At 39.6% G+C, this 121,896-nt stretch overlaps 3 protein-coding genes and 2 long non-coding RNA genes across 26 annotated transcripts; 4 read left to right on the top strand and 1 right to left on the bottom strand.

The window, feature by feature from the left end:
• Positions 1-589: 589 nt before the first annotated feature.
• LOC127433800 (uncharacterized) lies at positions 590-15,186 on the top strand. The gene is made up of 4 exons (XR_007895941.1): positions 590-2,885; positions 3,001-3,152; positions 3,657-3,694; positions 10,026-15,186. It is a non-coding gene; the product is annotated as an uncharacterized LOC127433800 (long non-coding RNA).
• Positions 15,187-25,850: 10,664 nt separating this feature from the next.
• LOC127433788 (HMG box transcription factor BBX-like) lies at positions 25,851-80,487 on the top strand. 8 transcript variants are annotated; one of them, XM_051685996.1, is made up of 18 exons: positions 25,851-25,976; positions 27,922-28,003; positions 48,749-48,920; positions 49,170-49,427; positions 50,583-50,784; positions 50,866-50,933; positions 55,048-55,128; positions 55,296-55,370; positions 55,680-55,757; positions 58,552-58,629; positions 60,591-61,485; positions 62,679-62,817; positions 63,593-63,741; positions 63,915-64,004; positions 66,833-67,021; positions 68,652-68,844; positions 69,369-76,891; positions 80,352-80,487. In XM_051685996.1, the coding sequence occupies exons 3-17, from the start codon at positions 48,762-48,764 to the stop codon at positions 69,448-69,450; spliced, it is 2,736 nt and encodes a 911-aa protein (XP_051541956.1). In that variant the 5' UTR covers positions 25,851-25,976; positions 27,922-28,003; positions 48,749-48,761; the 3' UTR covers positions 69,451-76,891; positions 80,352-80,487. The 8 variants fall into 8 exon arrangements, with proteins under 8 accessions (XP_051541956.1, XP_051541953.1, XP_051541957.1 ...); XM_051685993.1 differs by having other exon boundaries at positions 55,296-55,427; XM_051685997.1 differs by having other exon boundaries at positions 55,293-55,370; positions 58,555-58,629.
• On the bottom strand, positions 80,380-96,613 carry LOC127433798 (uncharacterized). Its single transcript, XR_007895933.1, has 7 exons — positions 96,469-96,613; positions 95,439-95,598; positions 90,805-93,174; positions 88,841-89,500; positions 87,804-87,963; positions 86,875-87,118; positions 80,380-80,394 (listed from the first exon to the last, which is right to left on the bottom strand). It is a non-coding gene; the product is annotated as an uncharacterized LOC127433798 (long non-coding RNA).
• On the top strand, positions 87,970-101,930 carry LOC127433792 (uncharacterized). 4 transcript variants are annotated; one of them, XM_051686009.1, is made up of 7 exons: positions 87,970-88,392; positions 88,848-88,958; positions 89,340-89,609; positions 96,476-96,787; positions 96,968-97,237; positions 98,948-99,052; positions 101,364-101,930. In XM_051686009.1, exons 1-7 carry the CDS (start codon positions 88,326-88,328, stop codon positions 101,498-101,500), a joined length of 1,272 nt encoding a protein of 423 aa, XP_051541969.1. In that variant the 5' UTR covers positions 87,970-88,325; the 3' UTR covers positions 101,501-101,930. The 4 variants fall into 4 exon arrangements, with proteins under 4 accessions (XP_051541969.1, XP_051541968.1, XP_051541967.1 ...); XM_051686008.1 differs by having other exon boundaries at positions 88,848-89,159; positions 96,476-96,586; XM_051686007.1 differs by having other exon boundaries at positions 88,848-89,159; positions 98,948-99,046.
• A 4,329-nt stretch (positions 101,931-106,259) lies between these two features.
• On the top strand, positions 106,260-113,866 carry LOC127433796 (uncharacterized). 12 transcript variants are annotated; one of them, XR_007895932.1, is made up of 6 exons: positions 106,260-107,069; positions 108,971-109,059; positions 109,700-110,465; positions 111,386-111,432; positions 111,563-111,655; positions 111,750-113,866. XR_007895932.1 is itself a non-coding variant. In XM_051686012.1 (2 exons), the coding sequence occupies exon 2, from the start codon at positions 112,697-112,699 to the stop codon at positions 113,351-113,353; it is 657 nt and encodes a 218-aa protein (XP_051541972.1). In that variant the 5' UTR covers positions 111,386-111,655; positions 111,750-112,696; the 3' UTR covers positions 113,354-113,866. The 12 variants fall into 12 exon arrangements, 1 of the variants encoding a protein (XP_051541972.1); XR_007895930.1 differs by having other exon boundaries at positions 106,267-107,069; positions 109,700-110,955; XR_007895929.1 differs by having other exon boundaries at positions 106,263-107,069; positions 110,896-111,655.
• Positions 113,867-121,896: the final 8,030 nt, after the last annotated feature.

Genomic DNA, 121,896 nt, shown 5'->3' with positions numbered 1-121,896 from the left:
TCCGAAAAGAGAAATGAGAGTTAAAAAAAACAGACATCCTTACTCTTAACTAATGTGAAAAGCACATTTTCTGAAGCAACCATGTCAATTCGTGTCGCATCTATGTCTTTATCATGTCAGCTTGAGTTCTTGTCTGGTTTTGAACCATGGTTCTCCGAGTCCAAAGTCTAGTGCTCTATGAAGTGCGCTACCATGCAAGCTAATCATATTGGAATAAGTGTATAAATGTAGGTGGGTCTGTAATACAAGCATTAAAATGTATAATTTTTCAAAGGTGCATTAGAGTAAAAGTGTCTTGATATCATAACATAGCAGAGAGAAAAATAAGTGTTTATAAAGTCATAATCAGCCATTGAGATTTTAGTTAAAGTGAATAAAACACACAGTAGTGCCTCTAGTGTTCATTTCACCTGGAAACTGCAGGGAATTTTACCTGGAGACATGTTTTCACTATGAGACCAGGTTGCTTTAAATCCTCCAAAAATTGGCCCCATTCACTTCCATTGTAAGTGCCTCATTGTAACCTCAATTTTTGCTTTTTTTTTTTTAAGAAAAGGATTGTCGGGATGAAATTATTTTTTGTGGTAATCGGCATTATGTCACAAATGCTATCAATTGATCTTAACATAAATTGAACCCAATATATTCCTTTAATTGTCCTCAGTAACATTGCATTGTTTAGTCAATTTGAATTTGTCTGTTCACTAAATGCAAACAATTTTGTTGTGAAAACGAATCACTTCTTGTTCAGACAACTATCATTTCGCAATACAAGAACTTTTATCTTGTGTATATGGTTTTAAAGTAATTTTACATGAAGTTAACTGTTATCTTTGCCTCTGAAGAAAGGAATGTCTTGCAAGACAATACTTACAGTTGTTTGATAGAGACACACGATAGACCTCAACCCTTAATACACAAACCTCAATAACGGTGACAATCAAAAAAAGTAAAATGATGATCTTTGAACATCACCACACAACAATTAACTAACAGTGGCAAAAAAACAACAACAACAATAATAGCAGAAATTAAGTCAGCAAACAGCAAAAAATAAGCCTATAACACTAAGTGCATAATTTGTATTCATGTTGCAACTCACAAATAAGAAATTGTTAGTTCAGACAAATCTGTAGGCTAGCTGGGACGACTTTTGGGGGGAAATTGTTGGTATAACATGTGTTTTTAAGTAGATGCAAAGTAATCCACATCTCGTATTATCTGTGACTAAAAAAAAACCATAAGCTGGATAAAATGTAATTTCATTTTGTTTACAGTGGTGTTTACTTATTTTCGGATTTAGGATTCTGTCACACACACTCAGAAGAGTCATGATTTTATGCTTACATTTTTGATCTACGAACTATGCTGCACTAAGAACGTTTTCTCCTAACATTGTGAGAACTTTCATCAAATAATAATAGCATCATGAGGATGTTCCATTAATGTGTTTTAATGTCCATTCCTAGCCTTTATATGAAATAAGTTATTGGAGCATTCCCTGTTAGGTGAGCACAATGGGGACATCCAGGTAAAAAGACCTGTGAAAGAAGATTTTTGATCAGGCTACCTGCGTGAACATCCCTTTTAGATTTATCACCACAAATCGTCTCATGTTGAATAAACACAGTCCTAAAAGACCATCTGGGTATCATGTTAATCAAATGTGACTCACAGCACCCTGTGTTTTTCATAAGTGTAAATGTCAATCCGGACCATGTAAATGATCTTTCTAGTCTGAGTGTCTGATCTCCTGTCTGTGGTCTTTTGTTAAATGGCAGTGTTGACATAAGTGTGAGCTGACCTTAGTAAAGCAGAATGCACAGATACACACACAGGTATAGTGCACAAGATGACCTCCAGCATTTACTAGTGACACTCAGTAGAGATGAAAGCAGCCTACGGGCATGAAGAGAGAAGGGGCTAATAACAGAGCCTTCTGATATCTGATCACAAAGGGCAGTTTTGCTCTGGCCCCTTTCTGCCTTTCATTTACGTCTCTTTCTTCTTCTTTCTTGAACTTCTAGTAGTTAAGAATGAAGACTGTAAACACCATTGGAGAGCTGCTCAACATCTTGAAGAAGAATGTTCATCTGAGTGTGTGAATATTGCGACTGCTAGCTTTCTTACTTTTTTGGTCTTGTTTTCCAGTAAAAAATGTCTAAACATCTTTTAAACAAGATATGTTTATGTGAGAAGCAAAATTACATGTTATTAAGTCTTTTTTTTTTTTTTTTTTGAGAAATCAAACAAAGTTTGAACACAAGGGTGTTTGCCAAAAGGGTAAGAAAAATCAACTTGTTTTCAATTCGAATTAAGCTTCTAATTTGTCTTATCTCATTGGCAAATATTATATTTCTTGTTTCAAGCATAAATCTCACAAAAGTTTTGTAAGATTTATCTGAAACATTCCAGAAAACGTCAAAATAGTCAACAGTCATTAAAGCAGTAGTTCACCCAAAAATGTAAATTCTCTCATCATTTACTCAACCTCATGCCATCCCAGATGTGTTTGACTTTCTGTCTTCTGCTGAACACAAATTAAGATTTTTAGAAGAATATCTCAGCTCAATCCATATTTTCAGAAGTGATATGCTAAGTGGGTAAGAAACAGATCAATATTTAAGTCCTTTTTACTATAAATCTCCACTTTCATGTTCACTTTAACATCTTCTTTTGTTTTTTGGCAATTAACATTCTTCATGCATATCGCCACCTACTGGCCAGAGCTGGTCAAAGGTGGAAATTTAGAGTGCTTTCACACTTGGTTCGATTGCTTGGATCGAACCCGAGTTTGTTTCCTGCCCCTCCTGCTGCTCTCCGTGCTGGTCTCTGTTCACATCATATTATTTGGGTCCGAACTGCAGTCCGATTACGTCATCAACGTGAGTACAAGCGGCAGCTGTTTACCACTGTAACTAGGTAACTCAAAAAGGCGTCACTGTGTTAAGTATTAAAGTTTGTCTCTTTGTATTTAGCACAAAAATTTGTTATGCACAGAACAACACTTGTGTTTGTCTCCCGTGGATGCATTGAATGTGCAATGATGGGATGAATATTAGCGTTTGTCTGCCACGAGCCCGCGGATGCATTGGAGGAGATGTGAAGAATGTGAGCTGCTCTCTGGAGGCGGTGTATTTGGACGCAAGCAGGTATGAGAAATGCATTATACCATTATATTTGCGACCGTGAGCCTGCAATGACGCAAATTTTACGTCATCACAAGCCGATTTTGGTACAATTGTGTACATACCAGCAGCAAACCGTACCAGAGTTCACATGAACCGTATCCCAGACCACCTTTTCAAGCTGACCCGGGTGTGGTTCACGGGTGTGCACCCGAGTTCGGAAAACAGTGTTCACTTCACCCAAATGAACCGAACTTTGACGTAATTCGACCCCGGGTGCGCACCAAAAGTGCTAGTGTGAAAGCACCCTTATAGTGAAAAAAGGCTTAAATATTGATCTATTTCTCACCCACGCCTATCATATTGCTTCTGAAGACATGGATTTAACCACTGGAGACTTATGGATTACTTTTATGCTGCCTTTAATAGATTTTTTTTAGATTCAAAGTTCTGGTCACCATTCACTTGCATTGTATGGACCTACAGAGCTGAGATATTCTTCTAAAAATCTTTATTTGTGTTCTGCAGAAAAAAAGAAAGTCATACACATCTGGGATGGCATGAGGGTGAGTAAATGATGAGAGAATTTTCATTTTGGGGTGAACTATCCCTTTAACAGTCAATACTTTTAGTAGCATTTTTTATTTTATTTATAGCTTTTAAAACAAGACTAATTTGGCAATAGGTAAAGAAAACTAAACTTGTTTTCCCTTTTGAATTAAGTTTCTAAATTCTCTTTTCCCACTGGCAATTATTATATTTCTTGTTTCAAGCATAAATCTCACCAAACTTTTGTTAGATTTCTTTGAAAACAGGACTTTGCATCTTACGTCACTTTGCTTGTCGAGTAAATGTAACTTGTTTTGAGGATGTTCAGATATTTTACTGTAAAACACACTTTGGGTAGACTTTTTTAGTTAGCTTGTGTAATGTGATTTCAGATGTGATTTGAAATATTTTTTACACTTTTACAATAGTGCCATCTATAGGTGATGCCAATTTTTGCATTATTAACAGTAAAAAGTTTTAATAGCCTTTTTAATTTTATGCCAAACAGCTCTTATGTGTAGTCCTCATGACATTTACTTTTACCAAAAGCAACTTACAGTCTATTCAGTTTATACATTTAATCAGTACATATGTTCCCTGGGAATCAAACCCATTACCATGATGATTCTAACGTCATGTTCTAGTTGAGCCACAGTGACTAGTTGTCATAATCTTAGTATTGAAGACATTTGAACACGACATCATTGTCTTGCAAAAGCTCGAGTTCAAAAATTAACATCTTATAATGGTTACAAATGAACTGTCTATTAGTTAAAGGAATATTCCGGGTTCAAAACAAGTTAAGCTCAATCAACAGCATTTGTTGCATAATGTTGATTACCACAAAAATTTATTTCAATGCATCCCTCCTTTTCTTAAAAAAACAAAACAAAAAAAACAAAAAATCTGGGTAACAGTGAGGCACTTACAATGGAAGTAAATGGGGCCAACAAAATACTCACTGTTTTAAAAGTATAGCCACAAGACGTAAACAATATGCATGTTAACATAAATTCAAGTAATAACCTTTTCTGTGTAAAGTTATAGCCACTTTTACAGCTCCGTTGCCATGACGATGTAATGTCAACAAACCCTAAAACCCTACAGTGGCTGAAAAAATTATGATTTAAACAACTTTTACAGCCAAATAATGAATGAGTTTAAACAGAATAATTAATGTAAGTGCTTTTATAAAATTATAAGCTTCACATCTCTGCCTTTAAACCCTCAGAAAATTGGCCCCATTCACTTCCATTGTAAGTGCCTAACTGCAACTTCAATTTTTGCTTTTATTTTATTTTTTTTAAGAAAAGGGATGTCAAAGTTATTATTATTATTTTATTATTATTATTATTATTATTTGTGGTAATCAACATTATGCCACAAATGCTGTCGATTGAGCTTAACTTGTATTAAACCTGGAATATTCCTTTAAAGTCTTACAGAGGACCACGATACTCAAATAGGCATTTCTCTCTTCCACTTAAACATCTCTTCTGTTAAGCAATTCCTCTTGCCATCATTGCACAAAGTGTCTTGATAGGAAACAAACGGGCTTGTTAGAATGTGTGCATGTGTGTATTGTCTGTTTTTAGCTTTGACTGGGGCCCCTTTGAGCCTCAAACACCCCCATGTGCCACGGTGCCTCTGAACATCCCAGGACTTACTAACTCTCCCCAGCTGGGCAGGAGACTGAGGGGCCTGGCTGCCCTCTCTGCCACAGTTTCTCTTGCACTTCAAACGACTATGCTGGGTTAAAGTGACTCTGATGTGACCTTTTCTTCCATCTTCTCTCTGAGGTGTGGTTGATACCACATGCTGACCATGAAGGCCCGAGTGATGCTGTGTCACTGGTTATGGTTAGTGAGTTAGGCTGCCATCCGGAAGGCTGTGGGTTTGAATCAACCTGCTATGCAAGCCATTTGCCACATTTAGATATTTCTTTGACCGATATATGCATTCTTGGGTGGTAGAGTTTGCCTTCAATTTGTGAAAGGACAGCTTTATCAGGAATACACCGAACTAGATTTGTAAATTTTCTAAAGAAAATGTGAGTGGTGCTTGCCTTACAGTATTGTAGATGGTTGCCAGGTCTTCGCTATGCAGTTGCTGGTTTTAGGCACTTTGCTATGAAGTTGCCAGGTGTTCGGTGGTTGCTTGAGTGTTCTGGTTGGTTGCTTACTGGTCAAAGTCGCTATGATTTTCTGGTCTCTGTATGGCATAGGTTCCTTCTTCAATACAAGTCGATGGGATTTTTATTGTCCACTAGGTGAAAATAATAAGTCCAGTATCTCCTTTTTGGAGCTTCAAAGGCCTGATCACCATTCACTTGCATTGTATGGACCTACAGAGCTGAAATATTCTTCTAAAAATCTTCATTTGTGTTAAGCATAGAAAGAAAGTCATGCACATCTGGGATGGTATGAGGGTGAGTAAATGATGATTTTTGGGTGAATTATCCCTTTAAGTTTAATACTTACATTTATGGCTTTATTCAAATTCCTAAGTATGAGCATAAATAATGGTAACTATTTCATATCGATTTCTGATGTACCCCATACAGATGTCCAAAAAGACATCTTTGAGCATGAAAGACGAGCTATTTGGCCCTATAGATAATCATTATGTCATAACTCTTTGTTCTCAAGGTAGACTTTAGGGCATGTTTCCCCATCTGCCAACTCTATCTGCGATCTCCATGCAGCTGGGTGAAAAATTCCTACACAGATTCCATCCTGACATCTCCGAACACACAAACCCATGGCTAAGGTGGCCTGGGGGATTCCTCAGCACTTTGACTTGACTCAGCCTGCCCCATTGGTATAGTACAACAAAGGACCCTCCTTGCTGCATTTTCTGTGTTGCTCACAAAACCCATAACTGTCAGCCATCAAAGCTGACCGCAGTGAGTAACGAGTGACTGACTCAAGCACACATAGAGCTGCTGGAAACCTGGAGCCACTGACCCCAGACCAGTCAGCACCCACACACACACATATTCCACCCTGGAGCTCTGGATTTTTCACCCCATTCTACAATAACAGATTTTCTTTCAGTCATGACAGACTATTGTCAGTCATACAAGACCATTGTCTATACAGTCAATGGGTTCCTTAAGTCTGAGACCACAATAGACCTTTCTCACAGACTGTGATGATGTGTTTCTGCCTTATTTAGCAGCGTAAATCTAGATGATAATTACAGTATATGATAATACAGTATATGATAATATGATAATATGCTTTGTGTTATATTACCCTGGAATTAGTTTTAAAAAATGAATTACCACAGCTGTGAGAGGGTTTCTATTACAGCTGCTGAGAGAGTGACAGTAAATTTGTCTTAATCCACCGCTCTCTATTTTTATTTTTATTCTGGTAAGTCATTCCAATGTAATAGTGAATTTTTTTCTTTTGGTCATGGAGCAAATGGGTACGTGAAAATAATATTTGCTTTGATCTCCCATTCACTCCCATTCAGTGCTGTCGAAGTTTACCCTGCAATCGTTTACTTCTGCGTTCCAAAACCAGGAGTGTGAAAAAGGTCTATTGTAAAAAAAAGAATTTTTTTTCTTATTTAATAAACTTTTTAATTAATACAACACAGTTGCTTTTAAGGAATAGTTCATCCAAAAGTGACATTCTCTCATCATTTATTCACCCTCATACCATCCCAGATGTGAATGACTTTCTTTCTTTAGCAGAACACAAACAAAGATTTTTAGAAGAATGTCTCAGCTCTGTAGGTCAGTACAACGCAAGTCAATGGTTTCCAGAACTTTGAAGCTCCAAAAAATACATAAAGGCAGCATAAAAGTAATCCATTTGACTCCAGTGGTTAAATCCAGAATTGATATGATAGGTGTGGGTAAGAAACAGATCAATATTTAAGTCCTTTTTTACTATAAATCTCAACATTCACTTTCACATTCTTCTTCTTTTGTTTTTGGCGATTTGCATTCTTTGTGCATATCACAACCTACTGGGCAGGGAGGAGAATTTCTTGTAAAAAAAAGGACATAAATATTCATCTGTTTCTCACCCACACCTATCACATCACTTCTGAAGATATAGATTTAACCACTGGAGTCTTAAGGGTTACTTTTATGCTGCCTTTATGTGCTTTTTGGAGCTTCAAAGTTCTGGACACCATTCACTTGCATTGACATTAATGGTCAATGTCACGAATTTACTTATTTGATCAGCAGTGCTGGGTAAGTTACTTTAAAAGTAATCCACTTTAAATAACTGATTACTTCTCTAAAATTGTAATGAGATTATTTATTTCATTTGAAAAGTAATCACATTGCTAATTACTTTTAAGTTACTTAAAAACACTTGTCACATAATTTTTTTTATGTCATTTCTACTCACCAAATTTAAAATAATGTCTATAGCCCTCCTTTTCATTGTCGGACGCAATTCATGCACTCAGCACCTTACATTGCTGCCTTACTCCTTATGGGGTGCACGGCCTTCAGCTGTCTCAGAAATGCAATCAGATGTACATATGAACATAATTCATGTTTTAAATGTATTTACATAAATAATATTGTTTTAGAAATATGTGTAATGGCTGAAACCCAAGTACTTAAAAGTACTTCAGATTAATTCAAAATCGGTGATCTGATTAGAAGACTTTAAAATGTAATGTATTACACTACTTTGACTAAAAAGTCATTAGATTACATTAACTAGTTGTTTAGTAATCAGATTACAGCCAGATTACACACTGTCAAGTGACCTAGAAATAAAAAATCCTTATACTTTGTTTGTTTCCAGGTTTATATAAGATTTTAAGTCCCATGTTATCAGTGTTGTCTCAGACTGTAAATTATGTAGGTTCAAATAGCCTATGCGATAATTTATGCGAATGTCTGACTACACGAAGACATGGAATGTGATGAAAATGAATACAAGTAGGATTTGCTTTCATCAATAGAGAAAAAAAACAAGTTGTACAAGTTGTACTTTCGGTATACCTCCCTATACTGTTCATTTCACAAGTCATCACCTGATAAAATGGGCTGTAGATTTCTGCATGGGTAGCACAACACCTGAGAGAAGCATTTTACAAGTGTCAAAAGAGGCTCCATGACAATGTCACACTTAACACACAATTCTGTCTGCTAAGACTTCTTGGGTACATACTCCCTCTCTTTCAGTGTCTACTTCCACAGGAAATGGCTCCCAGCCCAAATCAAATTATGCTGACAAGCATGTCCATATCTCTGATGTGAGAGGAAAGGAAAGAGATCAGTTTGCCTGTAGGGCCAAATGCCAAAAACATTTATTCAGCAGTAGATGTTGCCCTGTCTTGTCAATGCGTTTAAAGTTACCTAAAATAACTTGACATGCATGACTAATTGTGGGATATTTTCTTGACTCATATATAGCCAGTGACTTGATCAGGATGTAAAAATGAGAGGTAACGTAAGACTAAACAATGTCACATTAACAAAATCACTCAAATAGGCAGCTTAGAGGCATTTTCCAGTTTCACAACCGTCACATTAAAATAACATTAGGTAAATGTGATGAAATCAGGATTTTCCAAGATGCTTTGATGTGCATTTGCACCCCAGTTTAAATTCAAATAAGTATAATTTTATTTAAATAGTACTTTTTTAGAGTGTCACTATTCACTTTCATTGCAACTTTTTTCCCCATACAATGAAAGTGAATGGTGACTGAGATTATCACTCTGCCTAACATCTCCTTTTTGCATTCCCTGGAAGAAATAAAGTCGTACAGGTTTGGATCAATATCAAGGTGATTAAAATGATGACTTTCATTTTCATTTTCATTTTCATTTTTGAGTGCACTATCCCTTTAAATTGCCTGAGGAAAACCCTAGTAAACAAGTGTGCTTTGAGATACTTTTATAAAGTGTTAATTGAATTCAAAAAGGATTAGTATTGTGCATGCCTGCACTTTATCCTCACAGGATGCATGCCTGAATGCACACGTAAACACAAGTATTGCGCTAACACAGGAGTACAGGATCTAATAATCCCTGTGTAAGCACTGAGGTCCCTGTAAATAAAGCAGGATCTTTTAATCAATGAACACACACACTGTGGCAACACAATTGTCATCCCCCTCAGCGTCATTTATTTATTTTCTCGCTATTCATCATTAGAAATGGGATATGATACGGTGCTGAGTCCTCTTCAATGTGTTGTGTTGACCCATCAAATGGCTTCCTGTTGGTTAACATAAATCTGAGTAAAGATAATGACTCTGATCAATGGGATTGTTTGGCAAAGGCCTAATCAAATCGCTCTAATGCAGTGCTTCCTCTGCAGGAGATCTGATGCTAAACACATTATCTCCCCATTTCCATCAGGCCCCAGGCTCTTCTTGCTGCACAATGTCTACCAGACAATCCGTCTCTATAGGAAAGCAGAAGAGAGAGAGAGAGAGAGAGAGAGAGAGAGATCTGGTTGTGTTCCTCTGATCTAAATGTCACAGTCCTGAGCTCCTGTTCTTGATCTTTGATGCCATCAGGACCTACTTGCATCTGGGTGGGTTACTGATATACCACAATATTCTGTGGATTCTGTGATTGGATTGTTCTAAGAGTTAAGCCATGCTGTAAGTTATTTTTGTACAGATGCAATCTGTGTTGGTTCATTACTGATGAAATGTAAACTTTTATAAACATGTCTTTGATCCTTTTTTTCTCCTTTGAGTGTATTCAAAATTAACTCTACGAATAACAGTCTGGTTTTTTTTTTTTTTTTTTGTGTGAGTGTTTTCTTTTTTTTTTTTTAACATAATCTATGTAATCTTCAAGGACACATCAAGCAGCTGGATTGGAAAAGCGTTGTTTAAAAGATAATGTATACTTCCACCTACTGGACATAAACCCATACTGCAAAATACCTTCATAAAAGGACTTTACTGTACATTAATAGCCTACTATAATCTATTTCAATAAATAGGCCTTGAGCTAAAAATTAATATAATGATTCTATTACATTAATAATTATTCTATTAATATATGTAAATATAATTTATATAAATAATAATAATTCAAATATATATATTAATTTTATATTTATATTTTTATTTTTTTATTTTTTTTTACACCTGGCAACTAAATGTTTGGAATAATGTACAGATTTTGTTCTTATGGAAAGAAATTGGTACGTTTATTCACCAAAGTAGCATTCAGCTGATCACAATGTATAGTCAGGACATTAATAACATGAAAAATTACTATTATTATTATAAAATTACTACATAAACTACTTCAAAGAGTTCTCATCAAAAAAATCCTCCACGTGCAGCAATGACAGCTTTGCAGATCCTTGGCATTCCAGCTGTCAGTTTGTCCAGATACTCAGGTGACATTTCACCCCACGCTTCCTGTAGCACTTGCCATAGATGTGGTTGTCTTGTCTGGCACTTCTCACGCACCTTACAGTCTAGCTGATCCCACAAATGCTCAATGGTGTTAAGATCCATAACACTCTTTTCCAATTATCTGTTGTCCAATGTCTGTGTTTCTTTGCCCACTCTAACCTTTTCTTTTTGTTTTTCTGTTTCAAAAGTGACTTTTTCTTTGCAGTTCTTCCCATAAGGCCTGCACCCCTGAGTCTTCTCTTTACTGTTGAACATGAAACTGGTGTTGAGCGGGTAGAATTCAATGAAGCTGTCAGCTGTGGACATGTGAGGCATCTATTTCTCAAACTAGAGACTTTGATGTACTTATCCTCTTGTTCAGTTGTACATCTGGCCTTCCACATCTCTTTCTGTCCTTGTTAGAGCAGGTTGTCCTTTGTCTTTGAAGACTGTAGTGTACACCTTTGTATTAAATCTTCAGTTTTTTTGGCAGTTTCAAGCATTGTATATTCCTCAAAACAATGATTGACTGATGAGTTTCTAGAGAAAGCTGTTTCTTTTTTTGCCATTTTTGACCTAATATTGACCTTAAGACATGCCAGTCTATTGCATACTGTGGCAACTCAAAAACAAACACAATGATAATGTTAAGCTTCATTTAACGAACCAAATAGCTTTCAGCAGTGTTTGATATAATGGCAAGTGATTTTCTAGTATCAAATTAGCAATTTAGCATGATTACTCAAGGATAAGGTGTTGGAGTGATGTTCGCTGGAAATGGGGCCTGTCTAGATTTGATCAAAAATGACTTTTTTCAAATAGTGATGGTGCTGTTTTTTACATCAGTAATGTCCTGACTATACTTTGTGATCAGTTGAATGACACTTTGGTGAATTAAAGTACCAATTTCCTTCCGAAACAGCAAAATCTGTACATTATTCCAAACTTTTGGCTGCCAGTGTATATAGTATACAGTATATGCTGTGTATTTGTGTGTGTGTGTGTGTGTGTGTGTGTGTGTGTGTGTGTGTGTGTGTGTGTGTGTGTGTGTGTGTGAGTGTGTGTGTGTGTGTGTGTGTGTGTAAAATAGTAATAATATATTTATATAAATAATTACATTTGTATTTAATATTTGTATTTGTTTACATTTTGTACATTTCTTTTTAATATTTAGAATTAAAATCATTTATTTGATTTAATATGATAATTTCTGTCACAGTGTTATAAATTCACTGCAGTTTTGTCATGAATCTCTGGAATTCAGTTTACAGTCAACCCTAAAATGTTTAATTGATTCACTCTGTTAAAGCTTGCAGTGAATTTATCTGAATATCTTGATCATATAACAAGTAAGAGTGAGTGTAAATACATCAGAGGCACAAAATGTTGGATTTAACTTGTAATTTTTAAAAATGAACTTACAGTAATAATGAGAAATAATTTAATATATTTAAGATTCAGAGTTTACAACTTGAGGAAACTATTCATGTTCTATAAATAATATACATTTACATTAAGTCATTTAGCAGACACTTTTATCCAAAGCGACTTACAAATGAGGAACATAGCAAGCAATTAATAAATTACTAAATGTATTAATTTAATAATAAATGAATATAGCAAGCAATAAATTAATTTACCAGATAGTTTCGATTCATTAATTTATTCATTCATTCATTTAGTAAAATGCAATAGCAGTCCAGCACTGTAACAAGTTTCCTCATCAAATGTTATGTGAACACTATTCCAGGTTGTTCTTACATATTTCTGAAATATTTTTGTAGGCAGCATCACAAAGCTTTGGTGTTGCTGCTAAACAACATCAAAAGGATGATGTAACTAATCAATTTGTTCATAAACAGATTTATGGGTAGAAGAGGAAAGCAGTGCCTCAAAAAATGACCAGGATCTTACTGTGTAACTGACAGGACTGCCTACCAGAGAGGGAGTGAATAAATGGATGAATAAAGAGAGAGAGAGCATGTATACTTCAGTGCCTCTTGAGCTCGTTAGTGGGAGATAAACGAGACCGCCAGGGGAGCAGTACACACACACACACACACACACACACATACACAGAATCTCCATTTCAAATATATCTTGCTCTATCTACCCAACAGCTCTCCCCTCTCTTCTCCCCTGCTATAAATGCCAGCTGCCCCCTGCTGTTAGTGATGGTGTTTATCTGCACAAGACCAACTACAGTCATTAACTAGAACTACAGCATCATATGAAACCAGTCGCACACTGGAGGACCCAATCTCCCCCTCTCAAACAATAAATTAGTTGGCCTTCACAGCAGGGACAATTAACGAGTAATCCCCCTTTTCATGCTAATAAGACCTGCCATCCCCAGTGTGTCCTACCATCCGCTGCCTGAACCATCCAGAGAAATTAGCCTAAATGAGAGGGCTGCCTGGCAGGGAGTTCCCCCTGAGTACCCTAGTGCAGTGGCCGGAGAGGGAGGGGGAATCCTCCAGCGTATTTTCCACCAGATGCAGGAAACAGCAGCACTGAGAGTCTGTATCCAAACCCAACCGCCCCTTCCACTCTTAATGTAAGAGTTTCTAGAATGCTCAATAAGAATGAGCTGACTTTGAATTCTAGAACTGTTTGAAAAGTGTTCTAGAACTCAAACAAGGCAAGTTGCAAAATGCAGTCGTTCTTCACTGGAGTAGTGCTAATATGCCTCTCTCCCTCAACAGTGTGACCACAGCACTAACCTAGAAATCCCCAGCCAGCCAATCAAAATCGAGCATAGACTGACTTCAGCTCTGTTCAAATCCTTTAAACACTGGTGCTTCTTAAAAAATAGTCCACCCAAAAATGTAAATCATCTCATCATTTACTCACCCTCATGCCATCCCAGATGTGTATGGCTTCCTTTCTTCTACAGAACACATACAAACATTATTAGAAGAATTTATCAGCTCTGTTGTTCCATACAATGCAAGGGAATGGGTAGCAAAAGTCTGAAGCTCTAAAAGCCCATAAAGGCAGCATAAAAGTAATCCATAAGACTCCAGTGGATAAATCCATATCTTCAGAAGTGATATGATAGATGTGAGTGAGAAACAGATTCATATTTAACCCTCCTATGGTATTGAAAAAAGACACCTCCCTTTGGTATTCACGGCCATTTTTGACCGGAATGATGATGATGATGATAATGATACCATTTCTTCTTCCCTGAAGTAAGAACAATAAAATTATACATTTCTTTTGGAATTTTATGCTATTTTGATCTTATTTACATGTACATTTCTAAATTTTACCATTCATTTAATTAGCAAATATTATTATTTTTTTTAAAATTCAGAACCTACACTTTTATAAGTTGAAACATGAAGAAAATTTGAGAATGTGACGAAATTGGAGGCAGATTGCTGTCATCTGGTGAACAAAATATAAATAACATGACTTGAAAACCATGTCATTCCAGTAACAGCCAGTAGATGGCTGTGGCCACCTACTGTGAAGTCTGATGGCTTGTTGTAACCTCATTTTTATATTTTTTCACAAGATATGTATTTGGCTATATATTTAGACATTATCAAACTATTATTTGTCAAAGTTTAGCATTTTAAAATTGATTTGAAGTGTCAGTTTTCGCAGTTAATATCATTATGCTTGCAATTGAACCTGACCGTGGTGTTACAAAGAGAAGACACATAATAAGCATTTTTCTACCAATAATTTATTTAATAAACATAAAAAAACTGCATAATAATGTCAAGAAAATCAACATCAAGAAACAGAAATTAACTGAAAATTCTGAAAATTCAATTAGAATATAAAACATAAGAATCAGAGTAAATATTTAGCAATTTCAAACTTTCTATAGTACAAGTGTGTGTGTGTGTGTGTGTTCTGCATTGTAAGTGTGTTATCGTCTCATCCCTTCATTTCTGAGTGTGTGTGTTTAGCAATATGACTGATTTATTGTTGTTGTTTTTTTTTTGTTGTTTTTTTTTTACAAATGTAAAAGGCTCTGTGTTGTTGCTCACCAGTTCATTTTTGTGTGTGTGTAAGTGTGTTTTTGTGAGAGGGTGTGTACATTTTGCACTGAGGATGTTATAGAGTATCACCCTGTAATTTCTATGTGTTTTTTTTCTGCATTGTGGCTGATTTATTGATTTTATTTGACAGATAAAAAAATAAATAATTGCTCTGTTTTTTGGTCTTTCCCATTCATTTTCAATGACACTTTTTTTTTAAATTTATTTTCATGACCACTTAGTCTTATCAAATCAAGCACGTTTTTTTTTTTTTTTTTTTTTTTTATGTTTATATGGTAAATGGTGGAAAAGTCTTGTACTGCTCAGATAAAGAAAACCATTTTTATTAAATGAGGAAAATTTATTTCGGTCAAAAATGACCGAATACCATAGGAGGTTTAAGTCCTTTTTTATGATCAATCTCCACTTTCACATTCTTCTACTTTTGTTTCATTCGCATTCTTTGTGCATATCGCCACCTACTGGGCAAGGGGGAGAATTTATAGAAAAAAGGGACATAAATATTGATCTTTTCTTCACTCACACCTATCATATCCCTTCTGAAGATATGGATTTATCCACTGGAGTCTTATGGATTACTTTTATGCTGCCTTTATGTGCTTTTTGGAACTTCAATGTTCTAGTCATCATTCACTTGCATTGTGAGGACCTAAAGAGCTGAAATATTCAAAGAAAGACAGTCATGCACATCTGGGATGGCACAAAGGTGAGTAAACGATGAGAGAATTTTCATTTTTGGGGGAAACTATCCCAATAAATTAACCAAATTATACTCAATTTTAATATATCTCTTTCTGTTCTCTATTTATTTGCATGAAGTCTGACCTCTTTTTCCTAACCAAACAATTTGCTGACACTCAAATATTTTATCATAAATATTGTAAATGTTGTCATACATGTTATAATTGCATGATATTTGTGTACAAGCCATTGTGGTACATAGTTTTTTTTTTTTTTTTTTTTTTTTTCTTCAAATAACATTTGAAAAATTCTTATTTAAAGCATAGTTGATCACATCACACTCCTGACTGCACAGATGAAGCTGAAGCAGTGCTGCAGGTAACCAGTAGGGGGCAGCAGGAGTAGACTTTTAAAAAGACGAAGCAGTCATTTTAACCCTCACTAGAGAGTGCTAATGTACCACTGAAACAACATCAGTCGCAAATATCAACATTTAAAATACATCAGACTTAGTAATGAGAGAAGACAACATCAAGCAAATATACGGAGCTAGTCAAACATGCCTGAGAGTGGGATGAGCAAAGATTCTACTGTCCTTATCTTCAGAGGTCAAAGGGCAGAACAAGTCTAATGCCTCTCTGGCATTGTTCTACAGCTGCTCCAGAATTCACTAGATTATCAGAATTTCATGATCTGGGTCAAAGATCACTGGACGAAAAGGAATTCTCAAAACTTGCTTGAGGTACAGTGCCACAGTATGACTAGTCAGAAATGACCTATAAAGCCAAAGGCAGGCTGAATACATATGAGAACAGCAAATAAAGGGTTTTATTGGGCTTTCAGTACAAAAACATACAATAAAGAAAATGCTGCACTATAAACAAAAATAGAATAAATAAAATGATAAAGCTAAAATGTAAATGGAACTTTCAACTTACTTCCCATTCCTGTAGGCAGAGTATGAGAAGCTTTCTTCAAAGTAGGAAGTTTAAAACATGGTCATTATAAAATATGGTGACAAATATCTCCCTTGACTTTTCAGTCATTAAAGCCCATTTAAAAGTCATCGTTATATTAACTAACCTTTTAATTATTAATATGGAATGGTTTGACTCTATAATATTGTAACACATTTTTCATAAAATATATTTGAATTTGTCAATTGCTTGAAAAAATCCTTGTCCACGTCATCTGGTACACCACTTTTATGACATGTACAGTTATTTATGTTTATTTTTAACTCGTTTTGTTTTCTCAAGTCAAGCATTAGTTCAGTGCCTAACAAGTGTGCAAAAAAGCAAAACGAAATAAGTCATTAATAATTAAGATATTTTTTAAAAGAATGTTTGTCCCAAAGAATGTTTAAAGAATGTTTGTCGATGTCATCAATGTTAAAAAGATGTATAAAAAATACAAATAAAAAATATACTGTGGAAAAGAACTGCCCAAGTCAAAGTTCAGAGGAAGAAGAGGCTGCTCAAATATGCATATCGTGATTTTTTTCCACCTTTGAAAACTTATTCATTTTAACAGTGTTTTTCACATGGTTCATTTAAATATGTAATGTTATATTGTTTCATGTGAAAGAAAAAAATACTTAATGGTATGATTTACTGATTTTAGTCTGATCAGTAGTATATGTTTTGTGATGCTATTGACACCATTTTAGAGAATTCATCTTTTAAAGGGATAGTTCACCCAAAAATGAAAATTCTCTCATCATTTACTCACCCTCATGCCATGCCAGATGTGTATGACTTGCTTTCTTCTGCAGAACACAAACCAAGATTTTAAGAAGAATATCTCAGCTCTGCATGTCCATACAATGCAAGTGAATGGTGACCAGAACTTTGAAGGTCCAAAAATCACATAAAGGCAGCATAAAAGTAATCCATAAGACTCCAGTGGTTAAATCTGTCTTCAGAAGCGATATAATATGTGTGGGTGAGAAACAGTTAAATATTTAAGTCCTTTTTACTATAAATCTATACTTTTACTTTCACATTTTGAAAAGTGTTGAAAGTGGAGATTTATAGTAAAAAAGGATTGAAATATTGATCTGTATCTCACCCACAGTGATTGCATCGCTTCTGGACTCGTGAGTAAATGTTGAGAGAATTTTCATTTTTGGGAGAACTATCCCTTTAAGGTTATCATCCATAAAGGTGACTAAAAAGTGTGCATAATAGTGTAGACATGTGGATGGAGATTTTTATTTGATAGTCTCTGGATGTACAAACAGTCATTTAACAAGGCCCGATTGAAAATATTAAGTGGCCAATAACAGAACCAATTGGAGTACATACAGGGACAAATCCTCCCTTAATACTACTGTACGTATCTGTAAACATATGAAACCTCATAAACCTGTTCAAACAACTAATTTTATCATTTTAAATTAAATTATCACACATTGTGCTGAACTTCCCAAAATTCATAAACATATATTGTATTTTGGCTTGAGATGGGTTTACATTACATGGAAGTTATGTGTAGCTAACTGGGCACTATATTTGCTCAATCAGCACAGTAATTAAAGAATTTGATAGGATAAAGAAAGGCTTTTAAAGAATGATGGCCTCGAAAATCAAACATCCTTTGACGTTACAGTATTCCCTAAAGTCTGTCATTGACTGTATCACCCCAAAAGTGATTCCACGCAACACAGTTTTTCTAGCACAGGCTACACACTTGATATCTTTCAATCCACCCCAGAGCAAATCTGCAACCTAGTATAGCACTATTTATGTATTGTATAGTATAAAGCCTAACGTAGAGAGACAAAGGTGTTGAGATCTGATATGTACAGTGCATTCAGGAAGTATTCAGACCCCTTCATTTTTTTCACATTTTGTTATGTCGCAGCCTTATGATAAACTACTTTAAATTATATATATATATATATATATATATATATATATATATATATATATATATATATATATTTTTATTTTTTTACATCAATCTACACTCCATACACCATAATGACAAAGTTTGCAAATTTATTAAAAAGAAAAAAGTTAAATATCACATTGACATAAGTATTCAGACCCTTAACTCAGTACTCTGTTGAAGCACATTTGGCAGCGATTACAGCCAAATATTTTGGATATGATGTGACAAGCATTGCACATCTAGATTTGGGGATTTTCTGCCATTCTTCTCTGCAGATCCTCTGAAGCTCTCTCAGGTTGGATGGGGACTGTCGGTGGACAGCCATTTTCAGGTCTTTCCAGAACTGTTAGATTGGTTTCAAGTCCGGGCTCTGGTTGGGCCATTCAAGGACATTCACAGAGTTGTCCCTAAGCCACTCTTGCATTGTCTTGGCTGTGTGCTTAGGGTCATTGTCCTGTTGGAAGGTAAATCTTTGGCCCAGTCTGAGGTCCTGAGTGCTCTGGACCAGGTATTCATTAAGGATATCTCTGTATTTTGCTGCGTTCAGCATTCCTTCAACCCTGACCAGTCCCCAGTCCCTGCCGCTGAAAAACGCCCCCACAACATGATGCTACCACCATCATGCTTCACCGTTGGGATGGTATTGCGCAGGTGATGAGCGGTGCCTGGTTTCCTCCAGACATGACGCTTGGAATTGAGGCCAAACAGTTCAATCTTTGTTTCATCAGACCAGAGAATCTTGTTTAGGGGCTTTTTTGCGAGTTCCAAGTGGGCTTTCAGGTGTCTTGCACTGAGGAGAGGCTTCCGGCTGGCCACTCTGCCATAAAGCCCAGATCGGTGGAGTGTTGCAGTGATGGTTGTCCTTCGGCAAGTTTCTCTCATCTCCACACATGATCTCTTGTGCTCAACCAGAGTGACAACTGGGTTCTTGGTCACCTCTCCTACCAAGGCCCTTCTCTCCCAGTTGCTCAGTTTGGCTGGGTGGCCAGCTCTAGGAAGAGTCCTGGTTGTTCCAAACTTCTTCCATTTAAGAATTATGGATGCCACTGTGCTCTTGGTAACCTTCAATGCAGCCAAATTTGTTTTGCAGCCTTCCCCAGATCTGTGCCTCAACACAATCCTGTCTCTGAGCTCTGCAGACAGTTCCTTTGTCCTCATGGCTTGGTTTTTGCTCTGATATGCATTTTCAGCTGTGAGACCTTATATAGACAGATGTGTGCCTTTCCAAATCACGTCCAATCAATTGAATTTGCCACAGGTGGACTCCAGTCAAAGTGTAGAAACATCTCAAAGATGATCCAGAGAAATGGGATGCACCTGAGCTATATTTCAAGTATCATAGCAAAGGGTCTGAATACTTGTCAATGTGATATTTCAGTTTTTTCTTTTTAATAAATTTGCAATGTTGTCAAAAATCTGGGTTTTTCTTTGTCATTATGGGGTATGGAGTGTAGATTGATTTAAAAATAATAATAATAATTTAAAGCATTTTAGCATAAGGCTGCAACAAAACAAAATGTGAAACAAATTAAGGGGTCTGAATACTTTCTGAATGCACTGTATGTAACAGGATGCACACCTGCCAGCCTCAGGAGTGTGTACTTTGAAGGTGATGTACGTAATTACAGTTAAGTTTACTGCTCTTGCTGTTTCGAGCAGAAAGAATTGTCTTTATACAGAAAGAGCAGCTAAGGTGTGGTGTTTTAATTTCATTCCTGCATGTAATTATTGTTTGAGTACAGATTGTGTGGAACTCTGCCATGAACTTCAATTGTAGGTTTTTGGTGGAACCACCTCAAAACATCGATGCAGTAGCTGTTGTGTGATTTTAACATTTGAAATGTTTCAGTTGAATGTTTTTAGATATTCAGTGCTGTTACAGATCTCTGTACACATTTTAATTGAAGGATTATACAGAAAGTACTAAGGAATTGTCTATTGAAATACATAATCAAAGCCTAAGGAAAGCTTTGTGTGCTGTTTAGAATGAATTCTTTATGGTCTCACAACAAAACCATTGTGGTTTTACCACAGTGAATCATTAAAGGGTTCATGGCATGAAGAATCAAAATGTCCTTGATCTTTTGACATATAAGAGATCATTGCACTATGAAAACATACCGTAAGTTTCAGAACTCAAAACTTCCTCCTCCCTGCAAAAAGAGCATTTGCTGAAACCAAGCTGCCAAAACAACATGTTCTTTACTTCCTCCACATTGTGATGTCACATTGTGGTTGACATTTGCATCTGACCGCCTTCACAACAACACATCAACGCCTACTTTACCTTTAATCACTTCTGTAGCCCCGCCCAGTAGCGGTGAGCAGTGAGATGGCAAGTAACGAGAGCAGGTCAATGAAGAGCAGAGAGTCAATAACAACAGTGGGCTCTTACTGTCAAGTCTTAAAGGAGAAGCAGCATCAAAACCAAGTGTTTCTGACAGATGGTCAAAATGAGGGTGTAAAATGGTCATGTTTTACAAATATATGACTGTTTTTGTGCTACAAACATTATTAATATTATAAGTTAACCTCAAGGAACATAATAAAGACCACTAAAGGAGACAACTTGATTTTGTTTGTAGGCCACTTCATTCAAAACAGATGCAAATGACTTTATCAACGCATACTGTTTTAGCATGATTAAGATGAAACATCAAAATAGAACTGATTTGATTTCACTTTTGTGGGAACAGAATGTGTCATCAAACTTATCTGGCCAGAAGGTTAATGATTGGCCCATTAGATTCACCCACTGAGGCTGATGGGATAAACAGGTGGGAATTTGATGACTTTAGTTTGAGTGGTAGATTTGGTCAGATTCAGACCAACAGTAAACATGTCACCCTCAAAAAAAAAGAAGAAAAAAAAAAAAAAAGAAAGAAATGGTTCCGTAAAGGTGCACTCAGTAATTTTTCCTCATTAAACAAGTTTAACTCCTAAAGACATGAATTGTAATTTTCAATATATGTAGGAAATCATGACCACTCATATTAAAATGAAGACTCCAGTCATATCAGTAACCTTATAAAAGCTGTTTAATTCTACATGGAGAGGGTCTGCACATGGGGGCTGCCATGTTAGAATCACATGACCAGCCAAATGCTACTCACTCAATCTCAGTAACCGTCCTGTTATTTGACACTTTCACTCATTGATTAAAGTAATCATGTCTGACTGTGAATACTACATTTCTACAATTGCATCTGAAACTGAAAACTACTGATTTTAAATTATGCTGCATCCAAGCCACTAGGTGTCAGTGTAAGTCCAAGATGACACAAAGAAAAAAGTTACAGAGTGCACCTTTAACTACAGAATGTCACATTTGGCATTCATGCGATTGTGTTGCATAACTCATGATGAAAACATGATGAATGTAAGTGACAAAGTATTAGAGGTGAGGTGATTCAGGTACAATTAAAGCACAGTCAGTTAGTCATCAAATCCTTCAATCTTCTGCAACACCTAAGCATAATAAATTGTCATGATAGTTCATCATAGACAAAATGGGAAGAGTCTTTGATAACGATCACATAAACAGAACAATAACACGGTAGTCATAAAGTAGAAACAACAAAAAACCTGTCAAAGGTTTATTCAAGACATTCAATTAAAAAAAAAAACTTTTACTATTAAGTTTTACTTAATTTTTATTTCACAAGGTTTTTTCCCACAATTTTTCTAAGTAAATTTTAAAATTAAGTATTAAGTAAAATTAAGTAAAATCTACTAAATTTCATGACATAATATTGATTAAAGTGAGGGAGTAAATTTAAGTTCAACATTCAGTTAATATAGTAACTTTTACTTACAAATCTGATGTACATGGTACTTAAAGGTGCACTCAGTAAGTGTAGTCTTTGTGTCATCTTGGACTTACACTGACACCTAGTGGCTTGGATGCAGCATCATTTAAAATCAATAGTTTTCAGTTTCAGATGTCATTGTAGAAATGTAGTATTCACAGTCAGACATGATTACTTTAATCAATGAGTGAAAGTGTCAAATAACAGGACGGTTACTGAGATTGAGTGAGTAGTATTCAGCTGGTCATGTGATTCTAACATGGCAGCTCCCATGTGCGGACCCTCTCCATGTAGAATAAAACAGCTTTTATAAGATTACTGATATGACTGGAGTCTTCATTTTAATGAAATAAGTGGTTGTGATTTCCAAATATATTGCAAAATTACAATTCACGTCTTTAGGAGTTAAACTTTATATATATATATATATATATATATATATATATATATATATATATATATATATATATATAATGTTTTCAATGTAAACAGATTACAATCCACAACAAACAACGTCACTTAAACAGCTCAGCAACATTCACAGTCAATTTCTTTTCAAAAGTTCATCAAAGTAAACACTTGCAATACAATCAGTTTAGACAGGATAATCTGCACATTGAATATCAGCCTGGGGTCTAGTTATGTAGGGGTACCCTTCCATAAAATAGTTGACAGACTGGTTTCCAGGGTATTAATATAGGGCTTCCAGATGCTATAGAAGTGATCTAGCTGACCGTTGAGTACAAAAGTTAAGTATTCAAGTGGTATAAAATCTTGTGCCAGCCCGATATGGAGTTAAACTTTTTTAATGAGGAAAAAATTACTGAGTGCACCTTTAAATTAACTTAGGAAAACTTACATTTCACATTTTGAACTTTATTTACGAACAAGTTTAATCATGTATCACATAAAATACAAAAGCCTTCCACAGGGAAGCTTATTGCTATTGCTAAAGAGTCAACTACTAGACAAAATCACCTTGGATTTCTACCAATAATAACAGGATATAGAGAGAGATAACACTTGGTGCACAAAACACGATGACGGTAACAATGAATAGATAAATTTTTTGACCATGAACGGTTAATTTTGAGATGAAAATGAACTTCAGACTTCACAAAACAAGTTACCAAACATAACAACAAAATCAACAATAAAAACATTGTAAATAAACTTGCAAACAGTGAAACCATGCAAGCATATTAATTATTCAAGCTCGGTGCATGCAAGGAACACCAGCTTCTTAAAGTTAAGTCAGATTTACTTATTTTATTTACTAGTGAAATTGACTCAAATTAGCGAATAAATATGACAAGGTTTTCTACTTTAGGATTAATACTTGATGATGTATTGTAAAAATAACAAACAATCATAAATAATATTTACATGCTTGTATTTAGTGCAAGTTTAGAATTTACTTAATATTTTCAAGTACACGCAACTTCTGTATAAGGGTCATACCTACAGTGCTGTGCCTTTAAGGTCCTCAGTACAAGTTACAGTATTTATTATGTTTAATTTCAACTAATTACAATTATAATAGGTTTGTTAAAAAGAATAAAGACTATTTTTATTGTTACACACTTCTGTGTGCCTAAATGAAACATTTTAAATCACAGAAATCATTTTAATTTATTGCAGTAGTGCCATTTCCTAATGTCCCCAAAGCTTCACATCAAATATCTTTGAAAAAAAAATAAGTGCTAAATCATCAGATTTTTTATTTTTTTTTAATAGCACAGGTTCCAGTGAGTACATAAAGTGGAAGTAAATGAGGGCCAATCTGTAAACATTAAAATACTCACCGTTTCAAAAGTATAGCCGCAAGACGTAAACAATATGTGTTAACATTTTAGTGTGATAAAATCGCTTAGTAACCTTTTCTGTGTAAAGTTATATCCAGTTTTACAACTTAGTTTCCATGATGATGTAACACGTAAACCCTAAACCCATAAAAATGACAGTAAAAGTGACAATTTAAACAACTTTAAAGCTCAAATAACACGAGTTTTAACAGAAGAATTAATGTAAGTGCTTTTAGAAAATGTTAAGCTTTATATTTCTGTATTTAAACCCTCCAAAAATTGGCCCCATTCACTTCCATTGTAAGTGTCTCACTGTAACCCAGATTTTTGCTTTCTTTCTTTCTTTTTTTAAAGAAAAAGTGGAAATTATTATTATTATTATTATTTTTAATTTTGTGGTAATTAACATTATGCCACAAATGCTATCGATTGAGCATAACTTGTATTAAATCCGCAATATTCCTTTAATAGAAATACAATCATCTCTGTAAGTTCACAAATATGTTAGATATCATTTGCAGACCATGCAGTGAATCATTTTATGCAATGAATGTCCACCCTGCTATCATCCACCTTGACCATGCCCAACAGGGTGGACATCTGGGTTTCTAAAGTCATTCATTTAGACTTCTATCACTTATAAAATCTTTAAAATGTCTCTTCAATGATTAAACATAAAGATACTTAATCTTTTTTCACTGTAGGAATAACCCATAAGGTTACAGTTTTGTACTTGCATTATCAAGGTGCAGTCGCCATGTGCTAAGGATACAGAAGACATATTATGCAAGAGGACACACAAGCTGACAGCATACTGTCCTGAGTCTTCCAATACCGCATGCATAGGGTTACATTTTACATTACACCATGAAAGACTGACAGATATTGGAAAAGTATGAACTAAACAGTCTTGAAGCATCTCAGGTATACATTCTGTATGTCAACCCCCCTCTTCCTCATTATAGTAATCATCTTTAATCATCAATATCATAAATACGGAAATAGAATGTTCGATTACAGCTTATGAGTGACCAATCTGGGTAGGGTGATAATGCCATGTCCACTCTCATGTTTACTGTGCAGCCATCGCACGAGAAACTCTTCATAAAGAGGGCACGAAACAGGAAAACGGTGCAGCAGTATGTGTGAGAGAACGAGGACAGCGACACGAATGAACACCTCACATGGCTTTATTTAGTGTTTTAGCCATAATGAACTCTCGAAATGAGTGAATGAAGGTCAAATACATCAATGTTGTTCACTAATGTGTGTTTGTGCTCGAAGACCGCTTGGTGTGTGTTGGGGATAGCTCAGAAGCGTCTGTGACACAGTGTACAAGCTCTCTTTTGTCGATGGCGTCTCCATATCGTTAAATGTACACCTCCTGTTGATCTACTGAATGATAATCTACACTTCTTCTGTAACTATTGAGTGTTGAGAACGTTGTTTTTAACGTCCAGGACGTTTATGAAGATGTGGTTTTAATCGCTCTATCTCGGAACCGTGCCGAAATGTTTCGCGCTCTCTGACTGGCTGTGTCGGGCTGTCACTCAAGCGTGCGGCCAATCACAACCGGCCTTACATGAAAACTCTATTTTCACTTACTGCATGTACAGTAGACTGTACGTTGCAAAAAAGTGAACAGAGAAAGAGAGAGAGAGAGAGAGAGAGAGAGAGAGAGAGGTGGACAACGGCACAGACGACATCAGACCTGTAAAGTCACTTTGGTGGCCTGTTGCAGGTAAGCGCCGACGCACATGCAGTTACACTTTATTTTACAAGCACAACACCGATCTGACACTAATATACAACACCCAGGAAGCTCTATTAAAGTCAGAATAGACCTGTGATTAAAAATCTTGGTGGTGTCATCCTCTAGAAATGGGTGCTTTGATCAATTGAAAGGCGGTAGAAAAGTTTAGGGCTAAATGACTTGATTGATGATGATGATGATGATGATGATGATGACACGGGTAGGCCAGTCAGTCCAGCGCTGTGAACATCCACACACAGTGCACAAGGGCTTCATAACAGAACAGTCGGTGGGAACACTTGAACGCACGGAGAGGGAGGAGGAGGGCTGCTAAAGAAAAAAGAAAACAAGCTTAGAGGAAAATTGTTCGACTGAAACGAAAGTACTAATTCGAAGTGCCATTCGGCCCCCACCGTTACTCGTTTTCGGAGCGATCGGCGCGATTCGAATGTAGTTTTGTCGACTTCCCACCGCGCCGTTCCGAGCACGGCGGCGTCCATCCGGTAAAAAAATAATATAAGTGCTGGTGGAGTCTGTCTGTAGGGGCTACTGTACGGACGGCCAGTGCAGAGCAGTTCTGATGTGTCAATAAGTTTGAGGTGGACGGAAGGCTGGAATGAGAAGGCCCTGGCGTTTCGGCTGGATTTCAGGGGTAAGTTTGCGTTCACGCACGCCGCGATGACTGAAAACTTGGACATATTTCGTGTGCGAAAAACACCCGGGTGGCGATTGATCGCGAGCTCGCGCGCAGGCTGGGCGAAATTCGTGCCAGTTTGTTGCACTGAGGCGAAGTGAAGAATTACTCCGGGGGATTCGATCATAAACAACTTCAGCGATCGGTGTGTCTGACACCTGCTTTCTGTGAAATTGACGATGCGAACGCAGATATATATATATATATAGCATGTACGACACGGGGGGAAAGGCAGCTATATGCTCTCATCAGAGGATCAGAATGGGCACTTCCCTCATCCAGCGCAAGGTTACAACGGAACGAGAACAATCGAACGCGTCTCATTGAAGTTGCGTTCTTAAAGTGGGAAGATGTCGGATACGAAGTGTCCAGCGCGTGCGATTATCGCTGGTAATGACGCGTTCAGGCGAGCTCGAGCGATATATCTCGCATCACAGGGGGCTAGCAGGCTAGCCCGGCTACTTTGATTCTATCTGGCAAAACGCAGCGAGAAACCCGGTTACAAAACCGTATCATTTGAAAACTCTGCCCCGAAAACCCCTAGTTTAAGTAATGAAAGCTCGCGGAGTGGGTTCCCTCTGTAAAAAAAATGCCCTGGTTGAGTTTGACAGGAGTGAGATTTATACTTCATCTTCCCCAAAGCAAGATGGACTCTCTTTTCGCTTGTCTGTCTTGTCAAGAGCCCACATCGACATTTTTTACACCGCCTGAGCACAGTTCAGATAAGGGGTCAAATGAGTTATAAAATGGGCACTATTGTGTAAATAATGCGAGAATATCAGCGAGATGGTGCTTTGTGGAGTTCGTAATTCGGGGGTCTTCTAGAGTTCCTCCGGGCTGCAGAGAATGAGAGCGCGAGCACCGCTCTCAGGCTATACATGAAACTAAACGGTATATACAGTCCATGCACTCGACGAAATTACGTCGGATGTGCTTTAGTAAGACATATGTGAACGAGCCGCTGTGTATTTAACGAATTCCGTGTATGCTGTGAGTGATGTCATTCGATGTATACGGGGAATTCATAACTTTACGCTTCATCAACAATACCGAAGGTGCCACCATAGTTTGAAGCCGGAGCAGCGCGCGCACGTATGCCTCTAACTAATCCACAACACACGGTTAAAATCGGTTAAAAACACCCGGGACAGTGTTATGTGGTGCATTTGGCTTTGCTTTCGACGATTTATTCCTGTACTGAGGACACAGTGTGCGCTTTTTTGTTGTTTCACTTTGTAGGTCATCTTCATCGCATGATCCAGCCTGACTGACAGATCCATCCTCATCTTTCCAATACAGTATTTCCATATTCTGTGACTCTGTAAGTACACCCTCACGTCATGCCATCATCAGCAGTTATATCTTATAATTTCACAGACTAATGGGGATCTGATGCCCTAACATCATGGATCAAACAGTCATGACATCACAGATTTTAAGCTCATGTCTGTAGATAATCACCTGCTTATTGGGCTGTGCTCAATCCGAGATAAAATACATATTCATTCTTCAACCTTTTAGCATTGCACAGAGCCAGGTTGCTCAAAAATAGTCTAGTTTTCTGAATAATAGTAACCTTGTGCAAACACTACGTTTGATCATCATATAATGGCTTATCATATGCACAATTTGTGTTGTTCTTTTAAAGGGCAATTAATAACAGTATGATTTTGTCATTCGTGTTTTCATAGGCAATCGATAAGTTATGGGGTTTTAAAAGTTAAAGGGATAATTCACCCATAAATGAAAATTCTTTCATCATTTACTCACACTCATGCCATCCCAGATGTGTATGACTTTCCTTCTTTGGCAGAACACAAATTAAGATTTTCAGAAGAATATCTCAGCTCTGTAGCTCCATACAATGCAAGTGAATGGTGACCAAAAAGCACATAAATGCAGCATAAAAGTAATCCAAATGACTCCAGTGGGTTAATTGAATTGGTTTTAGGTGCAAACAGACCAAAAAGTCCTTTATCACTATAAATCTTGACAATCACCTTATAGGCAAGCTTGAAATCATGATTGTGCCAAGAGACTCCAATGGCAAGATGTACAATGAAAAAAGAGTTACATTTTGGTCTGTTCTCAAACAAAAAAGATTAGATAGCTTCTGAAGACTTGAGTCTGAGTCTTATGGAGTACTTTTGTGCAGCCTTTATGTGCTTTTTGGGGCTTCATAATTTTGGTCACCATTCATTTGCATTATATGGACCAACAGAGCTGAGATATTCTTCTAAAAATCTGTGTTTGTGTTCTGCAGAAGAAAGAAAGTCATACACATCTTGGATGGCATGAGGGTGAGTTAATGAGAGAATTTTCATTTTAGGGTTAACTATCCCTTTAAGTTCAATTTTGATATTTGTATATGAAGACAAATAAGCTGTGGTTGTTTGTATTGCCTTTTCTCTCAGACGATACAACAAACTGTTTACTGTAGGTTTTCAGTGCATTCATCAAAAGTGCATCATTAAAGATTAATTTCATTAGGGCTGCCCCCGACCAAAGATTTTCCTAGTCGACTAGTAGGCGTTCATTTAAGCCATTAGTCGACTAGTCGCACGTTAATGATATAAATTTAATTACTTATATATATTGGGGGGCATCAGAAAATGGGTTGAGTTCCAGGGCTGAGAAAGAATGTTATAAGTAACATTGCTAACACTGTTCTACATTACAGAGAAATACTAAGCCATAATAATGAGCCTTTTTAAATATACATTTTACAAGCACATGCACGAAGCGAGCTGCAGCGACACCGGCAAAAGCGGTAATGATTCTGAATGTGTCGGAAAAACCAGCAAGGAGACTGTCTGAACATTTAGTTAATTTATAGAGAGAAATGCACATTAGGGTTGTGCCGACAGACGATGATCTCGGGGATCGACGATGGTCGGAGTGATCGCCAATAGCTGATGCCTTTGATGATGTCAAGATGATATTTGGCTCGTTTTCCCATGTATTAAATTATTATTATTAGGCTATTATTATTATCAAATTAATATTACAAATAATTTGCCAGTAGACACACATACACGCGCTTGAAGAAACACACTTTATAATATTATTAAGAACAGATGACAGAAAAGCAGTCTATGTGCATATATGACGCGCTGTTACGGAGGCGTGCAGTCTCGTGGAACACACACATATGTTAAAGGTTCTCACTCTTTGTTTCTGTCTTTTGATTTTTTTGTTTTTCTTTGTTGCAAGAATAGTATCATCTATGAGTGCTGCAAATGACCTCAGACATCTCAGCTCAGGAGCTGCTTTGAGTTCAGTTTACTTTATTTCCACAGAGCAGTTCATTGTGAATGCAACTCTGCAGCCTATACATCTGTGATTAAAACACGTTCACCTCGAACCATGATTTAGATTTCAGTGATTATTATCATCATAATAATTATTATTTTTACATTTATAATTGTTTTTGTCTTCATTTGTGCAAGTAATTTTCCGCCTGCATGTTTAGACGGATACTTGCCTGACGGTAAATGGAAGGTTACTTGTATACACACTACAGGTCAAAAGTTTTGAAACACTTACTCATTCTTTATTGTAATTTTTTTCACATTTATAATAATAGTAAAGTCATTAAAACTATGGAATAATAGAAATGGAACTATGGGAATTATGTTGTGACTAAACAAAATCCAAAATAATTAAAAACTGTGTTATATTTTAGCATCTTCAAAGTAGTCACCCTTTGCCTAGAATTTGCAGACATGTACTCTTGACATTTTCTCAACCAACTTCTTGAGGTATCACCCTGGGATACTATTTAAACAGTATTGAAGGAGTTCCCATCTATGTTGGGCACTTATTGGCTGGTTTTCTTTATTATTTGGTCCAAGTCATCAATTTCAAAAACTTTTTGTTTTTAAATTAAATAAATTAAATTAAATAGTTTTGTAATTAAATAAATTAATATGGTGGCACAATTATATTTTTGTCTACAAAACTAATTTCAATTATTTAATCATACGCCTTCAGATCAAAAGATTTTTAAGATCATGAGAAACATTTCAGTCAAGTGTTTCAAAACTTTTGACCAGTAGTGTATATTATTTTTTTGATCACTTCTTTATTTTATTTGCTTTTTCGTTTTGTTTGGAGTGCAAATTGAATTTAGAAATGTATTTGATTTAAGTTTTTTATTTTTTAAATAATATAAAATACAATTTCCGATCCCTCAGCCCAGGTATTGCCGATGTAATTGGATATTGCTATATATATATATATATATATATATATATACTGTGAAGGATGGAACAAAACAAATGTATTCACACACATGATGTATTTTCCCGGAAAACGAAAAACCCGACCGGTAGAGAATGCACAGATGAAGTAGGTTAGTTTCCAAAGAGATGTTGTAAAGCCATCTTTCAAAAAGTTGAACAACACACATTTTAATTGCACTTATTTTTTTTTCCAGTTTCATTTGAATTTTTAGTTAAAATAAATAAAATATAAAGTTCAAAGTTTGAAATCAAGGTGTCTTGCTTTATTGTGTAGGCTTAACCCTAACCATGCTTAACGAAAATTACGCCATAGTACCACCTAGCGACCAACCAGCGCTAATACCGGTGTTCGTCGGTTTCCTGTGGAGTTTTTTCTACAATCAACCGACCAATCAAAACTTGGTCAACCAATACTCTTCTCATCGACTAACGTTTGGTCGACTATCAGGGGGCAGCCCTAAATTTCATCTTTTTATTTTTGCTAGTAAAACACACACACCTAATTATTGTGTAACAGAGGTAAGCGATGATTTAAGTAAAGCAGCATTATTGCATATAAAGGAAAAGTTTGCCTGAAAATGTTTTTTAAAAAAAAATAATTTACTCACCCTCATTTCGTTCCAAACCCTCATGACATTCATTATTTCATGGAACACAAAAGGAGATGTTTTAATGAGAATAGCCGTCATTTTAATGCAATGGCAGTGGATAGTGCCTCACTTTAAACTTTAGTAAAAGACCCAAAAGTTTCATAAAAGTAATCCATGCAACTTATATGTCATATTCCAAGTCTTCTGAAGACATAGGATATGGTTTTGGGGAGAAACAACCCGGAATTTAAGTCATTTTTCTGCAACAAACTTGATTTACTTTGCACGTTAATGAGTGCTATAAAGGAAACTTGTTCCCAGTGGCTCACGTGTTCACACGAGAACTTGCATTGTTTAATACTAAAAACAACAAAAGTTCTGGGTTTTGGGTTGTTTCTTACCATAAACTATTGTATGATTTCAGAAGACTTGGAATATGATGCACGGGAATACTTTTATAACACAAAAAAACACCATACCATAAAAGTTGTTCATACAACTCATTCAAAGTTTTCAGGAGCCATAGTATAGCTTTAAGTGAGGTATACCAGACAGATGTCGTTAATCACTAGAAATCTTCCCCTCTGTAAAAGATTTAAATGCATAGAGCCACATTTCAGGTCTGCATAATTGACCCTTCGCTAAGCCCTGCCATATTGCTGACAAGCGCTTGCTTATTTTCCAGTGAGAGTCTAGGGGAGTAATGTGTGTTTGAGTAGTTTTATGATGAATTTATAGTAATGATCCAAAAAATGTAAAAACCTTTGTTGCTGGATCACTCTAATAGTGACACAAGGTTCCTACCTCCTACTTTCTTTTTTTAAATCTTTAAATAAATCTCTGTGTCTGTTATACATGTTCATTCCCAACTGAACATGTATAACATAAGCAAGGACACCTACATTTGATCCAAGGTAAATTAAAGTTAATAACGTAATGTTCATTTATTCATGAATTGATTCAGGTTTTGGTAAAGGTGATAGTAAATAAAGAGTTCCACTGCATCATAGTGAGTGTGTTATAAGATGTTATGAGCAGTTCTGTTCACTTACACTAATGTTATCTGTGTGTAATCGCCTTCCAATTAAGTTTTTCTCTTTTCAAGTGACTGTGATAATCGTTTGCCTTAATTCTGAATCACAGTCTTCACAGTTTTCAATCAAATTACTGTGTAATTAAAAATGTTCTTTTTGACAAAAAACATCAGATAAACATTCTTCACAATGCCACTCTCCATTCCAGCCCATGTAAAAAAAAAATATAATTTCCATTTATGTAGTATTTTGCTGAAAAATGCACAGTTCATGGTAATCTCCAATTCACTACCTTGGGAAGTTCTGCAAAGCTTGTCAGAGCGAGCAACAGTAACCAAGTGGGGCGGAGCTTAGCGAAGAGTGAATGACATTCTGGTTACATTCTGACAGATCAGCCTGTGAAAGCTAAACTTTACGCTGCTTTTAAAATGCCACACCTCTTCAGTTTAAAAGTCCCACTAGCCTGTTTATAGCTCGCAGTTACATTAGGAGTATCAAATAGGCCCTTTTATTTAATCATGTGGGTATCTTTTTTTTAGGGTCACGTTTCTTTATCAAAGTCCAATTGTACTTCTAGTGGCACAACTAATGGGAAACTGTCAAATTAAGAGACATATAAATAACAGTGAAGACATAAATAAAGTGTATGGTGTTGTCCAACTCCTTTTCTCTCTTTTATAGATTTATTCACAGTTTCTTATATACCCTATCTTTGTCATTATCTATCTTGTTAGCTATTTGTTTGCTAATCAAATACAGCAGATTGGACTTTATGAATATTAAGGTTATGATTAATCTCATGCACCAGTAGGCAACATCCAAATACATATTCCCATTCTTTTAATCTTGGATGGTAATTGATATCATACAGAATAGAATAGAGTAGCTTTAAATATATGGGTTTCTTTGGAGTGTAACATTTTTAACGAACAGCAAACCTGTTGCAAATCCTGTAGCCCTGTCTGTGTTTGTTTCTAACTTTAATTTAAATTAGGAAAATGTAGAAATAATTTGTTTTTGGAAGTTGTCCTCAGTAGAAATGCTTGAGAGTGCATAATAGAGGAAAGGAAAATTCTAGCAAACTATGCATTGCAAACTTCATGAAATATATAAAGTGTAAAAAGAAACTTTTTCTAATGCCTCAAATCTTAATGTTAGAAAAATATGAAATGCTCATATTGAGATTTAATAATTTTCACCAAATTGTGACTGAAATCAAATCAGCCACTGTTACTGTTCATTTCCGGTGACAGTATTGAAATAGGTAATTTGTAATACTTGTTCAGCTGTCAGTGAGAATACTTTTTAAGAGCTTGTAAATGGGTTCATTTTTGTGTATTTAAGCAGATTCAGTCTCTTTGTTTAATAAGTTTAGTCTATCTAACCGTATGTTCAAGGAATGATCCAAGTTAAATAGAACTTAAGCTCTATTGACAACCTCTGAGACATGTCAGTTTCCTCCAGAAAATAATTTCGACTCATCTCTAGGGATTTGCGTGGTTACCATTGTTAACATTCAGTTAGTAAACAGCGAGGTTTCGCAAACAGTTAATTGGTTTTTCATTGAGAGTAAAGAATGTTTATTGCAATGGAATTTCCTCAAACACTACTTAACATAGCTGTAAATAAAGTGCACAGTGAGCTATGAGCCTAAATAGCACAATACATAGATCTCAATTAGTGCTATCAGTCGATTACAATTTTTAATTGCGATAATCGAATTTCTTTTTTTTTTTTTTTCTTTTTTTTTTTTTTTGTAGTTCATTGCGATTAATCACAGAAATTTGACACTATGTATATACTTCTTTTACTGTCAAAATTCATTTATTTCCATCTTAGGAAAGGAAACAAAACAATATGTAGCAATATAATACTTTATTAACATTTCCCAAGCCAAGCCTTCCACAATATAAAGAGAATGCACTAAAATATCACCAATTCAAGTCACATCAAATGTTTCCCAAAGTCTATGTGGGAGTTTGACTAATTGAAAGAACTTGTCCCCACATAGGTTGCATGTTCATTGCAATGGGCATTAAATCCCTCAAACTGTCATCCGCAACCATTTTAATCTGCCAGCAGACTGTGGCTATCTGCTTTCCTACAGCAATCGTGATGCTGCGTCCATGATTCGTGTCAGAGCAGCAACGCCAGTGTCGAGTGCCGCTTTGAACTCACCATGAAAAGCGCTTGCAAACAAAAACGTCTCATTCTGCATTTTGGTGATAGTTAAGATTTGGTGTGCTTCTGTGATAATTAAAACGTGCCTTATATAGGCTGAAAAATACTTGATTTCTATCACAAGTCTCATCTGGGCTTGTTTTGTACATCAAATAGTGTTAAGAACTCCTTTCTCCAGCATTTTATCACTGACAGGGAAGCGCTGTCAGAGATTATTTTATTTATTGAGATGACAACCTCTGCGGCTCTATCACAGGAGAGAGCGTAACAGTCAACTAGAATGTCTATGGGATTGCAGCATTATGCTATTCTATGCTAAGCTTGTAGGCTCGCCTTGGTAGAAGGGCTGTGGCGCTGTGGTGTGTTCGTCAGTTTAATGACTCCGGGTGGTCACATTACAAAGGTTCCGCCCTTCACACCAGTGTTAATGCTGGTTTATGTTGTATTAACAGTAAATGCTTTCATCGCGATTAAGAAAAATTAATGCGTTTAACTTTTTTACTTGATCACATGCGTTAACTCGTTAATTTTGACAGCTCTAATCTCAATACATAGATCACAAAATCTCGCATTATAATCAACAAAAATAACCAAACTGTCACTGCCTGTATGCGCTCTGCCCGGGCAGATTTACATTTCTGTGAGGCAGCGAAGCCTCTTCAGTTTGCTTTGATTTTTAAATGGTTTAAAATCAAATGCCATTGTCTAATTATTGTACGTAAATATGTACACCAGAGCAAAAGGGAAAAACACTGTCTTATCGTTTATGAAGCACTAAAACGTTGCTTGGTGAAACACAAGCTGGAATCATGTTTGATGGTGTCACATTAAGTCCTGTTTGCAACCTCAACTTTTCAGAATGCAGCACAATGAATGAAACACAGTGCAGGTGTATCGAGATGCATTTATAAAAATGTAATTTCTTTTTAACTTCACTTGGAGTCTAAAAATGCGAGACACTGAAAGAAAAAAAGTGGAACTTGTTGAGTTCAGGACAGGTTGAAGACTTCTATTGCACATGTAGAATAACCGAATTGCGATTTTGGTATTTGAATAGTGGCATGTCGAACGGTTAACCGAATGTCGACTATCCGTGCACATCCTTGCTCATCTCTCAGTTTGTAAAAACAAACACGTTAACAGCAAGGGCAAGGAATTGTACTATAAAAATGAAAATACACACTTTCTGAAGTTTAGTTACAAGACTTACAAGGGGTAGGAGGTATTCACTAAGAAGAATTAAGACACTGTTTACTTGCACAAGCTGTCTGCTCTGGTTTATCGCCCTGTGCACTAAAGAAATTATGCAGTTTATATGGAAACATTAAAGAATGGAAAGCTTCCGCCAACCATGACGCAAGCCCAGATCAGTCTGATTCTTAAAAAGGACAAAGATCCAAGCGAGTGCAAGAGTTACGGTCCAATTTCCCTGATCCAGCTAGACGTTACAATATTGTCAAAAATTTTGCCTAACCGATTAAGTAAAGTTATGTCATCTCTTATACATATAGATCAAGTGGGGTTTATTCGGGGTCGTAGCTCTTCTGATAACATTAAGCGTTTCATCAGTATCATGTGGTCAGTGGCGAATGATCAGACTCCGGTCGCTGCTATCTCACTTGACGGCAAAAAGGCGTTTGATATGGTAGAATGGGATTATCTTTTTAAGATTTTGGAAATATACGGGTTTGGGAATACGTTTATTGGATGGATTAAGTAGCGGTGGTACAAACAAATGGATTAATTTCAGATTATTTTACTCTGGATAGGGGCACCCGGCAGCGTTGCCCTCTTTCCCCATTATTGTTCTGTCTTGCCCTGGAACAATTAGCAGCCATGATAAGAAAGGAGGATGATTTTCCAGGGGTGATTGCGGGAGGTGTGGCGCATAAGCTTTTGCTTTACACAGATGATATTTTATTATTTGTCTCTGACCCTACTAAATCAATGCCTTGCCTCCACAGAATTATTAATTATTTTTCTAAGTTCTCGGGATAGTTCTCGAGTTAACTGGTCTAAATTCGAAGCTTTGGCTCTGTCAGCATACTGCCCGATAACGGCTTTTCAGCTGGGTGCCTTCCATTGGCCCAAATAGGGCATTAAGCATTTGGGTATTTTATTCCCTGCAGGTTTGTGAGTTAGAGTTAATTTTGACCCTTTAATAAAAAGGTTTTCAAGCGATGTGGGCAGGTGGGCTTCATTACATTTATCGATGATTGGGAAGGTTAATGTTATTAAAATGAACTGTATTCCAAAATGTAACTACTTGCTACAGTCTCTCCCTGTAGATGTCCCCCTCTCTTATTTCAAGCAATTTGATAGCATAGCGAAGTCCTTCATTTGGAATGGGAAACGTCCCAGATTACATTGCAGTAAACTGCATAAGCTGATTGACAAAGGTGGGCTAGGCCTACCCAAGGTTTTATTTTATTATTATGCATTCGGGCTCATTGGTTGCTTCCACCTGAGAGAGCCCCTCCCTGGTTTGTATTGAACAGGAAGTTCTTGAACCTATTTTGCCATTACAAAACCTGTCTATCAAACTAATTGGAGAAGTTGTTACACCCTGTTATCTCGCATTTGCACTCGGTATGGACAAAAGTGTCCAGAGTGTTTAATTCGGACATTTATTTAAATGTTGCTTCGAGCATATGGCTGAACCCACAATTATGTATTTTTATTTTTTAATTTTTTGGGGGGATTTTTCCCCTTCTTCACCCAATTTGGAATGCCCAATTACCAATGTGCTTTTAAGTCCTTGTGGTCGCATAGTGATTCGCCTCAATGCGGGTGGCGGAGGACGAATCCCAGCTGCCTCCGCATCTGAGACCGCCAACCCGCGCATCTTATCACGTGGCTTGTTGAATGCGTTGCCACGGAGACATAGCGCGTGTGGAGGCTTCACGCCATCCACCGCGGCATCCACGCTCAACTCACCACGCGCCCCATCAGGAACGAACCACATTATAGTGACCATGAGGAGGTTACCCCATGTGACCCTACCCTCCCTAACAACCGGGCCAATTTGGTTGTTTAGGAGACCTGGCTGGAGTCACTCAGCTCGCCCTGGGATTCGAACTAGCAAACTAGCGAACTCCAGGGGTGGTAGCCAGCATCTTTTACCACTGTAGAGTATAGACACATAAAGAGTTGGGTCCTAACCAGTGTCATGATCGCCAGACAGACAAAAAAAACTAATTTTTATTTTAATTTTATTTTTTGTGTGTCTAGAATCATGTATGACCACTGGGATGTTGTTGAGAGCCAGGCTGGGGATTGGGAGGGGTAATAGTGGGGGTTAATTGTTGATTCTGTGTATATATGTTTTGTTTTTCTGTTTAATATGTGAATCAATAAAAAATTGTTAATCAGAAAAAAAACAAAAAATTATGCAGATCAGGCAACGGCAAAAACGCACCCACAAAACTATGCTGAGCGCTGTATAGTGGATGATGCAGCAGATCTGGCACACTTTGTCAAGACTGTACAGCAGGGCTATTCAACTTCATCAATAAATGGGCTAGATGGAAAAAATCTTAGGGGCATGCGGGCATTTTTTTATCGAAAAGCTTTTATCTACAGATATTGTGTTATAGCAGGCCTATAATATTTGTTTACTTTATAAATAAAACATCTGTGTTTTATAGCTTTAATTAATTAATTTGTTTAAAAATACAGGTAACTTTAGACAAAAAATAAGAAATGCTCTCAAAATTAAAGGAAGAGTAAATCAGACTGATACTAAAAACATTTGACTTTTCAAATTTATTGACCAAATTAATGAATAGAACTTTTCAGTTGCTCTGAACTCACGCTTGTCAGTCGTCCATGATTTTATGTCTTTAATCTTCCCCTTCCGTTAAAATGATGGATAATGATTATTTGTAGCACAACCTCTAAAACCATCTAAAAATGCGGCACACATGCATGAGACACTGTAAAAACATCAAGACAGGGTGCAACGTCTGTTTAGTGCAAGTTTTGAAATTGAAAAACCGTGTGAACCGATGCAAAACGCGTTCGATATGAACAGCCCCCTGGACAACTGACAACCTCACACGGGCCACTGAAAAGTTTAAATGGGCCGGATTTGGCCTGTTGAATAGGCCTGCTATACAGCATCACTCCACTACTGTGATCCAGACACCTGCATCTCTTTAACATGCCAGAATTGTGCCTGATTACACCATGTATCTGGATATATATACATTCTCCATCTAGGTGTTGTGTTGTTTTTTTTCCCAAATGAATCTGAGGGCCTAAACATACTCAAAAACTCATGAAACTTTGCACACGCATCAGAAGTGGCGAACATTTACATCTGATACGGGTTTCAGAATTAGGTGTGGCAACATGGCTCGATAGCGCCACCTACAAACTTTCAATGATGTGCACTTTATGCTACGTTTCACCTATGCGTACAAAAATCGGTACACATGTGTAACATACCAGTACCTACAAAAAAAGTCTCTTTGACCCATGCCCTAAACTCAACAGGAAGTCAGCCATTTTGATTTTTCTCTTCAATTTTTGCTCAGTTTTTGCCATTTCCAGGCCTTGTACTTTAACGCACTCCTCCTAGAGATTTCATTAGATCTACTTCATATTTGGTTATTCTAATCTAAAGGCCTTGACGATGCTAAATTGCGAAGCTTTTGAGTTTTTAATGCACGGTGTGGCCGTGACGGTCTGACAAAATTCGATGTTTCGGCATGAAATAGGAAGTTGTTGTAACTCATACATACAATGTCCAATCTGCCCCAAACTTCACATGTTTGATAATAGTCCCAGCCTGAATACATCTACTTGCCAATATTCAGTTATAGTCATAGCGCCACCTACTGGCAACAGCCAATTCCAGGTCTTGTACTTTAACAAACTCCTCCCAGAGATTTAATCAGATCAACATTATATTTAGTCAGTCTTAATCTAAAGGCTTTGGTGATGTTAAATTGCAAAGCTTTTGAGATTTCGTTGAAGGGTGTGTCCGTGGCGGCCTGACAAAGTTTGATATGAAACGTGTCACATTTTTGAGGCCTAAACATGCTCGAAAACTCATGAAACTTTGCACACATCTCAAAAGTGGGGAAAATTTACATCTGATACTGGTTTTGGCAAAATGGCTCGATAGCACCACTTACAAAATTTCAACAAAGCAGCCGTCACGCCATGTTTCACCTACACGTAAGAAAATCAGTAGGCGTATGTAACATGTCAACACGTACAAAAAAGTATTTTAGAACCATATCCTAAACCCAACATGAAGCCATTGTGATTTTTCTCTTCAATTTTTGCTCAGTTTTTGCCATTTCCTGGCCTCGTACTTTAACGAACTCCTCCTAGAGATTAAATCAGATCAACAACATATTCGGTCAGTCTAATCTAAAGGCCTTGGCGATGCTAAATTGCGAAGCTTTTGAGTTTTCTTTGAACGGCGTCTCCGTAGCGTCCTGACAAATTTCGATGTTTCGCCATGAAACAGGAAGTTGTTGTAACTCAAACATAAAATGTCCAATCTGCTCCAGACTTTACATGTTTTATAAGAGTCCCGGCCTGAACACTTCTATATGCCAATATTCAGTTATAGTCATAGCGCCACCTACTGGCAACAGGAAATGACATGTTTTACAATGTGATACACTCTTAACAACATTTAAGTGCTAAAAAATGCTAAAAAAATTGGAGTGACATTCCCCTGGCACAGCAGCTCCAACGTGCACCAGGGTGCGAGGGCCCGTTCATCGCTGCTTGTAGCTTTAATTATTTGATGAATTTCAAAATCTTTATTTTGCCTGCTTTCCTTGGGTGGTAAAAGCGAGATGTTTATTCCCCTTCAAATAGCACAGAATTGTGTGAATGAAGCGCAATCTATAATGAGCCTATTTTACATATAAAGGAGGCGTGTTTGTGCGGAAAGTTTTGACATTGACTCAATACTCAAGACGCAGCACTGTTTAAGCACTGATTGCGCCTGCTTAACAAGATTAACCCTTTAAGTTTCAATGGGATACCCAAAATTAAAGGATTATAACTCGATAAGAAAAACAAAAACAAAAAAACAAGGAGGGTCAGGTGTTTGGTATCATTGTAAAGAAAACTTTTCACATTTTTTAATGATACATTCTGAGACTCTCAGCTTAAGAAACTGCTGGAAAAAACAGTTGATAAAATTTTCCCATTTTTCTTATGTGACTTTATATATCTCTGGGTGTAAATAAGGTGGGTCCAAAAAACTGCTTTTATTTTGCTCCCAGTCATGTCAGCTGTATCTGAGAACATTTTTGTGTTGATATGACAAAGCAATCAAAAGTTATAGCATTACAAAAATAATTTATCATACTGTCCAAAAATGTCTTCATGTGTCCAAAAGCCTCTCCAAACACATAAAACATTGTACATAAGAACTAATTACACATGCAAACACAACAATGACTAAAGGTATGCATAGTAAGGAGATGTGATTTTAGTAATGAGATTTCACAGAATGAGTGCCTTTTGTCTCAAGGAGTCTGTGTCATTTACATGGTGCCGTATCCTGGTGGCCATACGTAACAGTGTGCTTCGTGTGAATTATCTAATGATTTATGCATCCGATTACCTTGTATGTGGGCTCGTTTGAAAGATAATAACCTCCTTAATGGTATGTCATATTTTATGTTTCGTTCATTTTTCGTGTCATATGGATGCTGTCTAAAATGATTCAGAAATATACAGTGGCTGTAAAAATGTATTTAAATAAAAATAAATAAAGCAGTAAGCCATTAGAGGCTCCGCTTTACGTCATGCCAATGAATGCCTCTTACACATGGTAAAATCACTGTAACCCACAGACATGAGTGGCTTATTACTATAATAAAACGGGAGCAGCAACACTATAATAATACAGTACACCAATGCTCAATAAAAAGTAAGGCTGCACGATTATGACAGAAATTATAATTGTTGATTATTTCCCTTGATGTTGTAATTACAATTAATTTCGATGAATAGAATTTACATTAAATACTTAATTTGTCTGGGGCATCTGCATTCCATATTCTTTATGTTGGCTACACATCCAAAAACAAGCTAAATGTTTCTGAATTAGCCTACTTTATTGCTGTTTTGTACATCAGTTATTTAAGACATTCATTTCACACTGGCCCTCATAGAAGTATAAAAAAGTTTTTTCAAATATTGACAAAAAATTTTGACATGTCTGTGATTAGTTAATGCTCCACTGCTGCAGTAACACATTGTAAATAGTTTTTTTGCACGACAGGAGATATAAATGGAATGCTGCAATTGTCACTTTTCACGATTAGTTAATTGTGGCAGATGTAATTGTAGTCTCGATTTCTTATTCGATTAATTTGCTGCCCTAATCAAATGATACATTTATTGTTAATAATTAACAGAATAAACAATTCTTCCGCCAAGTAATTCAGTTCATTATCGTAATTGTAGGTTGTTTGCGGTTACCAAGCAATGTCAAAACTGGCCACATTAACCTCCTGAGACCAGAGCGTGACTGCTGTATGCATTTTCCATTGACCTTTTTGAATTATAACTGGTAGTACCTAATAAACATGCAAAATAAATAAATAAATCGTAGAGCAAATAGTTTAAACAAAATTGAAGTCCCACTGTTCACATATGTGGACAAAGTTGTGAAATTTTAAGTAATACCAAGCTGTAGAATGTCTGATTTTTTTTTTTGTTTTGTTTTTTGTTTTTTTTTTTAAATAAAATTGTTTATTATGTTTCCAGGAGTGTTGGTTATTCAGGTTTTTGAGACGTTACAGGCATTACATTTGGAACAGTATGTATTGGGAAAAGCACAAATAATAAACTATACAAATAAAAATTATTTGACTTTTATGTTGCAATATTTTTTTATACTTTGGCAACAAAATCTCAATGTTCTTTCTTTGTACTGTCAAACAAACAAGTGATAGCCAGTGCTGAAGCATTTTACCAATCAGAAATTTGCATAATAATGAGCTGTATCCTCGAGCTGCACACTGAGCAGGAACAGCGATTCACTGTGCTCCTCCAAACCAGAGGACCGGCAGATATTCCAGAGCTTGCTGCACCAGGAGGGTGCTACCGCTGTGGCCTCGGACCCGACTGCCCGCCCCAGGTTCCGCTCATCAAGATGGGCCCCCTCGGCGATCTGGAGGCCTTCTTGGAGCTCTTTGAGCGGACGGCAGGGGCATGCAGATGGCCGAGCACCCAGTGGGTGGTCCGATTGATTCCACTGCTGTCTGGGGAAGCCCAACTCGTGGCGCAGCAGTTACCAGCGGAGAACCTCCTGGTGTACGCCGACTTGAGAAAAGCCATCCTGCAACAGGTTGGCCAGACACTGAGCAGCAGTGCCAACACTTCTGCTCTATGACCATTGGCGAGCACGGCCGCCCGTTCACCTTTGCCCAACAGCTCCAGGATGCCGGAGGTGGTTGCTGGCTGAGCAACACAACGTCGGAGCTGTCATTGATCTGGTGGTACTGGAGCAGTTAATCACTCGACTTCCAAAAGGGACAGTGGAGTGGGTCCAGTGTCACTGTCCAGGATCGCTCCAAACGGACATCCAGCTGGCAGAGGACCACATGGCAGCATATTCGGGAGCCGCAGAGCCCCGAGATCCTTCTCTCTCTCGTTCCCTTGTCTCCCCTCCTCCCCCTGATTTTCCATCCTGTTCCTCCTCCCATAACGGCTCTGGGGATTGCACTATCCACCTGTTTTCCCTGCCCCTCTCTGCTCTCACTCCCAGGGTGGTGAACCCGCTGTCGTGGAGCCCGGGCCGGTCTGTTGGGGCTTCGGGGAGCGCGGGCATTTCCGGGACCAGTGTCCGCTGATGGAGGTGGGCACATTGGTTCGGGTCCCCGACGCGCCGCAAGCTGCCCCCGATCGAGCTGGGACATACCGCATACCTGTGAGTAGTAAGGGGGGTACATACCAGGCCTTGGTGGATTCGGGTTGCAGCCAAACATCCATACATCAATGTCTGGTTCAAGATGAGGCTTTGGGTGTTAATCAGAAGGTGAAGGTAAGGTGTGTGCATGGGGATATCCACGATAATCCTGTAGTGACTGTGACGATTCAGTTTTGGGGACAAAAACATAGAGTCGAGGCTGTGGTTAGTTTGTGCCTCACCCATCCGCTAATTTTGGTTACGAATTGGTCAGCATTTTCCACTCTATTAAGGGAAATTTGTGCAGATGGGTCCTGTAACAGAGCATCTCGGTGTGGGGTTTGTAATGCGCTTGCTGGGGAGGCGGAGCCAGGGCCGTCTTCGTCAGCTCCACGAGCATTCGTGGGGATGTTTGATGGTGAGTGTCAGATGGTGAATCTGTCGGCCACCCCAAGAGCACCTTTGTGCCCACTTCCTTTGATCAAGGTCCCCTTCGAAAGAATTGGTATGGACCTCGTCGAGCCATTAGAGCATCTCAGCATGTAGTGTTGCAGAGGCACACTTCAGAATAATCTCCAGAGTGGGGATTCCGAAAGAAATCCTCACTGATCAAGGCACTACTTTTATGTCATGTACACTACACAAGCTGTATGAATTATTGGGCATTAAATCGATTCGGACAAGCATCTACCACCCGCGAACAGACGGCTTGGTCAAAAAGTTTAATAAAACCCTGAAAAACATGATTCTTAAGTTCGTGCATGAAGATGCTTGGAATTGGCATAAGTGGCTTGAATCCCTGTTATTCAGAGTTCAAGTGGTCCCGTAAGCCTCCACAGGGTTCTCCCCATTTGAATTATCGGATGGGCGTAAGCCTCGTGTTGTCTTAGATGTCATGAGGGAAAATTGGGAGGCGGGACCTTCAAACAGCAAAAACTAAATTCAGTATGTTCTTGACCTGAGAGCAAAACTCCACCCATTGGGGCAACTATCACAGTAGAATTTGCTACAGACTCGATTGTCAGACCCAACTGTATAACAGGGGAGCTTGGTTATGGGAATTTACACAGGGAGATAAAGTCCTTGTATTACTACCCCCATCAAGCTCTAAATTACTCGCAAAATGGCAAGGGCCATTTTGAGGTCACTTTGCGAGTCGGGGAAGTTGATTATGAGGTTAAACGAACGTATGGGGCGGAGCATGGCAAATTTACCACCTCAGCCTTTTAAAACCGTGGAGGGTAGTGGTCCCCATAGCTTTGGCGACGGTGGTTGCGGAGAGGGAGGAGCTCTGGCCGGAGGTGAACTTAAAAGCCAATCACGGCACCCCAGTTACTTGCGGAGACCACCTCTCACTGTCGCAAATCACGGATGTGGCCCAGTTGCAAAGAGAATTTTCGGACGTGGTCTCACCCCTTACCTGTCGTGCGAACCTCATAAAACACCATATCGAAACAACCCCAGGGGTAGTGGTACGCAGTTGTCCCTACTGATTACCCGAGAACAAAAAAAAAAGTGGTTCGAGAAGAATTAAAGGCCATGCTCGATATGGGGGTAATAGAAGAATCCCACAGTTACTGGGCCAGTCCGGTTGTGCTGGTTTCGAAGAGTGATGGCTCTGGCGGTTCTATGTGGATTATAGAAAAGTCAATGCGGTGTCTGAATTTGACACGTATCCAATGCGTCGTATTGACGAACTGCTCGATCGGTTGGGCTCGGCTCGCTTTTATTCGACACTGGATTTAATGAAAGGTTATTGTCAGATAATGTCCCGTGAGTAATGCCTTCTCCACACCGTTTGGCTTGAACCAATTCGTGACCCTTCTATTCGGTTTGTTTGGAGCCTGGCTACGTTCCAGTGCCTTATGGACCGAATCCTCAGGACACACTCCATGTACGCCGCTGCCTATCTGGATGACATCATTATATACAGTAATGATTGGCAGCGGCATATGCAGCATCTGAGGGCGGCCCTGAGGTCGCTGCGACGGGCGGGACTCATTGCAAACGCTAAGAAGTGTGCAATTGGACGGGTGGAGGTATGGTGTCTGGGGTTCCACTTGGGTCACAGGCAGGTGCGCCCCAAAATCGAAAAGACCGCAGCGGTTGCGGCCTGCCCGAGACCCAAGACCAAAAAGGAGCTGAGACAGTTCCTGGGGCTGGCTGGCTATTATGGGAGGTTTGTGCCTAATCAGTCAGACATCACCAGCCCGCAGACTAATCTAATTAAAAAGGGAGCCCCGGTCCAGTGGTCGGAGCCATGCCAACAGGCTTTTATGCAGGTGAAAGCTGCGCTTTGTGGTGGACCGTTGTTACATGCTCCTGATTTTTCTCTCCCTTTTATTGTATAGACCGATGCGTCAGACAGGGGGTTGGGAGCTGTGGTGTCTCAGGTGGTCGAGGGGGAGGAGCGCCCGGTGCTGTACATCAGCCGTAAGCTCTCGGCGAGAGAGGCGAGGTACAGCACCGTTAAGAAGGAGTGTCTGGCCATCAAGTGGGCGGTCCTCATCCTTCGGTATTACCTCCTGGGATGGGCTTTCACCCTCTGTTTGGATCACACCTGCTCCAGTGGCTCCATCACATGAAGGATACCAACGCGTGGATCACCCGTTGGTATCTGGCTCTTCAGCCTTTTAAGTTTGAGGTGTTCCACAGACCGGGGGCACAGATGGCTGTCGCGGACTTTCTCTTCAGAAATGGGTGTGGGGTGGCTCCCCGACGATGGGGCTATGTTGTGGTGGGGGCATGGTTAAGCGCCGGTTTGTGAATGGAGAGCGAGATCAGGAGATGAGAACGGTAAGGATCATCACCTGGCAATGATTGCCTCTAACAGCTGTTTGTGATTGCAGTGAGAGTGGAGACGGGCTTTTAAGAGCGAGCCAGATGCCAGTGAGGGGGAGAGAGCTACACAGAGCAAAGTGTTCCAGAGTGCAATGTTTGTGTTGTTCTGAAAAGCCTTATTTGTGTGTGTCCACTGAAAAGTGTGATTTATAGACTGTGAAAAGTGTGGGAAATAAAGCCCATTTTGTGTTGGATCTCGCTGTCTCCCGCTTCCTCCTTGCCATGAAAAGTAAGAACTTTGTTACAGGTACCAAAGTCATTTTTAGTGTATTTATGAAGTTAGTTCCAGTCAAGTTCACACAGGTGTCCTAGCAGAGTAACCATATGTGTAGTTAATCACATTAATTATAGACATGTTCCACTAAGTTTGACAACCAATAATATCTTTATTGGTTTTAAAATTTAAAATCAACTTTTAACAATCAATTTTTTGGGAAATGTTTTGCTTAAAATGTGTGCTTGTGCCATCACACTTTAAGATAAATGCCTCTAGCTTTCAGAATGGATTCAGAAATCCTTTTCAGAAATGCTCAATGACACATCTGATGTCTAAAGTACTGTAGGTTGCTGAAGTGTTGTTAAGTTTACTATTGGCCAGATCTTTCTCTGGTCTGCATTCTCTTCATTAATGACAGTTTGACTGAAAATACAAGATTTTGACTAGTGGCCTAAGCATGTGTTTATAATACTATTTGAATTAACAGCAAGAGGGCAGCAGACACTAGCTCATGAAAGCCGTACAGACGATGTCTGCTGGTAATGGAATGTCTAGATATACTATACTCCCAAATTCCTTTAGTTGTATTTTCCGAGCACCACTGGACCAGGGATCAGGAACCTTCCTTTGTTTGTATGAGGATGTGTAGTTTACAATTTAGCCCATGGTAATTGTAGTACAATTATTAGAAAACAGTCATACGCAAGCAGTGTGTCGCACTGTAGCTGTCTCTCCCTAACATTCTACCTAAAATCTCCTTTTGTGTTTCACAGAAGAAAGAAAGGTTTATAACTGTTTGTGTGTGTGTATACAGTCAGTGATGTGTGTATGTGAGATATGTGCTCTGGTCCTATTGGAGAGGAAAGAGTGTGTGTGTGTGAAGGTCACTTGTACAGAAGAGCTGCACTGGAGTTGCGGCCACAGAAGAACAGTGCTGAGATCGACAGGGAACCCTGTGTCCACCTCCCCTCACTGAACACTGCACTGCACTCGAAAGCATGCTTGTTTTCACACTGCACTCTTATTGTCTTATGTCAGCTCGCTCCAGCTATTGATGCTTAAAGATCCTCCCTGCTTCATTTATGACCCCATCAAAAGTACATTATTGCTGTCTGGCCTTTTTTATATATATATTCTTATGTCGCCTGTCAAATTATATTTACTGTCTGTGGTTTTCTCTCTCTCTTTTCTATTCTGCCTCTCATTCATGTCTGGTATCAATGTGTTTATTATAAGAAGTTAAAGTCACTCATGCCTAGTGGGTTTATATTTATGCAGCACTAATTGTAATATCTCAATTATCACATCACTGAATTAGAAAGAGATTGAATAAGGAAGAAATCTCTTGTGCAAATCAGTAATTCAAATATTCATTCCAGAGAGTTGTATCAATTGTTGTTTAATGTGTGTATTGATTACTTTTGTAAACTACAGGAAAGTTTGCAAATTGCTTTTGGCATGCCAAAATTAGTAATTAGATGTTAAAGGTAAAGTTGAACCAAAAACCTAATTGGGAAAATTACATTAAAGGGATAGTTTACCCACAAATGAAAATTCTCTCATCATTTACTCACCTTCATGCCATCCCAGATATGTATGACTTTCTTTATTCTGCTAAAAAACAAAGATTTTTAGAAGCTCTGTAAGTCCTCACAATGCAAGTGAATGGGTACCAAAATGTCCAAAAACCACCTAAAGGCAGCATAAAAATAATCCATATGATTCCAGTGGTTAAATCCATATCTACAGAAGTGATATGATAAGTGTGGGTGAGAAACAGATAAATATTTAAGTCCTTTTTTTTTTTTTTTTTTAACCATAAATGATCTGTTTCTCTCAAAAGGAGATGTTAGGCAAAATGTTTCTTCAAGTCACCATTCACTTTCATTGTATGGGAAAAAGATGCAATGAAAATGAATGGTGATTGAGACTGCCCAACATTTCATGCCAGGTCATATAATTGCAGTAGGTCATGTTTATGTTCCCTCTTCTTGTCTTATGGTATGTTATGTGAAGGTACAAAGTATTGGGGCCTATGGTTGACCTCTGACCTTTGCCCTCATTAGGGTCAGCAGCAGTATGAAGGGCGGAGGTGGAGGGAAAGAACCTCCGGTAGAGGGAGAGGTCAGTGGAAAGCGACCCAAACGCAAATGCTTACAGTGGCACCCACTGCTTGCCAAGAAAGTGCCAGACTACTCAGAGGAAGAGGATGAGGAGGATGAAGAGGAGCTGGAGAAGGTGAATGCTTATACAGAGTGGATTAACTACAGTATTAACTCTGCATTAACCCTGCTCTAGTGTTCAATGAGTGTTCCCTGCTGAAAAGACCAGCATATGTTGTGGTTTGGATGAATAGTTGAAAAGGCCTGGAGTAGGCTTTTGGCTGTGATTTTTAGCTTCATGCAGCTTTCTCCAGCGTTGCTGTTGAAAATGACCAGGTTTCCTTTGTGTTTATCACTTTCATCATTTTTCCACTCTTCACCCCAGGAGCCAGTGTTATGTGCAGAGAGTGGGAGTCAAGAAACCGAATGTGGTGGAGTGGAAGATGATGGTGAAGAATTCTCATCTGAGCAGCGGGCTCGCCGGCCCATGAATGCCTTCCTGCTGTTCTGCAAACGACACCGCTCGCTGGTCCGGCAGGAGCACCCACGACTTGACAACCGGGGAGCCACTAAGATCCTGGCCGACTGGTGGGCCGTGCTGGATCCCACAGAAAAACAGAAATACACAGACATGGCTAAGGAGGTAAGAGCCTAACTTAGGGGCCGTTCACACAGGACACATTTTTGCATCCGTTTTGGTATTATTTTTCTGTTAAGATGTTCTAGATAGACGTCTTTGCGATGCATGTCGTGCCATGAGCATCACGTTTTAAGACACTGTGTTGTTTAAAGTAGTTACCAAAGCTTTTTTTTTTTTTTACACAAGAACACATTAACGATTGGAACTAAGCAGGTTTGCTACTACTGTCACCAAACAGAATTTAAATAAATACGATTCAACAGGTTTCCCAGACATTTCCCCCATTTTCCATTGGTCAGACAATGGTTGTGCCAATGTGGCTTTGTAGGGCTGTTCAGGATGCTCAAACAAAAAGAACAATGTGTTGATAGTGCCATAGATTGATGAAATCAACTTTGAAATTGCTTAAGTTGTCAATGCACATTAAGATGGGAGAAAGTCATTTAACATTGAAAATACTAGAGTGGGGTCTTCAGTATTAGCCTTTGCACCCTCACATTCTCCCATCAGCAAATGCCTCATCTCTGTTTATGTTCAAGATCAGATGTCAGATTGGGTGAAATTGGTGTTCTGATTTTATGCCTTTAAATTACATTGTAACGACCCTGTTAGATGTCATGTTTTATCTGACATGATGTGTGTAATTGGCTAGTTTGAAGGAAATTGTTCACCCAAAAAAGATCATTCTGTCATTATTTACTCGCACTCCTTGTACATATGCTGTTATTTTTTTCTGTGTAACACAAAAGTAGAAATTTTTAAAGAATCGTTATGCAGCCCTTACCATATAACAGCAACTCACAGTGAACTGAAAATCATGGCCTCCAAAGAAACTCAAGTCTAGCCCATGTTTGTGTGGAGAATCATAAAATGTTGCATTCAGTTGCATTCAGTCATGCCAAAGCTGAACCAAAGCTGTTTTGGCATTAATAACGTTGACGGCCATTTTTTAAATCTGAAAACAGACAAAGGCTAGATGTGAGCTTATGTGGAGTTGAAAATTATCAGTGAATAAGGACAGAACTTTAATTTTAAACTGTCGATTAAAATCTGGAATGAAATTCTTCACATTGTCCCAGGTTCCTCTCTTTTCTATATTTCTGTAGCTCTAGAAGTGTATGAATGTACTATATTAATGTTGTGTTTTGTATTGTACAGTACAAGGATGCATTCATGAAAGCTAACCCAGGTTACAAATGGTGTCCTGCCACCAATAAGCCGGTAAAGAGTCCCTCCCACTCTGTGAGTAATGCCCGCAAGAAAGTCTGGTCCCTGCCCTCCAACCCTAGCAAAGATACTTCCGTTGCCAAAAAACAGCCCAAAACTGACAGCACCCCCCAACTTAACTTTGCCATGGCAGGTGGGTACACAACAGAAAAAAAGCATTTAACAATGAAAAGACTGTGTTTATAGAGTTAAAGACTGTCTGCTGTGTTTATAGATCCCACTAAGATGGGAGGCCTAAGCATGCTGCTGTTAGCCGGGGAACATGCCCTGACCGCCAGAGAGGTACACGGCCAGCATCGTGATGCATAACACTACAACACAGCTAGCTATTGTCCCAGATCTGTAATAATCTAAACAGTACATCAAGATGCTCAGCCTTTATTTTACCAAAGATCCCAAGAGTCAAGGATTTCCTAGTCTTGTAGAGCCAGGCTTTTGACCAGTCGATAAAAGTCTGTTCCACGTTGTAGTTTATTCTTAACTTCCAATCCAGTGGGTAGTTCTTTCTAGCAAACTTTCTAGCAAAATGAAACTGTGTTACAGAAACTTGTTTACCATAGATTTTGGAATCAGCCAACCAATTAGATTGGAACTGTTGATTCCATTTGTTTTAACGGACAAATAAAAATTGTTGCATTTTGTTTTACCAAAAATAGCTGGGTTTCCATTAGGGCTGGGTGATTATATCAAATGTTCACAATATACTTGCAATGATTTTGCAAAAGATATAAAATTAAGCAATATCGTGAACATTGCGATGATTTTAATGTGCTTTTTATTTGGCCATTAAGTTTTATAAAGAGTGCATCAGTACACTAATTACACTATCCTTCATGGCTGCGCAATTAATTCAAATAACACCAGAATGGCAATATGGTCAAATGAGATTATAAAACTGCAAAAGGCTGCGATTGAAAATGGATAAACATGGTCTGTATGCGATTCTGAATAATCGGTTGACGTGTGTTTCTGTGCATGCGCAGGGCTAGTGGTTCTGGTGCTTTTAGAGCAATTCACGTATATTGTGGGGGAAAACATTAGGCTACTGCATGCTCACGCATTCATACAGTTTCAAACATTAGTAACTGCTACAAGTTATTATACAAATCTACAAAGGTGGCACAGTATAATAGAAAAGGAGGAGATGACAGCGTTTCATCAGATGCTGAACATCGTAAACTGTAAAATACACACTGCACTTTCAATGTCAAAAAAAAGCTCCAGGTGAAGTAAATTGGACAGAAATATATTTCTTTTATATAAAGCAAATCTAATCCTCAAAATAATAATGATGATTCAGTATTATATTACAGTAATAAACTTGACTGGCAGCAGCACCATTCCCACTGAAATAATTTTGTATTATGCAATATTCTACTGGGTTTCAAAAAATAATAATAATAATAATTTTTGCCCACCTTGTTCATTCACAAAAATTTTTTTTTAGTAAAAATAGGTAAATGTTGCTTTTTTTAGATACTATGTATCATATCAGTGGTACATACTCTTGGATTCATTTAGTGGAAAGCTGTGGGGAAACATGCCTTTATTATTTTTTTAATAAATTTGTATTCAGTGCCTTTAAAATTTTGAATCTACTTTGCTATAATGGCTGTTTGGATAAAATGATGGTTCTTCTGATTTAAAACAAAATCACTTTTGTGCCATTTCGGAGCAAAATTCTTATTATATTTATTGAATATCATCAAAGGCTGAAAAGTATTGAGATATCATTTTTGTAGCCATATTGCCCAGCGCTAGATCCCATCAAGTTGCGAATTTAATTTACGCAACATATGGAGCTATCGCAAAAATAATTTGTGAATAAAGCCAATTTCCATCCCATGTGTTCGAGAGAACAAAATCTTCACTTCTGGGGAAATTGGTGCAAAATAGAAATGGAAATGGAAGTTGTAGTCACTGCGGAAGCCACTGTGGCTCATTTATTACATTAGATCAATTACTTGCGGTTACATTTGAGATGCTATGCGATGATATTGGTCCGCTGATGGGTCAAGTCATGAACGAATTATTCAGTCACATTACTTTTTTTGATGCGCATCTAGAAATTTCTTCAGTAAATGTGTTTCCATCATAGTTTATGCGCACAGCTTCTTACAAGCGAGCGTAATGCGAGCGTTATGGAAACTTTATGTGCATCTTGGTGTTTCCATCCATAATTTTTTTGTGCAATATCCCAAAAGTTTCTTCCAGGATTTGCGCTGCAGCCAAAAATTTGGTGAGTGCCCTGCCAGTACTGCTTTAGATTCACGCATCCTTTAAAAGGTCATTTTTGGCTTGTAACAGTGGGATTTTTAGAGGTGCATAGAAGAGGTAGATATGTTAACAAAGAGTAAACGGGCTTGTTTATCTAAATTGAACACTTTTTCTTCCTATAGCACACAAATATCTATGCATGCAACCACAGTCAAGGTGGTTTAAATTGGTCAGGTTAAACAGGAATTGAAAACAGGGGTCTAGATGAGGCTTACATTATTAGTCTAGATCTGTGTCCTCATACCCCAATATAATTGAGACTAATCTGTATCGTTTTGTACTCACGGCAGACCTCTGATATAATGAGCACATGATCAGTGCACACGTAAATAGACTATGACAGGCCCATCTCCACGGATACAGCAACCACAGTGAGTTATGACTAAACGCACTTGGATGTTAACGCTGCACTGTTTTGGGTCTCAAACTGAGTTTGTGTGCCATTATGAGGTGAACAGACTGTCAATTGTAGTGCTTTAGTTATTAGGCTTTGTGGTTGTGGACTGAGATGTCAGGCCCTTGTGTGTGTGTGTGTTGTTCAGGTTTTGCCTACATTATAATGGAAATCCCCTACACTGGATATATCATTCCATTGGATATATAAGAATATATAGCTCCGGAAACAAAGTCATTGGTATAAAGGTTATAACATGATGTAAATTCAAATGTATGTTTGATTCAGGGATGTTTCTAAGTTGTGTGTTTTGTTTGTGTGTGTGTGTGTGTGTGTGTCCCACAGACTCTCAACCCTGTAAATCCTCTGTAAATTCCATTTTCCTGCCACTAAGTGATCCTAATTGCCTTGGGCGCAGTGCATTTGTCACTGAAGAGAGCAATGGGAGGTTTTTACAAAACAAAAGGCAGTGTCTCCATGTTTTGTGGAAAAATTACATTACATCATCTGTTTACCTCTGTTTGAGGAAAGGAAGTAGAGGAAACAGGAGGGCACAGGGCAGAATTCTCTACCTGTTGACTGTGGATTCAGACCATCTGTAGAGTTACAGGGGACATAGCTAAAGAAAAATAGAAGCCTTTTGACAATATTCAAATATTTCTATGTTTCTAAAATATTTTAAAAGGGTAATTTTTTCAGTCGGAGGGACCAGTCATTTTAGCCATATTCAAAATGTTTAAAGTGTTTAAGATATGTGGTTGCAGTAAAAATCTAGTTAGAATAATCAAGGCATGTTTTCCACACTAAATGAATAAAAGGAATAATGATATTTAATTATTGTATTAATATGCATCAATATGACATTACCTAGTAATAAACAGCAATATTTACCTACAGATACTGAATTTTTACACAATTTTTACAACTGCATTTTAATACACGAATAATGCCACATTGGGATTATAATCACCAGAACTATCTACACTTCAGTCACTCAGTGTGGTGCATTGCGTCGTGTTCCAACGTGCTTTTAGTTATCAGACAACCTGTTTCAATTTTAGTCGATTTGCATATCTACTCAAACCATTTTATTTTCTCTGTCCATCTAAAAAAAAATAATAATAAAATAAAATATGTTTAAATTGATTGTTTGATGTATTTGGTCTAAGGACAACAATTTATGATTTCATTCATAACCACATGTATCCTCAGTTATAACATTTTTCGTTTTCTAAAATAGTCAATGAAATATATTATACCAATGTATTTCCGTAGAAAATAAAGTGGGATGCAAAGTTATTCGCCCATTTGTTGTTTCTGAAAGTCTAAGCTGTATTTTTTCATTTTTTAATATTTAAACAAATCTTGAGAAGAGCATGCTATGGATTCAATAATGTAATGAGCATGGGTAACATTAGTAAGGACACCTACATTTGCTCTGGGGTAAATTGAAGCCAAAAAATGCCATTCATGGCAATCTTCCATTGATTCCTTTGGGAAGTTCTGCAAAGCTTGTCTGAGTTAACAACAGTAACCAAGGGGGGTGGAGCTTAGAGAAGGGTCAATTGATTAGCATTTTCCATTTATTGAATCTACTTGTAGCTTTTCCATCATGTTGTCAACAGAGGGAGATGTTGAGTTGCCAATGTTCATGATCAATTCAAAGAGGACGTTGATTCAAGACTTTGTTCTGCTTTACTGATGTAATTTATGTATTCATTTTAGATTTCCTCCAGCTCTTCCCAAACAGGAAGCACAGATGTTGCTAAAAATACTGGGAAATCAGCCCTTTTTCAGCTGGCTGAGGTGAGACTACCTGAAGACCTGTCTGTATTTAACAACAGACCCATAAAACCCTCCTTAGCAGTGAGATATCTCAGATATGGATGGTTGGCTGTGTACATCTAAATGACTTGAGCTTAATGATCTGATTGCAATTTGTTGACGGTCGTGTTTGTGCTCCTTCTCAGCAGATTTCTTCCAGTCCAGTGCAGCCACCTGGGGGAAGTAAAAATGCTGAGGATACAAGCTCTCTCACACATGTAGAGGTGAGGGATGTTGACCAGTATGCCGCTTCCACACTTGGGCTGTTGGTGCAAACCCAGGTTCGATTGACCACACAGCTGGAAAAAAAAAAAAACCTAGCTTAAACCAGCCTAAGATGGGTACCGGTCTTAGCTGGTTTAAAAAGGTCTTCCTCCTTAATCAGTTGACAAGTGCCGAAAACCTCTCTAAAACAAACACATAAGACCAGACTGGGAGACCAACCTAGGCTTGCTTAAGACAAAAAAATTGGTTAATTTAATTAGTATATGAATTGTCATTCACTTCTCTTTGTTGTTCTGTGTCCTTCTCAGGCCTCTGGACCATCTCAGCCAAGCTCACCAGACCTGCCCAAAAGTTGTGTTAAATCCCCCCTGTTTCAGCTGGCTGAGGTACAGTTGTACTAAAATCTCTGTTAGAGACTTACGCCAAGCAATCATCTCTCACAGTGCTGCTAGATTCATGCTGTGCTGTGCAGGAATCATCTCGAATGCATTTGAGAAATATTTAAAAAACATAGTAGGAAAGATCCAATTACACCTGAATTTTGAAGTCTGATTTAAAACAACAACTGTACATTAATTCCTTTACACTGAAGTCGGAAACTACAGTGTCCTGTTTTGTTTTGTTTTATTTAAAGGCTAGGTTGATTTATTTATCCATTCATTGGACTGTTCATTCAGTAATCCAATTTTATCAGTAGCCTACGATAATACAAAAAAACTCATTCTCGTTACTGTAATGACTATCAAAGTTGTCTGCACAGTTTCCGTGAGATTCACCCTTTTATCCCTGAACTTTTGTTAGCTGTAACTGTGTTGTCTTGAAACTGCTTGGTTTCAATCAGTAAGCCAACGTTTGACAGTTAATGTCAACAACCAAAGCCTTCAGCAAATTATAGGGAGTATTTTCAGTTCTGCTTAAGCTGGTCAATTGCCATCTTATTAGGACATAAACTTCCTCCATAGGTGGCCATTTTGGAACTTCTGCACTTTCAGTTGTTAGTCATTTCAACACTTCTCACCACTGTCATCAACTTCAGCCATCAGCTGATACTGTTTGTTTTAAAGAAGAATTTGTGTATCTAGCACATTCTATCTGACATCTGTGGCACAAAACAATGTGACCACATGTGATATTTAAGGATGGTTGTATAAGGCTGTGAATTGCGTTTAATAATATCCATTACACTTACATCCCCTTTACTATTGCTCATACTTTGGCCCAAAGTATACTTTGGTTTTGACGTGAACGCTTAGCGTCTGCATACAGTTGAATGCTAGCCTTTCAAAGTATGCTTTATTTGACTGTGTGCGCATACACAGGCGCATGTGCATTACGAATGCTATGAGAGACTGGGCTATTTCTCTTTAGTTGTTTAAACACATAAAGATGTATTATAGTCCTTCAGACTGGAGTTATACAAATGTAGGTATCTCCTGACCTCACACACACGCTCTTCATGTGCACATTCACTGTCGTTGTTGTATTCACCTTTGTCTACTGATGTTTAGCGGCATTTAATATTCTTTTAGAGCTTCTTCAATTAGCAATGGCTAAATTGATTTGCTACCTTGTGGACCCACTAATTATTGCAAATAATTCCAGGTGCATGCACAGTCTGCGCTTTCAGAGTACGCATGGCTAGAAAAATCAGGGTACATGCATTCAGTGCTCGAGCACTCAGCTGATGACGAAATTTGCATCACACATCCTATACTAGGCTTGGAATCATTGCCGTTTTCACGCATCGATGATCGGAATGATTATTGATATGTATCGGGATTTTTTTCAGATATAAATAAGGCTGCTCGTTGCACAAGTCTTTGTCTTTTCAAAACATTTTGGTAGTGTGAGCAGCAAGGTACATTAAAGGGGGTTGCACACCGGACGCATCTGGCGGACGACATAATGTGTTCTAAAATTCGTAACAATGTTTTTTATAAAAGTACGCACACGCCGCCTACAAACAGCGTCAAAATTCTTAAGTGCCACGGAGCTCAACTCGTATAGTTTTCCTTTAAATTTGACACTAATCATTATCAAAGTACAAACATTATTTACTCTAGCCATCACTGGATGATCTATTGTAAACATGTATCTTTCATATAGCCTATACAATGTATTTTCAGTTACAAGTATGTTGTTTTGTGGTTTGACTTCTTGAATGAAAGACATATTCAATGCTACATACAGAGAAATTGCATAATAAACGTCGCCATTTCTAATCGTCCAGTTTGTGCAGTTACACCAGTTTCATACACTAACCTGCAAACTCATTAACGTCATTTAGTTCGTTCTTGAAGAAGTACAAAAAACGTCATAACTTTGGACTGCCATCTGCTGCACCGCTTCAGCTTGTGTGTGTGTGTGTGTGTGTGTGTGATACCTGTGCCTTTCCTGACCATGACCGGATTCAGGAAATTTGATATCACCCTCTTGTGGTCTCCCAACGCTATTACACCAGACTGTTAAACAGAAGGCAAACAGATTGAATTGGAAATGATGCAAATTAGGCTTCTAATTTAAATGTTGTCTAATTTTTATATATGGATGCCTTAAAAATATATCAATAAAATTATCTGCCCATCAATAATCTATATATTGATATTTAATGACATCCCTATCCTGTACACACAAGCCAAGTGTTCACGTCTGACTGAGGTATACTTTGGGCTTTAGGGTTATTGATTTGAACAAACCCCTAATTTTAAGTATTTTGGTGCATATTTTGTGTTATTACTGCTCTGTGCAATCACAGAGAAGTTTTGCCTGGCGGATGATAAAATCACATATCTTATGTTGTGGGAGGGACCAGAGCCATATCTAGGGACTAGCATATCATAGAAACCAGGGGGTGGGCTCTTTTGACCATCCAATACACTCTAGCAACTGCCTAACAACATGCTACAAACCTGTCAGAACACCTTAGCAACCACCCACAACACCCTAGCATTGTGGCATCGACTTTTGGATGGGCATTGTGATTTTAACCAGAATCCTTCTCCATTGATGAGCAGTATGTTTTCTGTTAGACAAACCCCATATGGCTGTGTACATTACTCTCAGTGGGTTTATTTCTTATTAATGTGTATGTTATTTCTCTCTCTCTCTCTCTCTCTCTCTCTCTCTCTCTCTGTTTATTGGTATTCCATCATAGTTTTTGTGTTGTCTTTGCCTCTATAGCAGATCTCCTCCAGTAGGTCTCAATCAGGGTCTGAGGGAAGGCAGTGTGGTCAGTCGGCTCTTTTCCAGCTCGCTGAGGTACATCACACCCACACACACTTAATACTCACTGCCCCGGGTTACATAAAGATATGAGACAGGAGGATGAATCTTATGTTATATATTTGCTGTTCTAGTGCAGAATGAATGTTCAGTGAGGCAGAGGCTGGTGTTGACTGGTTAGCATGAATAATGGCAGGCAATGTTATGGATTAAATCCTTGGACAGTTTTGATCTATATGCTGCCACCTGGTGGGTGCTCGATTATCTCATATATCTTATGATCACCCACTAGTAAGTCACCTTGAAATCTAATTTGGCACTAATATTTTAAAAGTTTCTTGAATCATTGTTCATAATTCATTGGTGAATGTTATTCTTAAGAAAAAAAATAATAATAATATTGCATGGGGCCTGGGTAGCTCAGCGAGTATTGACGCTGACTACCACCCCTGGAGTCGTGAGTTCGAATCCAGGGCGTGCTGAGTGACTCCAGCCAGGTCTCCTAAGCAACCAAATTGGCCCGGTTGCTAGGGAGGGTAGAGACACATGGGGTAACCTCCTCGTGGTCGCTATAATGTGGTTCTCGCTCTCGATGGGGCGCGTGGTGAGTTGGGCGTGGATGCTGCAGAGAATAGCGTGAAGCCTCCACGCGCGCTATGTCTCCGCGGTAACGCGCTCAACAAGCCACGTGTTAAGATGCGCGGATTGACGGTCTCAGACATGGAGGCAACTGAGATTCATCCTCCGCCACCCGGATTGAGGCGAGTCACTACGTCACCACGAGGACTTAGAGCGCATTGGGAATTGGGCATTCCAAATTGGGGAGAAAAGGTGAGAAAATCAAAAAAAGAAAAAAATTATGTTTGTCTTAGTAATCTTTCATGAAAATATAATAAAATGTTCTGCCTCTCAAATGACTTTTTGGCTGATGTCATCAAAGCCTATTATTTTTCAACCCTTTCTCTCCAGTCACTTGTCATGTATGCAAAAAAAAAAATGCTGTTAAAAATAAATAAATGAAATAATACAGTTAGCAAGATTTTTGCTTAAGTGAAAAATGTTCCAGTGGAATTAGAAAAAAGCACTCATTTTCAAGATAAATTCTCAAAAAATGTGTTTAAATATCTTATGAAATTTTGCTTCTATATTAAATCTTTTTTTAATGATGTTTAGATGGGTTTTTTTTACTGGAAAACAAGAAAAAGATACTGATTAAAAAATGGATTTATCACGATTCAATCAATTCCCAATTGATAAAATCAAAGTCCCTAAAAAAAGTTCTTGCTGAATGTTCTGTTTCAGTCAAAAAATCTTCAAAACTGTTGGTCAAGATTACAAACAAATATCATATTTTAAATCAGCAATAAAATCTGACAGCAGTTGTGTCACAAATTGTGCTTCTTTAGCTCAAATAAAAAAAAAAAGAATGCTATTTTCAGGCTGGTCCAACTAATGCGCACCCACGTTCTCAAAGAAAATTGACAGAATATGATTTGTTCTTTTAACTTCAAGGGTCGAAACATACTCTACGCAAGTATGTGAGACTCAGGTGCATCTTGCAAAGCAAGCTCGATTTCAGGCATTGGGCTAAAATGTGTCAGACCGCGGATTCATAACTTAATGCAACCACGTATTGCATTCTCAACGTTCCCGCAAGGGGCGTTATAGCGAGATTAGTGTGAATTGTCTGCTACTATGGTGAGTTTTATTTATAGCAAATTACCTGAACAATAACACATCCAGTTTAATGGCACAGATGCTACTCTATCGCCCCCTTGAGTACTGAGGTTTGTTTCCGCCACCATAACGCTAGATCGCACGTAAAGCATGTTCAATCTGCGTTCAATCTGCATCTGCTTTCACGTACTTGCATAGAATATGTTTCGGCCTTAGGGAAATTAACCTAGCCTATTATTATTAGTTTTTATTAAAAACCCAACCTATAACTTTAACATGTGTGTGTGTGTGTGTGTGTGTGTGTGTGTGTGTGTGTGTAGATAAGTCTGGCATCTGAGGTAGAAAAGATGGAAGCTCATTCCTCCCAGCCCTCAGGCGGTTCCTCGTCTCTCTGTGCTCAGCACAGCTTAAGTAGCACATCCACCCCTGACAACAAAGAGCACATGGACGCTGCTCATCTTCTTCTTGACACGCCATCATTATTATCTTCCTCTTCTGCCTCTACCTCCGGCTCCACCTCCTCCTCTCCCACAGTCTCCACCCCAACTGAGCTCAGCCCATCTAAGACACAGAAGAAGAAGAAAAAGAAGAAAGAAAATAAAGAGTCCGATGAGTCTGAGAAGAATCCTGTTTCGCCCAAAAAGGTGAAGAAGCGGCAGTCGTCCGAGTCAGACCTGGACAGTGTGATGTTCACTATTGAGGCAGTAGCTAAAGGTACTTGGGGCTCAGAAGAGACACCCAAGAAGAAAGCTCGTCCCTCAGGAATCGAGAGTAGCCCTGTCGAGGACCAATCTCCACCTGTGAAGAAGAAAACTAAACCTAAACCGAAAAAACAGCTGAAGACAAAAGAAGAGGTGACGGAGGAAGAGGAAGAGGGGGAGGAAGAGACTAATAAGCAACAGGATGTTGAGATGAAAACAGATGAAGCTCCCCTGACCCCTAAGAGAGAGGGTGAGAAGGAGCCAGATGTGAAGGTGGAGCCCCCTAGCTGTGTGGAGGAAATAGCACCTCACTGTCCTTCTCCACCTACAATTGAACCAGAAGAGAAAGAGACAGACACCAGCCCGCCTGAAGCCAGACAGGAGGATAAAGATCCAGAGGTTAAACCAGAGGCCTGTGGCTCCAGAAAGTCAGAGCGAAGCTGTAAAGGAGCGCTTTATAAGACTCTGGTGTCTGAAGGGATGCTCACATCATTAAGAGCAAATGTGGACAGAGGTAATTATCAAATTTATGGTGCTCCAAACCCATATGACATTTTTTCTTCTGTGGAACACAAAAAATATGGAAAAAGATGCAAACTAAATATAACAAACGTAGCCCTCTTGTTTCAGCTGAGCAAAAACTATACTGGAAAAATCACACTTCCCCAATTATCTAAAAATAAGCATGTTGTTCTGCATAAATGACAGTGCCACATAAAGAACTTTAAATGTCTTTTATAAGGTTTTCTAAGATGTATTAATGTACAATTTCAATTAATTGAATAGATCACCCAAAAAATAAAAATTTTGTCATCACTTACCCTCATGTCATAAATCAGTGTCAGAAATTAATTTGTTCACAAATGGGCAATAATTGCCCCCTGGATTTAATTTTCAGGGGCATTTTTTACATTTCTGTGGGCATTATGTTTTTTCTATATATCTAAAAAAATATACTGTCTTATATTCAAATATTTAAATTTAGTCAATTCATTTACATAAGGTCTGAATTTGAGTAATAAGATTTAGTGTATTTGTTACCTCCTACCCATAATATTAAATCAATATAATAATATTTTAATAATAAAATAATATTTTGTGAAAACTAACAACTAAGCTTAAAATAGAGTATTAAGAACTATATTGATATATAGATGTTATTAATTAAAAAACTGAAACTTATGCATTTTTTGCCCCCACATTTTGAATTTCAGGTTTGTAACTTTTTTTTTTTTATTTTTCATTTTTGTCACTTTTGGGGAAATTTTTGCCTCTAGCCCTTCTTCCTTTCTGACACAAACCCTTCTTTTTTATGCGCAACAGAAGAAGATGTTTTAATGCATATCTTGGCCCATCTTTTTAACAATAGCAGTGGATTGTGACTCACTTTAAACTTGAAAAAGATTCAAACTAGTAGTACATGCAATTTGTGCATTATATTCCAAGTCATCTGAAGGCGTACTATAGGTTTTGGTAGGACACAACACAAAATGTAAGTCATTTTTTAGTGAAAATCTTGACGTCCATTGCGCATTGAGAGCATTAGAGAAGCTCGTTCACAGTGTCTTTCATGTTTTCACCAGAATTTGCATTATTTTTAGTGCCAAAAGACATGCGGGTGAGGAAATTATGAAAGTATTTTCATTTTTGAAAAGGGACAGTGATCTGGAACTGTCACTAGGTTTACCATATGGTCTGTTTTTTTAGGGAAAAGAGGTTCCATGCGCGGTAGTGTGTCCGATCACGAGGGTGGCTGGAATGATGAGAGCTGGGTGTTTTCTCAGACCACTGCCAGCAACCCCAAAAAGCTCAAGAAGTCTAAGTCCAAAGAGGAAACCATACCAGGGTGAGCTGTAGTTTCTCCATCACTGCACTGGATCCCTGGAGAAATAAAGATTGTTTTCGTGAAGACACGTTCAGTGTCATTGATACTGGTTAAATCAGAATGCACCTAGTAGATGTTGTTGAGGCTAACTTGTGGGTTTGCTATTGTTTTTTTGTTTTTTTTTAATTAGGTTAATTGGAGAAGTGTTAATGGTCTATAAAGACTTTACACATTTCTCAAAAGCCGTCAGTTTGTTTACATTTGTTAGCTTGGTAATTAAGTTAGTAGTTCAAGAATTTTTCTAATTTTAAGCATGTACCATATCCATATTTGCGATTCCATGATCATAGTATTACACAACTGTACACTTAAAGACTCCAAACATGATGTTTTTTAGAACAGGGGTCATCAACCTTTATCAGGCCATGGACCCCTATGGAAAGTTCAGGAAACTTGGCACAAAAATGACTAGATCTTTAATACATTTTAATATGGGAGGGTCAATGAAACATTTAGTTAAACTTTAACTTCTTCACTTTAGCTGTGGTTGAAGTTTAACTTGTGTTTTGTTTAACACACATTTTCATTTTTTCACAATAATTAGTTAGAGATCAGACAATAATTGGTGGATCCCCTGGAGTAGGGCGCTGCGGACTCTCTGTTGAAGACCCCTGATTTAGAACATTCCATCATGTTCCATTGTGCAAGTTTAAAGTCAGTTAATCTAGATGTTGATTGCCGGTGAGCAGTCGTTTCAATCAGATGGCTAATGTTTTACTGTGTATAAAACTCACAGACTTGGAAAGCTTGAGGAGGAGTTTGAGAAAAAGTTCAACAGTTTACCGCAGTACAGCCCCTTGACATTTGACAAAAAGACTGTGGCGGTCACCAAGAAGAAAAAAACTAGTACGTCCAGCCCTCCTGAACCGCCCAAACCCTGCAAGGGTGAGTGCACTGTGCGCATGGAAACTGACATCACATCCCCACACTCATTTCCTCATTTGCCTGATTTCTTTGGAAGTACTCGTCTCATGTTCAGAATAGCATTGCTTCCACCTAACATTGCATGCTGTGTTGTTTTTTGTTTGTTTGTTCTGATTTATTGATTTTAAAATTAGGTTCATCCTCATCTCAGAAAAAGACCTTATTCCACAAGATAGTCAACAAGTACAAACACAGGAAGGACAAATCCAGTGCGGCAGACAAAGGTGACACCTGATCAGCCATTAGACACTGGGACTCATTCACTGACCTTGTGTACACAGTTTTGCAGTATATTATATTTTATATACAGTATATTCTACAATATATATTATTGTAGAATTTAAAAACTAAGTGACCTTGCTATAATTCTTAATTATTTTAAAATACAAAAGTGCATTGATTAATGTGTTAAAGCGTGATCTGGGATCAGTTCTGCCAAAAATGCAGCCGATTATGTGTAGTTAAGGCCTATATAAAAGTTTTTATTGTGTTTCAACTGGTTTCGAGTTTTACTAGAAGATCTTTCTGCGGAAAGCCATTATTTAGGTGTGTTTTATGCTCATTTTTAACTGCTGACATGCTGTCATTCATTTTGAGTAATCCGAATTCATCAACATTAGAATGAGTCTAAGAACAAATTATATGCCTATGTACCTGCTGAAAATATGCCGTTAATTATGTGCACAGAAAAGCAATATACGCGTTAGTAAATGAAACCCATTGTTCTGAAATCAGCTTCATTCTCAGGTTATATATTCGTGTTTATGTGAATGTTGGAAACTCTGCCTGCATTGTGGTGGTAGTTGTTTGTACATGGTTTAGCCCTGTGTGTTTTAATACTTCCTGCCGCATATCAGGGAACGCTGGCAGATCTAGGTCACAGTACATTCTGGTTGTCTTTAAGAGGCACACTTGTCACTGTTATGTAGATGTTTTGATGCAGCCTGTTGTGGTGCAGTAAATGCACACTAGATAGTCCAAAGTATGTGGACACCTGAACATCAGACCCACACTTGTTTGTTTGGCATTTAATTTCAAAACCATTGGCATTAATAGGAAGTTGGTCCTCTGTAACAGCTTTCACTCTCCTGGGAAGACTGTCAACTAGATATTGGAACATGGCTGCAGAGATTTGCTCCAATCAAATCATTTCTTAATGGGACCTGTGCACATTGACATTGTCATGCAGGAACAGAAAAGGTCTCTCCACAAACACTTGCCACAAAGTAGGAAGCACACAATTCTCTAGAATAATCGCAGCATTTTTGTGTTCACTGGAATTAAGAGACCTATCCAAAACCAAGTGTCCAAAAACTTTTGTCCATTTAGTGTTAATCAAGTATTGTACTTTATACCAGACCCTCAAGTATCATAGGGCGACTCTAACAACAAAATCTTAAAGGGGTCATGAAATGCTCTTTTTTTTTATATAGTTTTATTATCTTCCCTGAGGTCCACTGGTAATGTTAGTAACGTGTTTTTTTTTGTTTGTTTTTTTCACATTAAAACAGTCATAATTTATTAGTATATGATAATTTTCCACCCTATCTCTTGCACTCTGTCTGAAATGCTCGGTTTTGGCATAAGTACCTCCGTAAAACTTCAACGTAAACGCCCACTGTTCTGATTGGCTAACATCATGCAGCTCCTCAAATTCAGCTATTTTTTTAAAAACTCAATCTGAAGAGAATGAACAAGTTCCACAACATTATAAAACTAAATTTCAGGGGTTACACATAATGTATATCCAATACATTGCATCCGAATATATTAAACTGTTAATCTCAAGTACAACTGTTAACACTCACACCTTGTCTACACCGGATGCGAGAGCCATGTCGCATCAAAAGTAGTAGAACCCATTATAATCAATGATGCTGTCTACCATGGAAGTTGAGTTGCACCAAAAGTAAACAGATGTCCCGTTCCATTTTGCACTGCACGCGCTGGTGCTACTACTGCCAACAACACAAATAAACGGTTTTGAAAGTTACTGTTGACACGCCTGGTGTTAGACAGCCTCAAGCCGTTGCATTGCTTCGCGTCAACAGATGCGCCCGGTGTAGACAGCGTGTCAGCACCATTTATCAAACAGTCATGTCATTTGAAATATTCATGAATGGAACTGTTCACTTACTGTTTTGCATCTGGTCCAAGTGTTTTACCTGCCCCATCCTTCAATAACAGTTCCTTTGCAAAGCTTGACTCGTTTAATGTCTGTTCACAAGCAGTCCATGCTGATGGCTGAAAAAACACCAATCCACCCTGAAATGCCCTGAAGACACATCCACATGACGCTCATACATAGTCAAAAGAACGGTGTGAACTAGACGCACACACATCCAGTTTCCAGTATCATCCTGCACTGAAATGCACATTGCCGGAAACACATCTAATTGGTCAATTGGTTCATACACTAACAATTAAAAATACCTCAGATGGGCAAAAGAACGTGTCCATGGCGCGTTTGTGCTCAAACAGAAAGAGGCAGCAGCTGAATGACAGAGAGTTCATTCTCCTCTTCAGAGTTGTAACTTGACACCGCATCTTTTAAAAGCGGCCTGAGATATGTATCAAGTGGTCAAAGCCTTCTGTCTGTGCATGTTTAAATACAAAAATTATTGAAAATAGTCCAGATGGGTCCCCTTTGGTGTTCAGGAATAGTTGTTGTTCCTTCACTCTCAGTTTACGAACCGAAGCACCAGTGGGCGGGGCCAAGGGTGTGATGATGTGAAGTAGGCTTTGATGTTTTTGAACTGTAGAGGCAGTCATGAATCAATGTACCCCTTTTGACATAGGGAAGTTGTGGAAGTAGAGAACGAGGCATTTTTGCAGCTTGGTTTCAATAAATGCTTTTATTGCAGTGGGGATTAAGTTATGAGTTCTGAAATTTGGAGTATGTTTTCATAGAAGAAAGGCCTCTTATATGTCAAAATATCAAGGAAAATTGTATTCTTCATGATATTACCCCTTTAAGACTTCTGGATTATAACTACCAGGTCAGTCTACAGTATGTGTTGTCTCATGTTTCATGTGTTCTCTGTTCTTTTAGACATTGTCATACCTGACCCTGTGTCTGTGGAAACAAGTCCAGTGAAGTCTGGGAGTCCATGTGTCTCACCCACTCATGAGCCTCAGAAAGTTTTGGACTCGCCAGTGGGCAGTCAGAAAAGGAAGGCCAGGAAGAGTAAAATCACACACTTAGTGCGCACAGCCGATGGCCGAGTGTCACCTGCAGAGGGTGAGCTGTTCCCACAATTTCCATCTACAGTTTCTTATTTAGGATTCGTTACAGGGTTGGTTCACCCCAAAATTAAAAAAATTCCATCATCTTTTACTCACCATAATGTAATTCCAGAACCATAGGACTTTCTCTCTTCTGTGTAACACAAAAGGAGATGTAAGGCAAAATGTTAGCTTCAGTCACCATTCACTGTTATTGTATGGAAAAGTTATGCAATGACAGTGAATGGTGACTTATGAAACATCTCCATTTTAGAGGTGGACCGATAGTGGATTTTGCCCAATAATGTTAACTTAGGTGGTGGAAAATGCCGATAACCGATTAATCGGCAGATAGTTTTTAAATTTGATTTAGAGAACTTTAAAACATTACTATACTATAACAGGCACAGACATAGGGGGCCTGGGTAGCTCAGTGGTAAAAGACGCTGGCTACCACCCCTGGAGTTCGCTAGTTTGAATCCCAGGGCGTGCTGAGTGATTCCAGCCAGGTCTCCTAAGCAACCAAATTGGCCCGGTAGAGTCACATGGGGTAACCTCCTCGTGGTAGCTATAATGTGGTTCGTTCTCTGTGGGGCATGTGGTGAGTTAAGCGCGGATGCCGCGGTGGATGGCGTGAAGCCTCCACACGCGCTGTGTCTCTGTGGCAACGTGCTCAACAAGCCACGTGATAAGATGCGCGGGTTGATGGTCTCAGATGCGGAGGCAACTGGGAATCATCCTCTGCCACCCGGATTGAGGCAAATCACTACGCGACCACGAGGACTTAAACTGGGAATTGGGCATTCCAAATTGGGTGAAAAAAAAAAAAAAAAAAAAATCTAAAATACATAAACAGGCACAGACAAAGGGGCTACAAGTGTCCAACATTAATAAAATACCATATTTCATTTATTGTTCGACCAAAATCCTAATAATAACCCCCCCCCCAAAAAAGATTTGGTCTATTATGTGGGATTTTTAACTGTAAACAAGCCCAAAATACACAAGGTACTTTTATTTTGAAATGACAGAGACTTTGCTCCATTAAAATGCTCTATATTAAAGTATTTACCAAATAAAGCTTTTTATTGCCTATATATTCACCAGATGAGGTTTAATGAGGAATAAGGTTTATTATTATTCACAAGATATGATTTGGAGACACAATGTATGTGCTGATAGGGCAGGTTTCCATAGAGTCGCATATATCTTTGCATGTCCTCGCTTCAATTAAGATTACTTGATTATCTAATCAAAATAGTGCTGGCCACAGAGGAACATGGAGGAATAATAAAAAAACTATCTGCAACTATCGGCATATATTTTGGCCGATAACCAGCTAACTATCGGCACCGATTCATCGGTAAAACAATATATCGGTCTACCTCTACTCCTTTTGTGTTCCACGAAAGAAAGTAAGTCATATATAGTTGGAACAACATAAGGGTGGGTAAATAGCGACAGAATTTTCATTTATAGCTGAACTAACCCTACAAGGCAAGAATCACTATTGCAATGTGGCAAGCACCTCTCACATTGTCTTCAGAAAATGTAAAAATCTTGTTTATACATATACTGGCTGACATCAAATTACTGTCACAAATCACAAATTATTATCCGTAATTAACCTTTCTCTTTTTCTGCAGAGGACAAATCTAAGGATCAGGCCAAGAATCAGGATGAAAAGCCATTCACTCAAGAGGCATTATGCAATAAAGGGGGCTGCTACACTGATCCCAGATCAGCGGAAGTTGATAAGGTGGACTCGCCCAGTGGCCTCCCGGCCTTCTTCAGCTTAGCTGCTCTTGCTGAGGTCGCCGCCATGGAGAATGTGCACAGGTACACGGGAATACACACCACTGCAAACACTATTTCAGTGGTTCTCAACTGGTTTTGCATCTTGAACCAGATTTTACATCGGACCTCAAGTGACAACCCAGCACAACTCCAGTCATATTTATCATACAAAAGTGTCTTTTAAAATCAAGCAGGAAATGTATTGATATTACCAAGAAGGAAGTACATGCATAAACAAAACAAAAAAGTGTGATATACCAGCCTAACACATCATAGAACAAATTTCACACAAAAGATCAGAAATTGTTTATCATCAATTGACAAGGTTGTCTGTAGATTTTTTAAACTGCCACAAGGGCGAGGAAACACTTTTGTTAATCGACCAAGCCTACGTGATTATTGGCCAATGGCAATAATCTCAAAATGGCCTTATATCGGCCTTGCTGATATATCGATCTATCACAAATCTTGACTATGCACAGATGTATGGATAATTGTATTTTATTATTTGCATCTCTGTGTGCATGTGTGTGTTAATAATAAATACCTCTGTGTGTGTATTCCAGAGCCCAGCATGCTGTGAGCATCCCCACTGAAGGTCAAGTGAAGGACATGGCCCCTGTGTTGATCTCCTGTGCAGACCAGTGAGGTCTGCACGCCTGGTCGGGGCCCATGTATGGACATGCTGGGGCCTTATCCTTGACCCTTGGCCCTGCTGCTTGGGGGATAGAGAGAAAGAGAGGGAGAGAGAGAGAGAGACTGGTTAGGAATGAGGGAAGCTCTGAAATGGATGAAGATGTTTTATCCCAGAAGCCTTCACCTTCCACCCCACCCCACCCCACCCTCCCTCCCTCTCGCCCACTTGTGGCCCCTGGGGAGTCAGTCCTGCTCCCCGAGCCTGTTTTCTTTGTCAGCTCCAGACCAGTTATCAGACTTTACAATCTGTAAGAAATGGCTACTATTTAAGGTCAAGTTTTGCATAGAAGTGCATTTGAAGCAAGTGCTCTCTCCCTCTATTTGTCTCTCTCTTTATATTTTTTCTTCATTGCACAAACTTCTTCACATAGCAACGTTCACGTTCTCTCAGTCAGAGGAACATTTTGTGGCTTCCTTCTCCCCTTCCTGCTCTGAGTCTAAAGAGAGAGAGTGAGTGTGTGTGTCTGTGTTTTAAGACCTCAGCTTCATACTTCGAACCCTATTCAGATTTTTTTCTGGACACCGTTTCAATACCATCTTCACCTTCACAATACACAGTCGATGCCTCTTTACTTTCATGCAATGTCCCTCAATGTGTCTGGTGCCTCTGTCAGTTAAGAGAAAGCACCTATTTGTCTCTCACAAACCTCAGTAATATGTCAGTGGGGAACCGGATGTTTGTGCGAGTCGCATTGCGGTCGCACACATGCCTACAAGAGTTTCTGACAGACTAAATCACCAGGTGGAAAACCAGTTGAACCTTTCAAAATTGTGACACCATGTCACTTTTCACTCAGTGATTTTGCATAGCCAGGGTCCAAAATTAACTCTTGCAAAGCGCCAAATGCAAATAAAAATTCTCCACAAGTTGGCTGCTAACTTTAATAGGAACTGCAGTATTACATGGTTTAAACCGAATTGTAACAATGCTAGTCCAAAACTTGCGCAATTCAAAACGAAGACGACACAAACAAACTGTATACTAACGGAAATATCTGTTGCATCTCACAGGTCTTCTAACAACTTTTAGTCTAAATCAATGGAACATTTCCCATTGTTGTCTGCATTAAGGCACCAAAATGAAAATATGAAGTTCAGTATCGCGATGTGTGTTTATGTGATATGTGACAAGTGCAGTTTCACCAAGAGGCGAAGACAGATATGGTGCGAGTGACCTGCACTGTTTGCCACAAATAGCTAAATAATCCCTCGAAAATAGGGACAAAATCATATTTTTAATAAATGTTTTATATTTTTAATAAAAAATAATGTAAAATACAATTTCAATGCAGGTAAGACATATTTATGCCCGGTAAATTTTCTCAATGTAATTGCCATTGGCCAGTGTGGCGAAAAGTTATTTTGGACCCTGTGCACAGCTGTCAATGAGTTCGTTATCAGAGCAGTATGGCAATACTTGAACGGGGAAAAAAATGCATTTTATGTCAATACTTGACCTTACTGCAGTGTGTAGCATCTTGCTGGCTAATCCAAAAGAGTGCTACTTGTCTCCTAATTTAGTTTAATAACAGACACTGCACTCATTTTTAGCTACCGTAGACAAGGCTTTTAGAAGATGTTGGCTTTTGTTATAATTATAATAGTGATATTTGTTTGTATTTTTGTTTTGTTTAGTTTTAGTCTCAAATTAACTTTTGTATCGTCACTGAGATACTCAGCCCTCATTTTCCTCGTAGCTGAGGCAGTAGACGCTTTTCATTCCAGCTCGAAGTTTTGCTGATTTTTTTTTGTCCATTCCTCCAAGCACACGGTCTAGCTGGTGGACCAACATGGTCATGCTTGTTAAAGGGAAAGTTCATCCAAAAATGAAAATTCTGTCATAATTTACTCACCCTTGTGTCATTCCAAACCTGTATGACCTGTCTTTCTTATACAGAACACATAAGATGTTTTAATGAATATTCTGTACCGTCTTTTCAATACAATGGCAGTTCATTGTGACTTCAAAGCTTAAAAAAGGACCCAAAGGTATCATAAAAGTAGTCCATGTGACTTGTGCATCATATTCCAAGTCTTCTGAAGACATATGATAGGTTTTGGTAAAAACCCAAAATTTAAGTCGTTTTTCAGCGAAAATCTTGATGTCTGTTGCATGTTTATGGGCACTAAGAGAGAAGCTTGTTCAGCATGGCTGGCTAATAACAATGCTCTCACCAACAACAAGGTCATATGTATTTGAGGGTGAGTAAATAATGACATAATTGTTTTTTTGTTTTTTTTTTTGTTTTTTTTGAGCTATCCAACCCAACATTAGCAGGTGACCAGCCACACTGTGTTTTGTTTTTCAGTTGGGAAGAGTAGAAAGGAGTTTCTCACTCATATACACTTTGTATCGTGGGAGTCAACGCATAGCGCTCTCCTGCAGTGTGCACATCTTGTGTTTCAGGCACTTGTGAGTCAGAACCTACCAGGGTCATATTCTGCTCCCTGTGTTCTTGGGCTAGTTTGAACCTCAGATTCTGCTAACTGAAACCCTCTTGAGATTCCCAGGGAGCCTATATTATATAAATGAAGGAATGCTATAAGCCAGATCACAGGTTTAAAACCCATCACTAGCTATCTTACGCTGTTACAGTCACGCTTTCTCCTTTATAACGTGATAATTGATGTTCTTTTGTTTATTTTGCTCTTAAAGTCACTGATGTTTCTTCTATAAATGATATTATCTGTGAATTTATGAACTTCTAACTAATAAGGTTTTTTTTTACTTTTTCAAAATACTGTATTTAATTACTTCCCCTAAAAATCCTTCTGTAGGGCGATGTTTTCCTGGCTTTCTTTGTAATGTTTAGTTATAAAACCTCAGCCTTTCCTGAGGTCTACTGGATCGAGACTGTTGTCAAAAGCTCATATACAAATATCTGTGTGTGTGTATATATATATATATATATATATATATATTATATATATATTTACCTATGCTTACCTGTTAAGCCAACAAGCACTGAGAAATAATGCACCGCCTCTAGATGACTAGTTCCTGCTTGTGGAAGTGCACACACGTGGCCTACGCCTGGTGTGCAAGGTGGGGCACAAGAATTACGTCTGAATGTACCCCCCCTCCCTGTTGTTTATACTATAGAGGCATTTACTCAAAGCCAAGGGTTTAAACCTCAGTGTGTTTTAAGTAATAGAAAGCTTGTAATTGTGCCTGAGCAGTCGTGAGAAATATCGATGTTTACCTGAAGAATCAGGACGTAATCACTTTTTTTAAGTGTGATTTTATGAAGCTAGTTACATTTTATAAATCACCTTTATGGCCCCGCTTTAGAAGCGAGTAGTATGGTGAAAGTATTATAAATTATGAATAATAAGATGCTAAACCTCCTGCTCAATTGTGTTGAAATCATTTGTTTGCGATTATGGATGATTCGAAGTGTGCAATCTGATTGTGAATCACCCCCTCTTCAAAATAGACGTTAGGCTGGGATAGCGCCATGTGTAATTTGACGCGAATGAAAACTAGGCTCTTTTTAAAAAAAATTTGTATTTTATTTTTTTTATATTTTTCAATGTTATGTTGGCTGAAGATTGAAACCATGGTACCAGTGTTGGGGAGTAGTTAACTAAAAGGAGCGGCATTACTAACTTAACTAAGTTATTTGGTAGCATGATAATATTTTAGCTACTTTCCAGTAACGAGCAGCATTTTCTAGCAAGTAGTGCTGTCACAAAATGCTTCATTTGTCACATTGTATTATGAATGCAGTAATGGAGCTGAACAGTCTCTCTGTACTCTCTCTGTACTCCCTCTGTACTCTCTCTGTAGCGCTGGGAAATCCATCTAATTTAAGTGAATTTTATTCTTTTTCCTTCTTTCTTTTTTCCCTGGACAGTTCATGTAAATTAACTGGTTAAAATAAACTACTCCTTTATATTTAGTTTTGGGAATTTTAGTTAGTCAGTTTTATTATGTACGGTTTTTGTAAATGAACTAGATCACATGAATGATTCGCTGATTCACTTGAACCCCACAAAGCCTTACAAGGACTTTTATTTTAAAGTAAAATACTTAAGAGTATAATAGGGTGTTTTCTAGTTTATTAGTGTTTTAAGGATAAATATACATTCAATTTAATGTTATCACCCTTTATGTTTAACACTTATGAAAATTAACCATGGTTTTACTATAGTAATGTTGTTAATATCTGGTTACTATGGTTTTACTACAAATATCATGGTTAATTTTCAAAATGAAATAAATATAAAGTTAAACTTCTGACTAAATGAAAAACTTCTGAATTTATCAAAAAAATTAAGTACTTTAGGTACCTTCAATATAGTTAGCTACTTTTTGTTAGTAACTTGCAGTGTAGCTTACTACTGTTTTAAAGTAGTAGCATGACTGTAGTTTAACTTCTTTAAATTATGAGTAGCTTGTAGCTTGGAAAGCTACAGTTTCAAAGAAGCTTTCCCAAAACTGCAAGGTACACAACATTACGAACCTTTGAACAAATTGCTCATCTATGCCATATAGTCTTGTTATCGTTCTCGTAAATTTTAACATGGCGTCTACCCTGCCTAAGGTCCATGGGAGGAATATCTGTTCCTCGATGAATCATGTTAGATGAGACTCAAAAAGTTGAGTCCCAAATGTTCCTTCCTTGGAAAGACGTCTTCCCTCGCGTGTTTAAGTTCTTACCAGTGATCAGGAGATGTTCCGTACATGCGTACAACACTTTGTTCTCTCGAAAATAGTCTGTAAGAGAAGTTTATTCCGCTGAGCTCAGCCAGTGGATCCGTCTTCAGGTTTCAGATGTATTACTGTATATCAGCACAATTCTAATTCTTCTAATCTTTTCTGATGATTTTATCTCTGAACTTACCTGCAGTGAGAGTGGTGTGCAAAATGTCGGCAACTTTTAAATGCCTATTTTAGAAAGACAATGTTTGCACCTTAAATCCATACCAAAACAACATCACGTTCTTAAAGGAATAGTTCACCCAAAAATGAACATTCTTCAAACCAGTATGAATTTCTTCTGTAGAACACAAAAGATGAAGTTTAGCTAAATGTTGACACTGCTCTTTTCCATACAATAAAAGTGAATGGTGACCAGGGACTATCCAAAAATTGCTCCACAAATCAGAAAAAATAGCCCAAAATTTGTCCTAAAAAAGTAGTCCATACAACTCGTGCACGATATTCAAAGTCTTCTAAAGCCATACAAGAGCTTTGTTGGGAGAAAAGACAGAAATTTATGTTGTTATTCACTGGAAGTCTTCTCAAATCTCAATAACATTTGCTTATATTCAAATATGGCACATATTTGTCATGTGCCTTAACATCAATATACCAAACACTATTGGTTTTTGTCTGTCTCGTAACCAATCACAATGCACAAAATTTAAATATGTGCATATTTAATCACACAAATGAGATTTTCACCAAATTTCAGTCTGCTCCTCACACAAAGCTATTATATGACTTTGAATATAGTGTACTAGTCACTACTGGACTAACTTTATGGTACTTTTATGAATTCCATGTTTCACCTTTTACATTCATTGTAAGGAACCCTTTTTGGTCTACAGAATGATATGGGTTTGGAACGACGTGAAGGTGAATAAATGATGACAGAATTTTCATTTTTGGGTGAACTATCCCTTTAAAGACTGATCTCCCCATCTCACCAGTGTCCCCTTCATGATTGTCATTCTCAGTAGTGACCCCTTGTTCTTATCTAGAGGGGAAATAGATGTATTTGAACAAATTGTAATTGCTAGTGAGAAGTATAATGTGTTGAATGAGAACACGCCTTATTTGAAAGTCCCAGCATGATGCATCTTCCGAATTTGCTCATATCCTCTGGCCCTCATCATAAAGCTCACCCTTTCATTTTCTATTTAGAAGATGTCTCTTAGCGAAATGCCTCTATGAAACTAGAAAATTTCCTATATTAGCTATAAAGATTATGATGTTACCCTTTTGTGCTAGATTGTCTCTTGAATGTAATCGATTTTGTACCTGTATTTTTCTAATTCCAATCCAGTATTTCGGTGGCTTTATATGGAGGAATTCTAGGCTGCTTCCTTAAGTGAATAATTTGTAAAAACTTCCAGTCATCCTTACAATACAGACCCTGACCTCTGTAGTATGCAGTATTTGCTCACTTCTGCTGAGAATAGTACTGTCAACTTCATATCTGACATCAAATCATCTTTTACGCATTTCGACGAGAAACATGCAATAGCTGCAATCAGTTGCCAAACCTTCCACATTTCACCATCTCAACTTGGTTTGAGTCTTAAAGGGATAGTTCACCCAAAAAACAACTATATATATATATATATATATATATAAAATGTTTTTTTTAAGTGAACTATCCCTTTAATAATCTAAATATGCACCCCTTGAATTCTGATCATTTTTTTTGCTCTGTACAAGAATGTACGTTAATGGCTTTAGATGCTGTTGTGGCGCTGTCTTTTTAAAAGCTTACCCAAGAACCTGTACTGATTCCTCTTAGGAGTTTATACTCTTGTATGTTTGGTCTAATTATTGTCACTAGTACTGTACAATGCAATGTATGGATCTGATTGTTACAGCCCAGTTGTTGATGCAGCCTTGCCTTACTTAACCCTGCGTAAAGAGGGATCCCTTCGCCATTGCCCTTCTCACTGAGTCTTATGTCATAACACTGTCTGCTGACGCAAACGTTATTCTTTAAACACCTATTAAAGAAACATACATATGAAATTGTCTCTTTTGTTACTTTCAATATGTTACAAACCCTTAGACTTTCTTTCATGGAACATAAAAGGAGATGTAGGCAGAATATTAGTCAGCATTCTCTTTCATTGTAAGAAAAAAAAAAAGATGTAATGGAAGTGCATGGTGACTGAGACTAACATTCTGCCTAACTTCTCCCTTTTGTTTTCAGACAGAACAGAATTAAAAATTTTGGATGTGCCATCCCTTTAAAGGAATAGTTCACCTAAAAATGAAAATTCTCTCATTTCTCTCAATTTTCATTTTTTGGGTGAACTATCCCTTTAATAGTGGGTCTAAATTCTGCAAAACTTGATGGTAGACTTGGACAATAAATCAATCAGTAATTTATTAGTCAACCAATACAAACATTTATTTTTTACTGTAACATGTTTAAATGTTAATTAATCAAACACTTTTGATCTATAACTAGAGCTTTTTAAGTTGTTAAAGTGAATTTACCCATAACACAAGAAGTGGTTGTAGGTTCTGTGATTCACCTATTTAGTGCAGATAGCAGTACAGTCCAAGATGCAGGAAGGTGGAGTTAAGCACCATGAATTTGAGTTGGCGCTGTTCGGTGCGAATCTACAGAACAGCAGGACTTAAACAATGATGAGAATGGCATGTTTACTGGCTGTTTGCCACCTCCTGATCCTTGTGAGTAATTTATGTTTTGTTGTAATTCTTTATAGAGAGACGTTTGGGTTGCTTTAATGAGGCCGGTCTAGTGTACAGGCTCTCAGTTAACTTGTCAAATATGAGAATAAATGAAATAATGCAGCTTGTCAAATCTAACGAGAAGTGAAATGCTTTAGGTGAGCAGTTTGGCTGTTAATATGGAAAAAGTGGATTCATTTAAAATTCGTGATCCAAAGAGTTGTAACCTAAAAAAATCAAAGTCATCCTTAATTAAAAACGTATATCTTACCAATGCATGGAAAATAATCAAATATTGAAAGAAATGAATTGTCATTTTAAACAGTGTGTATAAAATCATGAGCACTCACTTGAGATAAGGACTCCAGTCATATCAGTAATCTTATAAAAGCTGTTTTATTCTACATGGAGAGGGTCCACACATGGGGGCTGCCATGTTAGAATCACATGACCAGCTGAATACTACTCACTTAATCTCAGTAACCGTCCTGTTATTTGACACTTTCACTCTTATATATAATAATATTCTTGTTGCACTCTAATCTGCCTTGGATACTATTATTCTGATGCAATTTAAACTTTGTGATGCAGCCCTTTTCGTACTACCGTCTCCTCAAGGTGAATCGCTTATGATGTATAATTCCAAGTTTGTAAGTCGCTTTGGATAAAAAAAGAATTTTGCACGAAGAATAGACAATGTTCAGCTTATTGACGCTGGTAATTACACCTGTAAACCAACGACAATAATTCCACCACCAACAACTGAGTACATCTCAGATGTGATACTTCATGTTGAAGGTGATTGTGGCATTCATAACTTATTTATTATTTGAATGTCATGCATTTGAAGACCACCCGCTATCACTAATGGACAATGTTTTTGGACCAATATCACATCTTTAATGACATTTTAACCTAGTATGCTGGAATTCATGTTCACTCCGCTTTCTTTAAAAGGTCTGATTTTCTGATCTTTTATATTAATTTCAGCTGATTTTCCTTGACCGTAAAGAGTATGAAACTGATTCATGGAGTTGGAGGGGCATTGAGCATTCAGAGCAGATTGTGAAATTTTGTGGTCTAACTTTTTTAGTATCTCATACAGTATATGACTTTAATTGGAAAGCAGAACCTCTGACAAGAGACAGAAAAAAAAAAAACTTAAATATGCCCATGCCATATTAGTTTGTAAAATGCATTTAGTGGTCCTTGCAAAGCATCGCTATTATTATCTCACATACTTATTGTATTATTATTCTTCCATAGAAAACTTAGGTACCTAACTTGTCTTGCACCGTTTGTTGTACACCAATGAGTGAGGTTTTAAATCAACCAGCTTATTGAGGTGACGTGTGCAATGTCTTTAATAAGCGATCGAACAAACAAATAATCTGGCGACAAAGTCCCATTGACAAGACATTTATGGGATCATATCTCTGGATCAGAAAGTCATAGAGACATGAGGGTGGGTTCTTTTGACTCAGGCTAGCAAGCAATCTTTAAATATCACATTGGCGCACTGGGCGAATGTAAAATCTGGTGAAAAACTCCCACTGACAAGAAATTAGTGGGATAATATCATTGGATCTGAAAGTCATAGAGACATGAGGGTAGGCTCTTTTGACTTGGGCTAGCAAGCAGTCTTTAAGTATCCCCTTAGAAACTGCCTATCCACGCCCTAGCAACCATCCAGAGCACCCTAGCAACCGAACTGAATTGACTTCCAATTAAAATTGCTCTTTGGATATCTTCGGATCACAACGTCATAGGGATTTCAGGGTTGGTTCTTTTGACTCAGGCTAGCAAAAAGCCTTTTTAGAATCACCCTGACAACTGCCTAGCAACTTGATTTGGTCACCCTAGCAGCCTTATATCAAAATACATTTCTCTGCTACAGAACATTGTAGAGACATAGGGGTGTGTTCTTTTGACTTGGGCTAGCAAGCAGTTAAGTATCACATTGGCACATTGGGTCAACGATGTTTGCATGGCGAATGAAACATTTTTGGGGTTGGTTTTTGTTTTTCTTGTTTGTATAATCTTGTTTTGTTTGGAAAAAAATGTAAAAGCAATAATGAAATGATGATGTTTTATTTATTGTATGTTGTATATTATTTAATTTGGCTTTTTCAATAAAAAATAAAAAAAAGAAGGAAAAATCGGGTGATAAGTCCCATTAACAAGAAATTAGTGGGATCATATCTTTGGATCAGAAAGTCATAGAGACATGAGGGTGGGCTCTATTAGCAAGCAGTCTATAAGTATTGCATTGGCACCTGCCTAGCCACGCCCTAGCAACCTTGTTGCAACATGTTCCAGCCATATGTTGTCATCAGAACATGGTACAGACATGGGATTTGTTCTTTTGTTGTATTACCCTTATAACTGCCTAGCATCCAGATGGACCATCCTAACAACCAAATTGCAACACCAGAACATCTTAAAGAAATGTGTTTGGGCTCATTTCACTCAGGATAGAAAGCAGCCTTTTTATGATTACCCTGGCAACTGCCTAGCAACCATACAGAGGACCCTAGCAACCGTATAGCAACACCCATTTCTTAACACCAGAACATTGTAGAGACACGGGTATGGGCTCAGTTAGTGGGACATTGTGGTGACATGTTTTGCCATAGCCTTAAAGAGGCGTTCAGTCAGCATGTGTTTAAAACAGTTCACCAACTATTTCTTAGTTTTGGCATTAATGTATCTCTAAGATGCAGGTAAGAGACTTTAATTCTTACTTTATTTGCATTACTTTGTGTTTTTGTCTCTTACATGTGCTGTCACAGGTAAGTAATTTAATAGTCTATCACTTCATGCAGAATTTTTTTTTAAGTTGAGCTTAAGTTGGCAGTTAGATGATGATGTTTTGGGTGACACTTCTTTTATACATTTCCTTGTTTTGCTGTTCCATCTTCTTTGAATGCTCAAAAACAAATTAATTTCAGAAATAATAAAAAGCCATGTAAAAATAAACAGGCATAAATCAATCAACCCCTCTGGCCAACATGTTTCAGCCTGTTCCAATCTGTTTTAGGGTCCATCCAGAACTTTCCAGCTGTTCGTGTGATCCTTTACAGCTTTTTCATCAGCGTCATCGCTTTCATTTTTGTGCTGCTTTACATTCGCAAATTTATGACCTCTACAGTCATTACTCTGAATACTATATGCACAATATGCCTGTCTCCTTTTACTCCCTCCCCCTGAGATTATTAACTCATTACACCCACCTTACAGGAAATAATTTTATTAATACATTTAGTGAAGAGATGCTTCTGTTTTCCATTCTCAAGTAAATTTTCCTAAACAAAGTTTGTGAATCCTGTAAAATCTTTGGTCTAGCATTTATTTGATGTTCATTTAACCTTGTCAGTATAAGATCTTCATTTCAGTTGTCAAACAAAGCAAATCCCACTGAAGTGTGCAAGCAACATAACACTCTTGTGTCATCCTACAGATAAGAATGTGACAAACTGCTGTTCTTGGTCACCAGCATGAGCCTGTAAGAAGAACAAGTGAAATACACTCAGCACCTTGGTCTGTACACTTAAACTTGTAGTACCCCAACACCCATTTATTTTTTACATTTATTTCTTTTGCAAATGGTCGTACAACATAGTTCACAAAATCACAATATGTTTCTACATGAGTGTTTACTGTCACTGTAATATTAAAAAAAATCAGTATACTGTATGTAATCTCTAGATTATTCACTTCCTTTGAAATAATTAGATTTTCTTTGATTTTCAGTGAGCTGTAAACACAAACACAATTAAATTTTATATATCTCACCTTTAGTTTCATTTATTATAAATGTCTAAGAAGTGTATGTGTATGTGTATGTGTTTTTCATGTCCCAGGGGTTGATTTTCATCAAAACGAACAGATTTAAACTTTTATCTACATGTTATCCGAGGGTCCCGTTAAAACTGAATTGTAAACTTTTTTTACGAGGCCTTCATCATTTATTTTTGGTGCTTTTCAAATGCCTTTTATATACAGATTTTTTACCTTGTCCCAGACCCAGACTTTCAATATCAAACTATGAAAATCCATTATAAAATACAAATTATTACATGTTTAAAAGTATGATAATCTAAACAATGAAATATATTCAGTCATACTTTGAGTTGGGGGATAAGGCAGGAAAACTTCTGGTTAGATATATATAACAGAGAGAGTTGAGGGCCTGGGTAGCTCAGCGAGTATTGATGCTGACTACCACCCCTGGAGTTGCGAGTTTGAATCCAGGGCGTGTTGAGTGACTCCAGCCAGGTCTCCTATGCAACCAAATTGGCCTGGTTGCTAGGGAGGGTAGAGTCCCATGGGGTAACCTTCTCTTGGTATATAATGTGGTTCGCTCTCGGTGGGTCACGTGGTGAGTTGGGCGTGGATGACGCGGAGAATAGCGTAAGGCCTCCACACGTGCCGTGTCTCAGCGGTAACGCACTCAACAAGCCACGTGATAAGATTGACGGTCTCAGATGAGGAGGAAACTGAGATTCGTCCTCCGCCACCCGGATTGAGGCGAGTCACTACACCACCACGAGGACTTAGAGCACATTGGGAATTGGGCATTCCAAATAGGGGAGAAAAAGGGGAGGAAAAAAAAAAAACAGAGAGAGAGTTTCTCTACCATTCCCTCAGTGAAATCTGCTGGTGTTTAAATTTTTACCTCAGTGTAAGACTTCTCAGTGGAAGGAGGCGAGAAGCAGATTTCCTGGTTCAGGTAAGCGTTTTATTCTCCTTACTACAGCAAATACACACGTTCAGGGCTCTTGCACTGTTCAATGATTAACTCTCAAAAATATACAAACTACTTCACAAAAATATACTCTTGAAATAATAAACTCATGGCTTCACAATTGGCTCTCTGGTGCCCAGGCTCTCTATCTCGTCTATCTGCTGTGTGGCTCTATTTATGCCGCTCTCCCCGTGCTCACTGAAATTAGAGACAGGTGTTAGACATAATTTAACTCAGATGTAAGCGCCCTTACTGCTTTCTCTCTCTCCGGAGAGATGCTTGACCACACCCCCGCTGCCACATATCCCCACCGCCCGACTCAGGCCGGGGCGGCATCCGGCCTGCCTACCACTCCCCCCCCCCATTCCTGGAAAGGAAATCGGCGACAGCCATCTGCGCCCCCGGTCTGTGGACCACTTTGAACTTAAACGGCTGAAGAGCCAGATACCAACGGGTGATCCGGGCATTGGTATCTTTCATGCGGTGGAGCCACTGGAGTGGGGCGTGATCAGAACAGAGGGTGAATGCCCGCCCCAACAGGTAGTATCGGAGAGTGAGGACCGCCCACTTGATGGCGAGACACTCCTTTTCCACGGTGCTGTACTTAGTTTCCTTCAACGAGAGCTTACGGCTAATGTACAGCACCGGGCGCTCCTCCCCCTCCACCACCTGCGAGAGCACGGCCCCCAGCCCCCTGTCTGAAGCATCTGTCTGTAAAACAAAAGGGAGAGAGAAGTCAGGTGAATGTAAAAGCGGCCCCCCGCAAAGTGCGGCTGCGTAAGCTGAATGCGGTCTGAGGATTCGGTCCATGAGACGCTGAAACGTAGCCAGGGCCCCAAACAAACCGAACGGAAGTGTCACAAATTGGTGTAACCCAAACAGTGTGGAGAAGGTGGTTTTCTCACGGGAAATTGGTGTTAAGGGGATCTGCCAATAACCCTTCGTCAAATCCAATGTCGAATAAAAACGAGCAGTGCCCAACCGATCGAGCAACTCATCAACACGAGGCATTGGATACCCATCAAATTTAGACACCGCGTTGACTTTTCTATAATCCACACAGAACCGTACAGACCCGTCGCTCTTAGGCACTAGAACAACTGGGCTGGACCAATCGCTGTGGGATTCTTCTATTACCCCCATATCGAGCATTGCATCCAATTCTTCCCGAACGATTTTCTTCTTGTGTTCAGGTAAACGATAGGGGCGACTACGTACCACGACCCATGGCTCGGTCTCAATGTGGTGATGGATGAGGTTTGTACGTCCCGGTAGAGGGAAGAACACATCCATGCAACCTAGCAACCTCTGTGAGTTGACTCGGTGAGAGGTGGTCTCCGCAAATGACCGGGGTGAACTGTTTATGTTTTGAACTCACCTCCGGTCCGAGCTCCGCCTTCTCGGGAACTACCGTAGCCAACGTCACGGGAACCGCCTCCCTCCACAATTTCAGGAGATTGAGGTGGTATATTTGACGTGCACCCCCTCTATCAGTTCGTTTAACCTCATAATCGAGATCTCCCACTCGTCATGTGACCTCAAAGGGTCCTTGCCACTTGGCGAGTAATTTAGAGCTCGATGTGGGAAGCAATAAAAGCACTTTATCTCCCGGTGCAATTCCCTTAGCTGAGTTCCCCTGTCATACAGTCGGCGCTGTCGTTCTTGAGCTTGGAGCAAATTCTCCTATGTTAGCTGCCCCAAAGTGTGGAGTTTTGCTCTAAGATCAAGAACTTACTGAATTTCATTTTTACTGTTTGAAGGTCCCTCCTCCCAGGCCTCTCGCTATACATCAAGAACACCGAATAGGCGTCGCCCATACAGCAGCTCGAATGGGGAGAAGCCAGTGGAGGCTTGCGGGACCTCTCGTACTGCAAATAACAGGGGGTCGAGCCATTTATCCCAATTTCTAGCATCGTCGTGCACGAACTTAGGAATCATGTTATTGAGGGTTTTATTAAATCGTTCCACCAGGCCATCCGTTTGAGGATGGTACATGCTGGTGCGAATCGATTTAATACTCAACAATTTGTACAGCTCGCGTAGTGTCCGTGACATAAACGTTGTGCCCTGATTGGTGAGGATTTCTTTCGGAATCCCCACCCGGGAGATTATTTTGAAGAGTGCCTCCGCAACACTGCGTTCTGAGATGTTGCGAAGAGGCACTGCTTCCGGATATCGCGTTGCATAGTCCACTAGGACCAATACAAAGCGATGTCCGCGTGCTGACTGTTCTAATGGCCCGACGAGGTCCATTCCAATTCTCTCAAAGGGGACCTCGATCAGAGGAAGAGGGTGCAATGGCGCTTTTGGGGTGGCCGGTGGGTTAACCAGCTGGCATTCGCGGCATGCCGCACACCACCTGCGGACATCGCCGCCAATGCCCGGCTAATAGAAACGGGCTATTAGACGGTTCAGTGTCTTCCTTTCTCCTAAGTGACCCGCCATGGGATTATAATGAGCCGCCTGGAATACCATTTCACGACGGCTCCTTGGAATCAAAAGTTGGGTTGTATCTTCTTTAGTCTGAGTGTCCTGTGTCACTCTATACAACCGCTCATTTATTATTGCAAAATAGGGGTATGAAAGGGTGATGTCAGGCTGGAGTCGTTGACTCTCACTTGGTCGAAGGCATGTTTGAGGGTTTCATCTTGTGACTGCTCCAAAGGGAAATCCCTCTCAGGGAATTCCCTGAGAAGGGGAGGGACTGCAGCCTCTCCCCCTCTCTCGTCATTATGACGTGGAGCTGTCGAGGACGGCCCCGGCTCCGCCTCCCCTGCCAGAGCATTGCACATTGCACATCTCCCCAACTTCATACAGGACCCATCCACGCAAATTCCCTTTAATAAAACTCTAAAATCAGGCCAATCAGTCCCCAAAATCAGCGGATGAGTGAGGCGGGAACTAACCGCGGCCTCCACTCTATGCTTTTTCCCCCGGAATTTAATCGTCAGGGTCACCACCGGATACTTGTGAATATCCCTGTGCACACATTTCACCCTCACCGTTTTAGTTGTGTCCAATGCCTCAGGTTGAACCAAGCGTTGGTGGATAGTGGTTTGATTACACCCGGTGTCCACCAACGCTTGGTGAGTACCCCCCTTGACACTTACCGGTATCCTGTACGCTCCGGCTCAGTCGGGGGCAGCCTGGGGGAGGTCAGAGACCCGCACCACCGTCCCCAGCTCCATCAGAGGGCACTGGCCCAGGCGCTACGCCCGCACTTGCGTCGGTGGGCGCCCCCCCTTGAGGGGGAGAGCGGTGGGGCATCGGGATAGGGGTAGGTGTCGGCTCCCACACCCGGGGAACTGGTCTCAGTGGCTGAAGTCCTCCTCGTCTGCGTGGGGCAGGAACGGGACCTGGAGAGAGAGCAGAACGAGAGGAGATAGGGGAGGGGAATGAGACAGGGGGAAGAAAGAGAGAGAGAGAGGGAGGGCTCTTCCGCCCCTCAGGATCGCCGCCATGTGGTCCTCCGCAAGCCGGATGGCTTCCTCCAGCGACGCCGGGTGGTGGCACTGGACCCACTCCGCCGTCCCTTTTGGCAGTTGATGTACTAATTGCTCCAGTACCACCTGGTCGATGATCCCGTCAACACCGCGGTCCCCCGCTAGCAACCATCTTCGGCAGGCGTCGCAGAGCCGTTGGGCGAAGGCAAACGGGCGGTCGGAGTTCTCCAGGTTCAGGCTCCGGAAGAGCTGACGACTTTCTTCCGGACTCCGACCAACCCGTTGCAGGATGGCTTTCTTTAAGTCTCCGTAGGCCAGGAGGCTCGTCGCTGGTAGTTGTTGAGCTGCGAGCTGGGCTTCCCCGGACAGCAGCGGTATGAGTCGGGCCGCCCACTGGCCGAGCGGCCAGCCCCAGATCTCGGCGGTGCACTCGAAGAGATCCAGGAACAACTCTGTGTCGTCCGCCACCCCCATCTTCTGTAACGCAGGTGGGGGTAACGGCATTTGGGTGTCCGGCTGGGGATGCCTCCTGGCTAAGGAGGCATCGCCTGTCGGTCTTCTGCTTGAGCGCGCATGAGCTCCACAAACCGGCGGTCTTGATCTTGCTGGAGCTCAAGCAGGGATTGCTGGTGGCTCCAATGCAAGCCAGCGAGGGTTTGGAGGATCTCAGCCAACTGGGAGGACCCTACAGGGCGACTTCCATCCATCTTCAAACTTTTTCCCGGGTTTTGGCACCAGTGTAAGTCTTTTCAGTGGAAAGAAGAGGCGAGAAGCAGATTTCCTGGTTAGAGTCAGGAGTTGGCAAACCTGGCATCCAATTAAGGAAACACGATTGGAGGTGTAATTTAGACCTACTTTGACTTATAAAAATCACTCAAACATTTTGAGTTTGCAATTCACAAGAAGCATCTGCTGACGTGGACCTTGCGTCGCAAAAAAGAGATCTCAGAAAACCTATGGTCAAGAATTGTTGCTTTGCATAAAGCTGGAAAGGGTTACAAAGTTATCTTGAAGAGTTTAGATATTCATCTGTCCACAGTTAGACAAACTGTCTATAAATGGAGATGATTTAGTACTGTGGCTACTCTCCCTAGAAGTGGCCGTCCAGCCAAGATGACTCAAAGGGCACACTGCAGAATGCTCATTGAGGTAAAAAAGAACCCTAGAGTGACAGCTAAAGATTTGAGGAATCATTGGAACTGGTTCACATCTCTGTTCATGAGTACAGAAAACATTAAACAGGCATGGTGTCCATGGAAGCTGCTGCTTTCCAACAAAAACATTGCTGCACACCTGAAGTTTTCCAAAGACCACCTTGACACTTCACAGTGCTACTGGGAAAATGTTTTGTGGACTGATGAAACTAAGGTTGAATTGTTTGTGAAGAACACACAGCACTTTCATATAGTGTAAAAAGGGCACCGCAGACCAATATGAAAACATTATCCCAGCGGTGAAGTATGGTCGAGGAAGCATCATGATTTGGGGCTGATTCGGGCCTGGGCTACTTGCCATCATTGAGGGAAAAATGAATTACCACGTTTATCAAGATATCCTGCAGGATAATTTCAGGGTGGCTGTGCACCAGCTGAAGCTCAGTAGAAGTTAGATGATGCAGCAGGACAATGACCCTAAACATTGAAGTAAATCCACTACCAGTTATTAAATCCAAGAGTTCACTTTTTCCACTGCAATGTGAATGATTAACGGGATGTGTTCAATAAATACATAAAATATCACATTGTATGACTACTTAATGCAGAAAACCAGCTAATTCCAAATGATTCACATACTTTTCCTTGCCAATTGTAATGAGGTTCAGGAATGAGGAAGTGGGAGACGGCGATTCCAACTCAGGAATGTCACTCTTTTATTCACAAAAATAAACACATTCGATTAAAGCACAACGGTGAAGCTTCAATTCACACACTCAAAAGTTGCAACACGGCAGCGGCCAACACACGAGCAGCTTCTCAGCTGGGCTCTCTCATTCGACTGCCGCTGTCTCCTCTCTTTAAAAGCCCCCATCATTCCTCACTGAAACACAAGACAGGTGTTAAGCACAGGTGGAAATCATTCACCACTCATCTCCCTGCTTCACTCTCCACAGCACGGCGCTCAGCCACACCTCTGCCTCCACACCAATATATATGAAAACATGGCCGTAGCAAAGATTTCTGGGCCCCCTGACTGTTTATTGCTCTGGGCAATCTGGGCAACAAATCTGAATTTGTTGTGGGCCCCTAGAATCATTACCACCTTTCACCCCACTAGCTTCGGCCCTGTAAGAAAATATAGAGCTGCCTTAATGTTTTACGAATGGGGCCCTTGCAAAGGGATCATCATATCTGGGGGTCTTTGGTGTTTTTTAAAAAAAAAACCCTCTGCTTTAGATTATTCACTGTATTCTTAGAAATGGCTGTTTTCTTCTTCTTTGCTATTAAATGTAAGTTGATTTTCCAAAATTATACACACACATCAATATTTGCTATGTAACTAATATTTACTACCATGTACCATAAGCTGCAAAACAGGCCTGCTTCTCAGATTTGCACTGTATATGAGTGTCAATTCTAAAGAAACGTGATACACAAAGTATTGTTTTGTCCACTGGTTGTGTAAAACCACACTTTTTAAATAAAATGAAATGAAAGCTGAAGATGTCACATGAATTGGTGCTCTCTATATATAATATACAAAAGGGATGTTCTGTCTCACTTACCCAAAAGGAGCATGAGGCTGATTCATGGAGACCCTGTACCAGACTAGTGGGAGTCTTGTGTGAAGACTGCTGCTTGCTGAGTGTTCAGAGCGGATTGTGAAATTGTGTGGTCTCCCTTTCCAGTATGCAGGCCTGTCCCTTTAATGGGAAAGCAGAACCTCTGAAAAAAGAAAGAGAAAAACATTAAACTATTCTATGCCCTGTTTGTAAAATGCATTTTTAAAAAAAAAAAAAAATGTTATGTTAACCTTCCTTATTTAAACCAGATTATTCTAATTTGCTTTGTGCCAAACCAATACACAGCAACAAAGACAATGAGCCAGAAAGACAACTTAAAACGTATCTCTAATGGTTATGCCAGCGGAAGACGGGTTGTTTTTTTCTTGTTGTCTTTTCATGGTTGTGGGTGGGTGCATTGAGAGGAAGTAATCACCCAGAATCTGTGTCTGTCTGTGTGTGTGTGTGTGTGTGTGTGTGTGTACGTGTGCAAAAGTGTCACACAGCTCAAGGTGTTCAGTCGACATGTTTTTAAAGCATTTAACAAATTATCTTTTAGTTTTGACTTTAATTTATCTTTTAACAGATTCAGGTAAGAGACTTCAATTCTAATTGTATCAGTTCACTTTTATTTCAATGAAAAATATTCCATATAATGTCTGTTGTCGTTACTGTGTGTGTTTTAATAACCCATAGTTTTACAATCAATACTCTCAAAAATAATTCTATGTTTGATTTTCAATGTGACTAATATCAGAGCTCCCAGTGATGCATAGAATGGCCTCAAAAGTTAGTTTTTTAACAATTTAAAAAAATCATAGATAACACTTTACAATAAGGTTCCATTTGTTAACATGAACTAACAATTAATACTTTTATTGATCGTAATGTTAATTTCAGCATATAGTAATACATATTTAAAATCAAAAGTTGTATTTGTTAACATCAGTCAATACAGTATGAGCTAACAATGAACATCTGTATTTGTATTACATTTTTGCTTGTGACTTAAATTTCTATCACACTGAAATTTGTCTCACCCCACAGGTGCTGTGAATGTTATCAGAGGGAATACTGCAAATCTGTCCTGCCACTCAATTTTGAATGATAGTGACAGAGTTTCTGTAGATTGGATAAAAAATAACAGCACAACTATTTGTAAATATATTTCAATTGACTACAAAGAGAGAACTGACTCAGGATTTTGCAAACCTCATTTTTCATTGAATAAAAAGTATTTATTTCTAAGCATAGATAATGTTCAGCTCAGTGACGCTGGTAATTACACCTGTAAAACAGTGAAAATAATTCCACCACCAACAACTGAGTACATCTCATACGTGATACTTCATGTTGAAGGTGATTGTAGCAGTCATACATTATTTCCTTATTCAGCCATTTGAATTTCCTTCCTTTTGAATACATTAGCTGTCAATAATAGACTACATTAATACACAGTGCTATTGGAATCATATCATCTGCTGTTGTGGTGACAGTTTAACCCAGTGTGAATACTGAAATTCATTTTGGTACATCCAGGTCTCTCACTGCAGCGACTGAACAGCAGTAATGCCACCTGTGTCCATCTGCTCTGCTCTTTGGAGGGTCTGAATCCTGCACAGGTGAACTTCACCTGGAGCAAAGAAGGTCAAAATATATATCATCCATCCACCTCTTCTGATATGAGCAGTGAGCTGCATCTGTGTAAACCAGCGTGGAGAGAAGGAGACACAATCACCTGTAATGCCATTTACTTGAGCACCAAAACACTTTACAACCAAAGTATAGAGCTCACAAGTGCTGTCACAGGTGGGTCATTTAAACTTCATGATGTTTCATTCAATCAGTTACATTAAAAGTAGGGTACAACAGGGCTAAAGGCCCCCCAGTGTAAAATGCTACTTTCATTTTATTTTCTCCCATACACTAAATAGCAGCTAAAACTTCTACAGTACTTTCCTAAACACCTGTTTGTCACTTTACACTGCAAAATATTCCTGATCCATGAGATTATTGTGTGCGATGTCTAAAGTTCAATTTTGAGGTAATTTTACCTAATTTTTAATATGTTTTAAAATGTTGCAAATATATGTTGCTAATGAAAATCCCTGAAATGTTCATATTTATTAATTTATCACAGTTTTGTTCAAGGTGATTAAAGCAAAAGTTTTTTTAAAACTGTCCAATAAGTGAAAGGGTAAAAAGCCTTTTCTTAAGTGGGGCGAATAAAATTGTTACTAAAAATGTTCAAAGTGGGTTTACCTTGACTCACGGGCATAGATTTGGCTTGAACATTGAGGGGGTTGCAGTGTGAAGCATTTATATGTTTCCACTGATCATGGTATAAAAGCAACTGCTTGTTTTGAGTATTGGAGGGGTTACCCCCCCCCCCCCATTCCTCCACGGAATCTATGCCCCTGCATTGACTGATCACTCTATACAACCGCTCATTTATTATTGCAAAATAGGGGTATGAAAGGGTGATGTCAGGCTGGAGTCATTGACTCTCACTTGGTTGAAGGCGTGTTTGAGGGTTTCGTCTCGTAACTGCTCCAAAGGGAAATCCCTCTCAGGGAATTCCCTGAGAAGGGGAGGGGCTGCAGCCTTTTCCCCCCTCTCGTCATTATGACGTGGAGCTGTCGAGGATGGCCCCGGCTCCGCCTCCCCTGCCAGAGCATCGCACATTGCACATCTCCCTAACTTCATACAGGACCCATCCACGCAAATTCCCTTTAATAAAACTCTAAAATCAGGCCAATCAGTCCCCAAAATCAGCGGATGGGTGAGGCGGGAACTAACCGTGGCCTCCACTCTATGCTTTTTCCCCCGGAATTTAATCGTCAGGGTCACCACCGGATACTTGTGAATATCCCCGTGCACACATTTCACCCTCACCGTTTTAGTTGTGTCCAATGCCTCGGGTTGAACCAAGTGTTGGTGGATAGTGGTTTGATTACACCCGGTGTCCATAAAACGCTTGGTGAGTACCCCCCTTGACACTTACCGGTATCCTGTACGCTCCAGCTCAGTCGGGGGCAGCCTGGGGGAGGTCAGAGACCCGCACCACCATCCCCAGCTCCATCAGAGGGCACTGGCCCAGGCGCTACGCCCGCACTTGCGTCGGTGGGCGCCCCCCCTTGAGGGGGAGAGCGGTGGGGCATCGGGATAGGGGTAGGTGTCGGCTCCCACACCCGGGGAACTGGTCTCAGTGGCTGAAGTCCTCCTCGTCTGCGTGGGGCAGGAACGGGACCTGGAGAGAGAGCAGAACGAGAGGAGATAGGGGAGGGGAATGAGACAGGGGGAAGAAAGAGAGAGAGAGAGGGAGGGCTCTTCCGCCCCTCAGGATCGCCGCCATGTGGTCCTCCGCAAGCCGGATGGCTTCCTCCAGCGACGCCGGGTGGTGGCACTGGACCCACTCCGCCGTCCCTTTTGGCAGTTGATGTACTAATTGCTCCAGTACCACCTGGTCGATGATCCCGTCAACACCGCGGTCCCCCGCTAGCAACCATCTTCGGCAGGCGTCGCAGAGCCGTTGGGCGAAGGCAAACGGGCGGTCGGAGTTCTCCAGGTTCAGGCTCCGGAAGAGCTGACGACTTTCTTCCGGACTCCGACCAACCCGTTGCAGGATGGCTTTCTTTAAGTCTCCGTAGGCCAGGAGGCTCGTCGCTGGTAGTTGTTGAGCTGCGAGCTGGGCTTCCCCGGACAGCAGCGGTATGAGTCGGGCCGCCCACTGGCCGAGCGGCCAGCCCCAGATCTCGGCGGTGCACTCGAAGAGATCCAGGAACAACTCTGTGTCGTCCGCCACCCCCATCTTCTGTAACGCAGGTGGGGGTAACGGCATTTGGGTGTCCAGCTGGGGATGCCTCCTGGCTAAGGAGGCATCGCCTGTCGGTCTTCTGCTTGAGCGCGCATGAGCTCCACAAACCGGCGGTCTTGATCTTGCTGGAGCTCAAGCAGGGATTGCTGGTGGCTCCAATGCAAGCCAGCGAGGGTTTGGAGGATCTCAGCCAACTGGGAGGACCCTACAGGGCGACTTCCATCCATCTTCAAACTTTTTCCCGGGTTTTGGCACCAGTGTAAGTCTTTTCAGTGGAAAGAAGAGGCGAGAAGCAGATTTCCTGGTTAGAGTCAGGAGTTGGCAAACCTGGCATCCAATTAAGGAAACACGATTGGAGGTGTAATTTAGACCTACTTTGACTTATAAAAATCACTCAAACATTTTGAGTTTGCAATTCACAAGAAGCATCTGCTGACGTGGACCTTGCGTCGCAAAAAAGAGATCTCAGAAAACCTATGGTCAAGAATTGTTGCTTTGCATAAAGCTGGAAAGGGTTACAAAGTTATCTTGAAGAGTTTAGATATTCATCTGTCCACAGTTAGACAAACTGTCTATAAATGGAGATGATTTAGTACTGTGGCTACTCTCCCTAGAAGTGGCCGTCCAGCCAAGATGACTCAAAGGGCACACTGCAGAATGCTCATTGAGGTAAAAAAGAACCCTAGAGTGACAGCTAAAGATTTGAGGAATCATTGGAACTGGTTCACATCTCTGTTCATGAGTACAGAAAACATTAAACAGGCATGGTGTCCATGGAAGCTGCTGCTTTCCAACAAAAACATTGCTGCACACCTGAAGTTTTCCAAAGACCACCTTGACACTCCACAGTGCTACTGGGAAAATGTTTTGTGGACTGATGAAACTAAGGTTGAATTGTTTGTGAAGAACACACAGCACTTTCATATAGTGTAAAAAGGGCACCGCAGACCAATATGAAAACATTATCCCAGCGGTGAAGTATGGTCGAGGAAGCATCATGATTTGGGGCTGATTCGGGCCTGGGCTACTTGCCATCATTGAGGGAAAAATGAATTACCACGTTTATCAAGATATCCTGCAGGATAATTTCAGGGTGGCTGTGCACCAGCTGAAGCTCAGTAGAAGTTAGATGATGCAGCAGGACAATGACCCTAAACATTGAAGTAAATCCACTACCAGTTATTAAATCCAAGAGTTCACTTTTTCCACTGCAATGTGAATGATTAACGGGATGTGTTCAATAAATACATAAAATATCACATTGTATGACTACTTAATGCAGAAAACCAGCTAATTCCAAATGATTCACATACTTTTCCTTGCCAATTGTAATGAGGTTCAGGAATGAGGAAGTGGGAGACGGCGATTCCAACTCAGGAATGTCACTCTTTTATTCACAAAAATAAACACATTCGATTAAAGCACAACGGTGAAGCTTCAATTCACACACTCAAAAGTTGCAACACGGCAGCGGCCAACACACGAGCAGCTTCTCAGCTGGGCTCTCTCATTCGACTGCCGCTGTCTCCTCTCTTTAAAAGCCCCCATCATTCCTCACTGAAACACAAGACAGGTGTTAAGCACAGGTGGAAATCATTCACCACTCATCTCCCTGCTTCACTCTCCACAGCACGGCGCTCAGCCACACCTCTGCCTCCACACCAATATATATGAAAACATGGCCGTAGCAAAGATTTCTGGGCCCCCTGACTGTTTATTGCTCTGGGCAATCTGGGCAACAAATCTGAATTTGTTGTGGGCCCCTAGAATCATTACCACCTTTCACCCCACTAGCTTCGGCCCTGTAAGAAAATATAGAGCTGCCTTAATGTTTTACGAATGGGGCCCTTGCAAAGGGATCATCATATCTGGGGGTCTTTGGTGTTTTTTAAAAAAAAAACCCTCTGCTTTAGATTATTCACTGTATTCTTAGAAATGGCTGTTTTCTTCTTCTTTGCTATTAAATGTAAGTTGATTTTCCAAAATTATACACACACATCAATATTTGCTATGTAACTAATATTTACTACCATGTACCATAAGCTGCAAAACAGGCCTGCTTCTCAGATTTGCACTGTATATGAGTGTCAATTCTAAAGAAACGTGATACACAAAGTATTGTTTTGTCCACTGGTTGTGTAAAACCACACTTTTTAAATAAAATGAAATGAAAGCTGAAGATGTCACATGAATTGGTGCTCTCTATATATACAGGTGCATCTCAATAAATTAGAATGTCATGGAAAAGTTCATTTATTTCAGTAATTCAACACAAATTGTGAAACTCGTGTATTAAATAAATTCAGTGCACACAGACTGAAGTAGTTTAAGTCTTTGGTTCTTTTAATTGTGATGATTTTGCTCACATTTAACAAAAACCCACCAATTCACTATCTCAAAAAATTAGAATACATCATAAGACCAATAAAAAAAACATTTGTAGTGAATTGTTGGCCTTCTGGAAAGTATGTTCATTTACTGTATATGTACTCAATACTTGGTAGGGGCTCCTTTTGCTTTAATTACTGCCTCAATTCGGTGTGGCATGGAGGTGATCAGTTTGTGGCACTGCTGAGGTGGTATGGAAGCCCAGGTTTCTTTGACAGGGGCCTTCAGCTCATCTGCATTTTTTGGTCTCTTGTTTCTCATTTTCCTCTTGACAATACCCCATAGATTCTCTATGGGGTTCAGGTCTGGGGAGTTTGCTGGCCAGTCAAGCACACCAACACCATGGTCATTTAACCAACTTTTGGTGCTTTTGGCAGTGTGGGCAGGTGCCAAATCCTGCTGGAAAATGAAATCAGCATCTTTAAAAAGCTGGTCAGCAGAAGGAAGCATGAAGTGCTCCAGAATTTCTTGGTAAACGGGTGCAGTGACTTTGGTTTTCAAAAAACACAATGGACCAACACCATGAGATGACATTGCACCCCAAATCATCACAGACTGTGGAAATTTAACACTGGACTTCAAGCAACTTGGGCTATGAGCTTCTCCACCCTTCCTCCAGACTCTAGGACCTTGGTTTCCAAATGAAATACAAAACTTGCTCTCATCTGAAAAGAGGACTTTGGACCACTGGGCAACAGTCCAGTTTTTCTTCTCCTTAGCCCAGGTAAGACGCCTCTGATGTTGTCTGTGGTTCAGGAGTGGCTTAACAAGAGGAATACGACAACTGTAGCCAAATTTCTTGACATGTCTGTGTGTGGTTGATGCCTTGACCCCAGCCTCAGTCCATTCCTTGTGAAGTTCACCCAAAATCTTGAATCGATTTTGCTTGACAATCCTCATAAGGCTGCGGTTCTCTCGGTTGGTTGTGCATCTTTTTCTTCCACACTTTTTCCTTCCACTCAACTTTCTGTTTACATGCTTGGATACAGCACTCTGTGAACAGCCAGCTTCTTTGGCAATGAATGTTTGTGGCTTACCCTCCTTGTGAAGGGTGTCAATGATTGTCTTCTGGACAACTGTCAGATCAGCAGTCTTCCCCATGATTGTGTAGCCTAGTGAACCAAACTGAGAGACCATTTTGAAGGCTCAGGAAACCTTTGCAGGTGTTTTGAGTTGATTAGCTGATTGGCATGTCACCATATTCTAATTTTTTGAGATAGTGAATTGGTGGGTTTTTGTTAAATGTGAGCCAAAATCATCACAATTAAAAGAACCAAAGACTTAAACTACTTCAGTCTGTGTGCATTGAATTTATTTAATACACGAGTTTCACAATTTGAGTTGAATTACTGAAATAAATGAACTTTTCCACGACATTCTAATTTATTGAGATGCACCTGTAATATACAAAAGGGATGTTCTGTCTCACTTACCCAAAAGGAGCATGAGGCTGATTCATGGAGACCCTGTACCAGACTAGTGGGAGTCTTGTGTGAAGACTGCTGCTTGCTGAGTGTTCAGAGCGGATTGTGAAATTGTGTGGTCTCCCTTTCCAGTATGCAGGCCTGTCCCTTTAATGGGAAAGCAGAACCTCTGAAAAAAGAAAGAGAAAAACATTAAACTATTCTATGCCCTGTTTGTAAAATGCATTTTTAAAAAAAAAAAAAATGTTATGTTAACCTTCCTTATTTAAACCAGATTATTCTAATTTGCTTTGTGCCAAACCAATACACAGCAACAAAGACAATGAGCCAGAAAGACAACTTAAAACGTATCTCTAATGGTTATGCCAGCGGAAGACGGGTTGTTTTTTTCTTGTTGTCTTTTCATGGTTGTGGGTGGGTGCATTGAGAGGAAGTAATCACCCAGAATCTGTGTCTGTGTGTGTGTGTGTGTGTGTGTGTGTACGTGTGCAAAAGTGTCACACAGCTCAAGGTGTTCAGTCGACATGTTTTTAAAGCATTTAACAAATTATCTTTTAGTTTTGACTTTAATTTATCTTTTAACAGATTCAGGTAAGAGACTTCAATTCTAATTGTATCAGTTCACTTTTATTTCAATGAAAAATATTCCATATAATGTCTGTTGTCGTTACTGTGTGTGTTTTAATAACCCATAGTTTTACAATCAATACTCTCAAAAATAATTCTATGTTTGATTTTCAATGTGACTAATATCAGAGCTCCCAGTGATGCATAGAATGGCCTCAAAAGTTAGTTTTTTAACAATTTAAAAAAATCATAGATAACACTTTACAATAAGGTTCCATTTGTTAACATGAACTAACAATTAATACTTTTATTGATCGTAATGTTAATTTCAGCATATAGTAATACATATTTAAAATCAAAAGTTGTATTTGTTAACATCAGTCAATACAGTATGAGCTAACAATGAACATCTGTATTTGTATTACATTTTTGCTTGTGACTTAAATTTCTATCACACTGAAATTTGTCTCACCCCACAGGTGCTGTGAATGTTATCAGAGGGAATACTGCAAATCTGTCCTGCCACTCAATTTTGAATGATAGTGACAGAGTTTCTGTAGATTGGATAAAAAATAACAGCACAACTATTTGTAAATATATTTCAATTGACTACAAAGAGAGAACTGACTCAGGATTTTGCAAACCTCATTTTTCATTGAATAAAAAGTATTTATTTCTAAGCATAGATAATGTTCAGCTCAGTGACGCTGGTAATTACACCTGTAAAACAGTGAAAATAATTCCACCACCAACAACTGAGTACATCTCATACGTGATACTTCATGTTGAAGGTGATTGTAGCAGTCATACATTATTTCCTTATTCAGCCATTTGAATTTCCTTCCTTTTGAATACATTAGCTGTCAATAATAGACTACATTAATACACAGTGCTATTGGAATCATATCATCTGCTGTTGTGGTGACAGTTTAACCCAGTGTGAATACTGAAATTCATTTTGGTACATCCAGGTCTCTCACTGCAGCGACTGAACAGCAGTAATGCCACCTGTGTCCATCTGCTCTGCTCTTTGGAGGGTCTGAATCCTGCACAGGTGAACTTCACCTGGAGCAAAGAAGGTCAAAATATATATCATCCATCCACCTCTTCTGATATGAGCAGTGAGCTGCATCTGTGTAAACCAGCGTGGAGAGAAGGAGACACAATCACCTGTAATGCCATTTACTTGAGCACCAAAACACTTTACAACCAAAGTATAGAGCTCACAAGTGCTGTCACAGGTGGGTCATTTAAACTTCATGATGTTTCATTCAATCAGTTACATTAAAAGTAGGGTACAACAGGGCTAAAGGCCCCCCAGTGTAAAATGCTACTTTCATTTTATTTTCTCCCATACACTAAATAGCAGCTAAAACTTCTACAGTACTTTCCTAAACACCTGTTTGTCACTTTACACTGCAAAATATTCCTGATCCATGAGATTATTGTGTGCGATGTCTAAAGTTCAATTTTGAGGTAATTTTACCTAATTTTTAATATGTTTTAAAATGTTGCAAATATATGTTGCTAATGAAAATCCCTGAAATGTTCATATTTATTAATTTATCACAGTTTTGTTCAAGGTGATTAAAGCAAAAGTTTTTTTAAAACTGTCCAATAAGTGAAAGGGTAAAAAGCCTTTTCTTAAGTGGGGCGAATAAAATTGTTACTAAAAATGTTCAAAGTGGGTTTACCTTGACTCACGGGCATAGATTTGGCTTGAACATTGAGGGGGTTGCAGTGTGAAGCATTTATATGTTTCCACTGATCATGGTATAAAAGCAACTGCTTGTTTTGAGTATTGGAGGGGTTACCCCCCCCCCCCCCCCCCCCCATTCCTCCACGGAATCTATGCCCCTGCATTGACTGATCCAATCACATTGGAGATTAATGTGTTTATAGAATACTTGTGATGTTATAAAATGCCAAATGGGTTGTAAATTAACAGGAAATCATGCACTTTTTTTCTGAAGTAGTTATTTTAAGTAATCATTATCTTGCTCTTTTAACATTATTTCCATTAGTTGACAAATTTTGCACTATAACTATTGCCCCTATATCTATACAATATCACTATCAAAGCTGCGCACGCAGACCTGAACACTTGGTACATAAAACACAATGACGAAACAACACAATGAAAGAACAATCAACAGATACTTTTTTTGATCATTACCAAGTAATTCTGAGTAGAAAATGAACTTCACACTTCACAAAAAAAGAAGTACAAATAAAATCAACAATAAAAATGGTGTAAACACAAGCTTCAAGAAGTAAAATGTACTTATTTTATTACCTGTGATATTTACTCAAATTAGCAAATAAATATGACAAGGTTTTCTTCTGTAGGATTCATACATGATGATGCATTGTAAAGCCAGCAAACAATCATAAATAATATTGACTTAAAAGCTACAGCATTCATTTATGTTTTATATGCAGAATTTACTTAATGTTTTCACGTTCACGCTTAAACTAACTTAATCCATGTAGAAAGTACTTAATCTTTTCTGCTTTATTTACTTCACCACAAAATATTTTTTTTCAGCAACATGCACCAGACAGACTGTTTTGCCACGTCTTGCTAATTTTTAAGCGTCTCATGCTATGGACACAGCATTTTTCCAGTTCGGATGAGAGGTGTTAACGTAGCAAAATCGATACTTATTAGTGTGTAAAGTAGGAGAGCCTTTGTGTGGTGCACTGACTTAAAATGCCACCAAAACCAAAACAACTCTTCCGTGGTCTGCTAGTGACTGCTAAATGAACTGGTTTTATTCAAGTCATTATTTAACATGAATACATTACGTTACATGTGTAGATTAGGAAGAAATAGCTCCTTAAGGTAACAATTGCAGGTTACAATTTTTTACAGCATGGACTCTGGTTTGTTTTTGTCTATGCTTGTTTAAACCTTGTTTCTGATGCACAGTTGAACTGTATGTTCACAGGAGGAGATCCTACTAGTAAGTCTTTCCTGCTGATAATCACATGCAGTGCTGTAGCAGGGATCATCTTCTGCCTGATCTTCACTACTGTTCTGTGCAAATGTAAAGGTGATTGTTTAACTCAAACAATTAAATAAATAAAACATGACAGCTCAAATTGCTTCAGTTTATACAACCCTGCTATAACAACAACAACAACAAAAAACACCTTAAACTATTTCTTAAACTGGTCTCCCAGCCTGTTCAGGCCGGTCTCTTGGCTGGTTTTAGAGGGGTTTTGAGACTTTTCAGCTGGCCAGACTGGGAGATCAGCTAGTTGACCAACTAAACCAACTGAAGACCAGATGTCCAGGCTGGGAGAACAGCTTAAACCAACTTAGACTTGGTTTAGGCAGTTTCTTTTTTTAGTAGTGAACACCTTTGCCTCCCACAGTGGAAACATGTAATTCTTAAAAAAGCTTATTTTTAATAACTGTGTAATGATAGAAACAGGAAATGAAGACATGAGGAGTCTTACTTCATTCATGTGTTGTGCAATGATGCAACTTAAGAAATAGTGAACTGATTAAAAAAGAAGCCCGGAATTCAGCGGAAACAAAGAAACAATCTCTCGCCCTCTGACCAAACACCTCTTCATAATGTACAAATTAGCATCCTTCCATACCTCCATTTCTGCTTTCTGTCACCATGTCATCCAAATCTTAAAGGGAAATCTCACTTTAAGTCCACTTTCTATTATTATTTAGTCACCCACATTTGTTCGAAACTCATATTGTATGCTGTTATTTTCTTCCATAAAACACAAACACACAGCTCTTTTCCATGTGGTGACAGAGGTTAAGTGGCTAATACTGAGTTACCACAGCCCTGAATAGCACACGTACAATACATCACTCAGACGTCTATTTGATGTGTGTGTTAACATCTGGAAGACATACATTTATAAGATGTATATCAATAAGTATGTCTCAGATGTCAGTAAGACATTCAGCAGACGTCTTTGAGACATTTAGAATGTTTGTAAATTCGATCTTTTTAAGACGTTTAGCAGATGTTAATTGGATTGTAATGCTTTCCAGATGAAAAGATCTAAAACAGACATCTTGGAGATGTACGTGTGCTATATGGGAGTTTTATTATTGTAACAACTGTAGTAATTAGTGTATTTAGGGACGGAAACTGTGGCTTATATGGTAAAATTGGGGAAGAATAGACCTCTAGTTGACAGTTGCACTTTCAGTAGTCAAAACGTGACTTAAACTGTTAATGTTCTATATGCTCTGAAAACTTCTCATTATTGGTCAACATATTCAAAACATTCCTTAACATTCCACTAGATGGCAACAGAAAGAAAACTTCCCTTAGTGTTTGCCAAAACACCATTGTTACTACAATAAAATAACTTTAGCCACCATTATCATTAAAAAAAGAAAGAGAGAAAGAAAGAAAGAAAGAAACCTCTCTACAAACCACACTTATTCAGAAGGCCTACTTAGGTTAATCTACATGTATATGAGATAATGTACAGTCAGGTGGTTATGATTGCAAAAAAACCCAAGACAGGGTGATTAGGTCTGGTTTCATCCTTAGTTCACCCAAAAATGAAAATTCTCTCATCACTTATTCACCCTCATGCAATCCCAGATGTGTATGACTTTATTTCTTCTGCTGAATACAAATGAAGATTTTTAGAAGAATATTTTAGCTCTGTAGGTCCATACAATGTAAGTGAATGGTGACCAGAACTTTGAAGCTCCAAAAAGCACATAAAGGCAGCATAAAAGTAATCTATAAGACCCCAGTTGTTTAATCCATGTCTTCTGAAGCGATATGTTAAGTGTGGGTGAGAAACAGATCAATATTTAATTCCTTTGTACAATAAATTTCAACTTTCACCTTCACATTCTTCTTCTTTTGTTTTTGGCAATTCACATTCACAGTGTATACTGCCACCTACTGGGCTGGGAGGATAATTTATAGTAAAAAAATGACTTAAATATTAATCTGTTTCTCACCCACACCTATCACATCACTTCTGAAGATATAGATTTAACCACTGGAGTCTTATGGATTACTTTTCTGCTGCCTTTATGTGAATTTTGGACCTTTGAAGTTCTGGCCACCATTCACTACAGAGCTGAAATATTCTTCTAAAAATCTTTGTTTGTATTCAGGAGAAGAAAGAAAATCATACACATCTGGGATGGCATGAGGGTGAGTAAATGATGAGAGAATTTTCATTTTTCGGTGAACTATCCCAAAAGAAATCCCTAAAAGGGATTTATTTTGTGAAAATGACTTTATAATGGTTTGGTATGATTCTATTTCTATGTTCTTTGTATTTATGTGTGACTCTCTCCCTTTCTGTTTGTCTGATCACGCTGGATTTGTCTAACTGGACGACTGTTTGATTCCGCAGCCAGAAAGAAAACAGATGAAAATGGAACGATTGTATTTAGCAATAAAATCTACGAGAACTTCAGTTTCGCCATGGCACGCCAGACTGCACAGGCCATTGAAAAACCACAGACTGAAGAGTGCATATATGAGAACTAACCTAATTCATACATAACATACAGTCATACTGAGCCTAAACTTGTTGCAAAGGCTATGCAATGTAGGCTAAACTGTGTGATTCTCTGGTGGTTTTCCTAAGATATCTGAAGGTGCTGCAAATCATTCTCACTGTATTGTTAAAAATGCTTTCTTTGAAAAAAGAATAGTATGCACTTTAAAAACAATCAGTATTTTTTTAGTTATTTTGTTCTCTTTGTATTCAAGCACTGTATAGGAGCACTAAACTAGTGTCATGAATTTGTGATTATGGGCAGGGACTTTACATCTGTTTTCTTAGCTAAAGTGCTACGCATTATTACAAACTCTCTTTGCAATTTTTGTAATATGACTTTTATTTTTGGTACAGTATTTGGACTAATTGTGCTGTAATGTTGTATTTACTTGTAAATAAATCACAAATGACATACAATTTTGAGCCTGTTGTGTCAAAGTCTCCCTTCAGTTAACCAAACTGTTAGGTTGCAGAAACTAAAATGTCCCACTCACTCTGCTGAAATTTGAGGTTTCATTAAAAAAGTAATAATTATAATAATAAAGCATACTTCTTGCTACAGTAAGTTGCTAATTGCTATACTAAGTAGATGCCAGAGTTTAGTTTGTAACAATGCATATATTTAGAAACTTTAGAAACGTCCTGGTTACTTTCGTAACCTCCGTTCCCTGATAGAGGGAACGAGACATTGTGTCAATAGGGGTCACTCTTGGGAGCCCCAAACACCTCTGATCTTTGAAAAAAGGCCAATGGGAATTGGCAAGTGGAATTTGCGTGCCACTCCCCCAGACATACGGGTATAAAAGGAGCTGGTATGCAACCACTCATTCAGGTTTTGTGCTGAGGAGCCGAGACAAAGTCCCAGTCATTTCAGCGGGTAGTTCAGTATTGTGGCAGGAAGGACAAAACGTCTCATTCCCTCCATCAGGGAACAGAGGTTACGAAAGTAACCAGGACATTCCCTATCTGTCACTCACTCGACGTTGTGTCGATGTAGTGTCACTAGGGGTCCCTATACGAAATGCCACAATAAGCTGAGCTGTGTTACTTGGACTGGCAGTGCGAGACGGGCAGACCGCTGTGTGCCTCGTAGCCAGCGCACCAGGCCGTCACGTAACCTCCCCCAACACTCTTATGAGCGTCGAACGGTCCTTCGGGAACAAGTCGACTGCCCAAAAAATAGGGACAGGCTAGCCCAGTTGTGGCCTCTTTTCCTCTCTTTTCTCCCCAAAAAGAGTGGAATTTGTTTACCGACTGGGGCCATAAGTGTCTACGTCGGGGGGTGTCACTCCCAAGGGGAAGACACCACGGAGACCACACCCCGCTCGGGGGGGGGGGGTATTTTGAGTGGAAATACGTACATGGTCTTACCGAGTCTTGTCGGAAGTATGTCATGTGGAGAAGTCCCATGGTAGGTACTACCTGAGAGGGAAGGAACTCTACAAACATGGTGACCGGGGGCAGAGGAAACTCTGCCCAAGGAAGATGCAGTTTACCAACAGGGAAACGATTTAGCGGCAGATATACATCACATGGGGCCACCTATGGGGAACCAGCACATGTGGAGCACCTACCCCAGTACAGGGCTTAGTTAGCACATGTACTGGGTCAGCAGCGAGTTTCTCTGCAAACTCGTCTGCCACAGGGCTAAGAAGGAAAGTCATCCAGGGATCACCACTTTGTGAACACTACTGGGAGTCAACAGTACACATCTTCACCACAAGGGAGGGAAAGGCGCTATGCGCAAGCGGTACACCCGGCCAGCTGTCCCGGAACTTACCTGTTCGTACCTGACAAAACAACCGGCTCAACCCGGAGATTGTAGAACCTTGCAAAGGTGTTGGGTGTTGCTCAGCCCGCTGCTCTGCAGATGTCTGCTAGAGAGCCGCCATTGGTCAGGGCCCAGGAGGCCACCACACTCCTGATAGAATGGGCTCGTAGTCCGTGGGGGGCGGCGCGTGCTGAGCTTGATATGCCATCACGATGGTGTCAATGACCCAATGGGCAATCCTCTGTTTGGAGGCAGTTCTTCCTTTCCGCTGTCCGCCAAAGCAGACAAAGAGCTGCTCGGAGATTCTAAAGCTCTGCGTGCAATCCAAATAGATGCGTAAAGTGTGCGACAGACACAGCAACACTGAGGCTGGGTCTGCCTCCTCCTGGGGCAGCACTTGCAGGTTCACCACCTGATCCCTAAATGGGGTCGTGGGAACCTTGGGCACATAGCCCGGTCGGGGTCTCAGGATAACGTGAGAGTAGCCCGGACCGAACTCCAGGCACATTTCGCTGACAGAGAACACCTGCAGGTCCCCTGCCCTCTTGATGGAAGTGAGCACAGTCAGGAGGGCAGTCTTCAGAGAGAGTGCCTTTAGCTCGGCTGACACCAGTGTCTCAAAGGGAGCTCCCCATAGTCCCCGAAGGACTAGAGAGAGATCCCATTAGGGAATGAGGTGCGGTCTGGGGGGGTTCAACCTCCTAGTGCCTCTCAGGAACCTGATGATCAAGTCGTGCTTCCCCAAATATTTACCATCCACTGCATCGTGATGTGCTGAAATGGCGGCTACATACACCTTCAAGGTGGAGGTGGACAGCCGCCCCTCCAACCTCTCCTGCAGGAAGGAAAGCATTGATCCGACTGCACATCTCTGGGGGTCTTCGCATCGGGAAGAACACCACTTAGCGAACAGACACCACTTCAAGGCATACAGGCGCCTCGTAGAGGGAGCCCCAGCCTGAGTGATTGTGTCTACCACCACGTGTGGTAGGCCACTTAGGTCTTCTGCGTCCCGTCCAGGGGCCAGACATGGAGGTTCCAGAGGTCTGGTTGCGGGTGCCAGATGGTGCCCTGTCCCTGAGAAAGACGGTCCAAGAACCACGTCTGGGTGGGCCAGTAGGGTGCTACCAGGACGACCTGCTCCTCGTCGTCCCTGACCTTGCACAGGGTCTGTGCAAGTAGGCTCAATGGGGGAAACGCATATTTGCGTAGTCCTGGGGGCCAGTTGTGTGCCAGCGCGTCTATACCGAGGGGTGCCTCGGTCAGGGCGTACCAAAGCGGGCAGTGGGAGGATTCCCGGGAAGCAAACAGGTCTACCTGTGCTCGACCGAATCGACTCCAAATCAGCTGGACCACCTGGGGGTGGAGTCTCCACTCTCCCCTGAGCGTAACCTTTCGTGACAGCGCATCCGCTGCGGTGTTGAGGTCGCCCGGGATGTAAGTGGCTCGCAGTGAACGGGAGTCTGTGCAAAGCCCGGTTCAGTACTCGCAGGTGCAAGATTGGCCGCAACCCACCGCCTTTCTTTGGTACAATGAAGTAGGGGCTGTAAAACCCCTTCTTCATCTCGGCCGGAGGGACAGGCTCTATCGCACCCTTCTGTAGAAGGGTAGAGATTTCCACGTGCAAGGTAGCGGTGTTCTTGCCCTTCACTGAGGTGAAGCGGACGCCGCTGAACCTGGGCGGAAGCCTGGTGAACTGAATTGCATAGCCAAGTCGGATGGTCCAGATCAGCCATCGCGATGGGTTGGAAAGCGCGAGCCACGCGTCCAAGCTCCGGGTGAGGGGGACCAAGGGGACAATATCGTCGGACGTACTGGTGGGTGTGGCCTCGTGGCGGGGCGGAGCCTGAGGTGCCACGTCGAGGCGGCTTGAGCCCCGTGGCCGTGCTGAGTCGAGGGACATCGAAGCACTGACCTGGCTCCTGATACCCACCATAGGATCGGTCGGGGAGGGGGGAGGAAGTATATTGTCCCTGCAGTCCGTTGGAACCATCCCGGTGTGGGCATGCTTGTGCCACAGCTGGGCGTGCAGGGTCGGGGGGGCCGCCGCTGGGGCGCCAAACCTGCCGAAATGGAATGGTGGACGGTGGTCATGATGACGGCCGTGCGCACCGGATATGTGACCCAGTGAACAAGAAAACCACTCTTTTGTTGAACTTTTGGGTACCGCAGCCTCTTGGGCATGCGGCGAAATGAAATGAAAACGAAACAAAAGATTATCCTCCCGGCTCTCCACCGGGGGATGGAGTGGTCTGTTCACCAGCTCCAGAGCAGCGGGTCTCATCGTCCCTGGGTCGCCCGTCTCAGGCCAGCCGTGGGGGCGGGCTGCAGCGGAGCTGGTGCTGTTGCTGCAGGAGGACGCCCTTGGCGACGAGTAGATGGGGTGTGGGGTCTTGAGCCGTGCCGGGGCAGGATATGTTGAATGCCCTCCATCTGCTGCTTCACTGGCGAGAACTGCTGGGCAAAGTCCTCGATGGTGTCGCCAAACAGGCCAACCTGGGAGATGGGGGCATCAAGGAACCGTGCCTTGTCAGCCTCTCTCATCTCGACCAGGTTGAGCCAAAGGTGGCGTTCCTGGACCACCAGGGTGGACATCGCCTGCCCGAGAGACCGCGCCGTGACGTTCGTCGCCCAGAGAGCGAGGTCGTCACCGAGCGCAGTTCCTGCATCAATCCCGGGTCAGAAATACCCTTGTACAGTTCTTTCAGTGCCTTGGCTTAGTGTACCTGCAGGAGAGCCATGGCATGCAGGGCGGAGGTAGCTTGTCCAGCGGCGCCATAGGCCTTAGCCGTCAGAGACGACGTGAACCTACAGGCCCTGGACGGGAGCTTCGGGCGCCCGTGCCAGATGGTGGCGCTCTGCGGGCACAAGTGTCCACGTCGGCCTGCGACTGGGCAACCGTACCCGAGGGAGGAAGCCCAGCCGAAGCCTCCGTGTCGGACTGAACGAGCCCGCTCTCTGATGCTGCGCTTGAGCTCATCATCTTCCCGGGCCCCGAATAAGAGGTCGAACACGCCCTGAGACAAGCCGGTGGTCACATCTGAGAGCCCGACTGGGGAAAGCGAGCGTGCTGAGGAATGAGAGGTCCGTGGGGGGATACCCGGTGGAGGTGCTCCCACTGAGGTCCCCAAATCTCCCCCAGTGCTAATCGCCAGGGCCTCATACCCGTAGGTAGAAGGACCGAGGCGGGGAGCCGCTGGGGTGGCTTGCTTTCTTACGAAAAACCGCAACGTTGCCATGGTCATGTTCTCGCAATGAGGACAAGACCCATCCACGAACGATATCTCCGCGGGGGCAGTGCCCAGACACGTAAGACAACGATCGTGGCCGTCAGAAGCCGAGAGATAACGACCGCAACCAGGAATAACACACAAACGGTAAGGCATCTTAAAAAAGACGTTCCGTGTGTGCCGCTCTTTTAGTGAAGAAAATATACTCTTTTAGAATATAATCTTTTTGTTGTTTGTTTTTTTCTGCCAAAGCGCCCTGGGGCATTCTCTGCACTGCACCGGTGCAGAGGGGGAGAAGCCGCTGAAATGAGTCGTAAGAATCCAGCAGAGGAGGTGAATGAAAATCGCGGAGAATTCAGCTCAGTGAATAGAACCGCTCGGCTCCGAAGAGAAAATCTGAATGAGTGGTTGCATACCAGCTCCTTATACCCGTATGTCCAGGGGAGTGGCATGCAAATTCCACTCACCAATTCCCATTGGCCTTTTTTCAAAGATCAGAGGTGTTTGGGGCTCCCAAGAGTGACCCCTAGTGTCACTACATCGACACAACTTCAAGTGAGTGACAGATGGGGAACTCCTTTTAGCACAGGATATGTCATATGTCTTTCACACTCCTGCCCACTAAGTGTTTGTGGTTGCAGTGTTTCTTTAGCATCCTCTTTTTACACACTAAAATATGACATGAGAAAATGAGTGTTACATTGCACATGAATAACTTAACAAAAACAGAACATCTTTAGGCCGATACTGTTAAATTAAATAGATAAGTTCTGGTTAAAACAAATCAATGAATGCATGTCCTATCTGCACTCTTTCTGTGGCTTTCAAAATGTAAATATCAGCTTTGTGAATATTTGTGTTTATTACTTTTTCTGAGTTTAAGATTTCATTCTGTATTCTTATTTTCTACTGATTTCCAACTCTATCTTGTGGGTAAAACTAGAACAAAGACCCCTGGCTGTAAGGGTTTGTTTGGTTAATACAGAACCATTTTTGACTCTTGACTGTCAGACGCTATTAGAATGTATGGTCCCACCTTTTTTTAGGTGTCTTAAACTACTATGTACTTGCACTGAAATACATACATGTATAATACAATGTATTTATTGGGTAACTACATGTTGTTCTGTAAAATTGTTACAAAATTCAGATTTGCAGATACTGAAGTTGATGGTTGAGCTTTAGGAGTAGGGTTATGGTTTATATTACAGTTAAGTTTTGGATTAGGGGTAAGGTAACAGTGTAACTACAAATTTAATTGACCTTTTAAACTCTGCGAACCCGCTGGCGGGTCCAAAAGGGGGCACTATGTCATGAAAAAAGTTTATGGTTAAAATGTAAAAGTCTCTGAATACATAAGTCAGGCATATGGGGTATCGTTTAAAAGCTTAAAATCTGAACTTTTCGATGATAAAAATCACTTCTGCATTTATATTACATAAGATAACAAAATAAGGCCTGAAATCATTTACATCGCAAATTGGAGGCACCTAGAGGTCATGTGGTAGAAATATTAATATAATATTTCAAATAGCACTTAAATGGACACATAATATATCAAATGAAAGCTCTCGTTCTCAGGAATTATTCTGTTACCCTAATACCACAGTTTGAAAGATTTTCAATTGAATCACAACATAAAAAATGCAAACATCTCTTTTATTCACCGTTCACTGCTGCTGTAAGCCCCAAATAGCTAAAATCTTTATATCTGCTTTTACCTTAGGCAGTTGTCTAAAAAATGTGCCATTTTTTACTTGTCTGTGAGCTCACTTGTGTGAATAACCCAATGTTATATTTAATGATGTCCAGAACAAAATATGCAGTCTAGCAGGAAAATCAGCTAATCAAATCATTGGAAATAATTTTTATTGACTATTGATGATAAAATGTTATTTATCATCGCACGGGGGGGGGATCTCAGCCTTCTAATGACACCTAGATTGAGCTTGTAGTCCACTCAGAGGCCGAGATATTCATTGAAATAATGGGGGGGGGGGGGGGATTAACTGATATTAGACTGAATGTCTATGGATGAGCACATCTATGAGGGCTAAAATGCGTTAAAGCGCCACCTACATTTCAGATCAGCATTTTGTGAATGAAGGTGATAGAAAAATTTAGACCAGTTGTTGGCTATTATTCCACAGTTTGTGTGAATTGTGAACTTTTAAATTTGAGTGTGAAAAATTGCAGACAGTAGCCCAAAAATGCACCAGAGTTGAAGAGGTTAAATCCAGGTAATTTAAATTTAAATACAATGCAACAACATGTATGTACATAATAAGTACATTGTATCAAATGCTTAAGTACATAGTAGTAAAACACACCTAATATAAAGTGGGTCAGAATGTATTTATATCCTCCTTGTAAAGTGTTTGAAGAAATAAACAAATGAATTTGAAGGAATGCAGATGATCTTTTACTGTCAAATGTTGCTAACTCATGCATTACAGAAAGAGGAAATCACCACCACAGCCCAGTTTTACAGTAAAAGACAGTGAGACAGCAGACATGACCAACGCTTTCCCTGGAAAGAGGGATGGTGAGTGAGTGATTCTTATTGAGACTTACAGAAGTATAAAAAAAATGAAACCTTTACTAAGTTGGAAGCATAATCTTTCTTTTGTATTTATTTTTACATTGGAACAACAAGAGCTATGTCATTGTATTCAGAAAAGCACTCACAATTCTAAATGAACATTACTGTACTATAACATGTTGTTATTACCCATAAAAAATGTGCATTCCTCTAGCTTAACACTTAATACATGAGATCTTTGTCGAAACAGTGTATTTCTTATGACTTTTCTGCTCAATATGTGAAAAAATATTTTATTTTATATTTATCTCTGATCTGCTGTGGGTGGATGATTCTGTCTTCGGTTTTCGGTAGTAAAACTTTTTTCTGTTAATCTGATGTTGACATCACAGCTAAAATGTTGAAGTATGATAAATGTACAGTATCCAATACAATTGATAAAATACGATCTATTAGAAGGATTTCACAGTGTAACATTTTGGTTTGTTTAGAGTTTGTTAAATCTGTCAGAAATACATTTTCTGACTCTGCAAACAGCATATTAAACAGGAAAAAGAGTACACACAAAGAGTAGTTAAAATATGGAATTTATAGCTTGGAATGGGGAATTTATGTCATTTGTTTGCTGGTTTGTCTTTTTCAGCTTTCAGCAAAACAACTCATGCAGCAATGAATGACATTACAACTTTCTATGTCCAACAGGCACAGTCTGCCAATATCAGCTGCAGATACAGCCCAACAAATGACACTGAATTTATCACGGTGAAACTGACTAAATATAATACAATATTGTGTTCATACTTAAATATGATTTAATGGACAAAGCAGTCATGTAATGACCACATCACATTCATTTGGATTCCAGAGACTAATGAAATATCATTTGAGTTGTCAAATCTTCAGATAAATGATACAGGCACATACAGCTGTACTGTGAGGAAAATTGTAAAACCACCTGAATTAATTCTGGGAGAAGAAAAAACAAGAGTTCAAGTAATTGGTAAATCATTTCTTTATAGTCAGGAAAAATATGACCTAAATAACTGTATTTTATAGATTTGAAATCTTTCCACATAGATTTCACAAAGCAAATAGACATTAAAAAAATGTAGAATTAAGTATTTTCTATTAATCTATTGACCATTTGCAGTGTCTCCAGTATTGTCAGTCTCCTGTGTGCAGATGCCTGATGGATCACCCATGATTGTGTGCATCTCTGAAGGATTTTACCCCAATTCTCTTGAACAGTTGTGGATCAGAGATGGAGAAATCCTCAAAAGCTCAAACTCACACAAACACATCAATTACAGCATTAAAAAACACAATCTACTCCTGCTGGGTAAATCGCTTGTCCCTAAAAGAACCACTGATGGTCAATTTATCAAGCTCTGTCTGTTATGAAAGAGGGGGTAAGTCAAAGGATTAGTTCACCAAAAATGAAAATTCAGTCATTGTTTACTCACACCTGTGTTGTCATAACCCTATATGACTTTCTTTCTTTTTCTTAACACAAAGGGAGAAAATGTGAAAAAAAGTTGTGCTCAGTAATGTCATACAATGGCGGTTTATAGTGATCACCTCTTCAAGCTTCAAAAGAACACAAAAATATAATTCAGAAGATTAATAAATTATTCCATGAGACTCGTGATTGTTATGAAAGCATTCGATTAGGTTTGGTGACAAACAAACCGAAATCGAATGTATTATTTAGTGAAAATCTTCACTGACCGTTGATATCCTGTGGCTGTTCATGACAGGGCACGAGAGCAAAAGTTTACATAGCCCACTCGCGACATTGGGGCGTTCAAGTGAAAACTCGTTTTGTTTATCTCAATACAGGTCCTCCACAGCAATAGCGACATCAGAACACAACACAGCTGCACACAAAACAGAGAACAGGTGACTCCAGCCAGGTCTCCTAAGCAACCAAATTGGCCCGGTTGCTAGGGAGGGTAGTGTCACATAGGGTAACCTCCTCATGGTCGCTATAATGTGGTTCTCACTCTCAGTTGTGTGCGTGGTGAGTTGTGCGTGGATGCCGCGGAGAATAGCGTGAAGCCTCCACACACGCTAGGTCTCCGCGGTAATGCGCTCAACAAGCCACGTGATAAGATGCGCGGATTGATGGTCTCAGACGCGGAGGCAACTGAGATTCATCCCCCACCAAAAAATGCTCATTCTTAATACTTGGTTGAAAGTAAAAAACTGCCTAAAGTTTTGAACCCATGGACATACCCAAATTCTGGGTTTCCTCCCTAATGATGCTTTGCCAGGCCTTTACTGCAGCTGTCTTAAGTTATTGCTTGTTTGTGGGTCTTTCTGCTTTCAGTTTTGTCATCAGCAAGTGAAATGCATGTTCAGCTGGATTGAGGTCAGGTATGTTTTGTGTCACTGTCCATCAGTACTGTGAAGCGCTGTCCTTTCAGTTTTGCAGCATTTGGTTGAACCTAAGCAGATAGTATTACCCTAAACACTTCTGAATTCATCCTTCTTCTTCTGTCAGCAGACATATCATCAACAAACAGCAGTGACCCAGTTCCACTTGCAGCCATACCTGCCATGCAATAACATGTCTCGACCATGTTTCACGGGTGATGTGGTAAGTAGTTATAACCTATACTATGTGTCAAAATGTCAAATTGATTGATTTATGACATGTGATTTATGACCACCCTGTCACCTGTGATTGACAGGTAGAAGATAGTCCGGATATGTTAAAGAACATGTTTGGACATGTCCTTCCTTGTGTGTATTGGCCAGTCGTCGGATGTCAGTGATTGTTTATGGTATGTTAATGTTAATGATGTCTTACCTCTCACCATTATTCCTTCCTGGTATGCTTTTCACACCTACATCACTACCTACATCCTGAATTTGTTGTTTAAATAATGGTTTAAGATGCTGTAGTTAAAACACAGAAGACAATCTGCAACTTTCTGTTACAATGGCTGCTCCGAAAAATCCTAAAACCCCTAGAAGAGTGATGTGTATTTCACCAACAAGAGGACCTGTTGAAATGAGAGAGGAAATTACTTTTGCGCCAAGGAAAAAACAAAATGTTAGTTTGACAAATTTTCTTCATGAAGATGTGGATTTTGCGAAACGTGATTTCTCATTGTCTGGTAATCGTGTAGGAAGATATGTGTTTGACAAGGTGATGCGGACTGTGAAACTCTATGCTGTGGATATTGGAGCTGATTTTACATCACAGGAACCCTGCCTGATTTTCCCTGCCAAAGACTGGTTTATGTTTTATAATTAGCTTTGGAGAGATTTGAATGACTGTGGCGATGAGCCACTGTACATCGGTGAGTGGGATGCCATGACGACAAGACAAAGCTCTGCGAAAGTGCATGGCCTATTCCTGAGTCTGAGCATCACATGTACTATGACATGAAATGTTTGTTTCAGCGGAAAGATGTTCATATGCTTGACGACATTTTTACCTGTATTGACAAGATATTTAGATGGTGTGACATGTATGATCGCTACAGTTCTGTAAAGACGATATTGTTTTACCCTGAGCAGGGCGTCAACAACCCCAAAGACCGCCTCTTAAGTCCGCCCCCATATTACAGCCATTAAAAACGGCAGCAGTTCGGTACATTCGCTACATACATTCACCATATGTGAAGAATCTATGACTGTATACTGCTACACCAACACTCCTGAGACTGCACCGGTGATGCCTGATGACAATGCAACACCGCTGGAGCCACACCCACAAACTTGTGACAACAACTGGTTGGATACATTTTGCAAGGATCTGGGGTATCACAACCTGATCTTCCTTACAATGGCGTACAGCAATGCTGGAGCAATAGCTGGAGCTGCGGCCTATGCTGGGATTGATGACACAGACAGTTGTATCCGCTCTGACGGCTTCAAAATCATAAAAGCGACTGTCGTGGTCCTTCTGGAACATCTCATCAACAAAAAGCTGAAAGAACTCTGTTTGGGCTGCGAGGTGGACCATCCGAGTCAGATTAGACATTCCTGCTTGTTTGAACCTGACGCCTATTTCTTTGACGCGTACTTTGATGAACTGTCACATAATCTGGTTAAAACAGGACTTAAACACATCATAGCTCAAGCATTGAGCCGGTGTGGTTTGAGGATTCACCCCCAGAGGATTCAGGGGACAGTGAACACTATTATGCATGAACTGCGTTACGAAGTTTACATTGTGGAAAAGCTTCGGGAAGTCAGAGAGATAGTTGTGGATGTCAGCAGCGAACAGATTGTCTATGATGCCGTGGACAACTGGAAAGGCTCCACACAAGTTGCCTGTGTGTGATACTGAAATGGGGAACACATGCTGTCCGACAGGACTGGCAAAGCGTCTACTTAAACGTCGTATTAGATGTGAGATGACCAACTTAATGTACAAAATCATTACTGACTGTGTTGATGTACCCATTGCTGTAAATGAACGTGGTGTTGATCCCAAATGTTTAACAAACCTCAAGAAGCAAATATCTGTTGTAAGAGGCATGTCAAATGAGTGGACAGATATGATGCGTATGTGTATTCATGCGGGCGATCCAATTTGTGCAACTATCAGAAAAATACTAGACCTGGTGACTGAATGTGGTATTTGAATTGCTGACATAATCTGTATGTGTACGTATGTGACTGATTTATGTGTAATCACAGTGTCAAGAAATGACCAGACTGATGTTTGTGAAATTATTGAAACACTAGTTGATTACATTCTTGAGAAAAACATTGTGATGTGTATAAAATTTCTACAGTACCTCGATGATGCAAATGTTCTCTTTTACTGAAATAAAAACCCAAAACAATTAAACTATATGAGTTATTCTTTTGTGGATACTGAAGTGACAATATGTCCGAAGAAATGAAAAATATTTATTACACACCTTCTAACCCGGGTTCTTTAGGAGGTAAAAACATTTAAAAGATGCTGTTTTAAAAGAAACGGGTGTTCGTTTAACCGATAAACAAGTTTCGGCCTAGCTCACCGGTGAGGATGCTTACACACTACACAGAACTGCCCCTCTAAAATACAAAAGGAATCAGGTTTTTGTCTATGGTATTGATTTGCAGTTCCAGGCCGATCTAGTTGATATGTCTGCATACGGCAAAGAAAATGACAGCAATCATTTTCTGTTAACGTGCATAGATCTGTTTAGTAAATATGCATGGACGCGTGTGTTAAAAAGTGTGCCGCCGAGGTGACTAAAGCTTTTGAATCTATACTGAAAGAGGGCCGTGTGCCACACAAATGACAGACAGACAAAGGAAAGGAGTTTTTAACAAGCATTTTCAAAGCATGACAAAAAAGTACAACATCACACATTTTGCACCCGCCACAGAATTAAAATCCTGTGTCATTGAGTGGTTTAATAGAACCTTAAAAGGTAGGATGTGGAGGTATTTAATTGCTACAAACTCCAAACGCTACATTGATATACTTAAAGACATCACGGATGGATACCATGTCAGCTATCACAGAAGCATCAAGATGAGACCGGTTGATGTGAACAAAGAAAATTAATCTGTGTTGTTTCATAATCTATATGGGTCTAGTGGGGGTTGCGGTGTCACCCCAAAATTTAAATATAAAGTTGGTGACATTGTTAGAATTTCTAAAGTAAGAAGCCCATTCACAAAAGGGTATGAGGAAAACTATACGCAGGAGTTTTTCACTATAACAGTGTGCATCCCATGCGACCCACCTGTCTACAGATTGTGTGATTATGACGGCAATGTCATCGACGGTGTTTTTTATGAGGAGGAATTACAAAAAATATTTGTGAACAAAAACAAGACATTTAAAGTGGAAACAATTTTAGACAAAAAGAAACAAGGATGGAAAACATTAGTATTGGTTCGCTGGCTCTGATGGCCTGCAAAATTCGCATCATGGATAAACCAGAAAGAATTGGTTGATGTACAGAAGCCATAAAAACAAAAGACCTACATAGCACACATTCATGTAAAAACCAACCATGACTGAGGGTGGATTTTATGTCATGCTGCCTTGCAACGCCTCGTTATCTGTTTATCCGGAAAACATATGCATATCTAGTTATACAACCAGGTTAGCGAGAACTATAAACCTAAAAGGAGAATGGCAAGTTGGATTGATCGAATTTGAATATCCTGTGTCATGGTACACATATAATTAGGAAGATGCTGTATTCATTCTCAACTATGGTGAAACAACGGCGACAGATAGTGAGAAACACGTCACCGACTATCCTGTTGAAGGCAAAGAGATCAAAAGATATCAAATGTACCTTACAGGTTAAAGACGGGATATTATGATGACATCATTTTTTAGATCAGGGAGATCAATGCAAACCTGCCATCGCGGGTGAGTCTTGGTTATGACCATGTTAAAAACAAAGTGTTTCTGAAAGGCCTTCCGAAGACGTCACTGACATTTTATGGAAAGTTGGCTAATATTTTAGGATTAAAACCAGGGGTTGCTATAGAAACTGGTAAACAAAATCATGAAAATATTAGTGTTGGGTACACGCCTGTGATGTATGCGCCCTATCAAGCAGACATAAATGGTGGGTTCTATACCATGTATATCTACATGGATATTATAGAATATCAATCAGTTGGTGATCATCATGTTCCGCTACTAAGGTGTGTACATATAGATGGTGAGAATAACAAGATTGTTAGTGTTAGATACGACAGACCGCATTACGTATCAGTTAATAAATCGTCCATCACCGAGATAACCATACAAGTGAAAGACGATCAAAATCAAGACGGACGTTTCAGTTACGGGAAGGTGTGTGCTAAGCTACACTTTAGACCTGTGAAACAATTTGTTTAAAAATGGCATATTTCAACAATAACAATACCGACCCCATGCGTTATGTGGCCTATTACCAGAATCAGGCCGGCAATGGACTCCCCGGCTATGCCAGGGGCAGGGTTATGTATGGAGCTGGTTTGGGGGGAATGTTTAGAGGACTCTTTAGAATGGCTATACCACTGCTAAAATGAGGATTTAGCATAGCCAAGCCACATCTTAAATCAGCTGCAAAAAACATACTAAGTGACGTTGTTAGCAACACATTATCACGGTCTTTTAATAACAACAGTACTCAAGATGGATCCGGGCTAATGGTGATGGCTCGCAAAAGAGCATCTAGGCCACCAGGGGTGCGGAGGAGTGGCCAAATGCAGAAGAAAACCAAACATACACCTAAGAAAGCGTCAGTCGTAAAACGCAAGCGAAAGGAGACAACAAAACGTGCTACATCAAAAAGACCTAAGAGCTCTGTTAAAACAATATTTTAGATCATGGCTTTACTACACAACATGTCAGAAGAGTGTTTAAAAACCGAACTGGACCTGATCACAGTGCCGTTGACTCAAACTGCTATTGCAAAAAAATACTTATATAGAAGTACCATCATTATCAGTGTAAAAAGGGATAATTTTCTATCCGTTCCGGAGTGGAACTTCAATAAATTGCCCTTGAAGGTCTCTGCGTTGTTCTGTCTTTTTTGAGTGCTGAAGTAAAGCAATTATTGTTAATTCACACATTTGATTCCGTTATTCACTTTATCTGACTCCAATTTTATATTAATCTGACTCCAATTTTAAGTTGACCTCTAATTTATAGTTAAGCTCTAATTAATTTCTGATCATTCTTTTAATTTAACATTTTTAGGTTATTGATTACTCTAAATCCTCTTCTATCCATTGTCCTTTCCATCTTTGGAGACTTATGCCGGCTGTTATTAAATTACGTAAACCTCCAGAAAATGGATAGCCAGTTCCGTTCTTAGTCAGCGGTTGTAGGGTTAACTAATATTGTCTGGTTTGGCCTGTCTCCTAACCAGGCGATATTGCCGCTTAGTCACGTACATACAACTTGCTAAGACGGGCGGTGAGCAGTGACTGAGAGTCTTTAAATGGCTTTCTCCTACCCGGTTGTCCTAGGTGGTTGTCCTACCTGGTTGTCCTGAGTGGCTTCTCCTATATTAAAGCTCCAGTATGGTCTACCCTGGTCTAATGAAATTCAAATCCTACCCGGTTGCCCTAGGTGGTTGTCCTACCTGGTTGACCTGAGTGGTTTAAATTCAAACTGAGTCTTTAAATGGCTTCCTCCTATATTAAAGCTCCAGTAATGATATAAATGATTTCTGAGGAATTCAGAATAAATCAAATAATAACAATTTATTTGTCAGGTAGGATATAAAACATTGTTGCAGAAATTCAAATCAAAGCCAATTTCACATGATCAGAATAAACAAGCATTACTAAAAATAAAAGACAAGACTACATGCAGCGGTACAGCATGGGAGATCTGCTTACAGATTCCCCGAGCTTCCTGCCAACTTTCCTTAAATATCTAGACAGAATAAACATTGTGTACCAAATGGTATTATCCTTTGAACAATGAGAATTTGGGGGTGAATGTGTTCTTGACTTCCGGGGTTTTACCTTGTTATCATACAGGAGATAATTTCAATTGTAGGTCAAGGAAGGGGATAGATCTCCAAAATTATGCAGTATTTGGCAAAGACCTTATAACTTTGTTACCATTAGTTTTATCAACATGGGAAAGAGACCACTATACCAGTCGCACAGAGACCTCTTAAATGATATCAAACACATACGGTTGCATTCTTTGTTTTCATGGTATTTGTTATATTTTTACATATAAATCTTGTGTCTTTGTGTTGATCCAGAGCTGTTGAAGGGGAGAAGGGGGAGAGAAAAGGGGGGGCAGCAAGGTGATTTGCAATTTATCACACTGTGGTGATATTCAGGTGAAGATTTCAGCTTTGTAAAACAATCAAAAGGTGATTTGCAATTTATCACACGTGGTGATATTCAGGTGTAGATTTCATCTTTTGTGAGAGAGTTCTATGACGTTGATTCTCGCAGAGTTCTTTGACTTTTACCGGAAATGGCGCCTTTTGGTTATATACATCCTGGTGCCAGCCTTACATCAGCGATACTGGACTCATCACCTTTGGAGTTTTTTATCGCAGGGACTGGAGAGGATTATGTAGACCTAAACAACACATTGGTGTTTTTGCGTCTCAAAATCACTAATGCTGACGGCACAGATATTGCAGATGGAGCCCCAGTGGGTCTTATTAACTATGCAGGGGCAACAATATTTTCACAAGTGTATGTGTCGCTTGGTGACCGTCTTATATCACAGAGTTCTAGCACACATCCTTATCGATGCATAGTAGAATGTCTTACCAATTATGGTAAAGATGCCCTTGAAACGCTTTTCTCTGCAGGGCTCTTTTACAAATACACAGCTGGTCATATGGATGTGGCAGACCCCGCTGGGGGTAATCGCGGTCTGATAAAAAGAGCGGCCTTTACCAACGCCAGTAATGTGGTTGAGCTACTCGCTCCCGTTCACAGTGATATTTTCTTTCAAGAAAAACTGATGCTTAACGGGGTGGACATTAAAATTCGCATGACGAGAGGTAAAGATGAATTCTGATTGATGAGGAGCGACGCTGTAGCCTATAAACTAAACATCCTGTCAGCCTCACTATTTGTAAAAAAAAGTGTCTGTATCACCAGCTGTGAGACTGGGGCATGCACAAGCACTGCTCTCAACAACTGCCAAGTACCCCATCGACAGAGTGTGCCTGAAAAACTTCTCAATTCTGGCAGGCTCGCGTGTCTGCAATCAAGAAAACGTATTCTTAGGAACTCTACCAAAATCTGTTGTTCTAGCGATGACTGATAATGATGCGTTTACAGGATCCTATAATAAAAACACTTTTGCATTTAAAAACTATGACCTAGAATTTTTGGCCATTTATCTGGACGGACAACAGCACCCAAAGAAGCCTCTGCAGCCTGAATATGAAAGTGGTTCTGCAGTGCGGGAATTTTACCAGTTAGTGTTGACTTCTGGAAATCATCTTAAAAATCAGGCACTATCTATTGATAGGGAGGACTTTCTGCATAGCTATACCCTCTACGCATTCAATTTCACACCAGATGAGGAGTGCAGTCAGCACATATCGCTTATCAAGTCTGGAAATATTAGACTAGAATCTCGGTTTAGACAACCGCTACCCCGAACGATCAACTTAATTGTTTCTGCCATATTCGTCAGCATCATCGAAGTGTCAAATCGCCAACAGATCCTGGTTGATTACTATTAATATGTAAAAATGGACACTGTCCAGCTTACGACTATCATGGATAAGATCTTATGCAACATCCATTTTCTCTGTGTACTCCCGTGTGACTAACAAAGACCCTTTAAGAAAATTACCATCAATGGTTATAATCAACACACATCCTTCAGGACTCCCAGATGAACACTGGTTAGCCATCTACATAAATGAGGATGGTGTGGGGTGTTTTTTTCGACAGCTTTGGTAATAAACCAGATTACCCACGTTTTCCGCCGATTATCAAAAACTTTCTAAACCGCAATTCTAATGTGGTACAGCATTCATCAGTGCAAGTCCAAGATTATTCATCAGAGACTTGTGGTCACCATTGTGTGTTCTTTCTCTACCACATAGCAAAGGCGTATGATTATGCTTGTGTGCTGAAGCTGTATACCAATGATTTTATTAAAAATTACAAAAAGATGTCAGCTTTTGTGAAAAAACTAAAACTAAAACAATCTCATTGTAATGAAAATGTTTTCAAGTGTGTTCAATGTGTTCAGACAGGTGTAATGTTTATGTCTTATGGTTAATATTTCCAGTAAAACAACTAAAGAACAGAAATTTCTTCTTTTGACTCTTTATTATACATACAACACATTCAACAATACAGATAATAACAAGATCAAAACATGAGAACACAGAACATACAAAACTCTGAGATTAAAAACTTTTGCCACTGACTCTGGTCAAGAGTGGGTGAAATGAATACATGTCCATCTGAATAATTTGAATGTGTTGATGGTGAACTCGGCTGTACTCTCTGTTTTTTACTTTTCTTAGATGAGCTCATTATTGTAGGTGTCGATTTGGTTTTGAAAGAGTTAACTGTATGTCTGACATAAAGATTTGGTACCGTTGAGTATGGTACACTATATTGCCAAAAGTATTCGCTCACCCATCCAAATAACTGAATTCAGGTGTTCCAATCACTTCCATGGCCACAGGTGTAGCACCTAGGCATGCAGACTGCTTCTACAAACATTTGTGAAAGAATGGGTCACTCTCAGGAGCTCAGTGAATTCCAGCGTGGTACTGTTATAGGATGCCATCTGTGCAACAAGTCCAGTCGTGAAATTTCCTCGCTACTAAATAATCCACAGTCAACTGTCAGTGGTATTATAACAAAGTGGAAGCGATTGGGAATGACAGCAACTCAGCCACGAAGTGGTAGGCCACGTAAAATGACAGAGCAGGGTCAGCGGATGCTGAGGCGCATAGTGCGCAGAGGTCGCCAACTTTCTGCAGAGTCAATTGCTACAGACCTCCAAAGTTCATGTGGCCTTCAGATTAGCTCAAGAACAGTGCGTAGAGAGCTTCACGGAATGGGTTTCCATGGCCGAGCAGCTGCATCCAAGCCATACATCACCAAGTGCAATGCAAAGCGTCGGATGCAGTGGTGTAAAGCACGCCGCCACTGGACTCTAGAGCAGTGGAGACGCGTTCTCTGGAGTGATGAATCACGCTTCTCCATCTGGCAATCTGATGGACGAGTCTGGGTTTGGCGGTTGCCAGGAGAACAGTACTTGTCTGACTGCATTGTGCCAACTGTGAAGTTTGTTGGAGGGGGATTATGGTGTGGGGTTGTTTTTCAGGAGCTGGGCTTGGCCCCTTAGTTCCAGTGAAAGGAACTCTGAATGCTTCAGCATACCAAGAGATTTTGGACAATTCCATGCTCCCAACTTTGTGGGAACAGTTTGGGGATGGCCCCTTCCTGTTCCAACATGACTGCGCACCAGTGCACAAAGCAAGGTCCATAAAGACATGGATGAGCGAGTTTGGTGTGGAAGAACTTGACTGGCCTGCACAGAGTCCTGACCTCAACCCGATAGAGCACCTTTGGGATGAATTAGAGCGAAGACTGCGAGCCAGGCCTTCTCGTCCAACATCAGTGTCTGACCTCACAAATGCGCTTCTGGAATAATGGTCAAATATTCCCATAAACACACTCCTAAACCTTGTGGAAAGCCTTCCCAGAAGAGTTGAAGCTGTTATAGCTGCAAAGGGTGGGCCGACGTCATATTAAACCCTATGGATTAAGAATGGGATGTCACTTAAGCTCATATGCGTCTAAAGGCAGATGAGCGAATACTTTTGGCAATATAGTGTATGTTTAAAGTAGCAAAAGCCTCCAGAAACTCGTTCCATCCAACAGGTTTCCGTGCATCAGCAATCTTTTGTGGAGCCGTGACACCTGTAACTAAATCGAGCATGTGTGAACCAGGGATTGTTCTACTTTTAAACACAAACTCGCCCGACTCTTTTGACTCGCTGACATCTTTAGTTTTAGACATTTTATCTCAAATGTAACAAACGTTTTTTACACTCCTCTGTGGAACATTCTTCAAAATGTCGTCCACAACATTATCTAAAACATCCTGGACACTTACACCGACCTTCGTGGATGGGTCTTCTTTTTCTACGTGGTCAGGCTGTGGAAGAGTTCATGTTAATGTGTTGGTTTCCCTATCCCCTTGTCTAGCAAGTGTTAAAAATTGCTGTAAAGTATTTGTGTACAGTTTTGCCTTTTCATAATTGTCCAAATCAGATCTGTGCAAAATACTTCTTATAGTCATGTCCAAATCATTCTCCACAACCTGTTGAATAGACTCACGGGGGGTACCAGTCTTTAGTTTATCCAACTGATGCTGTGGAACTAAAAACATCTTCTCTGCATACT

This window comes from Myxocyprinus asiaticus, chromosome 43 (genome assembly GCF_019703515.2).
Source record: "Myxocyprinus asiaticus isolate MX2 ecotype Aquarium Trade chromosome 43, UBuf_Myxa_2, whole genome shotgun sequence".
NCBI lineage: Eukaryota > Metazoa > Chordata > Actinopteri > Cypriniformes > Catostomidae > Myxocyprinus > Myxocyprinus asiaticus.
The sequence above is the reverse complement of the archived record's forward strand: the minus strand, read 5'-3'. Positions and strand labels throughout refer to the sequence as shown.

What these genes read in the sequence shown, in the direction of transcription:
- LOC127433788 (XM_051685990.1), top strand. Translation starts at nt 48,762, where the DNA reads ATGAAGGGCGGAGGTGGAGGGAAAGAACCTCCGGTAGAGGGAGAGGTC. An exon ending in ATGCCCTGACCGCCAGAGAG is followed by an intron (nt 50,934 to 55,047) that starts GTACACGGCCAG and finishes TATTCATTTTAG; the next exon opens with ATTTCCTCCAGCTCTTCCCA. An exon ending in ACCGCCCAAACCCTGCAAGG is followed by an intron (nt 63,742 to 63,914) that starts GTGAGTGCACTG and finishes TTTTAAAATTAG; the next exon opens with GTTCATCCTCATCTCAGAAA.
- LOC127433792 (XM_051686006.1), top strand. Translation starts at nt 88,326, where the DNA reads ATGTTTTTAAAGCATTTAACAAATTATCTTTTAGTTTTGACTTTAATT. An exon ending in TTATCTTTTAACAGATTCAG is followed by an intron (nt 88,393 to 88,847) that starts GTAAGAGACTTC and finishes CTCACCCCACAG; the next exon opens with GTGCTGTGAATGTTATCAGA. An exon ending in TGTTCTGTGCAAATGTAAAG is followed by an intron (nt 99,053 to 101,363) that starts GTGATTGTTTAA and finishes TTGATTCCGCAG; the next exon opens with CCAGAAAGAAAACAGATGAA.
- LOC127433796 (XM_051686012.1), top strand. Translation starts at nt 112,697, where the DNA reads ATGACTGTATACTGCTACACCAACACTCCTGAGACTGCACCGGTGATG.